Genomic DNA, 138,618 nt, shown 5'->3' with positions numbered 1-138,618 from the left:
CAGGGCCGTTTGCATAATGGGAGCCCTCCCGCCTGTCAGGCAGCGCAGCTCGCCCGACGCTGTTCGGATTAGATTGCTAATGAAAAGGCACAAAGAGCCGGCGCCCGCTCGCCCGCCGACCCCCGCTCCGCAGATCCACGCCGCCTAGGCCTGGCGCGGCCCCGTGGGCTTTGTGCCCCGGTGCCCCACCGCCCGCGCCCCTCCGGGCATCTGGCCCACAAAGCCCGGGCCTGCCAGGGGTCCTGCGTGCGCCCCAGCCCAGGCCCGCCAGACGCTAGCGCGTCCCCCACGCGCGCAGTCCCACGTCGCCCGGGCGCGCGCGCGTCCACGCCCCTCTCCCCAGGGACGCGCCTGGCCCGCGGCCCCTGCCCGCGCACCGCGCCCCCCGCCCCCCAAGGCCGCCCCTCACCTCGTGTGCGTCGGCGGCGGCGCTCCGCCCGCCGGCCGGCCGGCCCTACCAGCGGCCCTTGTCCTCAGCGCCCGGCTCCCGCCGCACGCGCCCGCCCCGTCCGCCTGCCGCCGGCCCGGCTCGGCTCCCCGCCTAGCGCGCCCCGAGCGCCGCTCACAGCCGCCCGCCCAGCGCCATCTTGGAAGCTTGTGACGTCGGCGCCGCCCGCTCACCCCTGACCCACATCTGAATGGGCGAGCGGCGGGGCGGGGCCAGGAGGCAGCTGGGGGCGTGGTCCGCGGACAGGGGCGGGGCCTGTGGGGCGGGGCCTGGGCCGGCGAGCGGTTCGAGCACTAGGCGGGGCGGGCTGCCGGGGTCCGGCGCCGTGGGGGAGGGGTGCGCGGGAGGAGCCGGGGACCCAGACCCCGGACATCTAACCAGACTCCGACCTCAAGCGCCAGGGCAGGACCGCGACCTCGCCCCCGAAATACTCGGACCGCATACCCGCCCTCGGGACAGGGACCCTGGCCCCCCCCACAGGCTGACACCCATCCCCACAAACTCAGGTGGACTTACCCCCTTTTAGACCCACCTTGACCCCTAGAAGCCCCGAATTAGGGACCTCTGTCGGCCTACGCGCCCCATCCCCGACCCCTTTGCGACCCCTGCTTGACGCTCCCTGCGTTTGCCTGAGGCTCAAAGGCGCAGCCAACAGTGACTGCAAGCTCGGGGGTCTGGGCTCCTGGGGAGGCCCTGGCTGGTTGGGTGCAAGAGAGAAGGGGCGCCCCTCCCCTGACCCCAGCGCCCCTCGGGCCGCCGTGGGCGCACCCCCGCGAACCCTACCTGCTCCGAGGGCGCGGAGGACCCAGCACGCTGCACTCAGCCAGCCCCTTCCGGTGGCCGCAGCCCCTCGCTGGCCCCAGGAGTCAAGCGCCTGCCCGAGCCGGCCCACCAGGACCCAGGCTCCCGGCCGCCATGCAGATGGCCTTCCCAGGGGCTGGGCTGGCCTGAGCCGCCACTGCTTCTCTAGGGAGCTACTTAATGGACCTCTCTCTACTTTGAACACCAAACAAAGGAACACACCACTACCGAGGTCGCCCAAGTCCAAGAGGAGCCCAGGTCTGCCTTACAGGGAAGTTGTGCCCCAGCTCCAGTCAAGATTAAAAACCAGTTTCAATAACCCTTCGCCAAGCTGATTATGCAACCTTTCTTTCCTAATGGATGTATAGGTTTAATGTCATCCTAACAACATTTCTTAGACTTCACAAAATTCTAAGTTCACCTGGAAAAATAAATAGCCCAAAACAGCTATCGTTTTCCCCCCTTGGGAACAAAAGCAGGCATGAAGGTAGACTTGCCCTAACAGATATCAAAACAAATTGTAAAGCTACCGCAGGCATTTCAGTGTGGTACAGAACAAGAAATAGAATAGAAAGCCTAGAAACATCCTAGAAATGGTAAGAACACAATAGATGAAAAAGGAAATATCAAACATCTGTGAAAAGAGCTATCAAACATCCCTGAAGAACAAGAATATTCCACAAATAGAGCCTAGCAGAGGACTCACTATTTGAAGGAACGACTGAAAAAAAAGTCAACCATTCTACTAACCCAAGACATATAAATTAAAACTGTAAGAAGCTGGGTTTTCTACTAAACAAATTAAAAATCAGTTTCAAATGATAACCTTCAAACACAAGGTCTGACAGGTAATCACTCTCATATACTGTTGGAAGCACATAAATCACCTCAAAATTCCTGGGCATGAGTTTGGCGGTACGAGCCAGAAGTTTTTTTGGGGGGGGTTCTTTTTTTTTTTTTTTTTTTTTTTTTTTTGAGACTCAAGAGTCTCACTCTGTTGCCCAGGCTGGAGTGTAGCCTCAAACTCCTGGGATCAAGTGATCCTCCTGCCTCCCAAAGTGCTGGGATTACAGGCGTAAGCCAACGCACCTGGCCCCAAAAATATTTTAAAATAATTATACCCTCTCGGCCGGGCGCGGTGGCTCACGCCTGTAATCCCAGCACTTTGGGAGGCCGAGGCGGGCGGATCACGAGGTCAGGAGATCGAGACCATCCTAGCTAACACGGTGAAACCCCGTCTCCACTAAAAATACAAAAAATTAGCCGGGCGCAGTGGCGGGCGCCTGTTGTCCCAGCTACTCAGGAGGCTGAGGCAGGAGAATGGCGTGAACCCCGGGGGGCGGAGCCTGTAGTGAGCCGAGATCGCGCCACTGCACTCCAGCCTGGGTGAAAGAGCGAGACTCCGTTTCAAAAAAAAAAAAAAAAAAATTATACCCTCTCAGACCAGTATTCCAGGATTCTGTTCTGGGGAAATCAGCCACGTTTACAGACCACCTACTTATTATCTGTCTCTTTACCCATAAGTAAGTTTGTACCTGTAAGTTTGGAACCCATGCCTAGGAGCACACCTGAGACAACAGGCATTCAACGGTCCCTTGTTTCATCTGCATTTGAAAACTAATGTGGCCGGCGCATGCCTGTAATCCTAGCACTTTGGGAGGCCAAGGCCGGCAGATCACCTGAGATCAGGACTTTGAGACCACCCTGGCCAACATGGTAAAACCCCGTCTCTACTAAATATACAAAAATTAGCCGGATATCGTGGTGCATGCCTGTAGTCCCAATTACTCGGGAGGCTGAGACATGAGAATTGCTTGAATCTGGGAGGCTGAGGTTGCAGTGAGCTGAGATCATGCCATGACACTCCAGCCTGGGCAACAGAGGGAGACTTGGTTTCAAAAAACAACAAAAAAGATAACTAATATACAATAATTTTTTAAGTGTCATGTATAATAATGAAAGAAAGCATATACAGGCCAGGCGCAGTGGCTCATTCCTGTAATCCCAGCACTTTGGGAGGCTGAGGCAGGCAGATCACGAGGTCAAGAGATCGAGACCATCCTGGCTAACACAATGAAACCCCATCTCTACTAAAAATACACACACAAAAAAAAATTAGCCAGGCACGGTGGTGGGCACCTGTAGTCCCAGCTACTCAGGAGGCTGAGGCAGGAGAATGGCGTGAACCCGGCAAGTGGAGCTTGCCATGAGCCAAGATCGCACCACTGCACTCCAGCCTGGGCAACAGAGCAAGACTCCATATCAAAAAAAAGAAAAAGAAAAAAAGCATATACAAATTTTTCACGATGGGGTAAGTCCACATAATGGAATGTGGATTAGGCCAGGAATAGTGGCTCATGCCTGTAATCCCAACACTTTGGGAGGCTGAGGCGGGCGGATCACCTGAGGTCAGGAGTTCGAGATCAGCCTGACCAGTATGGAGAAACCCTGTCCCTGCTAAAAATACAAAAAGTTAGCTGGCGTGATTGCGCATGCCTGTAATCCCAGCTACTCGGGAGGCTGAGGTAGGAGAATTGCTTGAACCCGGGAGGCGGAGATTGTAGTGAGCCCAGATCGCACCATTGCACTCCAGCCTGGGCAACAAAAGCGAAACTCCGTCTTAAAAAAAATAATAGCCAGGCATGGTGTCACATGCCTGTAGTCCCAGCCACTCAGCAGGCTGAGGCACAGCACGAGAATTGCTTGAACCTGGGAGGCAGAGGTTGCAGTGAGCCGAGGTGGTGCCACTGCACTCCAGCCTGGGCGACAGAGTGGGACTCCATTTAAAAAAACAGGCCAGGCGCAGTGGCTCACGCCTGTAATCCCAGCACTTTGGGAGGCCGAGGCAGGTGGATCATGAGGTCAGGAGATCGAGACCATCCTGGCTAACACGGTGAAACCCCGTCTCTACTAAAAATACAAAAAATTAGCCGGGCGTGGTGGCAGGCACCTGTAGTCCTAGCTACTAGGGAGGCTGAGGCAGGAGAATGGCATGAACCCGGGAGGCGGAGCTTGCGGTGAGCCGAGATCGTGCCACTACACTCCAGCCTGGGCGACAGAGCAAGACTCCGTCTCAAAAAGAATAATAATAAATAATAAATAAATAAATAAATAAATAAGGCCGGGCGCGGTGGCTCACGCCTGTAATCCCAGCACTTTGGGAGGCCCAGGCAGGTGGATCACGAGGTGAGGAGTTCAACACCAGCCTGGCCAAGATGGTGAAACCCCATCTCTACTAAAAATACAAAAATTAGCCAGGCATGGTGACAGGCACCTGTAATCCCAGCGATTCGGGAGGCTGAGGCAGAGAATCGCTTGAACTCAGGAGGCGGAGGTTGCAGTGAGCCCAGATCACACCACTGCACTCCAGCCTGGGCGACAGAGTGAGACTCGGTCTCAGAAAATAAATAAATTAATTAATTAATTTAATTAATAGGATGGGCATGGTGGCTCACTCCTGTAATCCCAGCACTTTGGGAGGCCGAGGCAGGTGGATCACCCAAGGTCAGGAGTTTTGAGACCAGCTTGGCCAACATGGTAAAACCCTGTCTCTGCTAAAAATACAAAATTAGCCTGACATGGTGGTGTATGCCTGTAATCCCAGCTACTTGGGAGGCTGAGGCAGGAGAATTGCTTGAACTCCAGAGGCGGAGGTTGCAGTGAGCTGAGATCCTGCCATTGCACTCCAGCCTGGGTGACAAGAGTGAAACTCTGTCTCCAAAAATAATAATAGTAATAAATAAGTAAATTTTGTAATTAAAAAACAAAATTTTTATTTATTTATTTTATTTTTTATTTTTTGAGACAGAGTCTCACTGGAGTGCAGTGGCATCATCTCAGCTCGCTGCAAACTCTGCCTCCCAGGTTCAAGCAATTCTGTGCCTCAGCCTCCTGAGTAGCTGGGATTACAGGCGCCCACCACCACGCCCGGCTAATTTTTGTATTTTTAGTAAAGACGGGGTTTCACCATCTTGGCAAGGCTGGTCTGGAACTCTTGACCTCATGATCTACCTGCCTCGGCCTCCCAAAGTGCTGGGATTACAGGCGTGAGCCACTGCGCCCAGCCAAAAATAATTTTTTTTTTTTTTAAAAAAAGAAGAGGCCAAGTGTAGTGGCTCACGCCTGTAATCCCAGCACTTTGGAAGACTGAGGCAAGAGTTTCACTTGAGGTCAGGAGTTCGATACCAGCCTGGCCAACATGGTGAAACCCCATCTCTACTAAAAATACATACAAAAATATTAGCCAGGCATGGTGGCACGCCCCTGTAGTCCCAGCTACTCGGGGGACTGAGGCAGGAGGATCACTTGAACCCAGGAGGTGGAAGTTTCAGTGAGCCAAAATCGCACCACTGCACACTCCAGCCTGGTCAACAGAGCTAGACCCTGTCTTTAAAAAAAATTGTATTTTTTATACAAAAAAATTAGCCGGACCTGCTGGCAGGTGCCTGTAGTTCCAGCTACTCTGGAGGCTGAGGCAAGAGAATGGCGTGAAAACCTGGGAGGCGGAGCTTGCAGTGAGCCAAGATCATGCCACTGCACTCCAGCCTGGGCGACAGAGAGAGACTCCCCCTCAAAAAAAAAAAATTGTATTTTTAAAATGCATGCAAAAATATTGATACATGGAAAAGCAACTGAAGAAAATAAATCAAAAATATTTACAGAGGTTCTCTCTGAAAGTTGGGAATTTTTTTTCTACACATGTATACTTTAGCGTGTGTGTTATTTTTATTTTATGAAAATAACATTTCTAATTGGAACAATTCTAGAGATGCTGAAGCACATTTTATTTTTATTTTATTTATTTTTGAGACAGCGTCTAGCTCTGTTGCCCAGGCTGGAGCACAGTGGCATGATTATGGCCCACTGCAGCCTCCACTTCCTAGGCTCAAGTGATTCTCCCAGCTGGGACTACAGGCACACACCATCACACCTGGCTAATTTTTTATTTTCTGTAGAGACAGGGTCTCACTATGCTGCCCAGGCTGATCTCAAACTCCCAGACTCAAGCAATTCTCCCACCTCAGCCTCCCAAAGTGGTGGGATTACAAGCATGAGACACCATGCCCGGTAATTTTTTTTTTTTTTTTGCAGATGGAGTCTCGCTCTGTTGCCCAGGCTGGAGTGCAGAGGCACGATCTCGGCTCTTTGCAACCTCCAGCTCCCGGGTTCAAGCGATTCTCCTGCCTCGGCCTCCCAAGTAGCTGGGATTACAAGTGAGCACCACCACACCTAGCTAATTTTTGTAGTTTTAGTAGAGACGGGGTTTCACCATGTTGGCCAGGATGGTCTCGATCTATTGACCTAGTGATCTGCCCGCCTTGGCCTCCCAAAGTGCTGGGATTACAGGTGTGAGCCACCGTGCCCAGCCCATGCCCAGCAATTTTTTTTTTTTTTGAGACGGAGTCTTTCTCTGTCCCCCAGGCTGGAGTGCGGTGGCGCGATCTCGGCTCACCGCAACCTCCACCTCCTGGGTTCACGCCATTCTCCTGCCTCAGCCTCCCGAGTAGCTGGGACCACAGGCGCCCGCCAACACGCCCGGCTAATTTTTTTGTATTTTTTAGTAGAGACGGGGTTTCACCGTGTTAGCCAGGATGGTCTCGATCTCCTGACCTCGTGATCCACCCGCCTCGGCCTCCCAAAGTGCTGGGATTACAGGCTTGAGCCACCGCGCCCGGCCGCCCAGCAATTTTTTAAAGTTAAATTCTCCCTCCTCCTCCACCCTAATCAGTCCTTTCTGAAGTAACATTAACAGTTTAACTCTCCTCTCTGACGTCAATATGTATCTATTCACCTTACAAAAAAGATCCTACTATTTTGAAATCATAGACATTTTTCTAGTTCATTTCCATAATTCATTCTTTTTTTTTTTCGTGTCAGACGGGCAATGTGCCTATGTCGTAACAAGATTTGAAGGTGGCGGCCGGGCGCCGTGACTCACGCCTGTAATCCCAGCACTTTGGGAGGCTGAGGCAGGCAGATCATGAGTTCAGGAGATTGAGACCATCCTGGCTAACACAGTGAAACCCCGTCTCTACTGAAAATACAAAGAAATTAGCCAGGCGTGGTGGTGGGCACCTGTAGTCCCAGCTACTCGGGTGGCTGAGGCAGGAGAATGGCGTGAACCCAGGAGGCGGAGCTTGCAGTGAACTGAGATCGCGCCACTGCACTCCAGCCTGGGCGACGGAGCAAGACTCCGTCTCAAAAAAAAGAAAAAAGATTTGAAGGTGGCACATCTTACACAGGAACATGTGAACACATAATCATCATGCTTATGAACTACAAAAGGATCCTAATTCATTCTTTAAGAGCTGACAAATATTCCAGAGTATGGAGCTTCTGTAATTTATTCACACTTCGTTAACCATGGCTGTTCAGTTTATTTACAGTGTGGTGCTTTTTGTTTTCTTTTTTTTTTGAGATGGAGTCTTGCTCCTGTCACCCAGGCTAGAGTGCAATGGCACAATCTTTGCCTCAGCCTCCTAAGTAGCTGGGATTACAAGTGTCTGCCACCATGCCTGGCTAATTTTTGTATTTTTCATAGAGACGGAGTTTCACCATGTTGGCCAGGCTGGTCTCGAACTCCTGACCTCAAGTGATCCACCCGCCTAGCCTCCCTAAGTGCTGGGATTACAAGTGTGAGCCACCACACCCAGCCTACACTTTGGTGCTATTAAAAAATATTTTTAGGCTGGGCACCGTGGCTCACACCTCTAATCCCAGCACTTTGGGAGGCTGAGGCAGGTGGATCACTTGCGGCCAGGAGTTTGAGACCAGCCTGATGACCATGAAGAAGCCCCATCTCTACTAAAATATTAGCCAGGCATGGTGTCACATACCGATAATCCCAGCTACTCGGGAGTCTGAGGTGGGAGAATCACTTGAATTAGGGAGGCAGAGGTTGCAGTGAGTTGAGATCATGCCACTGCACCCCAGGCTGGACAACAGAGCGAGACCTCATCTTAAAGTAATTAATTAATTAATTAATGGAAATAAAATAGCAGATTTCAAAAATTTGTTCTCCCTGGCAGCAACCCAGTAAAGCTAGATCTGGGCGGAAGGTAATATGGAAATATAAAAACTACAGATTAGCAGGGATGGGAAGACCCACCAGAAATGGGTTCATTTTGTGTCCTCACTCCCTCCGGATTCTCTGTGTGTCTAGTCCAGGATCTAATCACTATGATCTGTTTTCCTCATCCATTTGGGAATCAGGGCACCACCCCCTTGGGAGGCTTGAATGACATGAGGTTGAACAGGCAGAGCACGGAACTCAGGCTCTGGTGAGCCCTGGTACAGTGACTATGATTGTTGTGTCATGTAGGAAGGGTCTGTTATTTTACCATTATCTGTTTTCAATAAAAACAGAAAGAAAACAAATATACAAAATATCCCCAAACAGTAGATTTCAGCTTCTTACCATGACAGCTAGATTTAGCATTTAACAGTATGCCCAAATTTGAATTTCAGATAAACAACCAATAATGCTTTAGTGTAAGTATGTCCCATACAATATCACTTCTCACCTTCCCATATCCCAAGCTCAAGACACCTTATATATGCCATGATTTCTCCTGCCATCTCTGGGCATTCACACCAGGGCTCCTCCTGTCCTGGCCACCCTTCTCCCTTCTCCCACCTGTGCCTGGTGAACAACTCAGTTCAGACATCATCTCTTGTAGGAAGTCTCCTGTGATCCCAGGCTAATCTCCCTGATACAGTCCTGAAATACTGCTGAGCAGTTGGCATGAGGGCAGGAAGGCTTGGTCTTGTTCACTCTTGTACCCAGCTTATACATGGCACCAAGTAGGTTCTCAATTAAAAGTCAAATGAGGGGCCAGGTGCAGTGGCTCATGCCTGTAATCCCAGCACTTTGGGAGGCCGAGGTGGGTAGATCACCTGAGGTTGGGAGTTCGAGACCAGCCTGGCCAGCATGGTGAAACCCCATCTCTACTAAAAGTACAAAAATTAGCCAGACGTGGTGGCAGGCACCTGTAATTCCAGCTACTTGGGAAGCTGAGGCAGGAGAATCACTTGAACCCGGGAGGGAGAGGTTGCAGTGAGCCAAGATTGCGCCATTGCACTCCAGCCTGGGCAACAAAGCAAGACTGCATCTCAAAAAAAAAAAAGTCAAATGAAGTCGGGCACAGTGGTTCGTGCCTGTAATCCCAGCACTTTGGGAGACTGAGGCAGGAGGATCACCTGAGGTCAGGAGTTCGAGACCAGCCTGGCTGACATGTGAAATCCCGTCTCTACTAAAAATACAAAACAATTAGCTGGGTGTGGTGACGCACGCCTGTAATCCCAGCTATTTGGGAAGCCGAGGCAGGAGCATCGCTTGAACCCGGGAGACAGAGGTAACAGTGAGGTGAGATCATGCCACTGCACTCCAGCTTGGGCTACAGAGCAAGACTCTGTCTCAAAAAAAAAGTCAAATGAGACCACTCATGGTAGCTGGCACCTATAATCCCAGCACTCTGGGAAGCCAAGGCGGGAGGATTGCTTGAGTCCAGGAGTTTGATACCAGCCTGGGCAACATAGTGACATCTCTACAAAAAAATGTTTAAAATTAGCCGGGCGTGGTGGCACTCGTCTATAGTCCTAGCTACTTGGGAGGCTGAGGTGGGAGGATCGCTTCAGCCCAAGAATTCGAGGTTGCAGTGAGCTATACATGCGCCACTGTACCATAGCTGGGCAACAGCCACATGCGGTCTCAAAAAAAAAAAAAAAAAATTAGCCGGGCATGGTGGCATGCACCTATAGTCCCAGCTACTCAGAAGCTAAGGCAGGAGAATCATTTGAGCCCAGGAATTTGACGCTGCACTAAGCCAAGATCATACCACTGCACTCCAGCCTGGGAGCTGACAGCAATTATGAGGTAGGCACTGGGCTAGTGAACAGCACAGATGTGTTCCCTGGCCTCAGAAGCCCACAGACTAAGGAGAAGATGACAGAATACTCACAAGGGTGCTGGGGCTGGGCAAAAAGGTGCAGGCTGCTTTGTCTGGTCATAAGAGGGGAACTGACTTCCCCGGTTTGAGGAGCCAAGGAAGGGGCCGTGCCCTTGCCATGCCCTCTGCCTGCCATGCCATGCTGTCCTTCAGTGCCTGCTCTAAGGTCACTCCTAGTGTGGTTTTCTCTGGCTGCTCTTTTTTTTTTTTTTCGGTTAAATTCGTCCAATATTTATTGAATCGTGAATGGTTGCAAAGGTCGCCACAATCAGAAACCCACCCATCCTGATGCCTCTCTTGGCTTCCCCTTGAGAAGGATGCCTGAGGCGGGATGTCCCCACAAACTCCAGGGGACAACTGGGGAAGACATGGGGTATGCAAAGAGATATGATCAAACCAGGGGACAGGAGGAGGGTGGGGTGGTGTGGATTCTAGGGAAGACACGTACACACAGACTCTCCCACACAGAGGCAAAGACCAGGGGCGTCAATCTCTGCTCCCCAACAGCAGCCACGAGAACATCAGGGAAAGACCAGGCGTCCACAGGACTTTTCAGTCCTTCCTATCATGAAGTGTCTGCTGAGAGGGGCTGGGTCAAGGTCCCTGGACTCTGCCTTCAGTGCGCATTAGCCCTGAGCCAAGGCGGCTTTGATGGCGGCTACCAGCTTCAGAAACTTGCTTTCTGTGTCCACGTAGCCATCGCCTTTCTTCTTAGAGTGAATCAACTTCCCGGCTACCATTGCCTCAAAGAACCCGGTGGCCTGGGGAGTTCCCTCGCTGCAAATGTCCAGGCGGCCGGGGAACTTATCTTTTAACTTCTTCTTGAGCTGAAGATACAATAAACGACTCGGACGGCGGGAGCCATGGCTCGGGGCTGCCACATCCACTGAGGAGCGGACGCCGGGAACACACCAGTCTCCCACCTGGATGCGCTAGGTCTCCGCGAGTCTTTTTTTTTTTTTTTTTTTGAGACAGAGTCTCGCTTTGTCGCCCAGGCTGGAGTGCTGTGGCACCATCTTGGCTCACAGCAACTTCCGCCTCCTGGGTTCAAGCGATTCTCCTCTCTCAGCCTCCCGAGTAGCTGGGACTAAAGGTGTGCACCACTACGCCTAGCTAATTTGTGTATTTTTAGTAGAGATGGGGTTTCACCATATTAGTTGGCCAGGATGGTCTCAATCTCTTGACCTCCGGATCAACCCCCCCCCCTTGGCATCCCAAAGTGCTGGGATTACAGGCGGGAGCCACCGCACTCGGCCACTTTTTTTTTGGAGTCTCGCTCTGTCCCCCAGGCTGGAGTGCAGTGGCGCGATCTCGGCTCACTGCCAGCTCCGCCTCCTGGGTTCACGCCATTCTCCTACCTCAGCCTCCCGAGTAGCTGGGACTACAGGCGCCCCCCACCATGCCCGGCTAATTTTTTGTATTTTTAGTAGAGATGGGGTTTCACCATGTTAGCCAGGATGGTCTCGATCTCCTGACCTCGTGATCCGCCCACCTCGGCCTTTCAAAGTGCTGGGATTACAGGCTTGAGCCACCATGCCCGGCCTCTTTTTTTTTTTTTTTTTTGAGACAGATTCTCACTCTGTCGCCCCTAGGCTGGAGTGCAATGGCGCAATCTTGGCTCATTGCAACCTCTGCCTTCTGGGTTCAAGCAATTCTCTGCCTCAGCCTCCCGAGTAGCTGAGATTACAGGCGCCCACCACCACGCCCAGCTCATTTTTGTGTTTTTAGTAAAGACAGGGTTTCACCATCTTGGCCAGACTGGTCTTGAACTCCTGACTTCGTGATCCACCAGCCTCGGCCTCCCAAAGTGCTGGGATTACAGGCTTGAGCCACCGTGCCTGGCCATGCTCTTTCTTTTTTATTTGTATTTTTATCAGTTTTTTAGAGACAGGGTCTCACTCTGTCGTTCAGGCTGGAGTGCAGTGGTGCAATCATAACTCACTGCAGCCTCAAACTCAGAGGCTCAAGGGATCCTCCTGCCTCAGTCTCCCAAGCAGCTGGGACTACAGGTGTGCACCACTATGCCCAGCTTTTTTTTTTTTTTTTTTTTGAGATAAGAGTCTTGCTCTGTCACCCAGGCTGGAGTGCAGTGGCGCCATCTTGGCTCACTGCAACCTCTGCCTCCCGGGTTCAAGCGATTCTCTGCCTCATCCTCCTGAGTAGCTGGATTACAGGTACCCACCACCATGCCAAGCTAATTTTTTTTTTTTTTTTTTTGAGACGGAGTCTTGCTCTGTCACCCAGGTTGGAGTGCAGTGGCGCAATCTCGGCTCACTGCAAGCTCCACCTCCCAGGTTCACGCCATTCTCCTGCCTCAGCCTCCCTAGTAGCTGGGACTACAGGTGTCCGCCGCCACGCCCGGCTAATTTTTTGTATTTTTAGTAGAGACGGGGTTTCACCGTGTTAGCCAGGATGGTCTCGATCTCCTGACCTCGTGATCCGCCCGCCTTGGCCTCCCAAAGTGCTGGAATTACAGGTGTGAGCCACTGCATCCGGCCTAACTTTTGTATTTTCAGTAGAGACACGGTTTCACCATCTTGGCCAGGCTGGTCTTGAACTCTTGACCTCATGATCCACCGGCCTCAGCCTCCCAAAGTGTTGGGGTTACAGGCGTGAGCCACCATGCCTGGCCTGGCTCCACTTTCTTAGGGAACTTTGCTTGCCCTCTGCTTGGGGTAGTTTGTGAATTCACGGCTCTGTCTCCCCCAGGTCCTGGGTCTCCTGCTCCTGATCAATCTGCCACGTGCCATTTGATCTCGGAGTTGTCTCCACCATTAGACTGGCAGGGTCTGTTTTCTGGGGTCTGTGTGTAGGATACAATGGCCCCAGGATGGGTAAAGGAGGGGACTCAGTTTTTCTTCTGTGATGGGTGGAGACAAGGGCCAGCAGGCCTGTTTCTCGGTGAAACCCATGGGGAGACAGTCGAACCAGGAACCAAATCCGGCCGGGCGCAGTGGCTCAAGCCTGTAATCCCAGCACTTTAGGAGGCCAAGGTGGGCGGATCACCTGAGTTTGGGAGTTGGAGACTAGCCTGACCAATATGGTGAAACCCCATCTCTACTAAAAAAAATATATACATATATACACAAAATTAGCCTGGCGTGGTGGCACATGCCTGTAATCCCAGCTACTCGGGAGGCTGAGGCAGGAAAATCACTTGAAACTGGGAGGTGGAGGTTGCGGTGAGCCAAGATCGCGCCATTGCACTCCAGCCTGGGTGACAGAGACTCAGTTTCCAAAAAAAAAGTCCAAAAATTAAAAAAAAAAAAAAATGCTGAGCTCAGTGGCTCACGCCTGTAATCCTACCACTTTCAGAGGCCGAGGCGGGCATGGTGGCGTGTACCTGTAATCCCAGCTACTCGGGAGGCTGAGGCAGAAGAATCACTTGAACCTGGCAGGCAGAGGTTGCAGTGAGCCGAGATCGTGCCACTACACTGCAGTGTGGTGACAGAGCGAGACTTGGTCTCAAAGAAAAAAAAAAAAATCCTGGGGGGAGGGGGGAGGGACAGCATTAGGAGATACACCTAATGCTGAATGACGAGTTAATGGGTGCAGGAAATCAACATGGCACATGGATACATATGTAACAAACCTGCACATTGTGCACATGTACCCTAAAACCCTAAAGTATAATAAAAAATAAAAAATAAAAAAAAATCCTGGCTGTGCCACTAGGCCAGATGCCCTAGAACTGACTTCAATGGACCTCAGTTTTCGTACCTGTGAAATGGAACTCAGAGCCATATCTGCTTCATTGGGTTGTGTGAATGTGAGGTAGTTACAGGATGGAGCAGGCAGAAGGTCAGCACAGCCTCAGTGGTTGGAGGAGTGGGGGTCAAGTGGACAGAGAGGGTACCCCAGGGCCAGAGGTAGAGGCAAGGTGAAGCAATGCTTCATTTCCCTGCTGAGGTTCCTCTCTAGCAGTTTGGAGGTGGGGTAGGAGTGGAGAAAACACATCCCCTCCTCAGTCTGGGCTGAGAAACAGGGTTCTTGAGGCACCAAGAACCTCTTTGGGGCCCTGGCTTGCCTCCTGTAGTCAAAGGGATGGGCTGTGTGCAATGAACTCACACCTGTAATCCCAACACTTTGGGAAACAGAGTCAGGAGGTCCAGAACAGCCTAGGCAACATAGCAAGACCCTGTTTCTACAAAAAACTTTTTTTTTTTTTTGAGACAGAGTCTCGCTCTGTCGCCCAGGCTGGAGTGCAATGGGCGCAATCTTGGCTCACGGCAAGCTCCGCCTCCTGGGTTCACGCCATTCTCCTGCCTCAGCCTCCCGAGTAGCTGGGACTACAGGCGTGTGCCACCTCGCCTGGCTAATGTTTTGTATTTTTAGCAGAGACAGGGTTTCACCATGTTAGCCAGGATGGTCTCGATCCCCTGACCTCGTGATCTGCCCGCCTCAGCCTCCCAAAGTGCTGGGATTACAGGCGTGAGCCACCGCGCCCGGCCTACAAAAACTTTTTTAAAAATTAGCCAGGTGTTGTGGTGGCACCTGTAGTCCCAGCTACTTGGAAGGCTGAGGTGGGAGGATTGCTTGAGCGGTGGAGAGGTTGAGGCTGAAGTAAGCTATGATAGTACCACTGTACTCCAACCTGGGCAACAGAGTGAGACCGTGTGTCTAAAATAAAAAGAGGGCCTGGTGTAGTGGCTCATGCCTGTAATCCCAGCACTTAAGGGAGCCGAGGCAGGCAGATCACTCGAGGTCAGGAGTTCAAGACCAGCCTGTCCAGCGTGGTGAAACTCTGTCTCTACAGAAGTACAAAAATTAGTCGGGCGTGGTGGCGGGCGCGTGTAATCCCAGCTACTCGGGAGCCTGAGGTGGGAGAATCTCTTGAACCTGGGAGGCAGAGGTTGCAGTGAACTGAGATCACACCATTGCACTCCAGCCTGGGCAACAAGAGTGAAACTCCGTCTCAAAAAAAAAAAACAAATAATAATAATAATAATAATAAAATAAGAGGGTGGGAGTGGACCAGGGCCTAATGGCATGGAATTTCCAAATTCTATTTCCTAGTTTTCTTTGGGGAGGCTTCCTCCATCACCAGGGCCCAGCAGGGCCTCAGATGGCAGGGGGTGGGGGGGCTACACATATCCCTCATGGCCAAGATGCTAAGAAGCCCCTGAGCTGGGGCAACAGCCTCTGGTCACAGTCACGAGGGAGGCTGGGTGCAGCAGCACTTATCTCGCCTGACCTTGTGGAGACTGACCACTCCCTCCTTCTGGAAAATGTTGCCCCTTGCCCTCTCCAAGGCCTCCTCCTTCTTACATTCCCTGGTCCTGGTTTGGGCCTCAGCACCCAATTCTACTCCTTGACCCACCACTCTGGGGTGCTTTTGCCAGGCCCCAGCCCACAGCCATCTGCCAAACGCCTCCCCCTGGAGTCCCTGCGGCGTCTCTGACTCAGCAGGTCTGTGCCTGCCCCTGCTGTTCCCCCCACCCAGTGGCTCTGCAGAGCACCCTGTTGCCCAAGCCCTGAGTGCTGGCCACTCCCAGGGCCTCGCCCTCCCCCACCACCAGCACCACCAATTTGAATTCCTATCTCTCCCTCTGGCCTCCTCCCTAGACCCAGGCCCTGCCCCAGGGTGGGGGAAGGAATCCTACAGATAAGGGCATTGGTCAAAGGGACACACCTGGGTTCAGGCCCCCAGCTCTGCCCCCAACCTGCTAAATGACCGTGACAAATGACCACGCCCCTCTCCAAATCTGAGTTATTCCCTATGTAAAAGTGGGAAATAATTAAACTAGCTGGGTATGTTGTGCTGAGCAATATGTGAGCTCCGGAAAGGTCCGTCTTCCAGGGGAAGTATGGCCGCTGAGAGCCTCAGTCTAGTGCTTCTCATTCATGAGCTGGTTGGTGCCTTTCCTAAGTTGGAAATGGGTTGGTCCGCAAATCCCGTTGCCTGGTCCACGCCAGGTCCACGTACCTGCATTCAGGGTGCAGGGTGGAGTAAGACAGTCTGAACGGAGAGGTAGCAGGATGAATGAGTAATTCTTGGGTGCGTTTTGGGACTATGCCTAAGGGCTGTCCGAGCACGTGGGAGGGGTAGCTAAATTCTGTAAGGGAGGGGAGAATGGGGAAGGCTGCCTGCAAGAGGTAGTGGAGGGTGCTTTCAAAGGATACCTGGGAGTGAGCTGGCTGTAGGCACAGGGCAGCTGGAAGGCCAATTTTAGGGAAGAGGAAATTGAGGCTGAAAGTCAAAAAACAAACGAACTGCCTGAGGTCTCTCTACCGAGAAGTGAGTGGGCCAGGGTTCAGATTCAGCCCCCACTCCATTCTCAGGCTGGGCAGGAAGGTACCTTGCCCTCAGTAGGGCACCTTCGACCCAAAGCACCCTGACCAAGAGGCTGTGCACCATGGCTACCCTAAGACTGAGGCCCAGGTCCTGGAGTTCCACCAAGGTAGGTACAACCAGCCAGGCTGTCAGTGACAGGAGGAATTACTGGGGCTTCTAGGGACCCTATGAAAGGGCAAAAAGACGGCACATAAGCCTGTGGATATCAGATATAGATAGTGAGGGCTAGGGCTTTATGGGGAGGGTGGATGGGCCCTGTGGGTGGGGGATGTTCAGGAGATCTTCCAAACAGAGCATTCCAGCCTGGGGGAACAACCCATTATAGACCCCACCCACCACCTAAGACAGGGACAGGTGGGGCTGAGCCTGGAGGCTGGCAGGACCTGTGGGGCCGGCTGCGGTGTCAGCAGTGCCACTGTGTGTGGAACCCTCTGTGCCTAGGTTCCTGGAGCCGGCTCCACCTGGCAATGTGCTTGGTTTCACAAGACTAGAGTTGGCTACCTTGTTCCACCTCAGATGGAACACCTGACCCCCTGCACACCCCACCCAGCCTCCAAATTCAACCACCCCAGTAGTGAGACAGGGAGAGTAGGGTGTGACCAGAAGGTGGAATGAGCTTAAAATAGGCTGCAGAGATATCTCTGAGCTTTTAAAAAAATCCTATCTTTCATATCGTGTTCTTGTGAAATCTTCTCCAGATTTTTTACAATGACTCTGAAATTGATCAGTTAGCCTCACGCTTTCAAAATCCACAGTGGCAGTGAGCAAGAGGGGGCAGGTCAGCTAGAGGTGGAGGGGGTGGATGGGCCAGAGGCGCCTGGGCAGGGGTGGATGGGGCCTGGACAGGCTTAGTGACCCTTGCACCAGAACTCTCCGGACACCGCCCCTTCGCCCACTCATTAGGCTCCTCTGCCTTCGGGCCGGCTGGGCTGCCCATCCCCCCTCGTTCCCCTCCTGGGCAGGTCTGGACTGGACAGGTTTTGGGCCTCCAGGTCGTGCAGTCAGTCAGGCAAGGGGCCTGGTGCAGGCCACAGCCAGGCATCCACCTCCTTCCCAGCCCACCCCTACCCCCCAGCAGCCTGCCAACTTGCTAGACCTGTGTGGCCTTCCCTTCTGCTGAAAGTCTCCAGATTCTCAGGGCTCTGCATGGGGAGCCAAGCTGGTGCTTAGAACTGTGCTCCCTTGCCCCCACCCCCGACCTGTGCCCTCGTCAGCTTTCTTTTTTTTTTTCTTTTTTTTTGAGACCGAGTCTCACTCTATCACCCAGGCTGGAGTGCAGTGGTGCAATCTCAGCTCACTGCAACCTCTGCTTCCCGGTTTCAAGCAATTCTGCCTCAGCCTCCTGAGTAGCTGGGAGTATAGGTGCATGCCACCACGCCCCGCTAATTTTTTGTATTTTTAGTAGAGACAGGGTTTCACCATGTTGGCCAGGATGGTCTCAATCTCCTGACTTCGTGATCCACCTGCCTCGGCCTCCCAAAGTGCCGGGATTACAGGCATGAGCCCCCGCGCCCGGCCTATTTTAAATTTTTTTTGTAGAGACAGAGTCTCACCATGTTGCCTAGGCTTGTCTCGAACTCCTGGTCTCAAGTGATCCTCCTCCCTCTGCCTCCCCCGTAGCTGAGATTGCAGGCACAAGCCATGATGCCCCCCTTCTCATCAGCTGTCTGGGTCTTTCTCTGGGTCCTGACACCAGGCCAAGTGTTCTGCACACCTGACCTGCTCAAAACAAAACCAGTTCTGCCACAGTCTGGGAAAATGAGGCTCAGAGAGGCCTTGCAGCTGTCTGTGAGCAGGCTGGCATTCGGATCCAGTGACTGGGTTCTGGAGCCCAGTGGCTCTGTGGCGCTGCCTCTCCAGGCTTATGCTTCTTTAAAACTGCCCATGGCCTCTGAAGTTGAGGATTTAGGGGAGCAGGGCTGCCAGAGGGGTGAAGAAGGAGATCTTTCTGTGGGTGGGCGTCAGAATAACCAGGCCTGACACTGGTCCCTGCTCCCCTGGAAGGACAGCCGCTCTTGGTATGTCGGGGGTGGGCTGCCTAGGGTGCTCTGGGGAGAAGGGAGGGAGATAATGGGGCTGGTCGGGTGGGGTGTGGATTCCAGGCCTGCTCGGTCAAAAAGATATAGTATTTCCTATTCCCCCTTACACTAGGCAGGCAGGTGTGGCCCAGGCAGTTCTGCCAGGTGTGCAGTCCCTGGAGAATGACCCTTAAGTGCACCTAGGCTTCCCCCTGGCGGCGGCATGAGGTCCTCCTCCCAGGACTTGTAACCCTCCCAGGGGGAGGAGGTCCACACCAGCTGATGGGTTGGCACCTGTCCCCAGTCCCTTTCTTCTTTCCTGTGCCACTGCTCCCAGAGTTGCCCAAAACACACGATCAGGTGCAGTGGCTTGCACGAAACCCTGTCTCCATGGAAAATACAAAAATTAGCCCGGCATGGTGGCTCACACCTACAGTCCTAGGTACTTGGGAGGTTTAGGTGGGAGGATCAACAGCCCAGGAAGTCAAGGCTGCAGTGAGCAGTGAGCTGTGGTTGCGCCACTGTACTCCATACTCTAGCCTGGGTGACAGAGTGAGACCTTGTCTTGTTTTTTTGAGATGGAGTCTCACTTTGTCGCCCAGGCTGGAGTGCAGTGGCATGATCAACTCACTGCAAGCTCCACCTCCCAGGTTCACGCCATTCTCCTGCCTCAGCCTCCTGAGTAGCTGGGACTACAGGCGCCTGCTACCACGCCCGGCTAATTTTTTTGTATTTTTAGTGGAGATGGGGTTTCACTGTGTTAGCCAGGATGGTCTCCATCTTCTGACCTCGTGATCCGCCCCGCCTCGGCCTCCCAAAGTGCTAGGATTACAGGCGTGAGCCACCGCACCTGGCCGAGAACTTGTCTTAATTAAAAAAAAAAAAAAAAAAGATAAAACCTAGGTAACATGCTGGGGGATGATGAGGGTTATGGAGGAAAATAAAACAGGTGGGGGCTGGAGTGAAGAGTGGGGGTGCCCCTTCATAACTCTGACAAAGACTACAATGCAGCCGTCAGAAAAAAAGCTGATTTGAGGCAATGGTCAGGGAAAGTTGTGAAATTAAGTAAAAAGTGATGGAACAGGCTAGGTGGGAAGTGGTGGCTCACACCAATAATCCGAGTGCTTTGAAAGGCCAAGCCGGAGGCTCTCTTGAGGCCAGGTGTTTGAGATCAGCCTGGACAACACAGCAAGACCCTGTCTTTACAAAAAAATTTAAAAATTAGCTGGGGGCTAGGCGCAGTGGCTCACGCCTGTAGGGAGGCCAAGGTAGGTGGATTGCTTGAGCCCAGGAATTTGAGACCAGCTTGGGCAACATGGCAAAATTCCATCTCTACAAAAAAATTGCCAGGCATGGTGGCTCACGCCTGTAATCCTAACACTTTGGGAGGCCAAGGTGGGCAGATTACCTGAGGTCAGGAGTTTGAGAACACCCTGGCCAACATGGTGAAACCTAGTTTCTACTAAAAATACAAAAATTAGCTGGGCGTGGTGGCACACGCCTGTAATCCCAGCTACTCGGGAGGCTGAAGCAGAATTGCTTGAGCCCGGGAGACAGAGGCTGCAGTGAGCCTAGATCGTGCTACTGCACTCCAGCCTGTCTGACAGAGCAAGACTCTGTTTCAAAAAAAGAAAAAATTAGCTAGGCATGGTGACATGCACCTGTAGTCCCAGTTACTCAGGAGGCTGAGGAGAGAGGATCACTTGAGCCCAGGAAGTTGAGGCTATGATTGTGCTACTGCATTCCAGCCTGGGTGACAGCCAGATTCTGTCTCAAAAAACAAAACACACAGGGCACAGTGGCTCACTTTGGCTTTCCAAAGTGCTGGGATTACAGGTCTGCACCACCACGCCTGGCCTGAGAGTGCATGAATTAAAGTTTCTATTCTCTTGCTAGTCTGTCATTGCTTCCCTAGTGTGTGGGAACCATACTTGTCCCCACTTCTCAGTCAGAGAGCAGCCTGCCAACCTCCAAATCTGTTGCCCCTGACCCGAGAGGTCCCGGGCTGTGGGCTCATCAGGGATCTAGTGCTTTGAAAAAGTGTAAAGGAGAGCAGCAGTATTATTCACAATAGCTAAAAGGTAGAAACAACCGAAGTGTACACTGACAGATGAATGGATAAACAAAATGCATTACATACACACAATGGACTATTATTCAGCCTTAAAAAGAAGGAGGCCAGGTGTGGTGGCTCACACCTATAATCCCAGCACTTTGGGAGACTGTAGCAGGTGAATCACTTGAAGCCAGGAGTTGGAAACCAATGTAGACAGCATGGGGAAACCCCCTCTCTACTAAAAACACAAAAGTTAGCCAGGTGTGGTGGCACATGCCTATAATCCCAGCTACTCTGGAGGCCAAGGCATGAGAATCGCTTGAACTTAGGAGGTGGAGGTTGCAGTGAGCCAAGATCATGCCACTGCACTCCAGCCCGGGTGACAGAGTGAGACACTGTCTCAAAAAAAAAAAAAAAAAAAGGTGGGGTGGAAGAAGGGAGGAAAATTGGCCAGGCACACTCTGGTAGGGGATGGTTGGATGATGAAACACAGACAATAGAAAAACCTAGATAAAGACCTAGCGCAATGGCTCATGCCTGTAATCCCAGCACTTTGGGAGGCTGAGGCGGAAGGATGTCTTGAGGCCAGGAGTTTGAGACCAGCCTGGTAAATATAGTGAGACCCAGTCTCTTAAAAAATAATAATTGGCCGGGCGCGCTGGCTCATGCCTATAATCCCAGCACTTTGGGAGGCCAAGGTGGGCGGATCACCTGAGGTCGGGAGTTCAATACCAGTCTGGCCAACATGGAGAAACCCCATCTCTACTAAAAATACAAAATTAGCTGGGTGTGGTGGTGCGTGCCTGTAATCCCAGCTACTCGGGAGGCTGAGGCAGGAGAATTGCTTGAACCCGGAAGGTAAGGTTGCAGTGAGCTGAGATTGTGCCATTGCACTCCAGCCCAGGCAACAAGAGTGAAACTCCATCTCAAAAAATAAAAATAAAAAAGAAACAGGCTGGGTGCAGTGGCTCATGCCTATAATCCCAGCACTTTGGGAGGCCAAGGCGGGTGGATCACTTGAGCTCAGAAGTTCGAGACCAGCCTGGCCAACATGGTGAAACCCCATCTCCACTAAAAACACAAAAAATTAGCCAAGTATGGTGGCGGGCACCTGTGATCCCAGCTACTCGAGAGGCTGAGGCAGGAGAATGGCTTGAACCTGGGAGGCGGAGGTTGCAGTGAGCCGAGATCACCCCACTGTACTCCAGCCTGGGTGACAGAGTGAAACTCTGTCTCAAAAAAGAAAATAAATAAACAAATAAAATTTTTAAAAAGTAACAAGAAGAAGAAAAAATATGAAAATAAAAAAAAAAAGAAAAAATAATAGGCCAGGCGCAGTGGCTCATGCCTGTAATCCCAGCACTTTGAGAGGCTGAAGCGGGCGGATCATGATGTCAGGAGTTCAAGACTAGCCTGGCCAACATAGTGAAACCTCGTCGCTACTAAAAATAGAAAAAAATTAGCCGGGCGTGGTGGCGGGCACCTGTAATCCCAGCTACTTGGGAGCTGAAGCAGAAGAATCACTTGAACCCATGAGGCGGAGGTTGCAGTGAGTCGAGATTACGCCATTGCACTCCAGCCCAGGTGACAGTGCAAGACTCCATCAAAAAAAATAAATAAATAAATAAAATAAATATTAATTTTAAACAATCAAAAAATATGTTTTTTTTTTTGAGATGGAGTCTCGCTCTGTCGCCCAGGCTGGAGTGCAGTGGCATGATCTAGCTCACTGCAACCTCCGCCTCCCAGGTTCAAGTGATTCTTCTGCCTCAGCCTCCCAAGTAGCTGGGACTACAGGCACGCGCCACCACGCCCGGCTAATTTTTGTATTTTTAGTAGAGATGGGATTTCACCATATTGGCCAGGCTGGTCTCAAACTCCTGAACTTGTGATCCACCCGCCTTGGCCTCCCAAAGTGCTGGGACTATAGGTGTGAGCTGCTGCACCCGGACAAAAAATATGTCTTTTAAAATAATAGAGATGAGGCCAAGTGTGGTGGCTCACACCTATAATCTCAGCACTTTGGTAGGCCAAGGTGGATGGATCATTTGAGGTCAGGAGTTCGAGACCAGTCTGGGCAACATGGTGAAACCCTGCCTCTACTAAAAATACAAACCTTAGCTGGGCATGGTGACGCATGCCTCTAGTCCCAGCTACTCGAGAGGCTGAGGCAAGATAATCTCTTGAACCCGGGAGGCAGAGACTGCAGTGAGCCAACATTGTGCCACTGCACTCCAGCCTGGGAGACAGAGCAAGACCCTGTCTCAAAAAATAAAATAAAATAAAATAATAGAGATGAAGGCCAGGTGCAGTGGCTCACTCCTGTAATCTCAACACTTTGGGAGGCTGAGGCAAGCAGATCACCTGAGGTCAGGAGTTAGAGAGCATCCTGGCCAACATGGTGAAACCTTGTCTGTACTAAAAATACAAAAAAATTAGCCAGGCGTTGTGGCAGGCGGCCAATAATCCTGGCTACTTGGGCGGCTAAGGCAGGAGAATCACTTGAACCTGGGAAGTGGAGGTTGCAGTGAGCCAAGATGGTGCTACTGCACTCCAGCCTGGGTGACAGAGCAAGACTCTGTCTCAAAATAATACTAATAGGCCGGGTGAGGTGGCTCACGCCTGTAATCCCAGCACTTTGGGAGGCCGAGGCAGGCAGATCACAGGGTCAGGAGATCGAGACCATCCTGGCTAACATGGTGAAACCCTGTCTTACTAAAAATACAAAAAATTAGCCGAGCGTGGTGGCGGGCACCTGTAGTCCCAGCTACTTGGGAGGCTGAGGCAGGACAATGGCGTGAACCTGGGAGGCGAAGCTTGCAGTGAGCCAAGATCGCGCCACTGCACTCCAGCTAGGGCAACAGAGCGAAACTCCGTCTCAAAAAATAATAATAAAATAAGATAAAATAAAAATAATAATAATAGAAATGAGGTTTCGCCATGTTACCCAAGTTGGTCTCCAACTCCTTGGCTCAAGCGATCCGTCCACCTTGGCCTTCCAAAGTGCTGGAACTACAGGCTTGTGCCACCACCCTGGCCTTAAACAATTATTCATGAAAGGAAGGAAATAGCCGGGCGCGGTGGCTCATGCTTGTAATCCCAGCACTTTGGGAGGCCGAGGCGGGCGGATCACGAGGTCAGGAGATCGAGACCACGGTGAAACCCCGTCTCTACTAAAAATACAAAAAATTAGCCGGGCGTGGTGGCGGGCGCCTGTAGTCCCAGCTACTCATAGAGGCTGAGGCAGGAGAATGGCGTGAACCCGGGAGGCGGAGCTTGCAGTGAGCTGAGATTGCGCCACTGCACTCCAGCCTGGGCGATAGAGCAAGACTCCGTCTCAAAAAAAAAAAAAAAAAAGAAAGGAAGGAAATTCTGACACATGCTACAACATGGATGAAGCTCAAGGACATTATGCTAAGGGAAGGGAGCCAAGGACCTGCCAGCCGAGGTCCCAGGCCGTCAAGGGCTCCAGTGAGCGAGCAGGATTGAGCAGATCCCTGGGCTGAGCAATGGGGAGTCCGCTTTGCGCTTTGCTGTGAGTGTGGCACGGGTGGCGGCAGCCTGTGGAGTGCAGGCTCCGTGGAGCAACTGTACACTCTGTTGAACGAAGTACAAGGTGGTAGGTTTTTGCTTTTTTTTTTCTGAGACAGAGTCTCACTCTGTCTCCCAGGCTGGAGTGCAATGGCGTGATTTCAACTCATTGCAACCTCTGCCTCCCGGGTTCAAGCAATTCTCTGTCTCAGCCTCCTAAGTAGCTGGGATTACAGGCGTCAGCCACCATGCCCAGATAATTTTTTTTTTTTGTATTTTTGGAAGCGACGGGGTTTTACCATCTTGGCCAGGCTGGTCTCGAACTCCTGACCTCGTGATCCACCTGCCTCGGCCTCCCAAAGTGCTGGGATTACAGACGTGAGCCACTGCGCCCAGCCACAAGGTGGTAGTCCTTCTCAAGGACGCTGGGGCAACCCCATTGCGTCTTTACCAACACCCTGGTAGAGATCCTGCAGTTGCAGTCTACCCCGCATACAACATATTTAATGATCCCTAGCTAGACAAGGCATTGAAAACTATTCCATAGGCCGGGTGCAGTGGCTCCCACCTGTAATCCCAGCAGTTTGGGAGCAAGGCGGGTAGATCATCTGAGGTCAGGAGTTTGAGACCAGTCTGGCCAACATAGCGAAACACCATCTCTACTAAAATACAAAAAATTAGCTGGGTGTGGGTGGTGCATGCCTGTAATCCCAGCTACTTAGGAGGCTGAGACATGAGAATCACTTGCACCAGGAGGCAGAGGTTTCAATGAGCCAAGATCACACTACTGTACTCCGGCCTGGGTGACAGAGTGAGACTCTGTCTCAAAAAAAAAAAAAAAAAAAAAAAATTAGCTGGGCATGGTGGCATGCACCTGCAGGCCCAGCTACTCGGGAGGCTGAGGCAGGAGAATCGCTTGAACCCGGGAGGCTGCAGTGAGCCAAGATCGAACCACTGCACCGCAGCCTGAGTGACAGAGTGAGACTCCATCTCAAAAAAACAAAACAAAAAAAATCGACAATTCCATGGGAGGCAGAGGCAGGAGGATGGCTTCAGGCCAGGAGTTGGAGCCAAGCTAGGCAACATAGTGAGAACTCCTCATCTCTACACACACACACACACACACACACACACACATTAATTAGCTGGGTGTGGTGGCGCATGCCTCCAGATACTCAGGAGGCTGAGCGGGAAGGATGGTTTGAGCCCTGGAGGTTGAAGCTGCCGTGAGCTATGATCACGCCATGACAGAATGGGGACCAGGTGGAAGAACCGAAAACACTGGGGATCCACTCATCCACTCCACCCTTTCAGAAATACCAAGACTCAAAATGAGGGTGCCCAGGTCCTCACTGAGCAGAGACTCACTGCTAAAAAAAGCCTTACCTATTTGGGTTTTCACTAGTAAGCTAACAACTGCTAGTACTGATCTTTATGGTTTGTAAGCAGTTGGTGATTTTAGTTTGTCTGGGTTTCAGCCAAGAATATTCTATTGTAAACTTAATTATAACAACTGCACTGTAATAATTCAATGTCCTATTATGATATTGTTATAGACAAAATTTGCCTTTACATTGTCATTTATTTTATTTTATTTTTCTTTTGAGACAGGGTCTCACTCTGTCACCCAGGCTGGAGTGCAGTAGCTCGATCTTGGCTCACTGAAACCACTGCTTCCCAGGCTCAAGCGATTCTCCCACCTCAGCTTCTCGAGAAGTTGGGACCATAGGTGTGAACCACCATACCAGGCCAATTTTTGTATTTTTAGTAGATACGGGGTTTCGACATGTTGCCCATGCTGGTCTTGAATTCCTGTGCTCAAGTGATCCACTTGCCTCACCTCCCAAAGTGCTGAGATTACAAGTATGAGCCATTGACATTTAATCTTCCTTCCTTCCCTCCTTCCCTCCTTCCTTCCTTCCTTCCTTCCTTTTTTTTTTTTTTTTTTTGAGATGGAGTCTCACTCTGTCGCCCAGGCTGGAGTGCAGTGGCGCGATCTCTGCTCACTGCAAGCTCCACCTCCTGGGTTCAAGCGTTTCTCCTGCCTCAGCCTCCCAAGTAGCTGGGACTATAGGCGTGGGCCACCATGCCCAGTTATTTTTTATTTTTATTTTTTTTGAGATGGAGTCTCGCTCTGTCACCAGGCTGGAGTGCAGTGGCGCATTCTTGGCTCACTGCAACCTCCACCTCCAGGGTTCAAGCAATTCTCTGTCTCAGCCTCCTGAGTAGCTGGGATTACAGGCACCCGCCACCATACCCAGCTAATTTTTGTATTTTTAGTAGGGATGGGGTTTCTTCATGTAGGTCAGGCTGGTCTTGAACTCCTGACCTCGTGATCCACCCACCTTGGCCTCCCAAAGTTCTGGGATTACAGGCGTGAGCCACCGCACCCGGCCTACTTTTTTAAACTTAAATTTAAAAAAAAATTAAGTTTATTTTTAATGTTATTTATTTATTTATTTATTTATCTTTTAGATGGAGTCTTGCTCTGTCGCCCAGGCTAGGGTGCAGTGGTGCTATCTTGGCTCACTGCAACCTCTGCCTCCCAGGTTCAAGTGATTCTTCTGCCTAGCCTCCCGAGTAGCTGGAGCTACAGGTGCGTGCCACCACGTCCAGCTAATTTTTTTGTATTTTTAGTAGAGACAGTGTTTCACTGTATTTGTCGGGCTCGTCTTGAACTCCTGACCTTGTGATCCGCCTGCCTCGGCCTCCCAAAGTGCTGGGATTACAGGTGTGAGCCATGGCACCCAGCCTATTTATTTATTTATTTATTTTTAAATTTTTTTTTGAGACGGAGTCTCGCTCTGTCACCCAGGCTGGAGTGCAGTGGCGCGATCTCGGCTCACAGCAAGCTCTGCCTCCCGGGTTCATGCCATTCTCCTGCCTCAGCCTCCTGAGTAGCTGGGACTACAGGCGCCCGCCACCACGCCCAGCTAATTTTTTTGTATTTTTGGTCGAGATGGGGTTTCACTGTGTTAGCCAGGATGGTCTCGATCTCCTGACCTCATGATCCGCCCACCTTGGCCTCCCATAGTGCTGGGATTACAGGCGTGAGCCACCGCACCCGGCCCTGTTTATTTATTTTTAAAGAGATGGGGTCTCACTATGTGCCCAGGCTGGAGTGCTGTGGAGCTATCTTGGCTCACTGCAACTTCTGCTTCCCGGGTTCAAGTGATTCTCCTGCCTCAGCCTTCTGAGTAGCTGGGACTACAGGAATGCACCACCACGTCTGGCAAATTTTTGTGTTTTTAGTAGAGATGGGGTTTCTTTTTTTTTTTTTTTTTTTTTGAGACGGAGTCTCGCTCTGTCGCCCAGGCTGGAGTGTAGTGGCACGATATCGGCTCACTGCAAGCTCCGCCTCCCAGGTTCGCGCCATTCTTCCGCCTCAGCCTCCCGAGTAGCTGGGACTACAGGCACCCGCCACCGCACGCGGCTAATTTTTATGTATTTTTAGTAGAGACGGGGTTTCACCGTGTTAGCCAGGATGGTCTTGATCTCCTGACCTCATGATCCGCCTGCCTCGGCCTCCCAAAGTGCTGGGATTACAGGCGTGAGCCACCAGGCCCCGCCTGAGATGGGGTTTCAACATGTTGCCCAGGCTGGTCTCAAACTCCTTACTTCAGGTGGTCTGCCCGCCTCGGCCTCTCAAAGTGCTGGGATTACAGGTGTAAGCCACCGCACTTGGCCATCTCGTGTGTTCTTTGAGGATAAGACAGCAGTAAGTGTGTTAGGCTGAGATAGCCCTCAGGCCTGCGCCTTCCCTGTCCCTACCTTTAGCCCCAGGGACAGCATGGTAGAACCCAGTGGCCCCAGTTCATGAACTTGCCATGGAACCAGTTGGTGGCTCTGGTCCTTCTGCCTCAGGGTGCTTTCGGTCATTTCTGATGACACCGGAGAAGGCAGTGTCCTTTCCTTATTGTCTCTTTTTTTTTTTTTTTTTTACCTGGGTATTCTGGAAGTGTCTTTCCTCTGACAGTGTTGTTGGACATGGGGAAACAAAAGGGTATCAAAGAGAAGGAGAGAAGGATAAAGACCACCCCTCATTCCTGCCCTCCCAGAGGGGCAGCCTGGGAAGTCTATGGAGGAGGTGACTTTGAGCCATGATGTGACCTTAGATGAGGGGGCCCCTCTGAGCCTCAGGAAGCTCTTCTGCAAAATGGGGCAAATAAAGAAATGCCCTCTGTGTGCAGTGGCTCAGGCCTGTAATCCCAGCACTTCAGGAGGCCAAGGCAGGAGAATCACTTGAGCGCAGGAGTTCCAGACCAGCCTGGGCAACATAGTGGGACCCCATCTCTACCAAAAAATTTAAAAATTAGCCAGGCATCAGGTGTGGTGGCTTAGGCCTGTAATCCCAGCACTTTGGGAGGTTGAGGCAGGTGGATTGCTTGAGCCCAGGAATTTGAGACCAGCCTGGGCAACACAGTGAGACCCCTGCTTCTACACACACATCAAATTAGCCAGGTGTGGTGGTGCACATCTGTAGTTCCAGCTACTTGGGAGGCTGAGGTGAGAGAATCATTTGAGCCCTGAAGCTCAAGACTGCAGTGAGCGGTGATTGTGCCACTGCCCTCCAGCCTGGGCAACAGACCAAGACTCTGTCTCAAAAAAAGGAAAGGGCCGGGTGTGGTGGCTCATGCCTATAATCCCAGCACTTTGGGAGGCTGAGGTGGGTGGATCATGAGGTCAGGAGATTGAGACCATCCTGGCTAACACAGCGAAACCTCGTCTGTACTAAAAATACAAAAAATTAGCCAGGCGTGGTGGCGGGCGCCTGTAGTCCCAGCTACTCAGGAGGCTGAGGCAGGAGAATGGCGTGAACCCGGGAGGCAGAGCTTGCAGTGAACTGAGATCGCACCACTGCACTCCAGCCTGGGCAACAGAGCAAGACTCCATCTCAAAAAAAACAAAAAAAAAGGAAAAGAAGGCCAGACGCGGTGGCTCATGCCTGTAATCCCAGCACTTTGGGAGGCTGAGGAGGGCGGATCACGAGGTCAGGAGTTTGAGACTAGTCTGGCCAACATAGTGAAACCCTGTCTCTACTAAAAATACAAAAAATTAGCCAGGTGTAGTGGTGTGCACCTGTAATCCCAGCTACTCAGGAGGCTGCGGCAGGATGATCATGTGAACCTGGAAGATGGAGGTTGCAGTGAGCCGAGATTGTGCCATTGCACCCCTGCCTGGGTGACAGTGTGAGACTCTGTCTCCAAAGAAAGAAAAAAGGAAAAGAAATGCCATCCTAAGGTGATGCCTCACAGGAAGTGACTCAGAAAAGCAGTGAGCTACGAAAGCTATCTGAATGAAGCAAGATCGTCATCTGGGAGACACTGACTACCCACTCTTAGCAAAGGGCTCAGCAGCACACGGCCTCCCTGTGGGGATGTCCTGGGGGAAGATGTGGCCCAGAGGAGTATTTTGGGCCTTGCTTCTCAGTCCTGGCTCTTAATAGGACCCTCTGCAGCCAAACTAGCACATCCTGAGCCAGGCTGACCTTAAAAAGTAAGTATTCAGGGCCTAGGGACCTTGGGCAAGGCAGAGAAGCTGGTGTCAGATGAGGTGCAGCAGGTATAGTACGATAAGGTGTTCTCAGGTTCCCAGTGCAGCCCCAAGATGAGCCTGTAGTATTTTCCTTATATGATCTGGTCCTACCGTGGGCAGCGCTGCTGCCCAGAGCCTGAGAGGATTATGAAAACATGGCAACGAAAGTGAGGCCAGGGGACCCAGCATGGGGGTATGAGGAGCAGGGGACAGCAGGTAGGGCTAGAGGAGAGGGAGGTTTAGGGAGGCCTCTGCTGCTGTGACTGTGAGCCCCAGCCAATGATGATGTGGCCACTGCACAATCTGAGTTCTGGGAACCACGTGATGGAATGTGCTCTGGGAATAGACTGCAGCCAGGAAAAAAGAAAGCAGAAGGGTGCACCCTCCCTTCCCCGGCCAGGAAAACATTTCTGTAGCTCTTGCGGACCCAATGCACAGAAGTGAGAGGGAGGAAAGCCAGGCTTATATTTCCTTGGTTGTGCTTCAACTGCTAAAATGTTTTTTCTATGAACAGTTTAATGAGGGGTTGGACATAAGACAGAAAAATAACATTCTGAGAGCTCGTTTGGAGGTTCTAGCAGGGGAGCGCAGCTACTCTTATACTCTTGACTGAAGACCGCTCGTCCTGTATCGGGGATGGTCATCCTCTTCCACTGAGTGCACAGCTTCTGGAGGGATGCACATGGAGTGGTGAGGGAGGAAGGGGATACTCGCCTAGTCAGCCAGATCAGCCGAATCAACCCTGGTGATCAATGGGGTGACACATGTCGCAGCCAGATGACTCTCACATCCCAAAAATAACATTCAGATTGCTTTTTTTTCTTTTTTTAAGATGTAGACTTTTCTTGAGACTTTCGTACAAGGCAATGGATAGATAATCTTAACCTCCTAGAGAAAACACATATTAGCCACAGAAAAAGGTGCTTCTCCATATACCTGCCATAGTTATCAGCAACTTTGAAATGGCCTCTCAAACTCTCAGGGGTTGGCTTGTTGTGTTTGCTTTTGTAAATAACTCAGGTTTAAGTCCTGCTACTTTCAGAGCCTAGGGGACGCTTAAGGACTACCATCAGTTTAAGGACTACCATCAATTTAACACAGTGGCACTTGGAGCACATGCTACTTATGGTGGTGAGGAGGGGTGCTGGTGTGAGGGTCTGAAAGCTTGCTTCTCCTCTGGCAGGGTGTGAGCAGCCAGAGGCCACTACCTGGGCAAGGATGCTTGCTCAGTGTCCATGGAGGGATATGTGATCCAGCAGGTGGGCGGGAACCAGGCCCCTGTGGCCGCCCAACTCTCCATAATAGAATCCTTGGTCATCCATAGGCCCATAAACCATGACCACGTCTCCTGCCCTCAGCGCCAGCCTGCCCTTTGCCTGGCCCCCCACTTGCCCATCCCCAGGATCATAGTCCAGAGCTGCTATCATGATCTGTGGAGTCCACAGTGGGAGTCTCTTGGAGTTCCCTTGGAGCACCAGGGAGGAACCCTGGGGGATGGTGAGCCCCTGAAAGTCCTCGAGGTGGGCCAAAGAAGGCAAGTGCCCTTGGGCCGGCAAACGCCGCCTCCTATCAGTCTGCTCTGTGCCCACCTCCATCTCAGCCACTAGGCGCCCAGGGATATTGCCCACTTGCCTGTTGCACTCGCTGAGGTAGAAGCCGTGGGTATCCTGAGAGCCCCACACTCTTAGCAACTGCCTTTTCTGGAAGACCAGGCCCTCCTCTGCAGCCTTGGGGTTGGCAGACATCACCAGGGGGTTGTAATCAGAGAGGGCCACAAAGACCCTAGCTGGAGTGTTGGCCTCCATCCCCAGCTGTTGGGGGCTATCCCTGGGCATCTTGATGACTTTGGCGGATGGAGCTGGACACAGCGCCAAGCTGGGCTCATGGAGCTGGCACTCTCTCTTGACCCCCAGAGCTTGTCCTTGCCTGCTGTGGGGCTTGGGCTCCCTCCTCTCCTCTTGCCTCTCTGTGCCCCACAGATCCAAGCACAGTGCCTCCTGCTCCTCCTCCAAAATGTTATGGAAGTCAGATGCATACTGTTGGCTGGCGCCCAGCTGGGGAGGTGTGAACCCTTGGGCATCTTGCTTTTGCCAAAGTACCCTCTCAAGGACAGCCTTTTCCTGACACGGTTCTTTCCTGGGCCCACACTTGGTGTGTAGATGGATGAATCCTGGAGCAAGGCTTTTGCTGGTGCCCATGTGCTGGTAGCAATTTTCCTTCTCTCCAGGCTGGTCACTGACCGAAGGTGGCCTGTGGTTCTGAGGACTCTTCTGAAAGAGCAGGTCCTTTCTACAGCCCTCCCAGGCCTCTGCAAGCTCCTGGGCTTGGCTGCCAGCCCCTGAACTCAGACTTTCTCCTTCTGAGCCCAGGTTGGGCACTGGGGATTTCCTCCTTGGGGGTTCTTCAAAGAGTGCTTCTAGGAACTTGGCCTGGGGCTCCCCGCAGCTTCCAGGGTTGTGGGGACTGGCCTTGGCACTCAGAGGAGCCAGTGCCAGCTTCTGGGGGCAGACGGGGAAGGTGACTCTGTAGGTGGATGTGTCGCCACAAGTGTAGCTAAAGGGTGGAGTCTCTGGCCATCGGTGACACATGAAGCAGTCCTCGGGGATCTGAGCCGGCACTGAATCCAGGGACTCACCACAGAGTGACATGGTTCTCACTGAGACCTTCTGCCACATGAGGGGCACCTGTAGCTGGGAGAATTCCAATAGGGTGCTCCCAGCAGTGGCATCGGCGACCTCACAAACCTTAAGCCCATCTGCATACACAGCATAACCGGTGACCTGGACTCCATTGGAGGACCCAGCTGAGTGAATGGTCACAGGGAGCCAGCTGACCACCAGGACGCCTGGCGAGGCATGGCGCTCCACCAGCACATCCAGTGGTGGGTGGGGAGGTCCTGCCAAGAGTGTGTCGAAGGTGATGGTGGAGGACATAGTTCCCCAATACACCTGCAGCAAGTCCCATGGCAGCTGCACCTCCACCTGTGCCCGGTAGTGCGTGCCGGGGCACAGGCCCTGGAAGGTGTAGCAGCTCATGCCCGCTGGGGTCAGGGCATGCTCTCGGTCATCAAGATATACCACATGGGGGTGGCGGTGGCTGCTGTAGACCCAGGTGATCTTGGCCGATGTGGCTGTGACATTCTGCAGGTGTAGCTGCATGGGAGCCATATGGAGCACCCCTTTGGTCCCCAGAAGGGGTCTGGAGAGGCCCTGCTTCCCCATGCCCTGCAGCAAGCCCAGCTGGCAGGCTTCCATCTTGGTATCCAGGATCTCTGTTGCTACTTCTGTCCTGGAGCCCACCCTGACCATCTGGCACAGCCCTCTGTCCACCACTCCCTGGGCTTCCCCAGGTAATAAGCTGTCTTCCTCCAGAGCTTCATCCTGCCCAGCTGGGAGTTGATTGGGGCCAAGGTCAGGGGATTTGGCAGGCAGGCAGCCTGGGATGTAGCTGTCTGGAATCTGCTCCACGAGGTTGGAGGGCACTAGCCCCCGCCGGCCATCCTGAAGCTCCCCCTCATAGAAGCCATCCTCATCCATGTCCCCAAAGATATATATGTAGTCCCCAGCTGCGAGGGGCAGCTCACCCTCCGGGTGATCATTGGGCCCCTCAAATGGGTTGTAGTTATACTGAGCCATGAAGATCTTGAGCTTGGGGGCAGCAGGAGCTACCAAGCCCCCCATTTCTAGGGCCAGGGACATGCTGTCAGGCTCCAGGTCATCCACCTCACTGGCTGTGTCCCTGTCCAGAGTAGGGCAGGATGGCACGGTGGCCCACATCGACCCCTCAGAGGAGGAGTTTGACTCGGAGCTGGTTTTCTTGGACAGAGGTTGGCTGGCAGGGACTGTCTCTGAAACTTGGGGGACACTGGCTGGCTCCCCAAGGGCAACTGGGCTCTCCTCAAGGGAGGCTTCCATTTTCTCCTGTATGTCTCTGTTGGGCTGTGACACTGCGTAGTCTTCAGGCCATGCCTGGAACTTGGGCCTTCTGCTACCTTTAACTTGGGACTCTGGCATTTGACTGGTCTCCAAGGGCTGTTCAGGAGGGTGACCAGGCCGACACTGGAGCGCCTGTATCTCCTTCCGGGAAGCACGGAGGTCACACAGGGCATTCTGCGGGTCGCGTTGCAGCTGCTGCTGCCTGTCCTGCCCGCGCGCCGCCTGCTGCAGCAGCTGTTCGGCGATCATGCCGGCGGCATCGCGCTCTTGACACGCGCGGCCCAGGTGGCCGCACACTTCGCTATTCTCAGCCTCCACCTTCCGCACCCAGTCGGTCTTGGCCTGCAGCCGCCCATTCTCCTCCGCCAGCCAGGCGTTTTTGAGCAGCGCCGCCTGCAGCTGTGTCTCGGCCTCCTCGCCACGTCGCCGCGCCGCTGCCGACTGCGCGCGCAGCTCCTGGCACTCGCGCCGCCGCTGGTCTAGCTCGCGCTCCAGCGCCAGCATCTGCCGTCGAACCTCCTCGCAGGTTGCGCCCTGGCCGCCCGCCTGGGGCCGGGCGCCACCGTTGCCCTGCTGAAGCGTCAACTGCCTCTGCAGGCGCAGCACTTCCCGCTGGGACTCGCGCTGCAGGCGGTCTAAGTCTCTGACGTTGAGCCACTGGGTGCAGGGGCCGCCCCTTCCAGTATGCAGGTCGCTGCAGGGATCCGAGGCGACACGCGCCTGCAGGAGGTGGCACTTCTGCCGCAGCTCTTCGATCTGCTTGTCCTTGGCCAGCAGCGCTCTCGCCTGCTCCGACAGGTCCCGAGCGCGCTGGCGGGCAAAGACTTGGCATAGCTCCAGGCCGGCGCAACTCTCGCCGGGCACAGGCGCGCTCACGGCCCGGAGGTTGGTCTCCTGCAGCTTGCGGGCGCGGTCAGCTAGGCGCCGCGCGAGCCCCGTCAGCACCGCGCGCTTTACCTTGAGCCGCTTCACCTTCTCGTCTGCCTGGTAGGGGCAGCCTGCACGCCGCAGCTGCTTGTTCTCCTCTTGCAGGGTAGAACAGCGGCGCGCTAGCACCCACAACGCCTTGGCCAGCAGCCAGTTCAGCTTTATCGGCTCTTGGTGGCCCAGGCCCGGGGGTGAGGGAGTCAGGACTTCGCAGAGCTGGCTCTCAGAGCCTTCTCCTCCCCGCGGGTTGCTGAGTTTCCTGTGGATTGATGGTGGTGGTGGCGGCGGGAGTGGCGATGGTGGCGGCGGGAGTGGCGATGGTGGCGGCGGGAGCCTCCGGGAGCCGGGGGTGGAGGTGTCTGGTGAGGAGGGCCGCTCCTCGGATTTGGAGGCCTTGGGGATGCTCCGGGTGCTGTCAAGCGAGCGGGAACGCGCAGGTGCGAAGCAATCAAGGGAGCTGGCGTGCGTGGAGAGCAGGCCGTCTAGGGAGTTGGAGCACGCAGAGGACACCAGGTCTAGCGAGCGGGAGCGCACACCGACTTCAGCACTCAGGCTGTCTAGAGATCCGAGTTGACAGGCGGGTTTGGGGGCGTGGCAAGAGCCGCTGGAGGTCTGGGGCAGCGGTTCTTCCAAGGAATGCACAACTTGGGGGTCCGGTGATCCCGACAAAGCCGGGTGCCCGCGGAAGTGCGCCAGGATGTACTTGAGGAAGAGCTGGCGCTCCACCTCCAGCGCCGCCTGCAGATAGCGGATGCGCGCCGCCTGCTCGCCGTCAGTCTGCCAGCGAAGCTGCGCCAACACTTCCTGCAGGCGACAGCGGCACTGCGCGGCGGAGACCTCGGACGCCCCCGAGCGGCTACAGTGGCCGCGGTTCACCAGCTCCTCGGCCAGCTGGCGCTGCAGCTCCCGGGCTTGGCGCACCACGCCATCGCGCTCCCGGTGCAGCAGCTGCTGCAGCTGCCGCTGCTCGGCCTCCTTCAAGCGCAGCAGCTGCCGGATCTCCGCCTCGCGTTCCCGCTGCATCTCCTCTTGCAGCTGCCGCAACTCCCGGCCGCGCTGTGCCTCCCACTTGGAGCGCAGATGGTCAGCCAGCTGCCGCCGCTCCCGCTCGGCCTCCTCACGCAGCTGGCGCTCCTGGGCAGCGAAGCGCCGCCGTTCCGCCAGCCAGCCTGCCCGCTCCGCCTCCAGCTCGGCCCGTAGCTTCTCCAGCTCCCGCCTCTGGATCTCCAGCACTGCTGCCGCCGGGCTGGAGCCCGGCTTCTTGGGCGACGCGCCCAAGGGGCTGGGCGAGTCCTTGGCCATTGCGGCCGCGGCCGGGCTGCTCTCCAGACTTCGCCTGGCAGGCCTCAGCTCGCCAACGGCCTCCGCCCCGGCAGCGGCCAACCGCCCGGCGCGCCCCTTCCGGCGCCCCCTGGGGGTCTCCGCGTGCCCCTTCTGCCTCTCGGCATGTTCCCCCGCCTCCTGCCGCGGATGTCTGGCCGACGCGCCTCTCCACCTGGCAAGGCCAGGGCTGGACTCCCACACCCCTGCTCAAACTGGTCCATGTCCCTTTCAGGATGCACCGGGGCTTTTCTGGTCCCTACACTTTTCCTGCTTCTAGCACCATGTCCCTTGTGACCCTCCCCAGGCACCCTCCCAGGCACTGTGCAGTCCCAAGCAGGCCACGGTGCCCTGAGGGAAGTCTGGGCTGCTGCTCCTGGACTTGGAGAAAGGGGCAGATTGTGTGTGTCAAGGCCACCGACGGGGTGTGGGCATACCTGGTCGTGGGTTCAGGTGGTGTATTTGGGTCAGGTGGCTGGAAAATGCAGCAGGATACGCCTCAACTTGGCTAGACCTGGTCTCCCCAGGACCCTTCAGCCCCCTAACAGCTCTGGTCACCCAACTGGTCATCCACCTTTTGGGGAAAGGATGTGCCTGATACACATTTGTGTTACTTCGCAGAGTCGGCTCAGAGGAGGTATAAGCGAAAAGACCCTCCCCAGCAAGGTGGCATAGGGACCCAGGGCCAGATAGGCATGAGGGGCACTGCCCAAACTGGCCATCTGGCCTGTCTACCTCCCACTTCCAGGTACCACCTGGTGACAAACGCTGGAGCCCCAGTGTCTGGGCTATTCATTGGCATCTTAGGTAGAGGCCTCAGGATGGGCCAGGAGAGAGTGAGGCTTTAGCAGAAATGTTGGAGGCATCCTGAGCTGCAGAAGAAACACACACAAACACACACAGAGCTGCAGAAGAAACATACATACACTGAACTGAAGAAATACACACACACACACACACACACACACACACACACACACACCACACACACTGCCTCTCTGACTGGTGGCCACCTGTGTGGCTTGGGAGCTAAGGAGCCCTGCTTCAGTCTGGCTTCTCTTTGCCCTTCCTGTTTGCTCCTGGTGCCAAGTGGCTTTTGGGAGACATGGATGGACACCTGATACCTGGCCGTCTGCATCAAGACACTGATTTTTTTTTTTTTTTTTTTTGAGATGGAGCCTCACTCTGTTGCCAGGCTGGAGTGCAGTGGCACAATCTTGGCTCATTGCAACCTCTGCCTTCCAGGTTCAAGAGATTCTCCTGCCTCAGCCTCGCAAGTAGCTGGGATTACAGGCTCGAGCCACCATGCCCAGCTAATTTTTTGTACTCTTTAGTAGAGACAGGGTTTCAGCATGTTGGCCAGGATGGTCTTGAACTTCTGACCTCAAGTGATCCACTCGCCTTGGCCTCTTAAAGTGCTGAGATTACAGGCATGTGCCCGACAAGACCTTGATATTGAAGTCACATCAGAGGCCCCTTTGCTTCTTGGTCTGTCGTGTCTCCCTGTCCCCAGGAAGCACCTGGGACCTCTCACAACTGCTGTGTTCACTCAGCTTATGGCCCTCTGGCTCCACTCCTTTACGACACTCAAGTTTTTCAAATCAGTTTCCCTGGAACCCACAGAACATGCCTTTAGGCAGTGTCAAGTAACAAGAACATCGGGAATTATGGCTCCAGGCTCCAGATGTTCTTTTTTTTTTTTTTTGAGACGGAGTCTCACTCTGTTGCCCAGGCTGGAGTGCAGTGGCCCAATCTCTGCTCACTGCAAGCTCCGCCTCCCAAGTTCACGCCATTCTCCTGCCTCAGCCTCTCGAGTAGCTGGGACTACAGGCGCCTGCCACCATGCCTGGCTAATTTTTTTGTATTTTCAGTAGAGATAGGGTTTCACCATGTTAACCAGGATGGTCTCGATCTCCCGACCTTGTGATCCGCCTGCCTCGGCCTCCCAAAGTGCTGGGATTACAGGCATGAGCCACTGCGCATGGCCCTTTTTTTTTTTATTTTTTATTTTTTTGAGACAGAGTTTTGCTCTGTCACCAGGCTGGCATGCAGTAGCACGATTTCGGCTCACTGCAACCTCTGACTCCCTCGTTCAAGTGATTCTTCTGCCTCAGCCTCCCGAGTAGCTGGGATTACAGGCATGCACCACTATGCCCAGCTAATTTTTGTATTTTTAATAGAGACAGGGTTTCATCATGTTGGCCAAGATGGTTTTGATCTCCTGACCTTGTGATCCGCCCGCTTTGGCCTCCCAAAATGCTGGGATTACAGGCGTGAGCCACCGTGCCCAGCCCAGATGTTTTTTATGAGAGGTGAGGCAGATGTAGTGTGTGTGTGAGAGCGAGGGGAGGTGAGATGCAGGGATGGCCTTAGCCTTGAACTGGTGCTGGGCTCCTGAACATGGTAGCCACAGGGAGGACTATCTTCAGAGAATCATCATTACGGCCCTGTTTTATGGAAGACAACCTGAGACTCTGGGAGCCACTGGCTTGCCAGGGCACATGGGCAACTGAGGCAGAGCTGGTGGGTGGGGCTCCACAGCCTGGATGCCCTGCTGCAGTCTCCAGTAGGGCCTCAACTGTCAGGTCAGGAGGGCAGGCTGGGCCGGGCATGGTGGCACAGACCTGTAATCCCAGCCCTTTGGGTGACCAGGGTAGGAGGATCACTTGAGACCAGGAGCTCAAGACCTGCCTGAGCATCATAGAGAGACCCTGTCTCTAAAAAAAATATTTTAGCTGGGCGTGCTGGTGCATGCCTGTAGTGCCAGCTACCCAGGAGGCTGAGATGAGAGGGTCACTTGAGCCCAGGAGTTTGAGACTAGCCTGGGCAACAGAGTGAGCGAGACCCAGTCTGTAGTTCCAGCTGAGATGAAATGATTGCTTGAGCCTGCAAGGTGAGGTCAAGGTCGCAATGAGCTGTGATGGCACCACTGCACTCCAGCCTGGGCAACAGAGCAAGACTGTCTCAAAAAAAAAAAAAAAAAAAAGGCCGAGTGCAGTGGCTCACTCCCGTAATCCCAGCACTTTGGGAGGCCGAGGTGGGCGGATCACGAGGTCAGGAGACAGAGACCATCCTGGCTAACATGGTGAAACCCTGTCTCTACTGAAAATACAAAAAATTAGCCATTAGCCAGGCGTGGTGGTGGGCACCTGTAGTCTCACTTACTTGGGAGAATGAGGCAGGAAAATGGCATGAACTCGGGAGGTGGAGCTTGCAGTGGGCCGAGATCCTGCCACTGCACTCCAGCCTGGGCGACAGAGCGAGACTCCATCTAAAAAAAGAGTAGACTGTCACCAAGAAAAAGGACACTGGGGTGGATGGGTCTCTGGGAACCCCACAGTTACCATCCAGCAGCTGCCCCAAAGTATGTCAAAAGCATTCGGGGATGTTGGTTGAGTGGATGAGCAAAGCCAGGCTTCCCCAGGGTTGGGTTTCTGCCATTCCTGTTCTCATTATGTTGTGCAGTGATTGTTCAGTGAACTGCCTGTCACCCCTATCAACTCTGATCTTGGGGAGAGCAGAAGCCATGCTTTCCCTTGTCCCTATTGCATCCCTGCATGTGACTTAGCACATCATTGGTGCCCAAGACATATGAGAATGAGTTGCAGCCTGGGAGGCAGGAGTCCCAGCATGAGCTCACCATGCTGCTGCCTTCTCCAGGTTCAATTTTCTCACCCATTAAATGAAAGAAATGGTTTCTTTTTTTTTTTTTCTTTAAGATGGAGTCTCACTCTGTCACCCAGGCTGGAGTGCAGTGGCATGATCTCGGCTCACTGCAACCTTTACCTCCTGGGTTCACGTGATTCTCCTGCCTCAGCCTCTCAAATAGCTGGGATTACAAACGCCTGCCACCATGCCTCGCTGATTTTCATAGTTTTAGTAGAGACGAGGTTTCGCCATGTTGGCCAGGCTGGTCTCGAACTCCTGACCTCAAGTGATCCACAGGCCTCAGCCTCCCAAAGTGCTGGGATTACAGGCATGAGCCACCATGCCCAGCCTGAAAGTGGTGGTTTCAAACTGGGTTCTTTAGGGCTCCAGGGTTCCTTGGAAATATAGAACTGCTGGGCACACACCTGTACCCCCAGCTACTTGGGAGGCTGAGGCAGGAGGCTTGCTTGGATCCAGGACTTCTGGATTGTAATGTACTATACTGATGGGATGTCTGCACTAAATTTGGCATAAATTGGTGACTTCCTGGGAGCAGGAAACCACCAGCTTGTCTAAGGAGAGGTGAACTGGCCCAGGTTAGAAAAGGAGCAGATTGGCCGGGCTCGGTGGCTCATGCCTGTAATCCCAGCACTTTGGGAGGCCAAGGCGGGCAGGTCACCTGAGGTCAGGAGTTCGAGACCCGCCTGGCCAACATGGTGAAAACCCGTCTCTACTAAAAATGCAAAAATTAACTAGGCATTGTGGCGCACGCACACCTAATCCCAGCTACTCGGCAGGCTGAGGCAGGAGAATTGCTTGAATCTGGGAGGTGGAGGTTGCAGCAAGCTGAGATTGCACCACTGCACTCCAGCCTGGGCGACAGTGAGATTCCATCTCAAAAAAAAAAGAGGAAAATGAAAAGGAGCAGGTCAAAACTCCTGTGCTGGCCGGGCGCAGTGGCTCACGCCTGTAATGCCAGCACTTTGGGGAGTTCAAGACCAGCCTGACCAACATAGTGAAACCCCACCTCTACTAAAAATACAAAAAATTAGCTGGGCATGGTGGCGGGGGCCTGTAATCTCAGCTTCTTGGGAGGCTGAGGCAGGAGGGAGAATCTCTTGAACCTGCGAGGCAGATGTTGCAGTGAACCAAGATCATGCCATTGCACTCTAGCCTGGGTGACAGTGCAAGACTCCATCTCAAAAAAAAAAAAAAACAAACATTTTTTTTTGTGGGCTGGGCGCCGTGACTCATGCCTGTAATCCCAGCACTTTAGGAGGCCAAGGCGGGTGGATCACTTGAGATCAAGAGTTCAAGACCAGCCTGGCCAACATGGTGAAATCCTGTCTCTATTAAAAATACAAAAATTAGCCAGGCGTGGTGGCACATGCCTGTAATCCCAGCTACTTGGGAGGCTGAGGCAGGAGAATCGCTTGAACCCAGGAGGTGGAGGTTACAGTGGGCTGAGATCGTGCCATTGCACTCCAGCCTGGGCAACAGAGCGAAACTCCATCTCAAAGAGAAATAAAAAAATTGTGGCCCAGAATGGTGTCTTAAGCCTGTATTCCCAGCACTTTGGGAGGAGGAGATGGGTGGATTACTTGAGCTCTGAAGTTTGAGACCAGCCTGGGCAACATGACACCCACCTCTACAAAAAACACAAAAATTAACTGGGCATAGTGGTGCATGCCTGTAGTCCTAGATACTTGGGAGGCTGAGGTGGGAAGATTGCTTGAGCCTGGGACGTCAAGACTGAAGTGAGCCATGAATGAGTCACCGCACTCCTGCCTGGGAGACATAGTGACACCCTGTTTCTAAAACAAACAAAAAAAAAGCCAGGCATAGTGGCGTGTGCCTGTAGCCCCACCTATTTGGGAGGCTGAAGTAGGAGAATAGTTTGAGCCCAAGAATTCAAAGCTGCAGTGAGCAATGATCATGCCACTGCACTCCAGCCTGGGCTACAGAGAGAAACTCCATCTCTAAAAAAAAGTAAAATAAAAAATTTTAAAATTGTTTTATTATTTATTTTTTGGAGACGGGGTCTTGCTCTGTCATCCAGGCTGGAGTGCAGTGGTGTGATCTCGGCATACTGCAACGTTCGCCTCCCGGACTCAAGCAATCTTCTCACTTCAGTCTCCCGAGTAGCTGTGACTACAGGCTAGCACCACCATGCCCAGCTAATTTTTCTTTTCTTTCTTTTTTTTTTTTTTTTCATATTTCTTTTTGTAGAGATAGGGTCTTACCATGTTGCCCAGGCTGGTCTTAAACTCCTGACCTCGAGCAATCCACCTGCTTCGGCCTCCCAAAGTACTGAGATTACAGGCATGAGCCACCACACCTGGCCAATAAAAAAAATTAACAGGCTGGGCGCAGTGGCTCATGCCTGTAATCCCAGTAAGGAGGCCGAGGTGGGTGGATCACGAGGTCAGGAGTTTGAGACCAGCCTGGCCAATATGGTGAAACCCTGTCTCTACTAAAAATACAAAAATCAGCTGGGCATGGTGTCAGGTGCCTGTAATCCCAGCTACTCGGGAGGCTGAGGCAGGAGAATTACTCGAACCCGGGAGATGGAGGTTGCAGTGAGCTGAGATCACACCATTGCACTCCAGCCTGGGCAACAGAGCGAGAGTCTGAGTCAAAAAAAAAAAAAAAAGAAAAAAAATTAACAACAGGCCCGACGTGATTGCTCATGCCTGTAATCTCACCAATATGGGAGGCTGAGACAGGCAGATCACTTGAGCTCAGGAGTTCAAGACCAGCCTAGACAACATGGCAAGGCTGCATCTCTATAAAAAAATTACAAAGTTTAGCTGGGCATGGTGGTGCATGCCTGTAGTCCCAGCTATTTGGGAGGCTGAGATGGAAGGATACCTTGAGCCTGGGAGGCAGAGGTTACAGTGGACTGAGATTGTGCCACTCTACTTCCACCTGGATGAAAGAGCCAGACGCTGTTTCAAACAACCAAAAAAACAAAAAATCCAACCCCCTAAAATAAAGACAACAATAATAAATAAAAATAAATAAAACAGAAATACCATAGGCCTGTTGGGAGGAGATATGCAGGAAGCGGATGGGGAGAGACACTGCCCCTACTTGCTTCAGTGGGCAAATCTACTCTTTTTTTTTTTGAGATGGATTCTCACTCTGTCACCCAGGCTGGAGTGCAGTGGTGCAATCTTGGCTCACTGCAACCTCCGCCTCACGGGTTCCTGCCATTCTTCTGCCTCAGCCTCCCAAGTAGCTGGGACTGCAGGTGCCTGCAACCGCGCCCGGCTAATTTTTTGTATTTTTAGTAGAGATGGAGTTTCACTGTGCTGGCCAAGATGGTCTTGATCTCCTGACCTTGTGATCCGCCCTCTTCGGCCTTCCAAACTGCTGGGATTACAGGTGTGAGCCACTGCGCCTGGCCGGCAGATCTACTCTTAAGTGTCATTTATCAGATTCAAAGAAGGGTTTTGGTTTAATAAAGGGTTATGCTCCTTGAACCAAGTTTGAGAATCCCTGGGTTAGAGGACCTCTTGCCCATTGTGTGCTCACACACACACGACACACACATACCCCATCCCAGTACGTAATGACTTCCCTGACCCGGAGAGAAGGCAATATGTCCCCCTTACATCTCAGTTGGCTCCACATCGCCAGCTCTGTATTCCACTTTCCCTCTCTCTACAACCCCAGTCTATGACTTTTGGGCCATGGAGTCTGGGTTCCTGGGCAATCTGGTTCACATCCTTCTCCTGCCGGCACGGCCTGGCTCCATTTCTGTTCAGCTACCAAAGCCCCAAGCTTTGTAGAGCCTGCCTGGCCTTGAGGAGGGGAATGGGCTCCATCCTGAGAGCCTGCAGGAGGGTTTAAGCTTCCCGTCCCCCATTGCTACAGTAGCTCCCCCAGCTTTTCATTCCATATCCTTTATTTTTATTTATTAAAAACTTAATTTTTGGCCGGGCACAGTGGCTCACGCCTGTAATCCCAGCACTTTGGGAGGCCGAGGCGGGCGGATCACGAGGTCAGGATATCAAGACCATCCTGGCTAACATGGTGAAACCCCGTCTCTACTAAAAAATACAAAAAAATAGCCAGGTGTAGTGGCGGGCACCTGTAGTCCCAGCTACTTGGGAGGCTGAGGCAGGAGAATGGCATGAACCCGGGAGGCAGAGCTTGCAGTGAGCCGAGATAGCGCCACTGCACTCCAGCCTGGGCGACAGAGTGAGACTCTGTCTCAAAAAAAAAAAAAAAAATTTTTTTTTTTTTGTAGAGACAGGGTCTCCCTGTGTGGCCTGGGCTGGTCTCAAATTCTTAATCTCGAGTGATCCTCCCACCTCAGCCTCCCAGAGTGCTGAGATTACAGGCATGAGCCACCACACCCAGCTGCATACTTTTTATTTTTGTTTCTATGTGTTTTCTGCCTGTTCTTTGCTGTCTCCTCCATGTCTAGAACAGTGCCTGGCACATGATAGGTGCTCAGTAAATACATGACTGAAGAAGACAGAGGCAGACAGGCCAGATGTGGCTGCTGTCCTCAGGGAATTGACAGTCCATGATCTATGAGAATGAGCTGCAGACTGGGAGGCAGGTGTCCCAGCATGGGCTCACCAAGCTCCTGCCCTCTCCCGGTCCAGCTTTCTCACCTATTAAATAAAAGTGAAGCTGGGCGTGGTGGCCCACACCTGTAATCTCAGCACTTGGGAGGCCAAGGTGGGTGGATCACTCGGGATCAGGAGATTGAGACCAACCTGGCTAATATGGTAAAACCCCATCTCTACTAAAAAACACAAAAATTAGCCGGGCGTGGTGGCAGGTGCCTGTAATCCCAGCTACTTGGGAGGCTGAGGCAGGAGAATTGCTTTAACCTGGGAAGTGGAGGTTACAGTGAGCTGAGGTTGTGCCACTGCACTCCAGCCTGGGTGACAGAGCAAGACTCCATCTCAAAATAAATAAATAAACAAACAAACAATAAATGAAAGTGATGGATTACATGAATGGTTTTCAAACTGGTTTCCTCAAGGCTCAGTTTGGGGGAGAATGCAAAGGTTAAATACAAATAACAATGGAATGTAGTAACATTGGCTCTTGGGCGTGTGCTCTGGGTGAGGAATGTGGTGCTCGTGGGGTGAAGAGCCACATCAGAGCAGGCTTCCTGGATGAGGCAAGGAGGAAACACAAGAGCTGAGAGCTGAAGGAGAGGGAGTGAGGGCTGCCAGAGGAGCTGAGAGGTGATTTCAGGCAGTGGGAACTGGAGCTGCAAACCCCCAGCCTCCTGCAGTCTGGCTGTCTGTACCAGCCCTCACCCATGCCCACCACCCTCAGGGCATGCACATCCCTTCTTGCACTGATATTTTCCTGTCCTATTATGACCCTCACTTGAGGGTGCAAGGAGGACTGGAGCTCAGAGAGGGATGGTCAGACTCTAACCAGCTGAGTTCCAGTGGAGTTCCTTCCATCCCCCAGCACTGGATGGGGCTGGATACCTGGAGAGGGACCGTGCTGCTCTTCCTGGGCCCTGCAGCCTGCACGGCTGGTTCACATCTTCCTGGGCCCTGCAGCCTGCACGGCTGGTTCACATCTTCCTGGGCCAGGAGGGCAGCATTGTGCCAGCTTCTAGCTCTCTGGCTGGGGCCCCCTGGCCTGCTGGGCTGGCTTCCTGCCCTGGTGGCCCTGGCCCAGCTCCCCAGCTCATGTGCCTCTGCAGCAAGTGGTCAGCCCCTTCCCATCTGCACTTTACAAGCCTTATCCCTGAATCCTCCCCATAGCCAAGGAGCCTGGTACTATCCTCTCCAGAGAAGGAAACTGTCCAGGGTCACACAGGGACTTATGTGCAGGTCTGTGTGACCTGAGTCTGGGCTCTGAACTGGTGCTTGCTGGGTCTTACCCGCTGGCTCTGGCAGCCTGAGTGTTACTGTAATCCCTGAGCCTTTGCACAAGCAGGCACTGCTTCCTGAGATCCCATTGCTGCTGTCAGCGTCTGTTTCCCAGCTCCACACTGCTGCCAGGACAGACATATCTTCTGTCTTCTAGCATCTCCATTTCTCTTCCCTTTAGATCTATTTATTTTTTATTTTTTTGAGATGGAGTCTCGTTCTGTCATCCAGGCTGGAGTGCAGTGGCACCATCTTGGCTCACTGTAACCTCTGTCTCCTGGATTCAAGCGATTCTTCTGCCTCAGCCTCCCAAGTAGCTGGGATTACAGGCGTGTGCCACCATGCCTGGCTAATTTTTGTATTTTTAGCAGAGACGAGGTTTCACCACTTTGGCCAGGCTGGTCTCAAACTCCTGACCTCAGGTGATCTGCCCACCTTAGCATCCCAAAGTGCTGAGATTACAGGCATGAGCCACCGCTTCCGGCCTGGATCTATTTCAATCACCCTCCTTCCTCTGCAGCCTGAAACTTGAGGCTTTGCCCACTTCCCAAAGGCACAAGTAGCAATGACCATTTGTTCTGTCATTTGGCCATAGCTCTAGGTCAGAGGACAGTCCTTCATCAAATGTTTGTTGAGCATCCAATCTAGCCAGGGGATGACAAGGGCCAAGTAATGTGTCAATTTCTTCATTCACTAAGCACAGAGAATGGAGTAGAAGGAAGGCAGAAAGGAGAAGGAAGGAAGGAAAAGAGAGAAGAAGGAGGATAGAAAGGAAGGAAGGTGGGAGGGAGAAAGGAAAGAAAGAGGGAGTCCGTTAGGTTATCTAAGCCCCCTCAGGACTTCGTCTGGTCCTCACAGTCCGAGAACAGACTTGGGCTTGAGCCTCTGACCAGCCAGATGACTGAGAAGCTGAGGAACAGCTTGAGCCTCAGTTTTTTCCTCTGTAAATGGGGTTGATAGCAGTTCTGACCCAGTGGGCTGTTGGGGGAGTCACAGAGACGCTGGGTGCTGCCTTTGCACTCAAAAGGGTCCAGGCTAGGTGTGGTGGCTAACACCTGTAATCCCAGTACTTTGGGAGGCTGAGGTGGGAGAATCTCTTGAGTCCATGAGTTACAGACCAGCCTGGGTAATATAGAGACAACCTGTCTCTACAAATTTTTTTTTCCAAAAATTAGCCAGGCATGGAGGTGTGCACCTGTAGTTCTAGCTACTTGAGAGTCTGAAGTGGGAGGATAACTTGAGTACAGGAGGTTGAGGCTGCACTGAGCCATGATCACACCACTATACTCCAGCCTGGGTGACAGAGCCAGACCCTATCTCAAAAAAAAAAAAAAAAAAAAAAAAATCAAAGGGGTCCAGCATGCATCTTATTGTCAGCTTACCTAAGGCAGCATGATAAATTGAGTCCCTACCATGATGGACATGGGGAGTGTGGTGGGAGGGAATGGCAAAGACACCACAGGCAGAGGGAACAGCCTGGGCACAGTCAGGGGTGTGATGTGGCACAACACTGATTGTGGGAAGCGAAGGATGTGGGAAATGAGGCTTCAGGTAGTCAGAGGGAGGTTGAGGCAAAGCCTCACCTGCATGCTCTAGATGAGGTCCAATTCCTGGTACCCAGCTTCCTAGCCCAGTGATGGGCCACTTCTCCCAGGGCCACAGTTTTCTCTCCTATCAAATAGAACATCTTAGCACTGCTCTATGGTGCCAATGAAGGGTATAATCGTCCAGTGCCCATTTCCTGCCCCAGCAGAGGCACTTTCTTTTCCTTGTCCTCTGGCCTACTGGGGAACTCCTTCCATCCCTGGTTCCTCCCCCAGCTTCTGTGAGGCCCCTCCTCTGAGCCCCGACACCTCATCAAATCCTCAACACCCTCTGGTCTTTTCCTTGGTGCCTCCTCAGGATGCTGTGAGCTCCTTGGGGGCAGGTGGTGCCTGTGTACCTCTTTTTTTTCTTTTTTTCTTTTTTTTTGAGATGGAGTCTCGCTCTGTTGCCCAGGCTGGAGTGCAGTGGCGTGATCTCGGCTCACTGCAAGCTCCACCTCCCGGGTTCACGCCATTCTCCTGCCTCAGTCTCCCGAGTAGCTGGTACTACAGGGGCCTGCCACTGCACCTGGCTAATTTTTTCTTTTTTTTTGTATTTTTAGTAGAGATGGGGTTTCACCATGGGTCTCGATCTCCTGACCTCGTGATCCACCCGCCTCGGCCTCCCAAAGTTCTGGGATTACAGGCATGAGCCACCTCGCCTGGCCCTGTGTATCTCTTTTTCTGCACCTGGGCCCAAGGCCTAATAGGTGAGTGCCCAGGACTCCATGCTGACTGGAGGAAGGAACAGCATGTGGTCAATGTGAGCAGAAGGGCCTGGTAGTCCAGGAGGAGGAAGAAGCCACTTCTTTTTTAAAAAATTTATTGTTAGTCGCGGCGGCTCACACCTGTAATCCCAGCACTTTGGGAGGCCAAAGCAAGCAGATCACGAGGTCAGAGTTCGAGACCAGCCTGACCAATATGGTGAAACCCCGTCTCTACTAAAAATGCAAAAATTAGGCCGGGCGCGGTGGCTCACGCCTGTAATCCCAGCACTTTGGGAGGCCGAGGCGGGCGGATCACGAGGTCAGGAGATCGAGACCATCCTGGCTAACACAGTGAAACCCCGTCTCTACTAAAAATACAAAAAATTAGCCGGGAGTGGTGGCGGGCTCCTGTAGTCCCAGCTACGCGGGAGGCTGAGGCAGGAGAATGGCGTGAACCCGGGAGGCGGAGCTTGCAGTGAGCCAAGATCGCGCCACTGCACTCCAGCCTGGGCGACCGAGCAAGACTCCGTCTCAAAAAAAAAAAAAAAAAAATTAGCTGGGCATGGAGGCGCGCACATGTAATCCCAGATACTCGGGAGGCTGGGGCAGGAGAATTGCTCGAACCCAGGAGGCGGAGGTTGCAGTGAGCTGAGATTGTGCCACTGCACTCCAGCCTGGGTGACAGGGCAAGACTCCATCTCAAAAAAAAAAAAAAATTTATTACTGGCCGGGTGTGGTGGCTCACGCCTATAATCCCCAGCACTTTGAGAGGCCAAGGCGGGCGGATCACGAGGTCAGGAGATCGAGACCATCCTGGCTAACACGGTGAAACCCCATCTCTACTAAAAATACAAAAAAAAAAAAAAAAAAAATTAGCCGGATGTGGTGGCGCGCTCCTGTAGTACCAGCCACTCAGGAGGCTGAAGCAGGAGAATGGTGTGAACCCGGGAGGTGGAGGTTGCAGTGAGCCGAGATCACGCCACAGCACTCCAGCCTGGGCGAACAGCAAGACTCCGTCTCAAAAAAAAAATTATTACTTTTTTTTTATTTTGAGATGGACTCTCACTCTGTCACCCAGGTTGGATTGCAATGGCGTGATCTCGGCTCACTGCAACCTCCACCTCCAGGGTTTGAGCGTTTCTCTCGCTTCAGCCTCCCAAGTAGCTGGGACTATAGGCGCCCGCCACCACACCCAGCTAATTTTTGTATTTTTAGTAGAGACGGCGTTTCACTATGTTGGCCAGGCTGGTCTCGAACTCCTGACCTCACGATCCGCCTGCCTCAGCTTCCCAAAGTGCTGGGATTACAGGTGTGAGCCACCGCACGTGGCCTATTTATTTTTGTAGATATGGTGGTCTTGCTATGTTGCTCAGGCCGGTCTTGAACTCCAGGACTCAAGTAATTCTCCCACCTCAGCCTCCTAAAGTGCTGGGATTATAGGTGTGAGACTGTGCCCAGCTAAAAAAGTCTACTTTTTTTCTTTTCTTTTCTTTTTTTTTTTTTTTTTGAGACATGGTCTCACTCTTTCACGCAGGCTTGAGTGCAGTGGCATGATCACAGCTCACTGCAGCGTCAATCTCCTGGGTTCAAGTGATCCTCTCACTTCAGCCTCCTAAGTAGCTAGAATTACTTGGCCATCACACCTGGCTAATTCTTTTTTTATTTTTTGTAGAGACGGGGTCTCCCTATGCTGCCCAGGATGGTCTCAAACTCTTGGGCTCAAGCAGTCCTCCTGCCTTGGCCTCCCCAAGTGCTAGGATTACAGGCATGAGTCACCACAAGGTTACTTCTGATAGGAGGCTTGGGGAGATGGCACAGAAAGGATAGGTCTGTATGAACAAGGTTTGGCTGAGTGGAGGGGATCGGGTATGACTAGAAGCCAGGCCTGCTAGAGGGAGCAATGAAGGTTTTAGAGCAGGAGAGGGGCCCCAAAGGCCAGGCAGCCCTTCCACTGGGACTGGGTACATTTCCTGAGTGCTCGTTTAGTAAAAGCACTTTGCAGCTCAGTGGCTTGACTCCCCACCTGCAAAGTGCAAGGGAGTCATCTTGCAGGCAGCGGTGAGGATGCAAGAAGATGCCATGGCAAAGGCTAGTCCTTGACACTGAGCCTCTGATGATCCCACTCTGTATTCCCAGCTTAGCACATCCGGGTCAAAGGTATGAATTGTGTTTCCTCAACCGGCTTGGAATTTCTCAGCGTTAAGTGTCCTTTTCCTCCATAACTCTCCACAGAGGAAAGCAGTTCCCAATAAAGCTATGTTTTTTCTTTGTCCCAGGCCCATTAAGGGCAGGTCCTGTGCTCACAGTAGACCCCAGAGTCAGTCCCAGGCTTCTAAGTCCCACCATGACCCTAGAGAGCTGATGGGGTCCCTCATACATACGCTGAAAGTGTATTGAACACCTGGTGTACTGGCCTTGGGGGAGGTAAAAGGCAGGCAGAATTGCTGATCACATGAGGCTTGTCATCTAGTTTCTCCCTCCTTTACTGTGTCAAGCCTGGGCTCCCAAGATGAGTGTGAGGCCAGCCTTATTCCAGGATGTATATATATCTATATATATATTTTTTGAGACGGAGTCTCACTCTGTCACCCAGGCTGGAGTGCAGTGGCGCGATCTCTGCTCACTGCAAGCTCCGCCTCTCGGGTTCACGCCATTCTCCTGCCTCAGCCTCCCGAGTAGCTGGGACTACAGGCGCCCGCCACCACGCCTGGCTAATTTTTTGTATTTTTAGTAGAGACGGGGTTTCACTGTGTTAGCCAGGATGGTCTCGATCTCCTGACCTCATGATCCGCCCACCTCGGCCTCCCAAAGTGCTGGGATTACAGGGGTGAGCCACTGTGCCCGGCCCCAGGATATATTATTTCCAGTTCCCTTTCCTTCTCTCCTTTCAGGAGAAACCCACTCTTTTTAGAAATGGAGAAAAATGTCCAGGCCTGGTGACTCACACCTATAATCCCAGTGCTTTGGGAGGCCAAGGTAGGTGGATTGCGTGAGGTCAGGAGTTCGAGACCATCCTGGCCAAAAATGCTAAAACCCTGTCTCTACTAAAAATACAAAAATTAGCTGGGCATGGTGGCAGGTGCCTGTAATCTATGTTACGAAGTAGGCTGAGGCAGGAGAATCACTTGAACCTGGGAGGCGGAGGTTACAGTGAGCTGAGATCATGCCATTGCACTCCACCCTGGGTGACAGAGTGAAACTGTGTCTCAAAAAAAAAAAAAAAAAAGAGAGAGGAAAAACTCCTTAAGAAGGTCTGAGTATATTCTGAAGCTGTGTTCTTCTCTCTGCATTGCTACCTGAGGTCCAAACCACTGTCACCTCTTTGCCTGAATGATTGCAACAGGTTTCCAAGTGGCCCCTACTCCCCTTCTTATCCTCTTACCCACCTCCATTCCCCATTTTCCAATCAGAGTACTCCTTTTGTTTGTTTGTTTGTTTGTTGTTTTGTTTTAAGACGGAGTCTCACTCTGTCGCCCAGGCTGGAGTGCAGTGGCGCGGTCTTGGCTCACTGCAACCTCTGCCTCCCAGGTTCAAGCGATTCTCCTGCCTCAGCCTCCTGACTAGCTGGGATTACGGTCGCCCCCCATCACACCTGGGTAATTTTTGTATTTTTAGTAGAGACGGAGTTTCACCATGTTGGTCAGGGTGGTCTCAAACTCCTGACCTCAAGTGATCCACTCATCTCGGCCTCCCAAAGTGCTGGGATTACAGGCATTACCCACTGCGCCGAGCCCCAAAGTACTCTTTAAAACATGCATCTCAGCCCAGGTGAGGTGGCTCATGCCTGTAATCCCACCACTTTGGGAGGTTGAGGCGGGAGGACTGCTTGAGCTCAGGAGTTTGAGACCAGCCTGGGCAAGACAGTGAGACTTCATTTCTACAAAAAATAAAAAAAACTTAGCAGGGTGTGGCGGAACATGCCTGTAGTCCTAGTTAATTGGGAGGCGAAGCAGGAGGATCCCTTGAGCCTAGGAGGTCGAGGCAGCAGTGAGCTGTTATCGTGCCACTGTACTCCAGCCTGGGTGACAGATCAAAACTCTGTCTCAAAAAAAAAAAAAAAAAAATCATCTGACCATGGGGTCGATACTCATATCTATCAAAGACCTCTCACAGCACATGGAATAGAAACCAACTCCTCCCCTTTCTACAAGACCCTCCATGGTCTGTCCCCTGCCTCCCTCCCACCCTATAATCCTCTTACTCCATTCTGGACACTGAGACAGCCTCATGGTCTTTGCCAGTGCTGCTTCCGCTGTTTGAAACGTTCTCCTCCAGTCCTCCCAGCTGTTCCTTCCCATTTTCCGGGTTCCAGCATTGGCTTTGGAGCCATCAGCCCACCTGGGACAGGAGTCTGGCTCTGCTCCTAGCTGGCCTTGTGACCTTGGGCAAGTCACTGGCTTCTTCTGTGCTTCTGTTTATTGTGAAATGAGGATGTTAATGCTAATGTATCCCAGAGGATGGTTTCAAGGATTAAAGAAAATAAAGCACTAGAGAGAGATCTGGCACTTAGTAGGGCCATTTCCTCAATTTGGCTCCCTTGACCTCTCAAAGTATGTCCCCACAGTCACTTTCCTATCACCCAGTTTTCTTCACAGAGCTTGGCAGTGCCTGTAGTGCCTGAAATAACCTTGGCTATTCAGCTTTTTTTTTTCCCCCAAGACGGAATCTTCCTCTGTCACCCAGGCTGGAGTGCAGTGGCAAGATCTAGGCTCACTGCAACCTCTGCCTCCTGGGTTCAAGCAATTCTCCTGCCTCAGCCTCCTGAGTAGCAGAGATTACAGGCGCCCGCCACCACGCCTGGCTAATTTTTTGTATTTTTAGTAGAAACCGGGTTTCACCACGTTGGCCAGGCTGGTCTCGAACTCCTGACCTCGTGATCCATCCTCCTCGGTCTCCCAAAGTGCTGGGATTACAGGCGTGAGCCACCGCGCCCGGCCAACTATTTTATGCAATCAATATTTATTATGCGTCTACTATGTGCCAGGCACTGGTTGTAACTGCCATCTGATTGGACGATCCGTAAACGCCGCGGCCCAGTCTATGCGGTTCACTTGTGTTCCTCCACGCGCCCCCCAGCACGGTGGAAAGCACACAGTAGGTACTCCGCTCTGCTCCTGTGCCCCGCCCCGCGGCCCCTCCCCCGCTCCAGGAAGTGCGGGGGCTCCAGACGCCCGGCCGGCCGCGATGCATTCTGGGGAAGGAGCAGCACCAAATCCAAGATGGCGGCCAGCAGGAGGCTGATGAAGGTAAAAGCCATTCTCTGGCAGCGGCCGGGCGTGGGGTGGCGTCCCAGGCTCCGGATCCCCGAGGCAGGCGGCAGCTTCTCAGGGCGCTGCCGTCTGGCCTCCTGCCCTATACGGCCTCGTCGGTTCCCTGGGCCGTGCGCAGGCTCAAGGAGCTAACGGGGCTGGCCTAGGCCGCAGCCTGGGCGGGAGCGCAAGGCCGCGCTGAGCCGCGCTGGCCACCCTCTGCCCGGAGCTTGGCCGCGTCCCCCTGTCGCGGAGGCCGCGGTCCGATCCGAGGGCGTCGTTAATGTGAGAGCCCAGTTGGGAGGCTCCAAACCGGGCGCCTTCGGGGAAGGCCCGAGCGGCGGAGCCCCTGCCCGGAGCCCGCGCCGCGGAACCGCCCCGCCCTGGGCCGCAGCGCGCCGGGCTTGCAGCTCCGCTTGGCCCGGCCGCAGCTCGGGAGTCTGGGAGGTTCGGGCTAGGAAAGAGAGAAGGAGGCCAGGCGGCCAAAGTTAGGTCAGTTTGTTGGTGGGTCGTTTGGAATTGCGCTGGGTCCTAGCAAACTGTCGCCTTGTGACTGCAGAGTCACACAGCGGGTAAGTTCCAACTCCAGGAGGGCCTGAGGTCAGCCCCGATCGCGGCGCGGTTCTGCTTCCCTCTCCTCCACTCAGTCATCCCGATCTCCCTTCCCTGATAAAACAAAGTGCCATTTTGGGGGGGGGGGGGTAACGGTTGATTCCAGTCGTTCGAATCAAAATGGGCCAAAATTTATAATAATAACTTGGTACTTTGGATCTTGAATGCAGCAGGGTGCTTTCTCGCTAATTGGCACCTTTTGGTGAGGAACACATGCTAAATTGGCTTAGTTCTTTTGCCAGTGGATTTGCCAAGGTCCTCCGTAGCCTACCACGCCAGCATCTGTGAGTTGGCGGCTGGGTAGTGCTGCCGGCCTGCAGCGGGCCGGAAATTAAAAAAAGGCCCAGGAGCCGGTTTCCTGAGGGGAGATAAAGAGCTGGGGTTCGTTCTGGGCAGAGCAGTGCTTGGTAGAGCTAGACATTGAACTTGGAACCACAGTCTCTGAGCCTTCCCTCCCTCCCTGGGAACGTTTCCTTTCTTTTGTTCCCTAAGGGGTAGAGAGGACATTAACTTTATAAAACTGGAGTGGAAGTGGGCACGAAAGAACCGTCAGAGGACTTCAGATCTCTCCTGATCTCTTAAGCTAGTGACACCACCATTCACCAGATAAGGGGTCGGTTAATGGCTTTCTTTCCTACCCTACTCCCAGGTGCAGTCGTCCATTAACCCTTGTGGATTTAAATTTAGAAAGATTTTTGGAGTGCAGGCTGGGCGCGATGGCTCACGCCTGTAATCCCAGCACTCCTGGGAGGCCGAGGCGGGCGGATCACTTGAGGTCAGGAGTTCAAGACCAGCCTGGCCAACATGGTGAAACCCTGTCTCTACTAAAAATATAAAAATTAGCTGGGCGTGGTTGCATTCGCCTGTAATCTCAGCTACCCGGGAGGCTGAGGTGGAAGAGTCGCTTGAACCCGGCAGGTGGAGGTTGCAGTGAGCCAAGTTTGCACCACTGCACTCCAGCCAGGGCGACAGAGTGAGACTCCATCTCAAAAAAAAAAAAAAAAAAAAAAAGATTTCTGGAGTGCATGCCTTGCTTTCTAATGTTACTGAAATTACTCTGAACCTGTATCCTCATCTCTCAGGTGCCCTCCCAAGTGCTCTCCTCCCCAGACTACCCCTGACGGACACCAGAGTTCTTTTAAAGCAGACAGCTCAATTCTTTCACTCCTGTTAAAAACCTCTATGGTCTTACTGTCCTCAGCAGTTAATCCTAACCTCTTACTTGGCATGCAGGACCTTTCTGAGACTGGCTGAAAGCAATCTGTTGAGCCTCACCTCCTGCCCTTTGGTTTCCCACAATTCTTGCACCTAATCACAGTAGCTACTATTTTTCCAGCTTTTACTTCGTGCTTTATATGCATGATCATGTTTAATCCTTCCTGTGAAGTAGACATTGTGATTTCCATTTTGTCGATGAGAAGAGATTCTTTGGCTTGCCCGGGGTTACCTAGCTAGGGAGAGTGAGTTGTGATCGAACTCGGTTCTTTCTCCAAAGCAAAGTCTCCTGCTCTTACTTGCTGTCTGGTGTCCCTTTGCACGTGTTGTTTACTCTACCCAAGAAAAGCTGCCTTCTCCTCACTTCTCCCTTCCAGAGAAGTCCCAGGTTCAACTCCAGTGCCAACTACTCTGTGAGCCCCTGCTCCCACATCCCCCTTCAGAATGAGTTTGTTTCCTCCTTTGTGTGACCACAGCGCTTTCTTTATATTTCTCTTTGAACACTTGTCACAATCTCTTTGTGTTACAGACTTGTCTTTCCTGTACTGGGTTCTGAGATCCCGAAGGGCAGGGATCTTGACCTAATTCATCCTGGTAGCCCCCTAGCCTATCCCAGTTGACCCAGTTTGGAATCTCCAGGCTCTCAGGGGTCTAAGAGGGGACTTATTATGGTTTTAAAATTATTACTCTGTTTCTAAAAAAAAAAACAGACCTTGGAAAAAAATTTGTAACATTAACTGAGTATTTATTAAATATTAGGTTATTTACATAAGTTATCTTTTCAACACTCAAAGTTAGTGTATTGTCATTTGTGTTTTTTATAAATGAGGACATTGTGAGGTTAAATAGGTTAAGGGAGTTACCTAAGGTAGAATTGTAGAACGTGGTGGGAGAGAGAAGACGCTGACTCTTCCTGGCTCCAGGACCCAAGTTCCATGCCTCTTGTCAGGCTGTCTTTCTTACTCAAAGGCTGCATGGAGCGGTGTGTTGTTTCTTAAGTTGAGGATGGAAAGGCTTTCAGTTCACTAGGGGAACACCAGTTATGTAATGCTGATCATTGGCTGTGAGAGTCAATGTTTAAGACCGGTTAGTTTTTTTTGTTTTTTGTTTTAAAGGAAGAAAAATTATTGATACAAGTTGATAAACAGAGTCTTTTCAGTACATAGGGTGGAAATAAAGTGATTTTCCTTGGTGAAAAATTGGGACTTAGTGCATGGAACAGTGCCTTAGGCATAGCAATCTAGCAAATGTTGAATGATCAAATTAATTACATCTTAAAGAACTTTAGATTTCTGTTAAAAATGTTTTCTAGGACATTCCACAGCAAAGATTTCTTTGTAACAATGGACTGTCTGCAGATAGTGTAAAACATATTATTAAAAGTAGAGTGATTTGCATATACTACACTGAGAAGTTATTTTAGGCAAAGTGAGTATGATAAAGTCTTTTATTTCAAAAGCATTTGCCAGGAGGATTAACCTCTTTTAGAACCCTTTTTAGGAATTACAGTGTTAATAAAACATTAAGTACATTTTAATTTGCAAGCAGCTAATTTAGCATTAGTGGCCACAACCAGATTGTAACCATTGCTTCAATCAGGCTAGGGAAATTGCTACAAAAGCCAAAAGTGAAACCTTTATGTGTGGCTTAGGCAACTGATTGCCATCTGATCATTTCTTTGCAGCTTCACACTGCACACATTTCCCCCGAGGGCCCTCCTGTCAGAGGGGAAATCTGTGGATTTAGAGGGTGTGTGTGTGTCTTAGTACTTATCATGACATAACTGTTAAGGAGTTTCGCTCTTGTTGCCCAGGCTGGAGTGCGATGGCACAATCTCTGTGCACTGCAACCTCTGCCTCCCAGGTTCAAGCGATTCTCCGCCTCAGCCTCCCAAGTGGCTGGTACTATAGGTGTGCACCACCACTCCCTGCTAATTTTGTATTAGAGAGGAGGTTTCACCGTGTTTGCCACACTGGTCTTGAACTCCTAACTCAGGTGATCTGCCCCGCCGAGGCCTCCCGAAGTGCTGGGATTACAGGTGTGAGCCACTGCGCCCAGCCTAATGCTATTTAAAAATGTTCACTCAGAACTTCATATTGTTATACTTTCTCCCAATCCATAGTCATAGTAGGAGGAACCTCTAAAAGTTCATTCCTTGGATTTCATTGTATTAAGCAGTGAGGTAGTTTGCTTTTGAGTATAGGTTTAGATTCTGAGGTTGGGTGACTAAGGAGATAGAGCAATGAATGTGTCACATGTTTCAGGAGGTAAGGGGAGTTTTATATGTGATGTTATGCCAGTGTAAATGTCCTGAATCCACTGAGGCTTTGTGAATTGAGAAAAATGTTGCGTCTTTTTTTTCTAAATTCATGTATTCCAGTAAGTTGGAACTGTTTCAGCCTCCCTTAATGATATTCTTTGTAAATGTTTGGGACAGGTGATGGGAAGGAGTATACTCAATTATTGCAACATTTGGGACCTTTTAATATATTTACTAGAAAACTCTGAGGCAGGCCAGGCGCGGTGGCTCACGCCTGTAATCCCAGCACTTTGGGAGGCCGAGGTGGGCGGATCATGAGGTCAGGAGTTCGAGACCAGCCTGGCCAACACAGTGAAACCCCCGTCTCTACTAAAAATACAAAAAAATAGCCGGGCGTGGTGGCGGATGTCTGTAATCCCAGCTACTCGGGAGGCTGAGGCAGGAGAATTGCTTGAACCCGGGAGGCGGAGGTTGCGGTGAGCCGAGATTGTGCCATTGCATTCCAGTGTGAGACTCCGTCTCAAAAAAAAAAAAAAGAAAAAGAAAACCCTGAGACAAAAACTCTTGTCTCAGGGTACTGGGGCCTTTTCTGATCTTGTTAAAACTCTATATTAGGAGACTGTTGCTTTAAAATTTTATTATAAGAGGACACTTGAAAGTATTCTCATTTTATTGGAACATTTATTATGTTTAAGATATTTCTATATTCTTTGCTACAGCAGTAAATGTGAGAGCCACATTTCTTTGCAGCTTCACACTGCGCACACTGTGCACATTAGAGAGCCACAGAGACGTTCCTCCTGAGCCAGACTCCAACCACTTCCAGAGTTTTCTTGGGAACGGCTCATAGATCTGTAGGCATCTAAGTCTTTGCTCCTCCTGTGACTCTCTAAGTCTTTGCTCCTCCTGTGACTCTCTCCCTCTGGCCCCATGCATCTCCTCCTGTCCCATCTTAGTTAATGGTTCACTTGTCTACTCAGTTGCTCAAGTAAAAAACGCCAGCGGAGCCCTTCTCATCTCTTCCTCCTTTATCTAGTCACCTGGCGGATTCTGCTGAACTATGCCTTCAGTCTCTGTTCTCTGCCTGTCTTCTCTCCATCCCCACTCCCACTCCCACTCCCAATGCCACTGCCACTGCCACTGCTTCAGTTCAGGCCATCCCTGTTTGTGGTAGACACCTGCATTGAGTTCCTTAATGGTTCGTCTAAACTCCTTACTGGTCAGTGCACTCTCTGTCCCACACTATTCCTAACCAGCAGTGCATCAGAGTAGTGTGTGGTATGTTGTTTAGTAGAGAAATGCGCATGACCAAGCCCTGCTCTCAGAGATTGGAGCAGAATTTAGTAGGATGAGGATGAGGCTGGGACTCTGGATTACAAGTGCACATTCCTTAGCTTTTTCCTTCAAGGTCTTGTCTCACCAGCCTTGTCTCTCCCCACTTGCCCGTTGAGTCCTCTAAAAACAGCATGCTTTGCACACTCTGGATCTCGTGATTGGCATCCCTGTCTCTTCTCTGTACCAGGGTAACTTTTTGACCTTTGAGACTCAGCTCAAGGGGCAATTCCTCTTGCCCTTGAGGAGCTCAACAAAGGAGAAAAATGGCATGTACCTGGAACGAAGAAATCCTGGGCTGGCCACTGTGTGCTGGATGTCTGCCACCTGAATAATGGCTTGCAGGAGAGGGAAAGACCCCCTCTAACACTGAGGAGGAGATCGAACTTGGCCTGGCCCTTTAAGCACGAGTAGGTTTCAGCAGTTGAAGAAGAGGGACCGGGTGGCCAATGAGGTTGAATCTCTCTCATTCCTCAGGAGGGCTGTGGGCAGTGCCTGTGGGAAATGCCTTGAGGAGCCCCAGAGACCATCTGCCTACTCCCCAGTGCTGCTTGCGTCTGACCTTGTGCCGTCCCGCTTTGGGTTTTAGTTAGGCCAGCCCCTGAGATGCTTTCCAGAAGTGTTGAGGCATTGGCTTGATTTTACCCCAGATTGGCATGTCCAGCACACCTGGTTCCTCCAGAGCTAGGAGACCTCCCTCTGCCAGGCCAGCCTTGGAGGGTGAGCTACCTCTCTATAGAGGGGTCACTGAGGGCAGTGCTGATGGATTTAAGGACAGGTGGCAGAGATGCCATAGCCTTTAGGTTGAGGGGCCAGATCTACATATCTCCTGGATGCTACAGCTATCCAGGAGAAGTGGCATGCCACTCACTCAGGAAGGGCTTTGCATGTATCTCCTGTGGCCAGCTTCATCATGCCTGTTCTTGGGGGACATAAGCCTAACCTCCCCAAGCCCCCCACCCATATAAGAAAGGGAGGAAGGGACTTTTGCTCAGAGCAGAGCTGTTTAGAGGAAGACTACAGCATAGCAGTTAAAAGCTTAGGTTTTGGAGTTTCAATCCTGGGCTTGCCATGTCTTAGCTGAGTGACCCTGGGCAAGTTACTTTACCTCTCTGTGCCTTAGTTACTTCGTCTGTGTGTGAAGGTTAAATGAGTTAATGTATACCAACTGCTTAGAAGAGTGCCTGGCATATAGTAAGTGTGAGCTACTTGTACATATTATTATTGGGAATAACCAAGACATGTTCCAGGGCAGTGAGGTGACCAGCCTGACAGGAGGGGAGGATTTGGAGGAGTGATAGGAGGTGGTACTGCAAAGGTGTTTTCGGGCCAGGTTGGGGCCAGCCTGCCTGGACGTACCCTCATCACTGAGAGCCCATTCTCTTACCTGTGGTACTCTCTCATTCTGTAGATTGAAGAAAGAGTTACTGAGACAGCTGTGCGAATGTTTATTTAAAAATGTTTGCTGGGGGCCAGGCGCGGTGGCTCACGCCTGTAATCCTAGCACTTTGGGAGGTCGAGGTGGGCGAATCATGAGGTCAGGAGATCGAGACCATCCTGGCCAACATGGTGAAACCCCATCTCTACCAAAAATACAAAAATTAACTGGGCCTGGTGGTGCGTGCCTGTAATTCCAGCTACTAGGGAGGGGGAGGCACAAGAATTGCTTGAACCTGAGAGGCAGAGGTTGCAGTGAGCTGAGATCATGCCACTGCACTCCAGCCTGGGTGACAGAGTGAGACTCTGTCTCAAAAAATGTTGGCCTGGCGCAGTGGCTCACGCCTGTAATCCCAGCACTTTGGGAGGCTGAGGCAGGTGGATCACTTGAGGTCAGGAGTTCGAGACCAGCCTGGTCAACATGGTGAAACCCCGTCTCTACTAGAATCACAAAAAAATTAGCTGGGTGTGGTGGTGCGTGCCTGTAATCCCAGCCACTCGGGAGGCTGAGGCAGGAGAATCCCTTGAACCCGGGAGGCAGAGGTTGCAGTGAGCCAAGATCATGCCACTGCACTCTGGCCTGGGCAACAGAGTAAGACTCCATCTCAAAAGAAAAAAGAAAAATGTTTACTTGGCTGGGCGTGGGGGCTCTCACCCGAATCCCAGCACTTTGGGAGGTCAAGGCGGGTGGATCACTTGAGGAGACCAGCCTGGGAAACATGGCGAAACCCCATCTCTACTAAAAAAAAAAAAAAAAAATACAAAAATCAACCAAGTGTGGTGGTGCATGCCTGTAATCCCAGCTACTCTGGAGGCTGAGGCAGGAGAATCTCTTGAATGCGGGAGGCGGAGGTTGCAGTGAGGTGAGATGGCGCCACTGCGCTTCAGCCTGGGTGATAGAGTGAGACTCTCAAAAAAAAAAAAAAGAAAGAAAAAAGAGAAAAAGAGAAAAGTTTACTTTTCCCAACAAAGTTGAATAGCTTTTTTTTTTTTTTTTTTTTTGGGAGATGGCACCATCTCAGCTCACTGCAACCTCCACCTCCCATGTTCAAGCCATTCCTCCTTCCTCAGCCTCCCGAGTAGCTGGAACTACAGGCATGCGCCACCATACCCGGCTGATTTTTGTATTTTTAGTAGAGACGGGGTTTCGCCATTTCCCAGGCTGGTCTCGAACTCCTGCCCTCAGGCGATCCACCCACCTCAGCCTCCCAAAGGATTACAGGCATGAGCCACTGTGCCCAGCTTAAAATTGTATAGCTCTTGAACTCAAAATTTGTCTTCCTAATATCTCAGAAATTTACCTTGCATATTGTAAACATCCAGTGTAGTGTGACAGTCACTGTGTCCAAAGATGAGCATAGGTGCTATGGAAGGCTCCCACAGGTGCTGAACTGGGGCAGGGGTGGAGGTTTGAAAGCAACTTTTTTTTTTTTGAGGCGGAGTCTCGCTCTTTTACCCCGGCTGGAGTACAATGGTATGATCTTGGTTTACTGCATCCTCCGCCTCCCGGGTTCAAGCAATTCTTCTGACTCAGCCTCCTGAGTAGCTGGGATTACAGGCGCACGCCACCACGCCTGGCTAATTTTTGCATTTTTATATATATATATATTTTTTGAGACGGAATCTTGCTCTGGCACCCATGCTGGAGTGCATGGTGCGATCTCGGCTCACTGCAAGCTCCTCCTCCCAGGTTTACGCCATTCTCCTGCCTCAGCCTCCCGAGTAGCCGGGACTATAGGTGCCCGCCACCACGCCTAGCTAATGTTTTTTTATTTTTAGTAGAGACGGGGTTTCACCATGCTAGTCAGGATGGTCTCGATCTCCTGACCTTATGATCCTCCCGCCTCCGTCTCCCAAAGTGCTGGGATTACAGGTGTGAGCCACTGCGCCCAGCCTTCAATATTTGTATTTTTAGTAGAGATGGGGTTTTACCATGTTGGTTAGGCTGGTCTCAAACTCCTGACCTCGTGATCCGCCCACCTCAGCCTCCCAAAATTCTAGGATTACAGGTGTGAGCCACCGCGCCTGGCCGAAAGGAACTCTTGATTGAGAAGTTGAGGTCTCAGATGTAATATTCTTGCTCCTTGTCTTCTCTTTCCATTTTTTTTTTTTTTTTTTGAGACACAGTCTCACTCTGTCGCCCAGGCTGGAGTACAGTGGCACGATCTTGGCTCACTGCAACCTTCACCTCTGGGTTCAAGCAGTTCTCCCTGCCTCAGCCTCCTGAGTAGCTGGAATTACAGGCGTGCCCACCATGCCTGGCTAATTTTTTTTTTTTTTTTGAGATGGAGTCTTGCTGTGTTGCCCAGGCTGGAGTGCAGTGGTGCAATCTTGGCTCACTGCAAGCTCCGCCTCCTGGATTCACGCCATTCTCCTGCTTCACCCTCTCGAGTAGCTGGGACTACAGGCGCTCGCCACTACACCCGGCAAATCTTTTGTATTTTTAGTAGAAACGGGGTTTCACCATGTTAGCCGGGATGGTCTCGATCTCCTGACTTCATGATCTGCCCACCTTGGCCTTCTGAAGTGCTGGTATTACAGGCGTGAGCCACTGTGCCTGGCCTAAGTTTTGTATTTTTTAGTAGAGACGGGGTTTCACTGTGTTGGCCAGGCTGGTCGTGAACTCCTAACCTCAGGTGATCCACCTGCCTCAGCCTCCCAAATAGCTGGGATTACAGGCGTGAGCTACCGCGCCCAGCCCTTGTCTTCTCTTTCAACCTTGAAGCAGAAAGTTAAGAAAGTTGCTTCTGGTGGCTGTGTAGTTTCTTCTGACCCTTGCTGCACACATACTCTAGAATTCCAGAGCTGTGTGAGGGATCTTGGAAAGCAGACACCAGTGGCTTCAGTTTACAGATGAGGAGACTGAAGTCAGTGGTGGAGCCAGGCCCACCGTCAAGGTCCCCTGCTCTCTGGGCCTTGCTCCTGCTTTTTAGATGGTTGCTTTTGGTCTTGAGGAAGGGACAAGAGGAGAGGAAGAGGGTTCATTTCAGATTTGGTGGCTGTTTCGGTTTTGTTTGTTTTGGTTTTTAACACTTCCAGAACTGTGTTGATTATAGTTTTCTGTATTTCATTTTTTTGTCAGATTTTGTCCCCACTTTCCTAGCTTAGGTAGGCAGAGCAGGGAACATTCTCTTGACAGCCCTTAGCCCAGCAGGCACATCTGCAACCAAAGCAGGTGGTAATGTCAAAGGGCTCATGGGCTAATGTCAGGGCTCATGTGGTGCTCCATCTTTCTGAGAGGGGACCCACCTGACTCACAGTGAGGGAGAGGGTGTAACTCAGAGGTTGAATAGCCTCTGAACCCGTCTGAGATGGCTTGTAAAAAAAAGTGTTTCACACCAGCACGCCTCTCATTAAGAACAGTCAGCAGCCGGGCACGGTGGCTCAGGCCTGTAATCCCAGCACTTTGGGAGGCTGAGGTGGGAGGATCACGAAGTCAAGAGATCGAGACCGTCCTGGCTAACACAGTGAAACCCTGTCTCTACTAAAAATACGAAAAAAATTAGCCGGGTGTGGTGGCGGGCGCCTGTAGTCCCAGCTACTTGGGAGGCTGAGGCAGGAGAATGGCGTGAACCTGGGAGGCGGAGCTTGTAGTGAGCTGGGATCGTGCCACTGCACTCCAGCCTGGGCGACAGAGCAAGACTGTCTCAAAAGAAAAAAAAAAAAAAAAAAGAACAGTCAGCATAAGAAAACCTAAGCTTCCTAAAGGATTCTCTATGAGTTTTACACAGGCAGTTCCCGTCGTGCCCATTTGTCCTGTGTCAGGCTTTGTGTGGTTGAGTCTGTTGTGGATAGACTTGAAGAGGTCGGTTTCCCAGCCCTCAAGGAGCTGTCAGTCTGGTAGGGGGGTGCTGGCCTCTGGAGTTTGTAATGGAGGTCAGGAATCCAGGCACACCCATGTACAGATGGACACGGAAACACCTTCCAGGAATGAGGCCTGGCAGCCAGAAGCTGGTGTCAAGGCCTGCTGAGTTGGAGCTTTGGCCATGCTTCCCCCATGCTTACTGTGGAGGTTGTGGGCAGTGCGTTCCTCTCAGTCTCTTGAGTGTTTTCTTTGTTATGTCCTCTTACAATGACCACCTGAGAAGGAGTGTGCTGTAACCTCTGAGAAGCACTGTGCTGTGATAGAGTAAGAGTTCAGATGTAGATTTCTGCCTTTGACTCCTTAGTGTTGTGCCTTTGAGCCTCAGTGCCCTGATTTGTCCAGCGGATGATGAGATGACTTCATGAAGTTATGATCGTAGCTAAGTGTATTATTTATTTATTTATTTTTTGAGATGGAGTTTCACTCTTGTCATCCAGGCTGGAAGTGCAATGGTGTGATCTCGGCTCACTGCAACCTCTGCCTCCCAGGTTCACGCATTTCTCCTGCCTCAGCCTCCCGAGTAGCTGGGACTACAGGTGCCCACCACCACGCCTGGCTAATTTTTGTATTTTTAGTAGAGACGGGGTTTCACCATGTTGGCCAGGATGGTCTCGAACTTCTGACCTCAGGTGATCCACCTGCCTCGGCCTCCCAAAGTGCTAGGATTACAGGTGTGAGCCACCGTGCCTAGCCCCAGGTGTAATTAGTTATGATGATAACTAAAGGTAAGATAGCTAGCATACTGCTGACCTATGAAAGGGATGATGTCTTGGCATGGGTCCTGCCCCCTTAGCTAAATATTAGTTGAAATGAGAGAATTGCATTAGAAGGCCATGAGGCTTATGTTTAGATTTTCAGTATATTGAATTACATTTAAATCATGATTTAGTGGCCAGGCACAGTGGCTCATGCCTATAATCCCAGCACTTAGGAAGTCTGAGGCAGGAGGATCACTTGAGCCTAGGAATTTGAGACCAGTCTGCCCAACATAGTGAGACCCTGTCTGTACAAAAAATAAAAAGATTAACTGGGCACATTGGCACATGCCGGTAGTCGCAGCTTCTCAGAAGGCTGAGGTGGGAGGATTGCTTGAGCTCTGGAGGTTGAGACTGCAGTGAGCTGTGATCATGCCACTGCACTCCAGCCTGGGCAACAAAGCAAGACCCTATCTCAGGGGGAAAAAAAAGTCATGATTTTAGTGTCATTGCTAACAGTTGTCTTATGCAAGCTTGGAAAGTTTGCATTTCTGTTACAATTATTTACTTTGATAGACCAGTTATACTGGAATTTGGTAGATTTAAGGCAGGTTTATGTAACTTTCCTCAGATGTCCAGCTCCATCTGCCAGGTTTTGTTTTGCCTGAGCGCTAGGAGCCTAGAAATATTCCTTGCACAACACAGGCACATAATGACTAGCTGTGCAGGACTAGGGAAAATACTGAATATGTTCATGTTTTTGTTGATGTAAATATTGGTCAATACTATTTCAGAGCAAGCTAAGCCCTCCTGGGATCCCACAGAGTAAACAGGAACACCTGCTCTGTCCGTTTTTTTTTTTTTTTTTTTTTTTTTTTTTTGAGACGGAGTCTCGCTGTCGCCCAGGCTAGAGTGCAGTGGCGCGATTTCGGCTCACTGCAGGCTCCGCCCCTCGGGGTTCACGCCATTCTCCTGCCTCAGTCTCCCGAGTAGCTGGGACTACAGGCACCTGCCATCTCGCCCGGCTAATTTTTTGTATTTTTAGTAGAGACGGGGTTTCACTGTGTTAGCCAGGATGGTCTCGATCTCCTGACCTCGTGATCCGCCCGCCTCGGCCTCCCAAAGTGCTGGGATTACAGGCGTGAGCCACAGCGCCCGGCTGTCCGTTTCTAATGGGAGCATTAACTCACTGCTTTGGGTGGCTGAGATAGTCAAAAAAGAGCAATTTCAGTGCAGATTCTGGTCCTGGGCGTGCTCTATACAAGTTCTTTGACTTGGACATCTCTGAGCCTTGGCTTTACCATCTGTGAAATGGGGCTAATATGCCCCACTTGCCCATCTCAGGACTGTGAATTGTAAACAGTACAGAATGGTCTCATAATTGACCACTTCCTCTCAAGCCATGGCTGCCCCTTTCCCAGCATCTCTCTGTTTTCTGTTCTTGTTGGAATTACTCTTTTCTTTCTTCTTTTTATTTTCTTTGAGATAGACTCTCACTCTGTTGCCCAGGCTGGAGTGCAGTGGCGCGATCTCGGCTTACTACAACCTCTGCCTCCTGAGTTCAAGCAGTTCTCCTGCCTCAGCCTCCCGAGTAGTTGGGACTACAGGCACACGCCACCATGCCTGGCTAAGTTTTTTGTATTTTTAGTAGAGACAGGGTTTCACCATGTTGTTCAGGCTGGTCTCGAACTCCTGACCTTGTGATCCACCCACCTCAGCCTCCCAAAATGCTGGAATTACAGGTGTGAGCCATCGTACCCAACCTAATTTTTGTATTTTTAGTAGAGACGGGGTTTCACCATGTTGGCCAGGCTGGCCTCGAACTCCTGACCTCATATGATCTGCCGGCCTCAGCCTCCCAAAGTGCTGGGATTACAGACATGAGCCACCATGCCGGGCCTCTTTTCTTCAAGAGACAAGGTCTTGCTCTGTTGCCCAGGCTAGAGTGCAGTGGCATGATCATAGCTCATTATAACCTCGAATTCCTGGGCTCAAAGGATCCTCCTGCCTCAGCCTCTTGGGTAGCTGGGACTACAGGTGTGTGCCACCATGCCCGGCTAATTTTTTTTCTTTTTTCTTTTTTTTTTTTTTTTTGAGATGGAGTCTCACCCTGTTGCCCAGGCTGGAGTGCAGTGGTGCAATCTTGGCTTACTGCAAACTCTGCCTCCCAGGTTCAAGCAATTCTCCCACCTCAGCCCCCCAAGTAGCTGAACACTATAGGTGAACACTATCATGCACAGCTAATTTTTGCATTTTTTGGTAGAGATGGGGTTTTGCCATGTTTTCCAGGCTAGTCTGAAACCCCTGGGCTCAAGCAGTCTACCCGCCTTGGCTTCCCAAAGTGCTGGGATTATAGGTGTGAGCCACCATGCTTGGCCATTTTGTTATTATTTGTAGAGATGGGATCTTGCTATATTGCCTAGGCTGGTCTTGAACTCCTCAAGCGATCCTCCTACCTTGACTTCCCAAAATGCTGGGATTATAGGTGTGAGCCACTGTGCTGGCCGGTGTTCACTTAAAGGAAAAAAAAATTCAGGCTGGGCGTGGTGGCTCATGCTTGTAATCCCGCACTTTGGGAGGCCTAGATGGGTAGATCACATGAGGTCGGGAGTTCGAGACCAGCCTGACCAACATGAAGAACCCACGCCCCTCCCCCCCCCCACTCTACTGAAAATACAAAATTAGCCGGGCATGGTGGCGGGCGCCTATAATCCCAGCTACTCGGGAGTCTGAGGCAGGAGAATCACTTGAACCTGGGAGGCGGGGGTTGCAGTGAGCCGAGATCACAACATTGCACTCCAGCCTGGGCAACAAGAGTGAAAATGTCTCAAAAAAAAAAAAAAATTCAGAACAAGCTGTGCCCCCTAGCTCACGCCTGTAATCCCAGCACTTTGGGAGGCTGAGGCAGGTGGATCACCTGAGGTCAGGAGTTCCAGACCAGCCTGGCCAACATGGCAAAACCCCATGTCTACTAAAAAAAAAAAAAAAAAAGCAAAAAAAAATTAGCCAGGCATGGTGGCACCTGCCTGTAGTCCCAGCTACTCAGGAGGCTGAGGCAGGAGAATTGCTTGAACCTGGGAGGCAGAGGTTGCAGCGAGCCAAGATTGCACCACTGCACTCCAGTCTGGGTGACAGAGCGAGACTTCATCTCAAAAAAAAAAAAAAAAGTTCAGAACAATGTCTGGGTTTCGGTGCTTACAGACTTGTAGTCAGAGGGATTTTTTCCATGTACTTAGCTCAGTGGGAGGTTTTAGTCCTTTTAGGAGCTTGTTTCTAGCTGTAGAAATGACACTGCATTCATCAAGGCTCCAGTTTTTTCCTTGCCAAGAGACTGGGTGGTATGAATGTGGTGTGGTTTTTTTTGTTTTGTTTTGTTTTTTTGTTTTTTTGTTTTTGCGATGGAGTCTCAATGTGTCACCAGGCTGGAGTGCAGTGGTGCGATCTCGGTCCACTGCAACCTCTGCCTCCCAGGTTCAAGCTATTCTCCTACCTCAGCCTCCCGAGTAGCTGGGATTACAGGCATGCACCACGACTCCTGGCTAATTTTTGTAGTTTTTTGTTTTTTGAGACGGAGTTTCACTGTTGTTGCCCAGCCTGGAGTGCAATGACGCGATCTTGGCTCACTGCAACCTCTGCCTTCCCGGTTCAAGCAATTCTCCTGCCTCAGCCACCCGAGTAGCTGGGATTACAGGCGTGCGCCACCACGCCCAGTTAATTTTTGTATTTTTAGTAGAGACGAGGTTTCACCATGTTGGCCAGGCTGCTGTTGAACTCCTGACCTTAGGTTCCACCTGCCTCAGCCTCCCAAAGTGCTGGGATTACAGGCGTGAGCCACCGTGCCTGGCCCTCGGCCCTCAATATGGTGATTCTTTTTTTTTTTTTTTTTTTGAGACGGAGTCTCGCTCTGTCACCCAGGCTGGAGTGCGATGGCGCGATCTTGGCTCACTGCAATCTCCGCCTCCCAGGTTCACGCCATTCTCCTGCCTCAGCCTCTCCGAGTAGCTGGGACTACAGGCGCCCGCCACCACGCCCGGCTAATTTTTTGTATTTTTAGTAGAGACGGGGTTTCACTGTGGTCTCGATCTCCTGACCTCGTGATCCGCCCGCCTCGGCCTCCCAAAGTGCTGGGATTACAAGCGTGAGCCACCGCGCCCGGCCAATATGGTGATTCTTAAGCAGAGCAGGAGTTGCACATCACAGTCATCTGGGAGCACTCCCCTCACAAAGGTACCCACCTTGTACTAGGGGCTGATGCAATAAGCAGGTCCTAGATGGCGCCTAGGCACAGTCAGCCCTCCTTCCTTCTCCCCTGTACCCCTCTAGCCCCTTCCCCTGCCTCTCTGCATAGGGGTATTAAACAGCCCCCAGGGGCTTGGCCATGCACCCTGGCTGAAAGTTCTGGCCCTGATGATGACTGCCCTGAGTTGGTAAACACTCCAGCTAGACTGGCTTCCTTTCTGCTTCCCTAACGCCCCCGCTGATTTCTGCCCTCTGTGTCTCTGCATACACATTTCCCACACATGGACACCTGTTCTCTAGCAGTTCTGTCTTCCCCCGTCTTTCAAGGCCCATCTCAGAGCCTGTCTTCCACAAAGCTGTTCCCTCCACTGGTGTCTGCTAGACTTTCCTCACTGTGACCTAAAGGTTCCTAGAGCAGCATTGTTCAGTTCTTTTAACCCACCCTCAACAGCCAAGAAAAGTGGACTTAAGCTTTACTTTCCTTTAGGGATACTACAGGCCTTTTGCCATTTAACAGATATAAAATGACACAGTGGTATGGAATATGCTTGTTTACATTGTACCAGTGTCCTTGCGTTGAGACTTGCCGCCCATAGTACTGCTGTGACATCTGAAGCATCCCTGACTGGCCCCACTGGTTATTCTTCTGCACGTCTGTTCACCTGCTCCTGGCATTGACTTCAGAGGAGACTCAAGAGGGTGTATAGTGCAGTCCTGCCCCATGCAGGTGGCTTCTTTCTGACAGCCCTGGCCACTGGCAGCCCTGTCTGCCCCACCCATTTGAGTATCTGTAATGACATGACGACTGCTGCCCCAAGTTGGGGGCTTAGACCATGTGGAGGTGGCATTAAAGAGTTTGGCACTGAGTCAAAAGCTGCCTGGGATAGTGAACACTTACTGGTGCCAATTCTTTTTTTTTTTTTAAATATATGCTTTTATTTTTCCATGATTACAAACACAACTGAATATCAAATGCACAAAGTAAGAATTATACGGGGAAAAAAAAATCAGATACGTTCATATATATATATCACCTTTTCAAGGCTATTTCCATCCAGAATAACCTTGGTTTGCCAGGGCCAATAGAAAGAAGTCACAAAATCGCCTTTAGTCAAATTTGTGTGTTTGCTTTCTTCTATAATTCCAATACCTCTACCATCAACGACTTGAGATAGCTGCCAAGGTGTTATATAATCAGTGCCAGTGTCTTCATTCATTCTACAACGAAGGCTGTCACTTCACACTTGGAAGGTTGCATAGCAGCCGGGCAGAGGCGCTCCTCACTTCCCACATGGGGTGGCCGGGCAGAGACGCTCCTCACTTCCCAGACGGGGCGACGGCCGGGCAGAGGCGCTTCTCACTTCCCAGACGGGGCGGCCGGGCAGAGGTGCTCCTCAGTTCCCAGACGGGGCGGCCAGGCAGAGGCGCTCCTCACTTCCCAGACGGGGTGGCGGCCGGGCAGAGGCGCTCCTTACATCCCAGATGGGGCGGCCGGGCAGAGGCGCTCCTCACTTCCCAGACGGGGCGGCCAGGCAGAGGCACTTCTCACTTCCCAGACGGGGCGGCCAGGCAAAGGCGATCCTTACTTCCCAGACGGGGCGGCCGGGCAGAGGCACTCCTCACTTCCCAGACAATGGGCGGCTGGGCAGAGGCGCTCCTCACTTCCCAGACGGGGCGGCCAGGCAGAGGCACTTCTCACTTCCCAGACGGGGCGGCCAGGCAAAGGCACTCCTCACTTCCCAGATGCGGCGGCCGGGCAGAGGCGCTCCTCATATCCCAGACGGGGCGGCTGGGCAGAGGCTGTAATCTTAGCACTTTGGGAGGCCAAGGCAGGCGGCTGAGAGTTGGAGGTTGTAGCGAGCTGAGATCACGCCACTGCACTCCAGCCTGGACAACATTGAGCACTGAGCGAGCGAGACTCGGTCTGTAATCCCAGCATTTCAGGAGGCCGAGGCGGGCAGATCACTCGAGGTCAGGAGCTGGAGACCAGCCTGGCAAACACGGCGAAACCCCGTCTCCACCAAACACACATAAACCAGCCAGGCGTGGTGGTGTGCGCCTGCAATCCCAGGTATTCGGCAGGCCGAGGCAGGAGAATCACGGGAGCCCGAGGCAGGGAGTTTGCAGTGAGCCGAGATCATGCCGCTGCACTCTAGCCTGGGCAACAGAGGGAGATGGTCTCAAAAAGAAAGAGAGAGAGAGAGAGAGAGAGAGGGAGGGAGGGAGGGCTGGCGCCAATTCTTTCTTCTTTACTCATATAGAAGGTTGAATCCTTTGCAGGTGACCTTTTTAAATTTAAATTTTTTTTTCTTTTGAGGTGGAGTTTCACTCGTTGCCCAGGCTGGAGTTCAATGGCGTGATCTTGGCTCACTGCAACCTCCTGCCTGCTGGGTTCAAGCGATTCTCCTGCCTCAGCCTCCTGAGTAGCTGGGATTACAGGCATGCACCACCATGCTGGGCTAATTTTGTATTTTTAGTAGAAATGGGGTTTCTCCATGTTGGTCAGGCTGGTCTCAAACTCCCAACCTCAGGTGATCCGCCCGCCTTGGCCTCCCAAAGTGCTGGCATTACAGGCATGAGCCACCGTGCCTGACCTAAATTTTTTTTTTTTTTTTTTTTTTTTTTTTTTTTTTTTGAGACGAGTCTTGCTCTGTCACCCAGGCTGGAGTGCAGTGGCATGATCTCAGCTCACTGTAACCTCCACCTCCCGGGTTCAAGCGATTCTTCTGCCTCAGCCTCCCGTGTAGCTGGGACTACAGGCGTTACCACCACGCCTGGCTAATTTCTATATTTTTAGTAGAGATGGGGTTTCACCATATTGGCCAGGCTGGTGTTGAACTCCTGACCTTGTGATCTGCCTGCCTTGGCCTCCCAAAGTGCTGGAATTACAGGCGTGAGCCACCGCACCTGGTCCCGGCCTAAATTTTAAATTTTAAGTTTTATTTTATTTTTATTTTTTTGAGACAAAGTCTCACTCTGTCACCCAGACTGGAGTGCAGTGGCATGATCATGGCTCACTGCAGCCTGGACCTCCTGGGCTCAGGCAATCCTTCCGCTTCATTTTTTTATAGAGATGCGGTCTTACTGTGTTGCCCAGGCTGGTCTCCAACTCCTGGCCTCAAGTGATTTTCCTGCTTCAGCATCCCAAAGTGCTGGGATTACAGGAGCACTTTGGGAGGCCGAGGCGGGTGGATCCCTTGAGGTTAGGAGTTGGAGACCAGCCTGGCCAACATGGCAAAACCCCATCTCCACTAAAAATACAAAAATGAGCTGGGTGTGGTGGTGCGTACCTGTAGTCCCAGCTACTCAGGAGGCTGAGGCATAAGAAGCACTTGAGCCTGGGAGGCGGAGGTTGGAGTGAGCTGAGATCATGCCTCCATACTCCAGCATGGAGAGCGAGACTCCGTCTCAAAACAAACAAAAAACAGCAAAATGTGGAATTACTGGCATTAGCCACTTTGTCCAGCCAGCAGGTGAACTTTTTAACGTTTGAAGACAGATGTGTGTCATCTTCACATCGCTTTAGGCCTTAGATTCCTGGACCTTTTGATTGTTCCTGGTAGGACATGGTCCTTGCTGTTCTTGTCCTGAGCAGCCCTTATTTGATGTGGTCTTCTAAAGTATGGCATCCAGAACTGGACACAGCATTTGGCTCTCAATAGTTCAGGGTAGCCTGGACGCTAAACACGGCACAAACGATTGGTCAGCTAAACCAGTCGGTTTTTCACACTGCTGCTAAGGTTCATGCCTTGTACTTGGTGAAAAATTAAGTGTTTGGAACCAAGTCCAGGTCTTTACTGGATCTCTAAAATATTTCATTCTGTGACTTGGGGTGTTGTTTTGCTATCAAGGACCCTTAGAGGTTTGGTCTTTAAGCCTGTATTCGTTCCTTCCCTGATATGTGGTACCTGACTGCATCTCTCTCAGCCCACTTCCCACCAGGGTGACTTCAGGCCACCAGTTCTTTTTTTTTTTTTTTTTTTTTGAGACAGAGTCTCGCTGTTGCCCAGGCTGGAGTGCAGTGGTGCGATCTCGGCTCACTGCAGGCTCCGCCCCCTGGGGTTCACGCCATTCTCCTGCCTCAGCCTCCCGAGTAGCTGGGACTACAGGCACCCGCCATCTCGCCCAGCTAATTTTTTTTGTATTTTTAGTAGAGACGGAGTTTCACTGTGTTAGCCAGGATGGTCTCGATCTCCTGACCTCGTGATCAGCCCGCCTCGGCCTCCCAAAGTGCTGGGATTACAGGTGTGAGCCACCGCGCCTGGCCCAGGCCACCAGTTCTAAAGCCATTCGATTCTCCTCAGCTCTTCTTGATCCAGCCTCTGTTTATCTATTTTGTACAGAAACATTGTAGTGGCTGTTGAGAGAAAGGAGCATCACTTTTAGCCAGGGCTTGGGGAGCTCCTTAGAGGAACAGGCATTTGAGAGAGGCTTTCAATGATGAACATGTTGGGGATGTGGGGCTGGTGATAGGCAGGACAGTTAGGGACATCCTTCCAGGAGACATCCTGGGGAAAGACATAGAGGGGGAAATCACCAGGCTGACTTGGTAGGATTCTGCACACTGCTCATTTGGGTTGCACCAAAGAGCTTTAGTTGGAATTACTGGGTTGCGCCAAAGAGTTTTAGTTGGAAATATTGGATGGGAGGATTCCTACATATTTTGCAGAGGGAAGGGTCGTCTAGTGCTGTTGGATTTCTTTTCTTGTTTTTCTTTTTTAGTTGGAAATATTGGATGGGAGGATTCCTACATATTTTGCAGGGGGAAGGGTCGTCTAGTGCTTGGATTTCTTTTCTTGTTTTTCTTTTTTGAGACAGGGTCTCGCTGTGTTGACCAGGCTGGAGTGTAGTGGCACCATCATGGCTCACTGCAGCCTCAACCTTTTGGGCTCAACTGGTCATCCCAAGTCAGCCTCCTGAGTAGCTGGGACCACAGACATACATCACCACACCTGGCTAATTTTTTAATTTTTTTATTTTTGTAGAGATAGGGTCTTGCTGTATTGCTCAGGCTGGTCTTGAGATCCTGAGCTTAAGTGATCCTCCTGCCTTGACCACCCAGTGTTGGGATTACAGGTGTGAGCCACTGCCCGTGGCTCCTGGCCTAGATTTATTTTATTTATTTTTTTGAGACGGAGGCTCACTCTGGAAGTCTGCACCCAGGCTGGAGTGCAGTGGCGTGATCTCAGCTCACTGCAACCTCCACTTCCTGGGTTCAAGTGATTCTCCTGCCTCAGCCTCCCGAGTAGCTGAGACTATAGGTGCATGCCACCACGCCCAGCTAATTTTTGTATTTTTAGTAGAGACGAGGTTTCACCTTGTTGGCCAGGCTGGTCTCGAACTCCTGACCTCAAGTGATCCGCCCACCTCGGCCTCCCAAAGTGCTTGCTGGGATTACAGGCTTGAGCCACTGCACCCAGCCTTTTTTTTTTTTTTTTTTTTTTTTTGAGACGGAGTCTTGCTCTGTCACCCAGGCTCAAGTGCAGTGGCGTGATCGCAGCTCACCACAACCTCCACCTCCCGGGTTCCAGTGATTCTCCAGCCTAACCCTCCCAAGTAGCTGGGAATACAGGAGCCCGCCACCATGCCCGGCTACTTTTTGTATTTTTAGTAGAGACAGGGTTTTACCATGTTGGCCAGGCTGCTCTCAAACTTCTGTCCTCAAGTGATCCACCCGCCTCAGCCTCCCAAAGTGTTGAAGTGTTGGAATTATAGGTGTGAGCCACTGCGCCCGGCCTTTTTTCTTTTTTCTTTTTTTTTTTTTTAGATAGGGTCTCGCTCTGTCGCCCAGGCTGGAGTTGGAGTACAGTGGTGTGATCTTGGCTCACGGCAACCTCTGTCTCACTGGTTCAAGCAATTCTCATGCCTCAGCCTCCCAAGTAGCTGGAACTACAGGCATCCACCCCTATGCCCAGCTAATTTTTGTATTTTTAGTAGAGACGGGGTTTCACCATGTGGGCCAGGCTGGTCTCAAAACTCCCGGCCTCAAGTGATCCACCTGCTTTGGCCTCCCAAAATGCTGGGATTACAGGCATGAACCACCACACCTGGCGCTGGCATAGATTCCTTTTTTTTTTCTGAGATGGAGTCTCGCTCTGTCACCAGGCTGGAGTGCAGTGGCATGATCTCGTCTCACTGCAACCTCCGATTCCCTGGTTCAAGCTGTTCTCCTGCCTCAGCCTCCCGAGTAGCTAGGACTACAGGCATGCGCCACCATGTCCAGCTAGTTTTTGTATTTTTAGTAGAGACGGGGTTTCACCATGTGGTCTTGATCTCCTGACCTTGTGATTCGCCCGCCTCAGCCTCCCAAAGTGCTGGGATTACAGGCGTGAGCCACTGCGCCTGGCCTAGATTTCTTGATTAGTGGCTCCTGAGGGGTTCTGAAACCTGGCCTTGTGTGAGGGTTACCTGGGGAGATTTTGAACAGTTTTCTAGGCCTCACTGTAGACCCCAAAAAGAAGCAAAAGAGGAACTTTGTTAACTGCTTTGCCAAGATGCAGGTGTGTACATCTGAGCTGTGTGACTGAGCACTGGCTGTACACAGCAGTCTCCTGTTCTCCCATCTCCTCTCAGGACTTGAGTCTGTGGTCTTCTGCTGGGGCCCAGGGCCCATCTCTCCTGTTAGTGCTTGCAAAGCTGTTAAGTAACTGTCCCTCTCTGCCATGCTCCACACTTTGCCCTGGAGTGGGCATCAAGCTCTCTGGCCTTGAGTTTGGGGCATGGGTGTTTTCCATTTTCAAGAGCTAGGTGGCACCCCTGGGCTCTTTCAGTTTCTCTCTATACACTGAAGTCTACTTGGGCTCCAAAGTGGACCTTATTCTGAGAAGCTTTGCTCTCTTTCTCCTGTACCACCTTCCCTGGTTGGGAAGCCTGCTGTCCCCATCAAGAGAAGGAACGTGTGAGCTGCCTGGTGCTTTCCCTTGAACTCTTTCTCCATTTGTCAGCACTGCACCATCAGCCCTGAGCAGCTGACTTGGGTTGCTTCTTGCTCTGAGCAGAACTGAAACAAACCTTTGTGGGAGTGTTATTTGTAAGCGTCTGTCATTCTTGGCTTTGGTCTTCCTAACTCTGTTCTAGAGCTGGGCTGCTCTTGCGGTTTTTATCAGGTCCTTTCTTCTGTCATTTGTAACATCTTTTTGAATTCCACTTCTTGGAATTTACATTGGTTTCCTTCAATTCCTTCCCTAATTCTTCACTGTCAGGACCATTCTCAGTTATCGGGGCACAGTTTTGCTTGAGGGTTTACAACCATCTTGAGGGTTTGAGTCATCTGGCCTTTTGAGCCTCAGATATTCAGATGGAACTGATCTCTGAATGATTCCAATTTTTCTTCTTTTTTTTTTTTTTTTTTTTGAGATAGGGTCACACTCCATTTGCCCTGGCTGGAGTGCAGTGGTTGTAATCTTGACTTGACTCACTGCGCAGCCTTGACTGCCAGGGCTCAGGTGATTCTTCCACTTTCACCTCTCAGCCTCCCAAGTAGCTGGGACCACAGGCGTGCACCACCATGCCCAGCTACTTTTTTTATTTTTTGTTTTTATTTATTTATTTTTGAGACAGAGTCTTGCTTTGTCACTCAGGCTGGAGTGCAGTGGCGCAATTTTGGCTCACTATAACCTCCGCCTCCTGGGTTCAAGCAGTTCTCTGCCTCAGCCTCCCAAGTAGCTGGGATTATAGGTGCCCGCCACCATGCCCGCCTAATTTTTTGTATTTTCAGTAGAGACGGGGTTTCACCATCTTGGTCAGGCTGGTCTTGAACTCCTGACCTCGTGATCTACCCGCCTTGGCCTCCTAAAGTGTTGGGATTACAGGCGTGAGCCACTGCGCCCGGGCTGTATTTTTTTTTAGTAGAGACAGTGTTTTGCCATGTTGGCCAGGCTGGTCTTGAATTCCTGGGCTCAAGCAGTCCGCCCGCCTTGGCCTCCCAAAATGCTGGGATTACAGGTGTGAACCACTGTGCCTGGCCTGAATTTATCTTCTTGAAGTTGTTTTCCTCAGTGGAGGCATGATTGGAATTTTTTTTTTTTTTTTTTTTTTTTTGAGACGGAGTCTTGCTCTGTCACCCAGGCTGAAGTGCAGTGGCGCGATCTCGGCTGACTGCAAGCTCCGCCTCCCAGGTTCACACCTTTCTCCTGCCTCAGCCTCCCTAGTAGCTGGGACTACAGGTGCCTGCCACCACGCCCGGCTAATTTTTTGTATTTTTAGTAGAGATGGGATTTCACCGTGTTAGCCAGGATGGTCTTGATCTCCTGACCTCATGATCCGCCCACCTTGGCCTCCCGAAGTGCTGAGATTACAGGCGTGAGCCACTGCACCCGGCATGATTGGCATTTTGGGCTAAATAGTTTCTGTCCACAGGACCGTCTTGTGCAATGCAGGTCTTTTAGCATCCTGGCCACTCATAGTGCCCTTGGTTCTCAGTGGAAGCTGTAGAGGACGTTGGGAAATTGGGGTGGGTTGATCACAGTGCCTGGCATCTGTCTCAGGGTAAGAGCTTGGGAGGCTTAAGTGCAGAGTCGTATCTGGATGCCGGCAACACCCTGTTGCGAAACTTTCTACTATGGGATGCTCATCATTCTCTGAAGATGTCAGGGCCTGTTTGTTTGTTTGCCTGTTTCTCTCACTTCTGCCTTATAATCAGTTCTTCCTTGTTGGTTAGAATTATGTAAAGGAGGTTGCCTCTTCTGTCTTTGGAGAGCTTAACTTGACAGCAAGGTAAGTTGGGAGTTCATCTGATAATCCTACTTTGGATTCTCTGAGCTTCCCAACCCTGCTGTCATTAGCATCCTCAGGGTTGCCCATTCTTCTTTCTGGCCAGGTGTGTGGCTCACTCCCATGGCAGTATTGCTTTTATCTTTGTCTGTGGATCCCCTGGATCTCCTTGATACCAAAGCACCAGTAAGTGTCCTTTCTGCACCCCTGCCCTTAGTGCTCCTCACTGACTGCTTCCTTTCCTTTTTCTTGAGCAAGATACAGTTTTTCACTCTCATGTTACAGTTGAGTTCCATCTTGCCATATTTTTGTAATTCTTGTGAAATTTACATTGTGTTTATCATCCCTACTTTATTTTTTTATTTTTTTGAGACAGAGTTTCGCTCTTGTCACCCAAGCTGGAGTGCAGTGGTGCGATCTTAGTTCACTGCAACCTCTGCCTCCCAGGTTCAAGTGATTCTCCTGCCTCAGCCTCCCGAGTAGCTGGTATTACAAGCGCCCACCACCACACCTGGCTAATTTTTGTACTTTAGTAGCGATGGGGTTTCGCCATGTTGGCCAGGCTTGTCTCGAACTCCTGACCTCAGGTGATCCACCCACCTTGGCTTCCCAAAGTGTTAGGATTACAGGCGTGAGCCAGCGCACCCAGCCATCACCCATACTTTATAGTGTTGGAGTGTGGATTTCTGAAACCATAAAGTATATAAAGTATATTTACAGATGATTTTAAAATTTGTTTTCTCCCATGAATGTTAGATATCTTCACTGTTGTTTCTTCTTTTTTTAGTTGTCTAGTTTCAAAGTTCTGTCTGGCATATTTTTTTCCTATCTGTATTTGGTTTAAAACATTTTGTTTGCTAGGACTCCAGCCTTAAGGGACATGCATGGTATATCCTGTCCTTAGCCAAGAATCTTACTCTAGTATCTTGAGCCAAGGTCAAAAAAGCCAAACAGCATTGGAACTGTATTTATAGAAAATCCTTCCCACCCCAGATTCTTTTTTCCTCCCAAAGCCCCGGCGTCCCGGACATCCACCCACCAACCTGGTCATTAAGCACATGTTTGAGCACCACTGTGAGCCAGGCCCTGGCAGGACCAGGGCTTCCTGATCCCTGCCCTCGTTGAGCTTACATTCTATTTGGAGAGTGCAAGGAGGTGGCAGTGTGGGTGTGAGATCTCTTCCCTTTTCTGAGTCTGCCCAGGCTTCATAATCCCCAGGGGAACATTTCTTATGAGTCCTGTGAGCAGGAGGACCAGGTGGCAGTTGGCAGGTTGGAGTGGTCCCTCAGGTTCCGTACCTCCTTATGCAGGGAAGGAGGGGCCTCATGCAGGTGGAGAGGGGCCAGGCCACCCCATTCCTCACTGCAGGAGGTTGCAGCCCATGCCACTAATGCCTCCTCAGGGAGAAATGGATCCGTCATCGCTCCCAGAAGTGCCTCTTCTCTCACCACAGGCACAGCCTGTGAGAAATCCCTGTGTTCAAGCTCCACCCACACTTGCTGGACCAGAATTTCTGGGGCTGGGTCCAAGTCCAGGTGATTGTGGTGGGCAGATGAGGGTGACAGGCAGGAACACCCTGTGGGGGGAAACTTGTGCCTGTTGCCTGCTATGAAGCACCAGTGTGTTCCACCTCTTCCGTGTGTTCATTCACTGCGCTCTCCCTCTCTGCTGCTCTGGGCCGGGCGCCCAGCACATCTTCCTACTCAGAACCAGTAACCTGGGCTCCGGTTCCCCCTTCCTTGCAAATTGTTTCCTTCCCTGCCTGTGTAGCCTCAGAGTGCCTTTTAAACTACCACTGTGTGATGGAAGTATGAGGTGCAAGGATCTTTTAGGCTTGATGTGGGGGCTGATAGGGAGCCCCCATGCCACTGTGAGTTGAAGTACCATATAAAGAGGTTCTGGAGGGTGCTGGAGCTGGGCCAGAGGAAGCAGCCTGGCAAAGGAGGCAGGGCTCAGCTGGATGGTGCTCGGGCTGCAGAAGAGAAGGTGCCTGACAGGTCTGGAGGCGGCTTTTGTGCCACTGGATGGGAGGCCAGGCTGAGACGGGTAGAGTGGCACTCCATGTGTCAGAGTGGAGGAATGTTGGCGAGGCTGGTGTTCTGGCGGGAGGGCATTGCTGGGTGGTTTGGGTTATAGCGCCTGCCAGGCATTCACTGAGGTGTTGGAGGCAATGGGAAATGTCAGGCTGATGCACAGCTGAAAAACAGGTGACAGATAGTTCTGAAGACATCTCAGGCAGGACCCTGAAGTCGTAAAGTTGTGCTTTCTGGGTGAAATGGCACTTGCTGCATTGACTGTTTATACAACAATAACCCCACATACTTGCAAGGGGTCCTGTTGCCCACAACATGGCTTCCCTTTCCTTTTCTGCACTCTGGGTCTGTTTTGCAGCTGAGGAAACAGGCTCAGTGAAGATTTCCCGTCCCCACCCCCCCACTCCCACCCCAGTCCAGACTGGATGGTTCTCTTTGCTATGTGCCCATGTTGAGGTGGAGTCCTTCTGAAATCACACTTATAGCACTGGGTAGAAAACCGGATATGCGTTTGTGTCTGGTTTGTTCCCAGTCCCCAGTTTTATTCATCTTTAGCTTCTCAGCATCTGATGCATAATCAGTGCTTAATGAATCTTGATTGGAAGGTGTCAGGTGTACAGCACCTCAGTATAGCTCCTGCCACGTGTCTGCCCTATGCAGGGTGCTGAGGGATTTAAACAGCCATGGTGACCAACCCAAAGAGGAGGTGGTACGTCCGCAGAAGCATGGCTCCCCCTGTCCTATTCAGGGGGGTTCACTGAGGTGGGGGCTTGTCTTGGTCTGGGGCATGGGTAGAGACAACGATCTTGCAGAGGGGACCGCCATGGCAGCTCCATGCCTCCTTAACCACTCCAAGCACAGTTTAGTCCTCGCTCTCCAATTTTGTCATTGGCATTGTTGGCACTTGGTTTAATTTATGGGCATCAGGAGGGATCTTAATATGTGGTGCTTTCCCCTATTTGACACCCCTTTATGCTTTGTCAATCAACAGGAGCTTGAAGAAATCCGCAAATGTGGGATGAAAAACTTCCGTAACATCCAGGTTGATGAAGCTAATTTATTGACTTGGCAAGGGCTTATTGTTCCTGTGAGTATTGAACACTTCCACTTCCTACCAGATTATTCTTTAAGGTGATGTGTGTGCTGTTGGGCTTGTTTTTCTGCTCCTTAGTAGGCTCTTAGTCTAGGCAGCCAGCAGATGCACAGAAGTGGCTGTCGCTCTAGGGTGATAAGGTAGGGAGTGTAGCCTTGGGTCCTGAGTAGAGTCACATCTTGGCATTGGTTTTGTCAAATTCAGGGGGTCCTGAGCTTTGCAGATCTGTGGACACAGAGAAAAGGAGTGTGTCTGTGCTCCTGCTCTTTCCTGGCTTCCCTGCGCCTGGTCTGATGGATCAGCAGGACTTTCTTCTCTGAGCTCCTCAGGAAGGGACAAGCATTCCCCTCTAGATATTTTGCTTTCTCTCTTGGTTTTGCATTCATGTCTCTAACCTTTTGGATACCTGTATTTCGGGCTTTATTCCTGGTCCCCTCCAAACTGTGCCTTCCATTTGTCTCAAGTCCCTTTTCCTAATTGCCCACATGTTCCCCTTACCCCATGTCTTTTCTGGGGCTTATGCCTCCAGTGTCTGCCCCCACAGCCCAGCTCCCCCATCTCAGAGACTTCTGCCTTCTGATGGGCTCAAGCCCCTCTTAACAATGGCTTTCCCTGGACCTTAGCACCCTCTTAGTGCCTACTCTTTTCTGCATCCTTTGATCCTCTCCCCTTCAAGAGGTTTGTCTTATAATTAACTCCTGTTTGCAATCCCCCTTCCTCTCATTCTCCTGAAACCATGTTACACCCAGCCCACAGGCTGCCCCCACCTCTAGCTCGGCAGTGCTAGCATCATGGCCCTTGCTTGCCTCCTGAGCTTTTGGAGCACGGGCAGCGTTCCAGCCCCCAGTCCTGTGACCAGCCTGCCACTCGCTCCTGTTCTGCGACACCTTCCTCCTCACTCTTAAACATGACTCTTGTTGGTCTCCTGCTGTTCTCCTGTTCTGTTTTGTGTCTGGGGACTCTACTACTTTCAGCATCATAGGTGATTATGCCGGGCATGAAGGATTCCCACACCTGTCTCCATTCCTGCCTTCTCCCTGGAAGCTGCACCATCTGTCTACCAGGCGGCCTCACTTGGTTGTTGTGTAGCCTTCAGCTACCCCAGCTCACACCCTTGTCCTGCGTGAGTACCCTCCTTTCCTGTTCTTCCTCATCCACTCACCTTCTCTCTTCCTTCTTTCCCACTTTGCACATCTGAGCCTCTGGCCCTTGCCCTGTGCCTGCCCCTGTCCTGTATATAATTTGTTCTCATGGATGGATTGGCTGCTTTGCCAAAGCAGAGCATGGAGCATGCTTCCTCCTGTAGATGCTTCCTCCTGTAGATGCTTCCTCCTGTAGATGCTTTCTTCCTGTAGATGCTTTCTTCCTGATGCTGGTTATAAGGTGAGCATGGAGCATGCTTCCTCCTGTAGATGCTTTCTTCTTGATGCTGGTTATAAGGTCATGCTTTTTTTTTTTAAGTCCCTGAATTTGATCAGCAGTTATTGGATTTGTAGTTTATTTCCATAATCATTTGGATAACTAACGAAAGATATGCTTTGTAATGATTTAGTATGCTCAGAATGTTTAAATCTGGGAGCTTCCAGTCTGATTTTGAAGATGAATCCTTTAGATTTTTTTTTTTTTTTTTTTTGAGACGGAGTCTCGCTGTGTCCCCCAGGTTGGAGTGCAGTGGCGCCATCTCAGCTCACTGCAAGCTCCGCCTCCCAGGTTCATGCCATTCTCCTGCCTCAGCCTCCCGAGTAGCTGGGACCTCAGGTGCCCGCCAACACTCCCGGCTAATTTTTTGTATTTTTAGTAGAAACGAGGTTTCACCGTGTTAGCCAAGATGGTCTCGATCTCCTGACCTCGTGATCCGCCCGTCTTCGCCTCCCAAAGTGCTGGGATTACAGGTGTGAGCCTCCGAGCCCGGTCTAGATTTCTTTAGGCTTGATGGTGTTAGGGCTCAGGGCAAAGGGTGTGGGTGGCAGAGACACCTCTGCATGGGAGGGGTTGGCCTGTGAGTGCAGCCCTTGCCTACTCTAGGGACCTGAAGATGGCCAGGACCATCTGACCTCTTGTCCCTTTTCTAATTGAGATTGTGTAGTCTACTGAGCAAAGAAATGAACAGTTAATCTGTGGCTCTTTGGAAAATGATAAAAATGATTGGAATGGTTTTAAGTGTTAAGGCTTGGGCAGTCTGGCCCTGAGAATTTAGTGGCCTGAGAGCCTGCTAGCCGGCTCCAAGGGTAGATTGCTGCTGGGCATGCTCTGCCCCAACTCATGCAAAGGCCTCCCTCTGGTTTCACGCTGGCAGGGGCTATGGAGCAGTGGGCTAAGATCTTACTAGGGCAAAGGTGGAGGCTGGCTGGTAGAATCCCAGTGTGCTTGGGCTGAGGCTCTGGGGAGCTATCCAGGCCAAAGTTTCACCTTGGAGACAGTAAGCAACAGCCAGGGCTGCTGTTGTCCCTGTGTATACCACTTCTTCTCGGTCCTCTCCCTTGCTTTCTTCCAGGGCCTCTGGGTTTGTATGAGAAATGTTTCAACAAAGTCTTCTTCCTTCTCCAGAGCAGTTAATGCATTCTTGATATCTGACATCCCCAGGGTCCACACTTGTACCCCAACCTGGGCCTTAGGTCTTCCTGCGTTGGACGGGCTGGGCCAGCATGGGAATCTACTATACAAACTCACCTGAGGTCTGCTGAGTTGGGGTGAAAGTAGAGCCAGGCTGATGAAGGCGTGGCAGCCCAGCCCTGGTCCTTAGTGGAGGGTGCTGTCCTTGGGTAGCCACCTAGTGATTGCCCTGGTCGTAGTGCACAGAGGAGGGCAGGTGGGAGGGAAGGCTGGGGAGGTACTTCCTAGAGACTTCATTGTTGCCAGCGCAACTCAGGTCTATTCCCTTGAAACATTTGTTTTTCTGTAATTTTTTTCATCTAAGATGCTAAGGTAACATCTAAGGAAGAAAATATTACCCATAATCACATCATCAAGAAATTCAGTTACATTTTGGGTACTGCCCTTTAGGAACTAGAGGTGTGGTGGTGAACCTTCTTGAAGCTTCTAGCCCAGTGAATGTGTTCACTCTTAACCTTCAGCATACTTCCTCTCAGCCTTTTTTCATGCAGTTTCTTTTTTTTCTTTTTAATTGAGTTGGAGTCTTGCTCTGTCGCTATGCAGTGGCATGATCTTGGCTCACTGCAACCTCCACCTCCCGGGTTCAAGCGATTCTCCTGCCTCAGCCTCCCAAGTAGCTGGGACTACAGGTGTGTGCCACCACACCCAGCTAATTTTTCTATTTTTAGTAAAGACGGGGTTTCACCATGTTAGCCAGGATAGTCTCAGTCTCTTGACCTTGTGATCTGCCCACCTCAGTCTCCCAAAGTGCTGGGATTACAAGTGTGAACCACCACGCCCAGCTTTCATGCAGTTTTTAATAAACCATTTCATAGCTTCATAATAATGTTTTGGTTTTTTGAGGCAGGGTTTTGTTCTGTCACCCAGGCTAGGGTGCAGTGGTGTGATCATGGCCCATTGCAGCCTTGAATTTCTGGGCTCAAGTGATCCTCCTGAGTAGCCAGGACTACAGGTGTGTGCCACCACACCCAGCCAATTTCTTTTTATTTTATTCCATTTTATTTTATTTTTTGAGACAGTCTTACTCTGTCACCCAGGCTGGAGTGCAGTGGTGTGATTTTGGTTCAGCTGGGATTGCAGGTGTGCACCACCATGCCCAGCTAACTTTTGTTTTTGCTTTTGAGACAGAGCCTTGCTCTGTTGCCCAGGCTGGGGAGTGCAGTGATGTGATCTCGGCTCTCTGCAACCTCCATCTCCCGGGTTCAAGCAATTTTGGCAATTTTTGTACTTTTAGTAGAGACTGGGTTTCTCCATGTTGGTCAGGCTGGTCTCGAACTCTCGACCTCAGGTGATCCGCCCACCTCAGCCTCTCAAAGTGCTGGGATTATAGGCGTAAGCCATTGCGCCCATCCTGTAACGTCTTAAATTTCCACTACAAAGGTTCCAGTTCGTGCACATCCTTGCTAACATTTGTTATTTTACTTTTTTTTTCTTTTTACATTACAGCCATTCTAGTTGGTATGTAGTGCTGTCTCATTGTGGTTTTGATTTCTATTTTCTTCATACTAAGGATGTAGAACGTGTTTTTGCGTGGTGTGTTTTTTGTTTTTTGGTTTTTTTTTGAGACAGGGTCTCACTCTGTTGCCCAGGCCAGAGTACGGAAGCACGATCTCGTCTCACTGCAATCTCTGCCTCCCTGCAACCTCTGCCTCCCAGGTTCAAGTGATTCTCCCACCTCAGCCTCCCGAGTAGCTGGGACTACAGGTGTGCACCACCACACCTGGCTAATTTTTGTATTTTTTGGTAGAGACAGGGTTTTACCATGTTGGCCAGGCTGGTCTCGAACTCCTGACCTCAAGTGATATCCGCCTCAGCCTCCCAAAGTGCTGGGATTACAGGCATGAGCCACTGTGCCTGGCCTGATGCACTAACGTTTTAAATTTTTTAATTTAATTTTTATTTTTAGAGAAGGGGTCTTGCTCTGTCATCCAGGCCGGAGTGCAGAGGCTGGAGTGCAGTGGCTCAGTAATGGGTCTCTGCAGCCCCAGACTCCTGGGCTCAAGCAGTCTTCCCAAGTAGCTGGCACTATAGGCACATGTTGCGACACCAGCTAATTTTAATTTTTTTTTTCTGTAGAGATGGAGTCTTGCTGTGTTGCCCAGGCTAGTCTTGAACTCCTGGGCTCAAGTGGTTCTCCTGGCTTGGCCTCTAAAAGCTCTAGGATTTACAGATGTGAGCCATCACACCTGGCCTTAAATTTTTAATAAAGAAGTCCAATTTATCTATTTTTAATTTTGTTGCCTATACTTTGGTTTGATTTTTAAGACTGTTGCCAAATCCAAGGTCATGCAAATTTTCCTAAGTTTTCTTCTAAGAGTTTTATAGTTTTAGCTCTTAAATTTGGATCTTTGATCCATTTATATGTAGATTTTTTTTTTTTTTTTTTTGAGACAGGGTCCTGTTCTGTTGCCCAGGCTGGAGTACAGTGGCATGATCATGGCTCACCACAGCCTCAACCTTCCAGGCTCAAGCGATCCTCCCACCTCAGCCTCCAGAGTAGCTAGTATTGAAGGCATGAGCCACCATGCCCAGCTAATTTTTGTATTTTTTTTTTTTTTTTTTTTGTAGAGATGGGGTTTTGCCATACCACACAGGCTGGTCTTGAACTCCTAGACTCAAGTGATCCTCGTGCCTCAGCCTCCCAAAGTGCTGGGATTACAGGCATGAGCCAACATGCCCGGCCTCATTTCTTATTTCAATAATATGAGTCTTTCTCTTTTTCCTTTTATTAGTCTAGCCAAAGTTTTTTCAGTTTTGTTGATCTATTCAAGGATGGTTTCATTAATATGTATTTGTGTGTGTTTTACTTTCTTTTTTTTTTTTTTTTTTTTGAGACGGAGTCTTGCTCTGTCACCCAGGCTGGAGTGCAGTGGCGCAATCTCGGCTCACTGCAAGCTCCGCCCCCCGGGTTCACGCCATTCTCCTGCCTCAGCGTCTCCTAGTAGCTGGGACTACAGGCGCCCGCCACCACGCCCGGCTAATTTTTTGTATTTTTAAGTAGAGACGGGGTTTCACTGTGGTCTCGATCTTCTGACCTCGTGATCCACCCGCCTCGGCCTCCCAAAGTGCTGGGATTACAAGCGTGTTTTACTTTCATTTATCTCCTCCGTGCTTACTATTTACTTCTTTCTTGTGTTACTCCTTTCTTTGTTCCTTAAAGTATCCAGTTATATTATTGATTTCAGACTTGCTTTTTCAATGTAGGTATTTAAAGCTGTAGATTCCCTTTGAGCACTACTTTTGCTGCATAACTTAAGTTTTGGTATGTCATTTTTGTTTCCGAGGATATTTTCTAATTTCCCTTGTGATTTCTTCCTTGACCTATTGCTTGTTAGAGAGTACGTTTAATTTCCCCATAATTGTGAGTTTTCTAGTTCTGTTACTGATTTCTAGTTCCCTTTCCTTCTCCCTTTCCCTTGCTTTTTTTTTTTTTTTTTTTTTTTTTTGAGAAGGAGTCTCGCTCTTTCACCCAGGCTGGAGTGCAGTGGAGCGATCTTAGCTCACTGCAGGCTCCGCCCCCCGGGGTTCACACCATTCTCCTGCCTCAGCCTCCCGCGTAGCTGGGACTACAGGCGCCCGCCACCTCGCCTGGCTAATTTTTTGTATTTTTAATAGAGACGGGGTTTCACTGTGTTAGCCTGGATGGTCTCGATCTCCTGACCTCGTGATCCGCCCGCCTCGGCCTCCCAAAGTGCTGGGATTACAGGCGTGAGCCACCGCGCCCGGCATTTTTTTTTTTTTAATAGAGATGGGGGCTGGGTGCAGTGGCTCACACCTATATTCCCAGCACGTTGGGAGGCTGGGGTAGAAGGATCGCTTGAGCCTAGGAGTTCAAAACCAGCTTGGGCAATATAGCGGGACCCCATCTCTATTTTATTAAAATAATAATAATAATAATAAATGGGTTCTCCCTATGTTGCCCAGGCTGGTCTCAAACTCCTGGGCTCAAGCGATCCTCCTGCCTCAGCCTCCCAAAGTGCTGGAATTACAAGCATGAGCCACCATGCCCCCACCCACCTAGTTCCATTTCCTGGTTTTTTTTTTTTTTGAGACAGAGTCACTCTGTCTCCCAGGCTGCAGTACAGTGGTGTGATCTCGGCTCGCTACAGCCTCTACCTCCTGGGTTCAAGCAATCTTGTGCCTCAGCCTCCCTGGCAGCTGGGGCTACAGGCATGCACCACTACCCCAGCTAATTTTTTTGTATTTTTGGTAGAAACGGGGTTTCGCCATGTTGGCCAGCCTGGTCTTGAACTCCTGGCCTCTTTCACCATTTTGCAGTTACATTTGTAGTTAGATCTCTCACCTTCTTTCTGCAAGCTTATTTGCACAGCACGTTGCTCCTAAAATCCACACCCTCCAGATGCCTCATTCCTCCTTTCTGCATTGCCCCTCTGGCCTTTGATGGGAGCTGCATCCTGCCTCCCTGGGCTCAGCGCTTGCCTGTAATTGTCAGTTCTTTTCTGCTTCCTGCTAATTGTGCTACTCTGCCTTCTCCCTCCCCTACTTCCATCTCCTGTAGCTGTAATGGTTGAGACCAGTGAGGGCAGCCCTGTTTTCTGAGGGCAAACTGGAGTTGTTTTTGGGAGAAAGAGTATCCCCCTACGTTGATGGGGCTGTTGAGCTCCTATCACAGCCAGACACAAGGTTCTATGGACAGAGGCCGCAGAGAAGCCACCCTCTTGGAATCCATGGTCTCTTAAGCACTGAGTGTGGCTCCACCTGCAAGGCACCTAAGACCAAACAGAAGAGGGGCAGTGGTGGGTGGGAGGGTGACAACATCTGGACTGCATAGTGGAAGGCAGTGTGAGCAGAAACTATGAAAAAATATAGGCAGTGTGAGGACATACGTGTAGTTTGCATAGATGTATAGAAATTAAGGCCTTTGAGAGCACCATGTATGCACAGAGAATATTCTCGGGCTGTGCAGGAGAGGCCTGACGGCATCCTGGGGAATGGGATGTCTGGTGGGGTTTTTTGTTTGTTTTGTTTTTTTCACTTCTATTTTTGGTGTGAGTGCTGTATTTTTTCCATTCTTGGGAGAAAAGTGAATTATGTATGAGAAGTACTCATGGCTATTTGAGCTCAAAGGAAGGAAAGGTCTTCGTCAAATTCGGTTAATGGAGATTGTGATTTTAATTGTACATATAATTCAGAAGGTAGTTTATGAACATTATGAAGTCATGAAAGATTGGAAAACCAGTTCTAAAATACTTATTCCTGGCCAGGCATGGTGGCTCATGCCAGTAATTCTAGCACTTTGGGAGGGCGAGGCAAGTGGATCACCTGAGGTCAGGAGTTTGAGACCAGCCTGGCCAACATGGCAAAACCCCGTCTCTACTAAAAATACAAAAAATTAGCCGGGCCTGTTGGTGGGCACCTGTAATCCCAGCAATTTGGGAGGCTCAGCCAGGAGAATCGCTTGAACCCGGGAGGTGGAGGTTGCGGTGAGCCGAGATCGTGCCATTGTGCTGCAGCCTGGGCAACAAGAGCAAAACTCCATCTCAAAAAAAAAAAAAAAACAAACAAAAAAAAAAAACAAAAAAAACAACTTACTCCTACTAATATTTACTTCCAAAGGGAATATGATTGAACTCTTTAGTGCTGGAGTATTTGTTGCCGGCCAGGTGCAGTGGCTCATGCCTGTAATCCCAGCACTTTGGGAGGCCAGGGGCGGTGGATCACTTGAGGTCGGGAGTTCAAGACCAGCCTGGCCAACATGGCAAACCCCATCTCTACTAAAAATATAAAAATTAGCCAGGTGTGGCGGCAGGCACCTATAATCCCAGATACTAGAGAGGCTGAGACAGGAGAATTACTTGAACCCAGGAGGCAGAGGCCGCAGTGAGCTGAGATCGCGCCACTGCACTCCAGCCTGGGCGACAGAGTGAGACTCCATCTCTTTTTTTTTTTTTTTTTTTGAGACAGAGTCTCGCTGTCGCCCAGGCTGGAGTGCAGTGGCGCAATCTTGGCTCACTGCAGGCTCCGCCCCCCGGGGTTCAGGCCATTCTCCTGCCTCAGCCTCCCGAGTAGCTGGGACTACAGGCGCCCACCACCTCGCCCGGCTAATTTTTTGTATTTTTAGTAGAGACGGGGTTTCCCTGTTAGCCAGGATGGTCTCGATCTCCTGACCTCGTGATCCACCCGCCTCGGCCTCCCAAAGTGCTGGGATTACAGGCGTGAGCCACGGTGCCCGGCCGACTCCATCTCAAAAAAAGAAATATTTGTTGCCAAAGAACTGTATTATGAAAAATCCCCAAAACCAAATTGTTGAAAACAGTACAAAGAAGTCATCTTCAGAAACCAATATTAGAAAAAGATGAATCTCATGTGGCAGATTTTGTGATTCAAATAACCAAAAAGCCTGTTTTCAGAAGAGACAATAAATACTTAAAGGCAAGGCAGGGCGTGGTGGCTCACACCTGTAATCTCAGCACTTTGTGGGGCCGAGGAGGGTGGATCACCTGAGGCCAGGAGTTTGTGACCAGCCTGGCCAACATGATTAAACCCTATCTCTACTAAAAATACAAAAAATTAGCTGGGTGTGGTGGCAGGTGCCTGTAATCCCAGCTACTTGGGAGGCAGAGGCAGGAGAATTGCTTGAACCCAGGAGGTGGAGGTTGCAGTGAGCCGAGATCATGTCATTGCACTCCAGCCTGGCTGACAGAGCGAGACTCTTTCAAAGAAAAATCAATCAATCAATCAATCAATCAATACTTAAAGGCAATTTACAAAGTTAAGTTCTTGTGACTTTCGAACGTGGAGTAAGGACATATTCCATGTTCAGAAGTCACAAGAACTTAACCTCCTAAACTTAACTCTCTCAGGTTTTTTTGTTGTTTTGTTTTTGAGACAGAGTCTCTCTCGTCCCCCAGGCTGGAGTGCAGTGGTGTGATCTCAGCTCACTGCAACCTCTGTCTCCCGGGTTCAAGCGATTCTCCTGCCTCAGCCTCCTAAGTAGCTGGGATTACAGGCGTGTACCACTACGCCTGGCTAATTTTTTTGTATTTTTAGTAGAGATGGGATTTCACCATGTTGGTCAGGCTGGTCTCGAACTCCTGACTTCAAGTGATCCACTCACCTCAGCAACCCAAAGTGCTAGGATTATAGGTATGAGCCACTGTGCCTGTTCTAACTCAGCTCTTGACAAGGTTCCAGAGTGTATCACGAAGACTTGAGAGCATAGAAACCAGCCTGGGGCAGGGCCGGGCACAGTGGCTCACGCCTGTAATCCCAGCACTTTGGGAGGCCGAGGCAGGCGGATCACGAGGTCGGGAGATCGAGACCATCCTGGCTAACACAGTGAAACCCCGTCTCTACTAAAAATACAGAAAAATTAGCTGGGCATGGTGGCGGGTGCCTGTAGTCCCAGCTACTTGGGAGGTTGAGGCAGGAGAATGGCGTGAACCCAGGAGGCGGAGCTTGCAGTGAGCCAAGATTGCGCCACTGAACTCCAGCCTCGGTGACAGTGAGACTCCATCTCAAAAAAAAAAAAACAGCCTGGGGCACTCCGAGCAGGGCAGGCTGCGTCTCCTTGTTCTCTCTTAACAGGGGACTGGACTGTGTAGGGATAGGCAGCCTACAGGGCTGGTCTGAGTAGACATCCCTGTGGCAGGGAAAGCTTCAGCTTTGTTAGTTCACTGGGTGAGAAAGGTTAGCCACAGGGAAAGGACGCTGCTGTGGAGTCACCGCCAAGCTAGACAGAAGTGACAACAGTGCACAGGACCCTTCAGTCCATCTGAAGCCTGGCATGAAGAAGGAGCAGCATGCTAGTTAGATCCAAACTAGGATCCAGCTCTTCAGGTCAGCCATGAGTAGTCCTGTCTGTGGTGTCCTACAGCCAGCTAGGAACACATCACAAGGACGTGCCATGTAGCAGCAGTCTGAGTCAGACAACCAGAAGACACCTTGACTTCCTCTGTGGCTGCCAGAGAGCTGCATGGTGGTCTTCACTGCTTCACAGCAGTGACATGAGACTGTGACTTCTGTGGCATTGAAGGACTCTTGGTCTTTACTTGGGAAGGGAAAACATGAAGTGGAATGGGGTTTTAGGATTCTTGAAAGGTTGCCATGGGAAAGGAAGATTAGATTTGACCACAGGGTTAGAGCTAGGACAAGTGGGTGAAAGACCCCAGATGGTTCGGTGCCATATGGCAAAGAGCTTCCTCTTAGTCTTAGCTGCCACAAAATGGCTTTGTGCCATGGGAGGTTGATATCAAGAGCTGTGAAGGATCTGAGATTTTTACCCTACTTGCAACCTAAAAAGGTGTCCTGCCAATTTATTGGATGTCGGTGGAAGACTCGAGAAAAAGGCTAGTTCCCCTCGTCCCCGCCTCCCACAAAGGTGATGAGGATGGGCCCAGATGGATACCTGCAGATGTGGGGGGTTGTGTTCTGGGACAGGAAGGCTGAGTTTAGGGGAGGTCTCAGGCCAATCACCCAATCGTACTTCACTTGCTCCATTTCCAAATGGGAGTGATGGCAGCACTGGCTTCCCAGGGCTGGTGTTAGGGGACCAGGAGGGGTGGAATATGGGCTGGAGATGACATGGAAAAGCACCTGGCATCTAAGTACTTGAGAAACTTTGGTCAGATTTTTTTAAATTGGCTTTCCAGGTTGAAATGATCAACTCTTATTTACATGCATGCATTTAATAACTAGAAGCAAATACAGGAAAATGTTAGCCATACTATATATAAAAGAAAATCTACTTTAAAACCGGCATCTTTCTTTCTTTATAAATAGCAAGTGGGTTGGGCGCGGTGGCTCACACCTGTAATCCCAGCACTTTGGGAGGCTGAGGCAGGCAGATCACCTGAGGTCAGGAGTTCGAGACCAGCCTGGCCAACATGGTGAAACCCTGTCTCTAGTAAAAGTACTAAAAAATTAGCTGGGAGTTGTGGTGCATGCCTGTAGTCCCAGCTACTTGGGAGGGTGAGACAGGAGAATTGCTTGAACTCAGGAGGTGGAGGCTGCAGTGAGCCGAGATTGTGCCACTGCACTCCAGCCTGGGTGACAGAGCGAGACTCCGTCTAAAAAAAAAAAAAAAAAAAACAAGTGGGCTGGTCGCGGTGGCTCATGCCTGTAATCCCAGCACTTTGGGAGGCTGAGGCGGGTGGATCATGAGGTCAGGAGATCGAGACTATCCTGGTTAACACGGTGAAACCCCGTCTCTACTAACCTACTAAAAATACAAAAAATTAGCCGGGCATGGTGGTGGGCGCCTGTAGTCCCAGCTACTCAGGAGGCTGAGGCAGGAGAATGGCATGAGAGGCGGAGCTTGCAGTGAGCCAAGATCATGCCACTGCACTCCAGCCTGGGTGACAGAGCGAGACTCTGTCTCAAAAAAAAAAAAAAAAAAAGACAAGTGGATAAAAAGTCTGTCCTAGAATTTAGACATGGATCGAAAAGGTGTTTTTTGATTTTTTTTTTTTTTTTTTTTTTTTTTTTGAGACAGGGTCTTACTTTGTTGCCTAGGCTGGAATGCAGTGGTGTAATCATAGCTCACTGCAGCCTCAAACTCCTGGGCTCAAGCAATCCTCCCACCTCGGCCTTCCAAAGTGCTGGAGTTTAAGTTTGTGAACTAGTTTAGAGTGTGTAAAATTATCATAAGGAATTAATTTACATCTCAGCTGATTTCCTCAATACAGCAGTATGAGCTTAGGGAGCACAAGAGGGTCAAATAAAGGCAGGCATGACAGAAAAACACTAGTCGTGTTCATGTGAAGATAATGCTGAAATCAGCCGGGCGTGGTGGCTCACGCCTGTAATCCTAGCACTTTGGGAGGCTGACATGGGTGGATTTTCTGAGCTCAGGAGTTCAAGACCAGCCTGGGCAACACAGTGAAACCCCGTCTCTACTAAAATACAAAAAATAAGCTGGATGTGGCAGCCTGCGCCTGTAATCCCAGCTACTTGGGAGGCTGAGACAGGAGAATTGTTTGAACCTGGGAGACGGAGGTTGCAGTTAGCCGAGATCCCATTGCACTCCAGCCTGGGCAAGTGTGAGACTCCATCTCTAAATAATTAGATAATGCTAAAATCTTTGGTTTATTTGACATTGAAATGTTGCAGCTTAAGTTGGAGGCAAATTTTCTGCAGTGTTGTATAATATATATATTTTTTACAACAAAACCATGTTTTTCATTAACATCCCTTGTTATTTCTGAGTGGACTTCCCAAAGGGCAAGTTTAGCTCTAATTTTGAAATTCACTTAGAGCTGTAGGCCTTTACCTGGAAGGTATATCTTATGTTTTAATTTTTGCACGCCTCTTTCACCAAAAATCTCTGGGACAGGCACACAGTTTGTGTGACTTGTGCACACCTGAGCCACTCCTTTGACCATCCACAGATCCCCAGACTAGGAAGGAGGCCCAGAGAAGTTCAGATGAGTTTGGCCAAGTTCCCTGGGTGGTGAGAGGCCTGGCCTGCCTTGTGTAGCAACAGAACTGCTTTTTTTTTTTCCTTCGTCTTTTTGGAAGAAAAAAGAGGCAAGATCTCACTCTCTTTCCCAGGCTGGAAGGCAGTAGTGTGATCATGGCTCGCTACAGCCTTAACAACTAACAACTTAAAACTATAGCCTCAAGCAGTCCTCCTACCGCAGCCTCCTGAGTGGCTGGGACTACAGGTGTGCACCAGCAGCACGCACAGCTAATTTAAAAAAATTTTTAGCAACAAAGTGAGATCCTGTCTCTACAAAAGGATTTGTTTTTGTTTTGTTTTGTTTTTTTGAGACAACGCCTTGCTCTATCGCCTAGGCAGGAGTGCAGTGGTGCAATCTTGGCTCACTGCAGCAGTGTGATCTTGGCTCACTGCAGCCGGTGCCTCCTGGGTTCAACCAGTTCTCATGCCTCAGCCTCCTGAGTAGATGTGATTACAGGTGCGTGCCACCATGCCCAGCTAATTTTTTGTATTTTTAGTAGAGACAGGGTTTCACCGTGTTAGCCGGGATGGTCTCGATCTCCTGACCTCGTAATCCACCCGCCTCGGCCTTTTTTTAGTATAGATGGGGTTTCTTTTTTTTCTTTTTTGAGACAGATTTTCACTTTCTTTTTTTTTTTTTTTTTTTTTTTGAGACGGAGTCTCGCTCTGTCGCCCAGGCTGGAGTGCAGTGGCACAATCTCAGCTCACTGTAAGCTCCGCCTCCCGGGTTCACGCCATTCTCCTGCTTCAGCCTCTCCGAGTAGCTGGGACTACAGGCGCCCGCCACCACGCCCGGCTAATTTTTTGTGTTTTTAGTAAAGACGGGGTTTCACCGTGGTCTCGATCTCCTGACCTCGTGATTCGCCCGCCTTGGCCTCCCAAAGTGCTGGGATTACAAGCGTGAGCCACCGCGCCCGGCCAATTTTCATTTTCGTTGCCCAGACTGGAGTGCAATGGCACGATCTCAGCTCACCACAACCTCTGCCTCCCAGGTTCAAGTGATTCTCCTGCCTCAGCCTCCCAAGTAGCTGGGATTACAGGCATGTGCCACCACGCCTGGCTAATTTTTGTATTTTTAGTAGAAACGGGGTTTCACATGTTGGCCAGGCTTGTCTCAAACTCCTGGCCTCGAGTGATCTGTACACTTCAGCCTCCCAAAGTGCTGGGATTACAGGCATGAGCCACTGCGCCCAGTCTGTTTTTGGCTTTTTTGAGACGGTCTCATTCTGTCACCCAGGCTAGAGTGTAGAGGTGTGATCATGGCTCACTGCAGCCTCAAACTCCTGGGCTCTTGTGATCCTCCTGCCTTAGCCTCCCAAAGTGTTGGGATTACAGGCATGAGCCACTGCACCCAGCCAAATCTGCTTCTCTTGAGCTTTGCCCATGTGTCAGGCATGTAGGACTTTATAGTCCTTATCTCTCATCATGAACTCTGGGTACAGGCTGCTGCTACTCCCATTTTACAGATGTACGGGAACATTCTCAGACTCTTTAAGCTAGGAAGAGGCAGAGTCTGAGGCTAGACCTGCTAACTTGGGGCCAGATGGCCTCGTTCATGCTTGACCCCAGCTCCTCGGACAGGACCTGGCCCGCGGTGGGGAACAGGGGAGGTTGGTCAGTCCTGGACAGTCAGTGAAGACCTTTAGCAGATTTCACCAACCAAAAGTCATGCAGGAAGGCGTGTGTGTGTGTTGTGTGTGTGTGTGTGTGTGTATGTGTGTCTTACTCTGTGCCAGGCTGGAGTGCAGTGGCACAATCTTGGCTCACTGCAACCTCTGCCTCTCAGGTTCAAGTGATTCTCCTGGCTCAGCCTCCCAGCTAGTTTGTACTACATGTGTGCCACCACATCCAGTGAGGGAAAGCTATTTTTACATGGCTCAAGCAGTGTAAATGACAATGATGTTTACTTACTTCCCCCCCCCCCCCCACCACCATTTAATTCTCCTCTTGAAAACTAAAAGCTGGCTGGGTATGGTGCATCACTCCTATAATCCCAGCACTCCAGCACTTTGGGAGGCTGAGGTGGGAGGATCACTTGAGCTCAGGAGTTTGAGGCCAGCCTGGACAATATAGTGAGACCCCATCACTATAAGAAATAAAAAATTAGCTGAGTGTGGTGGCATATGCCTGTAGTCCCAGCTACTTGGGAGGCTGAGGTGGGAGGATTGCTAGAGCCCGGGAAGTCAAGGCTGCAGTGAACCGTGATTGCACCTCTGCACTCCATCCTGGGTGACTCCCCACAGATGAATATGCTGACAGTGGTTTCAGCTGCTCAGGGGTGGTTCAGACCTGGACGCGTGGCTTCAGTAGCCCTGGGGCCACACTGCCTGCCCGCAGCCTCCTGTCTTGCTCTGTGCCATTCCTTCCAAGTCCCTGCCATCTAGGCTTTAGTCCTCTCTGCCTGGGAGGCCTCTCCCGCTCCTCAGCCTTATGTCATCTTATCCATCCTTTAAGGCCCTTGCTCCATGCCTCCCCTCCCAGGGCAGGACTTGAATGTAGGAGAATGTGGAGAACTGGTGCATGCCAGCCTTGCTCCCCAGCAGAGGAGCTCTGTTTACTGGAGTGCGTACTTAGGCCACGGCTTGAAGATACGGGGCTGGGGTGTGGCGCTGTCAAGATTGTTCCTGGGGCCAGGTGTGGTAGTTCACTCCTGTAATCCCAGCACTTTGGGAGGCCGAGGCCGGCGGATCACTTGAGGTCAGGAGTTCAAAACCAGCCTGGCCAACATGGTGAAACCCCATCTCTACTAAAAATACAAAAAAAAAAAAATTAGTCGGGCAGGATAGCGGGTACCTGTAATCCCAGCTACTTAGGAGGCTGAGGCGGGAGAATTGCATGAACCAGGGAGGCAGAGGTTGCAGTGAGCTGAGATCGCGCCACTGCACTCCAGCCTGGGCGACAGAGTGAGACTCCGTCTTAAAAAAAAAAAAAAAGATTGTTTTTGGGCTCTCGGTGAAGCTTGGCTTTCTTTGGGTTGGGTGTGCCATGGCAGACCTGGGTGAGGGAAAAGGGAGTACAATGGGAAGGGCTTCCCCAGCTCTGGAGATAGACAGGGTTGGGGAGAGGCCAAAAGGCTCTTTGCTGGGTCATCTCTCAGGCTCTGGGGCCATCAGAGTGTCCAGACCCCAAAGGTGGTTTTCGGGTGGTTCTAGGGGCAAGGGGCTAGGGCATGGTGCTGGCCCTGCCTGGTGATCACCTGTTGAGTGACCAGCTCAGGTCCCCAGGGTCCAGCCATTGAGCTGACTACTGCTTCCACCCTGGGAGGATTGAGCTGGCCAGGACTTGGCTTCAAGGCCGTTATTTGGACTTCTAGTACTCACAGTGTATTCTGGTTGGGTTGTAACACCTCTGGTACAACTCTACTTTTATCTTCAGAGAAGATCAAGAGATATTTGCAAAAACATAATCTGATAAAGGACTGTCTAAAGGACAAAGAACACTTAAAACTCTATAATAAGAAAACAACAATAAGTAACACCGTGTACCTCTTAGAATGACCAAAATCCAGAACACTGCCAAATGCTGCTGAGGACGTAGAGCAACAGGAACTCTCACTCTTTCCTGGTGGTAATGCAAAATGGTGCAGCCACTTTGGAAGACAAGTTAGGCAGTTTCTTTCATTTATTTATTCATAAAATCTTTTTAACAAGAAATTGAGTCTGACTCTTGCCCAAAATGGAGTGCAGAAGCGTGATCACAGCTCACTGCATTCTCAAACTCCTGGGCTTAAGAAGTCCACCCTTCTTAGCCTTTCAAGTGGCTGAGACTACAGGCACACGCCACCATGCCAGGCCAATATATTTATTTTATTATTATTTTTTGAGACGGAATCTTGCTCTGTCACCCAGGCTGGAGTGTAGTGGCACAGCCTCAGTTCACTGCAATCTCTGCCTCCTGGGTTTAAGCGGTTCTCCTACCTCAGCCTCCTAAGTAGCTGGACTACAGGCGTGCACCACTACGGTCTGCTAATTTTTTTGTATTTTTAGTAGAGACAGGGTTTTACCATGTTGGCCAGGCTGGTCTTGAACTCCTGACCTCAAGTGATCTACCCAGCTTAGCCTCCCAAAGTGCTGGGATTACAGGTGTGAGCCACTGAGCCTGGCCCAGGCTAATATATTTAATTTTTTTTTTTTTTTTTTTTTTTTTTGGAGAGACGGGGTCTTGTTATGTTTCACAAACTGGTCTTGAACTCCCAGCCTCAAGTGATCCTCCCTCCCTGGCCTCCCAAAGTGCTTGGATTACAGACATGAGTCACTGCTTCTGGCCCAGTTTGGCAGTTTCTTTTTTTTTTTTTTTTTTGAGTCGGAGCCTCGCTCTTTCATCCAGGCCAGACTGCAGTGGCGCAATCTCAGCTCACTGCAAGCTCCACTTCCCGGGTTCACGCCATTCTCCTGCCTCAGCCTCCCAAGTAGCTGAGACTACAGGCGCCCATCACCACATCCAGCTAATTTTTTTTTGTATTTTTAGTAGAGACAGGGTTTCACTGTGTCAGCCAGGATGGTCTCAATCTCCTGACCTCATGATCCATCCGCCTCGGCCTCCCAAAGTGCTGGGATTACAGGTGTGAGCCACTGCGCCCAGCCGGCAGTTTCTTACAAAACTAAACATACGTCTTACCATTGGACCCAGCAATTACATTCCTTGGTATTTAGCCAAATGAATTGAAAACTCTTATCCTCACAGATGCTTGTAACAGCTTTATTCATTAATTGCTAAGGTTTGAAAGCAACCAAGATGCCCTTGAGTGGGTTAATGGATAAATAAATTGTGGTATATCTAGACAAATGACATTCAACACTAAGAAGAAATGAGGCTGGTTGCAGTGGCTCACACCTGTAATCCTAGCACTTTGGGAGGCCGAGACAGGCAGATCTCTTGAGCCCAGGAGTTTGAGACCAGCCTGGACAACATAGCAAAACCCGGTCTCTACAAAAATACAAAAAAATTAACTGGGGGTGGTGGTGCCTATCTGTAGTCTCAGCTACTTGGGAGGCTGAGGTGGGAGGATTGCTTGAGCCTGTGAAGTCAAGGTTGCAATGAGCCAAGATCGTGCCACTATCCAGTGGGCAACGGAGCAAGACCCTGACAAAAATAAATAAGTAAATATGAAGGGGGGAAAAACAAGTAACGGCTGGGCACAGTGGCTCACGCTTATAAACCCTGCATTTTGGGAAGCCGAGGCAGGCAGATCACTTGTGGTCAGGAGTTCAAGACCAGCCTGGCCAACATGGTGAAACCGCATCTCTACTAAAGATACAAAATTAGCTGGGCATTGAGGCGGGTGCCTGTAATCCCAGCTACTTGGGAGGCTGAGGCAGGAGAATTGCTTGAACCCAGGAGGCGGAGGTTGCGGTGAGCCAAGATCATGCCATTGCACTCCAGCCTGGGCAACAGACTCTCAAAATAATAATAATAATAATAATAATAATAATAATAATAATAATAAAGACAAATAGCTTCTAACAGCAAATTTCTCACTTATTGAGGCTGGGAAGTCTGAAGATCAAGGTGCCAGCAGATTCAGTGGCAGTTGAGGGCCTGCTTCGTGGTTTATAGATGGTGCCTTTTCACTGTGTCTTTATATGATGGAAAGGGCAAGGCAGTTCTCAGGGGCCTCTTTGGTAAGGACACCCATCCCATCATGACCTAATCACTTCCCAATGGCCCCAACTCCTAATACCATCACATTGGTGATTAGGTTTCAACATAAGATTTTTGGGGAGATACATTCAGACATAGCAGCTACATATTGCATGATTCCAGCTATCATGTCTGATAACCACACAAAACCTATAGAATATGCAACACCAAGTGTGAGCCCTAACATAAACTAAGGAAGCTGAGTGGTAATGATGTGTTAAGGTAAAAGGTTCATTGATGGTAACAAATTTGCCCCTCTGGTGAGGGATGCTGATAGTGGGAAAAGCTGTGTGTGTTTAGGGGCGGGGGTATTTAGGAATTCTCTGTCCTTTCCTCTCAGTTTTGCTTTATACCTAAAGGTGTATAGTAAAGAGTAAAGTAAACTCTATTTTTTAAAAAAGCATGAAGAGACCAGGACATCAATCTCAAGCCCTTTCTCAGTTTAGCAGATATCTTGCTCTAGAAATACTAATGGGTGGCTGGGTTGTCCTGAAGGTGGCAGGGCTTCAGTTGATACTTGAATCCCTTGAAATAAATTGATTTTTCAGATAAGCAATTGAAACATTCCTATCTTGGCCATAGGTTTATGAACCATGGTGTGTTCATTTTGATCTCCCTTTCCTTCCAGGACAACCCTCCATATGATAAGGGGGCCTTCAGAATCGAAATCAACTTTCCAGCAGAGTACCCATTCAAACCACCGAAGATCACATTTAAAACAAAGATCTATCACCCGAACATCGATGAAAAGGGGCAGGTCTGTCTGCCAGTAATTAGTGCTGAAAACTGGAAGCCAGCAACCAAAACCGACCAAGGTAAGACATGTGCCTGTGTCTTCCTCGGAGGGGGTCTTTGGGGGTGTTGCTCTGGGGTGGGGGCTTCTGATACCAGATCAGACAGAATCCAGAGAATCTTTCAGGTACACGCAAAATGTAGCTGAGGCCCTGTCGGACCTTGTGGGAATGGCTCATCTCAGCTGAACTTTTGACCTGTACAGGGATTGAGGAGGCCTTTCCAGTGCTCAGCCCTGGGCTGCCATCCACAGTGGGAACACACATGGACAGACAAGCCCAGCGGCTTGCTGCTGGTGCAGAGGGGTGCAGGCACTGGTCCCTGGAAGGGATGAAGGACTGTGGGGCTGCCTACAAGGGGAAGGGAGAGTGGGATTTAAGGTGGCCTCTTGCAGTAGTTAGTGCCTGAACTCAGACTTGAAGGAGGAAAGGAGGTTGGAGAGGGCCTTCTAGGCTATACGAAGGGCATGAGCTAGAGCCTAGTGGCTCGGGTGATGTGAGGGGAGGGACAGAGGCAGATGTAAGGGCAGTATTCCCAGATGAAGGCACGTGGTTGGCTTTAGTGGGCCTGGGATTCCCTGGAGTTGGATGTGGCTGTGCGTGGTGCACGTGTCTGTGTGTGGCTGTGTGAACATAAACATGCTCATTCTTCTGGGAAGAATATTTGAATCAGTATTGTGGTTGTCCTCCCTTTTGTCCCCTAGAAGTGATTAGTTTGTTATGGACTGTGTCTGGTTTTCATTTAATTCCAGACTTTCTTTTGAAGTCCTAATCTCATATTTTGATGGCTTCCTTTTAAGTACCTAAACCAGTATAAAGTCTGTTTAGATTAGAGCGGATGAAGCTGGCACTTGAGAGGCTGCAAGTGGAGGGTTTCTTTGGGGGGTGCTGCTCTGGGGTAGGGGCTCGTGGGTCCTTTCTGATGCCAGATAAGACAGAGTCCAGAGAACTCCTACCTTACCAGGTGCACGCAAAGTATGGCTGAGGTCCCACCAGTCCCTGTGGGAATAACTCAGCTGAACTTTTGACCTGCACAGGGATTGAGGAGGTCCCATGTTTCAGTGACTGAGAAAAGCCCTGGAAGGTGGAGTTCAAAGCCTTTCACAAGAAAAATCAAGCCTCACTTGTTGGAAATAATCACCATGAAAGGTGCCCATTAGACTCCCACACTGAGTAGAAGAAAGGAGTGGGTGCTAAACATTCAGTCAGGGCAGAACAGTCTCTAGTGGGCTTGGTCCTTGTTTGTATACAAGCTGATGTTTATAAAAGCTCGACACAGTTCTTTTCAGTGCCCATGGCCTGATTTTTTATTTTCCTTTTTTTTTGTTTTTGAAACGGAGTCTCGCTCTGTCACCAGGCTGGAGTGCAGTGGCATGATCTCTGCTCACTGCAACCTCCGCCTCCTGAGTTCGCGCCATTCTCCTGCCTCAGCCTCCCGAGTAGCTGGGACTACAGGCACCTGCCACCACGCCCGGCTAATTTTTTGTATTTTTAGTAGAGACGGGGTTTCACCATGTTAGCCAGGATGGTCTCGATCTCCTGACCTCGTGATCCGCCCGCCTCGGCCTCCCAAAGTGCTGGGATTACAGGCGTAAGCCATTGCACCCAGCCGATTTTTTCTTTTCTTTTTTTTGAGACGGAGTCACCCAGGCTGGAGTGCAGTGGTGCCATCGCAGCTCACTGCAACCTCCGCTTCCTGGGTTCAAGCAATTCTCCTGCCTCAGCCTCCCTAGTAGCTGGGATTACAGCCACCACGCTCAGCTAATTTTTGTATTTGTAGTAGAGACAGGGTTTCACCACATTGACCAGGCTGGTCTCGAACTCCTGACCTTAGGTGATCCACCCGCCTCTGCCTCCCAAAGTGCTGGGATTACAGGCATGAGCCACCATGCCCGGCGAGCCTGGTTTTTTTCTATACAGATTCCTAGCACTGTCAAAAGCCTGTAGCTGCATTTGATCAAGAGTGTTCAATAATTCTTGGAGTCCTTGCTGAGTCAAGTCTGTTAACCCACTGTGCCTGGGGAGTGGCAGTCCTTCCAGGCCAGGTTGCCCAGGAAAGCCCTGCACCTCAGGTTCTGGCTACAAAGAGTTCTGGGACTCCTCCCTTACCTGTAGACTGAGAGGGTGGGGCTAGGGCCAGGGAGGCTCTCAGGAGATGGATGCACGTGCTTTGCCACCTCTCATGGGGCTGCTGCATAGAAGGCCGTGGCAGGATTATTCACTTTTTACCTTCCTATCCAGGTGCACTGCCAAAATGCTCTGCTTTTTCAGACTGTGGCTGCTTTCCCCCACTCCCCCAAGAGCCAAATAACTTAGGGGCAGCTTTTAATTTTTTGTGAAAAGTACTGTTGACTTGGGATTTTTAAGGTAAAAATTTTGGTACCGGAGCTATTCTGTGTGCCATGATGGACAGAACCGGAATTGCTGTTTTGTGATTTAGGACAGTTGAGGATTCCTTCCTAGAACATTATTATGTAGATGTGGCATGGCCTTGATCTCCATCCTCACATACATCAAGAATGTTGTTCCTGGCACTTGACGGCCACATTCCCATGTTTGTTATCTATTACTGCATTATAACCCCTATCAAAACTTTGTGGCTTAAAGTAACACCAGTTTATTAGTTTTTACTCTAGAGGTTGGCTGGGCTCAGCTACATGGTTCTGCAGCTGACCGTTCGTTCCTGGGGTCACTCATGCAGCTGTATTGAGGTGGGAACTCAACTTGGCTGGGAAGTGCTGGTAGGCATAGTGCACATGTGCAGAAATGGTATTAGCTAAGGCACTTCGGTTCTCTTTGTGTTCTCTTATTTTCCACAAGGCTAGATTGGACCCCTTCATAGCATGGTGGTCTCAGGGTTCCAGGGTGAAGGCACAGAACTGGTACAGTGTCACTTCTGTGGATTCTTTTGGTGAGGAAAGTCCAGATTTAATGAGAGGGAAAATAGACTTCAGCTCTTGATGGGAGGAGTATGCAGGATGGGAGACATGATGGCAGAGGTGGGACAGGCAGGCAAGGATGCTGAGTCCCCTTGCTGCCTCCTCAGGCCCACTTGGGCCTGCTTTTCCCAAATGGCAGCTCTTCTGGACATGCCATTCCTTCTCCCACCTGCCTGATTCTTCATATGTTGGGTGTCCCTGTTTTTCTGGTGCTATTTCCTGACTGCAGTTCAGCTGCCACTGTCCTGCAAAGCCTGCGTTTTTAAATGCCTCACCATTCCTTCATTTGTTTCCTAAATATGGGAAGTGAAAATGTCACTTGAGGCCGGGCACAGTGGCTCATGCCGGTAATCCCAGCATTTTGGGAGGCTGGGGCAGGCAGATTGCTTGAGCCAAGGAGTTTGAGACCAGCCTGAGCAACATGGTGAAACCCCGTCTGTACCGAAAAAAAAAAAAAGGAAAGAAAGAAAGAGAGAAAGCCACTTGTGCCACCCTCCTGCTGTAATCTTCCAGCGCTCTTCCGTTGTCCCCAGAGCACCTGCTCATGATTTTTGTCTCCTGCCCTTGTCCTTAGAAACTTCAGCATTCCCAATTATGGCTTCTCCCAGATCCAGCCTTGAAGTTCTTTGACCTCCTCAATTCACAACCTCTAGCTCACTTTAGCCATCCACAAGTACAGAAAAGTAAGCATAATGGAAGAAATAGTAATATGAAAAGATGCTCATATGACCCAGCAATTCCACTCTTAGCTATATCTACCCAAGAGAAATGAAAACATATGCCTAATAAAAACTTGTACACAGATGTTCATAGCACCATTATTCACAATGGATAAGTGGAAAGAGCCCAAATGTCCATCAATTGGTGAGTGAATAAACAAAATGTGAGCGGGGCGTGGTGGCTCACGCCTGTAATCCCAGCACTTTGGGAGGCTGAGGCGGGCAGATCACCTGAGGTCAGGAGTTCAAGACCAGCCTGGCCAACATGGTGAAACCCTGTCTCTACTAAAAATACAAAAAATTAGCTGGGCGTGGTGACGGGCGCCTGTAATCCCAGCTACTTGGGAGGCTGAAGCAGGAGAATCGCTTGAACCTGGGAGGCGGAGGTTGCAGTGAGCCAAGATTGCGCCATTGCACTCCAGCCTGGGCAACAAGAGCCAAACTCTGTCTCAAAACAAAATAAAACAAACAACAAAAAAGTGGTGTATCTCTACAATGAAATATTATTTAGCCATAAAAAGCAATGAAGTACTGCCTTATGGTACATAAACCTTGAAAATATGCTAAATGAAAGAACCATCCACGGAAGGCCACATATTATATGATTCCATTTGTAGTTGAGCCTCATTGTTCATAGAGTCTGTGTTTGCGAATTTGCCTACTCACTAAAGTTTTTTGTAGCCCCAAAATCAATACTCTTGGCACTTGTGGTCTATCACAGATGTGTGCATGTGCAGAGCAGCAAAAAATTTGAAGTACCTCATGCACGTGTTCCAGCTGAGGTTGTATGTTTGAACAGTGCGATGCCCTGCCTTCTTGTTTCAGCTCTCAACTGAAGCAAGTGGGCTGTCTAATGCCACACTTCTTGGATTTTGTGCTTTTTGCTGGTGATTTTGTTTTGGCCCCAAACGTGGTGCTGAAGTGCTTTCTAGTATTCCTGAGCACAGGAAGGTCATGATATGCCTTTTGGAGAAAATACATGTGTGAGATAAGCTTTATTTGGGCATGAGTTATAGTGCTACTGAGTCAATATTACCTATTAAATAAGATGTCTTTAAACACACATAAAGTTATATATTAATCAGCTGGCAAAAATGTGAGCAGAGGCTTGTTTGAACCTAAACCTCTGTTTCCCTTAGGAGCAATGATTCATTATCATTAATTCAATGTTCATGGCAAGTTTATAGAACATAAGCACTACAGATAAAATTCAGCTGTATATGGGATGCTCAGACTAGGGTGGGTCCATTGAGATAAAGTAGATTAGTGATTGTCAGGGTCTGGGAGGAGGAGAATAGGAAGTGACTACTGAGAGTGGGTTTTCTTTTTGGGGGATGAAAATGTTCCAGGCTGGGCATGGTGGGTCACGCCTGTAATCCCAGCACTTTGGGAGGCCGAGGTGGGCGGATCACAAGGTCAAGAGATCCAGACCATCCTGGCCAACATAGTGAAACCCCGTCCCTACTAAAAATACAAAAAAATTAGCTGGGCATGGTGGCATGCGCCTGTAGTCCCAGCTACTCAGGAGGCTGAGGCAGAAGAATCACTTGAACCCGAGAGGCAGAGGCTGCAGTGAGCTGAGATCACGCTACTGCACTCCAGCCTGGGTGACGGGGCGAGACTATCTCCAAAAAAAAAAAATTAGCCGGGCGTGGTGAGGCATCTGTAATCCCAGCTACTTGGGAGGCAAAAAAAAAAGAAAAACCTTTTTTTTTTTAAGCACATTCCATGCAAGGCTACAACATTGCGTATCTTCTTGGGTTGAAGGTACATTGACATTTTATTCTTTGACAATGAAGATCCCTGGATTTTTATGAAAAGGAGGGGAAATCACAAATATTGCTTACATCCGCTATTGCAGAGAAACTGTTATTAAGAACAAAAGGGCCAGGCGCGGTGGCTCACATCTGTAATCCCAGCACTTTGGGAGGCTGAGGCGGGCAGATCACGAGGTCAGGAGATCGAGACCATCCTGGCTAACATGGTGAAACCCCGTCTCTACTAAAAACACAAAAAATTAGCCGGGCGTGGTCGCGGCCACCTGTAGTTCCAGCTGCTGCCACTGCACTCCAGCCTGGGCGACAGAGCGAAACTCCGTCTTAAAAAAAAAAAAAAAGAAAAAGAACAAAAGGAAGGAAATATTATAGGCTTTATTCTCTGATGATAATATAGTGAGAGTAAAAGGTAAAATTGGCTAATTTGTTGTGTGGGTTTTTTTTGGTTTTTTTTTTGTTGTTGTTGTGGGGACAGAGTCTCACTTTGTCACCCAGGCTGGAGTGCAGTGGCATAATCTTGGCTCATTGCAACCTCCGCCTCCTGGATTCAAGCAGTTCTCCTCCCTCAGCCTCCCGAGTAGCTGGGACTACAGGCACACGCCACCACGCCTGGCTAGTTTTTTGTATTTTAGTAGAGACAAGGTTTCACCGTATTGCCCAGGCTGGTCTTGAACTCCTGAGCTCAGACAATCTGCCCACTTCGGCTTCCCAAAGTGCTAGGATTACAAGTGTGAGCTGCTGCGCCCAGCCTGTTGTATGTTTTTAAGCCCCTACATTTTGCAGAAAAAAAAATACTTCTGAGGAGCATTTGGGTCACAGAAGAGACCAAGAACCCAGGGCTGGATGGTTTATAAAATATAATTTAATATGCTGTCCTATATATGAAAAATGTTGATAGAGGGCCACAGTTGTAGTTTGTAAAGCAGACATTATCTGTCAAGTGTTCTTACTAGCAAAACAAGTTCAGCTCAGCTGAAGTTTATTATAGTTTAGATAAGGAGCCAGAAATGCACCCAAGGGAACAGAGAAAGAATGAAATACTTATCAGAACTACTAAGTAAATTTAAAAATACTCAGACTTGAGGCCGGGCATGGTGGCTCATGCCTGTAATCCCAGCACTTTGGGAGGATGAGGTGGGCGGATCATGAGTCAGGAGATCAAGACCATCCTGGGTAACACGGTGAAACCCCATCTTTACTAAAAATACAAAGAATTAGCCAGGCGTGGTGGCGGATGTCTGTAGTCCCAGCTACTCGGGAGGTTGAGGCAGGAGAATCGCTTGAACCCAGGAGGTGGAGGTTTCAGTGAACTGAGATTGTGCCACTGCACTCCAGCCAGGGTGACAGAGTGAGACTCCATCTCAATTAAAAAAAATTCAGACTTGATCAAATTAGTGAAAGTGAAACTATAAAAAATAATGAAATAGACAAATGGCATCTTCTGAGAAATAGGTCTTTTAATTTTTATTTTGCCAGGCGCCGTGGCTCACGCCCGTAATCCTAGCACTTTGGGAGGCCGAGGCGGGTGGATCACGAGGTCAGGAGATCGAGACCATCCTGGCTAACACGGTGAAACCCCGTTTTTACTAAAAAATTACAGAAAATTAGCTGGGCATGGTGGCAGGTGCCTGTAATCCCAGCTACCCGGGAGGCTGAGGCAGGAGAATGGCGTGAACCTGGGAGGCGGGGCTTGCAGTGAGCCGAGATTGTGAGCTGTGATTGTGCCACTACACTCAGCCTGGGCAACAGAGTGAGACTCCGTCTCAAAAAATATATATATATTTATTATTATTATTTTTTTTTTGCGATAGGGTCTGGCTCTGTCGCTCAGGCTGAGTATAGTGGCACAATCACAGCTCACTACAGCCTCAATATTGTGGGCTCAAGCAATCATCCCACCTCAGCCTCCCAAGGAGTTGGGACTACAGGCATGTACCACCACGACCGGCTAATTTTATTTTTTATTTTTTATAGAGGCCAGGTCTTGCTATGTTGCCCAGGCTAGTCTCAGACTCCTGGCCTCAAGTGATCCTTCCTCCTTGGCCTCCCAAAGTGCTGGGAATACAGGTGTGAGCCACCAACCTCTGCATTAGTTACCAAGGTGACGATAGTGAGAAGTAGAGAGCCTAAGTATTCATATCAGAGAGTGAGGTGAAAACTCCTGAGCTTGCCCCTAACAAAGTACTCAGCCTGTCCTTAGCCCAGGGAGGTTTCTAAAATGCTAATGCGATGGTAATTCTCCTGTTACAGGGCCATTTCTAATTATGGGAAAGGAAGGGGAGCCACCTATTTGTGCTGTTAGGTGACTGTGGCTCAATTAACGACCCTGAAGTCAAGAACAGCTAGGAAAAGGGAGCAGTCTCACACCGAGGGTGGTGTGCACTGAAATACACTGTGGCCAGTCAGCCAAGGGTGGGCTTCATTTATTAAATAAAAATATACCTCCAGGGCCTGCTGCCTCTAGAGGTACAGGTGGCTTGTACAGGGAGGTGATACCATCTACCCCCGAGGAGTCTTGGAGACTGAATTAGAGGCCACCCTGGCCTGCAGGGAGCTTTCCAGGCCCCTTGCCCCTGCTGGCTGTTCACAGTCCACCCTCCTTACCCAGCCACCCCCCAGCCCCAACAAACGTAGAACCTGTTAGCGTTGCATGCACCATGCCCTCCTCGCCTCTGCCCCACTGCGTCACCTCTACCCGCTGTGGTCACAGGAGCTCTCTCTTTCCCGTTCTCACCAGGCACAGTAAGAAGCAGAGGTTAGGCAGGTGGGCTTTGGACACCAGGCCAGGAGTACTTTGTGCTGTGGCCCTCACTTAGTGTGTGCTGTTGAACGATTATGCCTTTGCATATGACTCAGCCAGCATCAGTATTTTGTTTTATATATTTATTTTTGAGACAGAGTCTCGCTCTGTCACCTAAGCTAGAGTGCAGTGGCACGATCTCGGCTCACTGCAACTGCCGTCTCCCGGGTTCAAGCGATTCTCCTGCCTCAGCCTCCTGAGTAGCTGGGACTACAGGCATGGGCCACCATGCCTGGCTAATTTTTGTATTTTTAGTAGAGACGGGGTTTCACCATGTTTCCCAGGCTGGTCTTGAGCTCCTGACCTCAGGTGATCTGCCTGGCTAGCATCAGCATTTTAATCCATTTCTTGTAATGCTGAATGAACAATATGAGCCCTCAATAAAGGAACTGACCAGGTGCAGTGGCTTCATGCCTGTCATCCTAGCACTTTTGGGAGGATGAGGCGGGAGGATCACTCGAGCCGAGGAGTTTGCGACCAGCCTGGGCAACATAGTGAGACCCCATCTCTAGAAAAAACTAGGCCAGGAGTGGTGGCTAACACCTGTAATCCAAGCTACTCTCAAGGCCAAGGTGGGAGGATTGTTTGAGCCCAGGAGATCAGACTGCAGTGAGCTGTGATTGCACCACTGTACTCTAGCCTGGGTTAAAAAAAAAAAAGCTGGACGTGATGGCATGTGCTTGTAGTCTCAGCTACTCAGGAAGCTGAGGCAGGAGGATCACTTACACCCAGGAGTTTGAGGGTACCGTGCAGTAAAGTATGATTGAGCCACTGCACTCCAGCCTGAGTGACAGCAAGACTGTCTAAAAAAAATAAAAAGGAATTTGTGGCATCAGCAGTTCGGAGAAGAGGGGCACCGTTTTACAGTGGGAACATTCTGAGGGTGCTGGTCCTGACAGGGTCAGGGGGCAACTGTGGCAAAGTATGTGAGGAGGTGTGGGTAGCAACTGCTTCTGATTCTACACTGTCCTTCCACCCTGGGGCACGTCTGGGCTACAGCACCTAGGGGGAGTACTGTGGCACCCATCAGAGCCATCAGCGTGACATCTGCCTGTGGTCTTGACAATGTGATGCGATGGCAGTTGTCAGCTTCCCATTGGCTGGCCCCAGTGACCCTTTCTAGAGGGTTCAGAAACTCCTAAGGGTCTTCCAGAGTTGGGTCGTTGCGCGTTGACAAATGCAGCGCCATCACATACCCTTCTCTCTAGTGCCCACTCAGTCACCTTAACCGAAACTTCCCTGAGCCGAGCATGGTGCTGGGTGCTGGGCTGATGCAGGGAAGTTCTACCCAGTCCTGCCCTGAAGAAAGTGACCCTGTGTGCATGTGTGAGAGTGGGCAATTCAATACTAGGCCTCCTATCTCCAGAGCGCACAAGAGGACTGGATTAGCTGGGCATGGTGGTGCACGACTGTAGTCCCAGCTACTCAGGGGACTGAGGCTGGAGGATTGCTTGAGGTCAACCCAGGAGGTTGAGGCTGCAGTGAGCCAAGATGGTGCCACTGCACTCCAGCCTGGGTGACAGAGTGAGACCCTCTCTCCTCCCCAACCCCCCACCAAGAAAAAAGGGCTGGGAGTGACTGAGGGCTAAGACCTCCCCAGGTGTCAGGTCAGGAAGGCTTCCTGGAGGCGGAAGCACATCACTGTGAACAATTATTCACTGTAGTGTTAGCTATTTGTTGTCCATCAAGGTCTCCTAATCACAGAGGAAAGATGAGTTTTCTGGCTGTCAGAATTTTGGATAAATAGGAGGCAGCTTTGGCTTAAAAGCACATTAGCTGTAAACCAGTGGTAAAGCCAGAGTTTTGTTCCCGGGATTAGTGGTGCCATTTCTGAGACTGTGTTAACCCCCCATGCCTTGTCCTTCTCTTGGCAGTAATCCAGTCCCTCATAGCACTGGTGAATGACCCCCAGCCCGAGCACCCGCTTCGGGCTGACCTAGCTGAAGAATACTCTAAGGACCGTAAAAAATTCTGTAAGAATGCTGAAGAGTTTACAAAGAAATATGGGGAAAAGCGACCTGTGGACTAAAATCTGCCATGATTGGTTCCAGCAAGTGTGAGCAGAGACCCCGTGCAGTGCATTCAGACACCCCGCAAAGCAGGACTCTGTGGAAATTGACACGTGCCACCGCCTGGCGTTCGCTTGTGGCAGTTACTAACTTTCTACAGTTTTCTTAATCAAAAGTGGTCTAGGTAACCTGTAAAGAAAGGATTAAAAATTTAAGATGTTCTAGTTCTGCTCTCTTTGTTTTAAAAACCACTGCTTCAATCTACTTCAAAAGAATGGTGTTTCTTTTCTTGTCCAATTTTATCCAAAATCTTCAAGTTACATTTAACCCATAAGGTTTAAAAAAAAAGGAAAAAAAAGGTTGTGGTTCCCTTTCTTCCCTACCCTTGCCACTCCCACTTTCTGGCACCGAGTTTATTTTTCACTTACTTACTTCCCCAGACCCCGGGCCTGCCTCCACAAAGGAGAAGAGACTGCCCTGGCGGTCCTGGTGGCTTTTCTTAGCATGTGTGGGACTGTTGCCCAGTGTGGGAGTTGGTTTAAATTCTCCTGACTCCAGTTTATAACATCCTTTTAAAAAATTTAAAAACGAACAAACAGCCACACCCCTCGTCCAGTCCTCCTCAGTTCTTGTGTGAAACTCCAGCTGATGTTACCACAGTAACATCAGTTAATTGGGCAAGCCCTGATGTCAGTGTGTGTAACTGACCTCTGGCCTGGCCTGCACAGAGAAACCCTATAATCACAGGTCTGTGGTGGCCCCGAAATGGGGAGCCTGCTAGTCAGGAGGATGCTGTGCACACTGTGTGTGATGAATCTCGCCAGAAAGGCTCCTGAGGTCCCAGGTTGGCACTTCTCCCTGCAGCCATTGTAGAAGATCTGCTGGTCCTTGCAGGCAAAGCTACAGCCAGAATGTCCATTTGAAATTCCCAGCTCATCTGTCACCAAGCTTCATCCGAATGTGCCACGGAGCTTGCTCTCCACTTCTCCGTGCAGCGGCCCTGCCACAGCCCTCCCTCGGCACACTTTGACCTTTTGTAGGATTGGAATTAGCAGGACTCGGCTATTTAAAGCACCAGTCTGGGGTCGCCTGGGCCCCTGCTGACCCCTTCCTCCAGAGCAGCCAGCCCAGCCCGGGAACAAGACGGACTTCCTCTCCCTTTGGACTCACAGCCTTTGCAGAGTCAAGCTCCACTTGAAGCTCACTCAGTAATATCCTTTCAATGTGTTTTATATTGTTTTGACTGCCTTTTTTTGTAGAAATAAAAATTGACCTTAGAATTTATCATCAGATAAACTTGTAAAGATTTGAATATTAATGTCTTTTCAAGGCAAATGGGATTGTCCCCGCACTAGTAGAGAATCCATGTTGCTCTGACACCCCAAGGAAGCCGACGATCCAAATGCCATGTGTCACCAACCCCGCTTCTGCCACTGGCGGCTTCCCTTCTTGGCTCTTGGGGGGGACTAGATCCTGTGGAGAAGATGACTTAAACTTTGCTTTTTGTTTTAATTTTAATTCTATAACTTGAGATCTTTCCGGGGCCTACAGGCATGTAAGACAGCTTGGTCTGGTCTGTGCAGAAGTGGGGAGTGATGGGCAGGTTCGGCAGCCTAACATTGTTCAGGCGCGTGGCCCCTGCGGTGTGTACGTGAACTCAGCTTCTTTTGTCCTAGGTACGCCAAAGGCAGGTTTCTGGAGACTCCCTTGTGCCCAGGATGGCAAGGGCACTGGGCTGGCGTTTCCACATCTGTCTTCATTAGCAGAAAAGTGATGATGGATTTTATTTCACTCACACTCCAGTTTGTAATAAAATGCCAAATTCTGTCAGAAGCTATCCAAACAAGCCACCATTTGTTCTTGTTGCTTCTCTGGATCCAGAAATGTTGCCATTCTTGGAAACTGTCCCATTGCTTCGTATTTCTGCCAACGTAGCTCTGCCTGCCTGTCACCCCCTCACTGCGCTCTGCTCACCACGGGAGGATACCTGTGTGCCAGCAGCCCCTCAGGGACTCTCAGCCCTGGCACTGGCACCCCAGGGTTGGCCCCATCAGCAGAGGCCTGGCTTTCGAGCCAGTGGGTGTCTCTTCTTCGGGCCTGGGCGGCTTGCTCCTGCCAGCCATGCCTTCAGGGTAGGCTCTGAGCAAGCTGGCGAACAGCCCTGGCTGCTCCAAAACCAAAAAGCTGGGTCCTCTGGAGGAGGGGCGAGCTGTGGAGCAGCCACCCACCGCTGCCCAAGCTCACTCAGGAATTCACACCCGCCTGGTTTCTTGAAGTGTGCCGGGTCCTTCCCTCTGCTCCCTACTCCCCACCATGGCAGAGAATAGGCTTTCTAAGATGCTGCGATCCCGTTCTGCTGCCCTTAATAAAATGCTCTCAGACACTGGTTAGTCGTGTGGGTTTCTTCCTTCCTGGGAGTGGGCAGTGCCAAGGGCCTATGCTCTTGGAGATGGGAGGGCTCTCTGGGGCCCAGGTCCTGGGGCTTCTGATCTCTCTCCCCATTCCCAGCCTCTCCACATAGAGGTGTTCCTGCCTCCCTAGAGGGAAGGAGATGAGGTATAATCAACAAGAAAGCTAGAGACTCCAGACAGTCGGGGCCTGCAGAGGGCGCTCTTGGGCGTCTCCTTGAGGGGACAGGGACTAACGTGTGAGTGCATCACTTACATGCGTGGGTCATCCTGGAGCCCCCTGGGAGTGTTACAATGCATGTTTAGAAGAGGCAAACCTGTGGTCCCAAGAGGTCACAGAATTAATAAGCGTGTGCCTGAGGATGGAGCTGGGCCATGTCCATGAATGGTGCCAGCCAGAAACACTCTTTGAGTCCCCAGTACGGCCCGCTGCCAGGGTGCTGTGGCAGTGGTGCTAACTCAGCAAGGGCTCAGCCAGGCCCGGGACTTTTTTGGCCAGGCCTTCCCTGCCTGGAATTTGACACCAGCTGAGACCAGGCCTGCACTGTTCAGCTGGATCTGCAGGTCTCGGGGAAGGAAGCTTCCTGGGGTGTCATTTTACGAGCCTTTAACATACCTAGCACTTTACCCTCTTGAGTCTCAGGAGAGCCCTGTGGCATCTTTATCCCTGCTTTTAAAGACAACCAAGACTCCTGGCCTGTTTTTGTTCACATTCTGACTGCAGAGCCTGTTGCATTCCACCACTTGGCACATTTCCTCCCACAGGGTCCCTCTGAGCCCAGAAACAGCCAGTTACCACCCTCCCCAAAGCCAGAGACCTTTAAGCCCCTCTGTCAACTTCCTCTTCCCTACAGCCACCAGCCACCATTTTTGGCCTTGTTCACTATTAATTGTTCAGCTTGAAATAAGCATCCATTTCATCACTCCTGTACCCGCTGCAGCCTGACTTCTGTCACCTGCTGCCCCTTGCTGCTTCTCCTTTCATTTGGTGCCATCTAACCCAGCCCTAAAAGAAGCCAGAGCTGCTCTCAGCATTTCCCACCCTGTCCTGCTTGGCTCTTCCTTCTCTCTCTGCTTCCCGGTATGGCATGGGGGAAGGGCACCAACCCAGAACAGAGGGGAGCTGAGGGTACCATTGCTCCCAGTGCAGTGCAGTGTCTAGCCCGGGCCATGCCTGGTAAGTGGCCATTTCCCAGATTATTGGAAAGTGTTCTTGTTCACAGAGGGCTCCTATGGAACCTTGGAGGCCTCAGAGGATCAGAGTGGAAAGGACCACCGTGCAGAGGCCATAACTGAGGCCTTGGGAAGGAAGTCACTTGCAGAGAGCATTCTACACCCGGTGCTGGCCAAGTTCAGAAACCCCCCTGTGGCTCCACATGTTGCTGCGGGTTTCTCCTACATCTTCCTCTGTGTGTCACTGGATGACACTGGATGACTGTCCCTGTATATACCAGACTGGGAACTCCTTGCAGACCAGGCCATTTCAGCTCCAGCCCTGGCCTAGCACAGAGTGGACCCTCCAGACACCAATGCTGAATGGGTGGATAACCACTTGGCTAAGACACTTGCTGCCCCCACAACCCCCCAGTCACCACGCCAACAGGTCATCACTTTCACCTCGTGAGGTGGGCCTCATTATAATCAGGTGGGCCTGATTATCCTACCAGTCTATGCCCCCTCACTTCACTTTTTTTTTTTTTTTTTGAGTCAGGCTCACTCTGTCACCCAGGCTAGAGTGCAGTGGCACGATCACTGCTCCCTGCAGCCTCTACCTCGCAGGCTCAATCAATCCTCCTATCTCTGCCTCCTGAGCAGATGGAACGACAGGCTCGTGTCACTACACCCGGCTAATTTTTGTATTTTTTATAGAGACAGGGTTTTGGCATGTTACACAGTCTGGTCTCCATCTGCTAGCCTCAAGCCTTCCTCCTGACTCAGCCTCCCAAAGTGCTGGGATTACAGGCATGAACCACTATGCCCAGCCATTATTTTTTCTTTTCTAAATAACAGAAATGAGGTCTTACTATGTTGTCCAGGCTGGTCTCGAACTCTAGAGCTCAAGTGATCCTCCCACTTCAGCCTCCCAAAGTGCTGGGATGATACGTGTGAGCCACTGTGCCTGGCTTCACTTCACTCAAATGCTCATGATCAGCCGGGTGCTGTGGCTGACGCCTGTAATTCCAACACTTTAGGAAAGGCCAAGGCGACCAGATCTCTTGAGCCCAGGAGTTTGAGACCAACATGGGCAACATGCCAAAACCCCATCTCTACAAAAAAAATACAAAAATGAACCAGGCATGCCTGTGTTCCCAGCTCCTCAGGAGGCCAAGGTGGGATGATCACCTGAGCCTGGGGAGGTGGAGAACTGCAGAGACGTGATTGTGCCACTGTACTCCAGCCTGGGTGACAGTAGCCACTCATCTAGCATCTGTGCAGACCCCCAGGTCTCTCCTGCCCACCCACACCTCTCCTGAGCCTAGAGCTGCACAACCAGCTGCCTCCTCCTCTCAGAACACTTCCATAACAGAATCCCCTCAAGGGAGCTACATCTGTACCCCCAGCTAACCAGGCCCCCCCTCTCCCAGCCTTAGCCAGCAGCCTGCAGGAGTGTGGCCAGATCTCAGCAGGCTGAGGCGAGGAGGTGGAGGCTAGGCAGCAGGAGGAGCAACTGTACAGTGATTCCAGCTCACAGGCATGGTTGCAAGAAAGCAGTTAAAGTGCTGCAGATGGGAGAGTCCAAGTCTAGTGAAGGTCAAGATGGAAGATGAGTGTGGAGCCAGAAAAAGGGACTGAAGCCACAGTCAAGGGGATGGGGCATGGGTGGGTAGAAGCAGGAAGGAGGAGTGACATCCCACACTCACCCTTCAGAAAGCCACACGTCTGTCTAAGCTGCCTAGGCTGGGTGAGAGCTCTCTTGGCCCCTGATTCCATGTTTGGCCCAGGCTAGAGCCCAGTGCACGTTAAATAAATGAATGAGTAGTTTCAAAGCCCTGCTCTGCCACTCCTGCCTCTACCCCTGTAAAATGGGGACATCAGTGCCTGCCTCATAGATGCTATTTCATGAAATGAGACAAGGACCACATGGTATTCCATCTGCCTTTCCATCCTGCGGAGTGGTGCAGAAGGACTCTGTGCTCCAGAGGACTCCCACTGCCCTCCCCATCTGCTCCTGCACCTCAGGAGCTTTCACCTAAGCCACATGGGGCCCCAGTCCACAGGGCATCCCTACATTGCCAGGTCAAGTTAAGAACCGTGGTATCCCATTTCCTGGAAAGAGTGCCCCTCCTAGAAAAATTTAAATGTATTCCTATAGGGTTGCAGGGTCTCCTCACACCTATCCCCTAGAATGGCTTAAATCTAAACAGATGACTTTTTTTTTTTTGTTCGAGACGGAATTTCGCTCTTGTTGCCCAGGTTGGAGTGCAGGGGCGTGATCTCGGCTCACCACAACCTCCGCCTCCTGGGTTCAAGCGATTTTCCTGCCTCAGCCTCTCGAGTAGCTGGGATTACAGACATGCACCACCAATGCCCAGCTAATTTTGTATTTTTAGTAGAGATGGGGTTTCTCCACATTGGTCAGACTGGTCTCGCACTCCCGACCTCAGGTGATCCGCCCACCTCAGCCTCCCAAAGTGCTGGGATTACAGGTGTGAGCCACCACACTCGGCCTACAGGTGACTTCTTAAATCAATACTGAGATTACAGTATTATGCCTCTTCAAAAGCAGGCTGGTGAGGACAATCTCCCACTCCCACCCTAAAAAGGAATAAAGAAAACCGCAGCATGAAAAAAACCAGAATGGAGAATGAGCCATTTCCAGGAGTGGTTTGAGCCAAGAGGGAGCTGCTCTTTGTCCGTGCTTGTTTCTGTGAGGGTCTCCTGGGCACAGCTGATAAACCACCCAAGTTTGAAAGACACACGTTATTTTATTAATATAGCCATCTCTCCCCACTGCCCCAGTGGTGAAGGTGTTTGCACTGCAACATAGAGGGGCACCAAATGCTCTGCAGGCCCTAGGCCGCTGCCACAGGCTGGGCCTGCCTGCAGCCAAGAAGGCTGCTCAAACTCTAGATGCCATTTGGAGCCATGAGTACCTGGGCCCAGAGGTGGCAGTGTCCTACCCAGGGAAGTCAACAGATCCTGCTCCAGGGCCCGGCTCTGGCCTGGGCCAGGACTAAATCCTGGCTCCCCTTTCTTGGTACTAAGGGGATTAGTGCTTAGTTGTCTGTAGGGGGTCAGAGTAGGGAGGGTTCCAGGAAGGGCTCCAGAGTGGCCTCACAGGGGACCTCCTCCTCTGGCCTCTTGAAGTCCAGGTCGTCGAGGGCGCAAAGCTGCACGCCATCCTGGGTAAGTTGGGCCCGCAGCGTGGGCGCGGTGAGGACGCGCAGCTCATGCAGCCGCTCCCAAGAGCAAGAGAAAGCGTCGGGGCCTTCACCGCAGCCGCCGGTGGGAGGCACACTGGGGTAGCCGGGGTGCGCCATCAGCTCGGCTGTCGGGGTGTGGCCCGCTAGGGTACCTTCCAGGACCCGCGCCAGTGCCCCGGACACGCGGTGAGCGGACATGTGCCGGCCGCAAGTGCTCAGACCCACGAAGGCGTCTGTCCACCTGTGGGGGGCGGGACATCAGCGGTGGGACCAGGCCGGGCCATGGCCAAGGCTAGGTAGGCTAGGGAAGGGACGGCGGGGCGGGAGGGGGTAACTGGGGTGGCGGCAGCGGTCGACGGCAGACTCGCTTCCGGGTTGAGAAACGGACACAGCTAGCCAGGTGAACAGCCAGTGCGGAGGGACGGAGGCAGCTATGGTAGGAGACGGGGCGGGGAGCCTCACCGCAGGCCGTGGCGGGAGAAGGGGCCCACGGCGGCCCGGGCGTCGCGCTCCACGGCGCAGGCGAAGGCGCGCGCGGGGGCCTCCAGCCAAGTGCAGTCAGCCACACCGCGCTCCAGCGGCAGTCGCGTAAAGCGCACCCCATAGGCCTGCAGCACCTCGGCGAACACCTGGCACACGCCTGCGGGCGGAGCGGGTCAGGAAGGAGCACGTCCCTTCACCTGGGGGCATCGAACTTCCCCTACACCCCAGCCCCGCCTGGGAGTAACGCCCTCCAAACTGGGATCACTAACCACGCACCTGGGAGCACGTGCACGTGCTGGTGCCCGTCCACGTGCGTGGGGGCCCTGCCCAGCAGCTCCCGAAAGCAGCTTAGTTGGGCCTCGAGCTCCTCCCGCACCTAGAGGGCGAGCGAGAGACACCTTGAGCGACCGGGAGTAGCTGCCAAGGATACCCTCCTCGTGCTTCCGTGTGACGGCTCCAGTGTTTTTGAATGAGGAAGCCATCCACCGCCAGCTCCTAACGGCCTCACAGTACCCTCCGGGCGGAGCTCTGGGGGTCCTCGCGAGCATCCTCCTGTAGCTGCGGCTCCGCACCTGAGGCAAATCCACGTCTCCGGCCGCCACCGCCTCCCGGAATCCCATCTTGCCAAGGAAGAAGCCTTCCGGGCCGAGCAGCGACGAGGCGCCACGGCAGGCCGGACCCACGGGGCGGCCCTCGGACAGGTTGGCGTGGAGGCCCGTGGGGATGCTGTGCCTGAGGGCGGAGCGCGAGCTGGAGCACTAGCGGCCGCGGAGCCGCGCGCCTCAAGCCGATCGCCGCCCTGCTAGGGGCCCTCCCCTCACCTGCGGGCCAGCTCCGCCGCGCTCTCCGTGGCCGCACCGTTGACCAGCAGGGACACGCTGGTCACGGCCCCGGCAAGAAAGGCCTCCACGATGCCCTCATCGCGTCGCGGACAGTAACCAAAGTCGTCCGCGGTGACCACCAGGCGCATGCGAGGGCGGGACATAGCCGCTTGGGTCCACCGCTCGCGCTCCCAGGGGAGTGGGCCGGACAGGACAGGCCCCGCCCCCGGACGCTGCCCAGGCCCCGCCCCGACGCTCACGCCCAGGTGCGGCTGCACTTCGCCTTTGTTCTCGCCACCTAGCGATCCGGCGTGCCCCTGCAAGGACCCGGCAACTGCTCCCTCTCTAACCAGACCAGTGATGGATTCATAGCAACGCGGAACCTTGACTGCAAAAGTGATATTTAATATGTAAAATACCAAAAGGAAGCCGGGCGCAGTGGCTCACGCCTGTAATCCCAATACTTTGGGAGGCCGAGGCGGGTGGATCACGAGGTCAGGAGTTCAAGACCAGCCTGGCCAACATGGGGAAACCCCGTCTCTACTAAAAATACAAAAATTAGCCAGGAGTGGTGGCACGCGCCTGTAATCCCAGCTACTCGGGAGGCTGAGGCAGGAGCATGGCTTGAACCCGGGAGGCGGAGGTTGTGGTGAGCCGAGATCGCACCACTGCACTCTAGACTGGGCGATAGAGCGAGACTCCGTCTCAAAAAAAAAAAAAAAAAAAGAATCTCCTACCCTTCCCAGAGACTGCCATTGTAAACTTTCTGGGTTGTGTCCTTCCGGTGTTTTCTCTAAGCAAATAAACACACCCAACTCCCTTTCTCCCCAACCCAACTTTTTTGTGTGTTGTTTTGAGAACATAAAGATGATTACATCAATGTTCACATTCTAGTAGTTTCTTAGATAGCAGTGCAAACGAAAATTTTCATATTATTAGCTATTTTTATTCTTTTTCAAATTGCCTATTGATCTTTGCAGATTTTTCTAAGAGCAGGCATTTTCTTGATTTGTTGATTTTTTTTTCTTGAGCTCTTGACACTAAGAAAATGAAAGAAAGCATATACACTAATGTCTTCATTTGAGAAAACATTATCTCCTGTTTCCGTCTTGAGCTCTCTGCCAGGCTACAGCTTTTACATTCATAACTTCACTGTTTTCTCTTTGGTCCAGAAAAGCTTTCCTTACCCATGACTGTATAAATAGTCATTATGGTTGGCAGCCCCAGTTTCCACTGCAATGTGGCAGTCTTGATTTTTCCCATGGAAAGTGTGGTATTTGTGTCCGGGCTATGAAATTGGTAATGTCATTCCTGTTTCACAGATGAGGAAACTAGGGTTCAGAGAGCGAAAGTGTGGTCCTGCCAGGAGTAGTGGAGCTAAGACTGAACCTCACAGCATGGGGCCAGCACCCAGGCCTGCTATGTCCTCTCTGTCCCTGACCTAGTGGGTAGCCAGAGCTGAGAGGACAGAGCAAAGCTTGAGAGGAACAATATTTCACGAGGCATGTGAGAATTGAAAGCCTCATACAGTCCTTCAACCATGCTCTTGGCATAAGGACTGTTGTGTTTATAGTGACTGGTGAATTGTCAGACCTCAACCAACCACCATTCTCCACTGGAAGCCGATCTTGGAAAGGTCAGAGGTCCCGAGGGTCTGCAGATGGGAAGGAGGAGACTGACATTTATTGAGCACCTACTTGGTGCCAGACACTGAAAGTATTAGAGATTAAGGGTGACTTGCCTCAGTTCTGGCCCCAAAGAAGCACCATCTGATAGAAAAATAAGTAGCAACATGGTATGGTAGAGTCTGGAATGGGGTTTACTGTGAATTGCGTAGGGCGTGGCAGAATTCACAGTAAAAGCTTTTTGGAAGAAGTGACACCATGGTGAGGTATTACTGAGCAAAGGGGAAAAGGAGGGAGGAAGAGGAGGTAAGAATATACAAGGCTCCACCGGGCACGGTGGCTCAGGCCTGTAATCCCAGCACTTTGGGAGGCCGAGGCGGGCAGATCACAAGGTCAGGAGATCGAAACCATCCTGGCTAACACGGTGAAACCCCGTCTCTACTAAAAATACAAAAACATTAGCCGGGCGTGGTGGCGGGCCCCTGTAATCCCAGCTACTCAGGAGGCTGAGGCAGGAGAATGGCGTGAACCCGGGAGGCGGAGCTTGCAGTGAGCCGAGATTGCGCCACTGCACTACAGCCTGGGCGACTGAGTGAGACTCCGTCTCCAAATAAATAAATAAATAAATAAATAAATAAATAAGAATACACAAGGCTCCACTGGGGTACCGGGTGTGTTGTAGGGAGATTTTATTGAATCCCATACTCCCATATTGGAAGAACACTCAAGCCTATTTACAGTGTGGGACCAATGCTAAGACAGGTTGAGTCACATTGGCAGGAAAGAGCAGAGCCAGGAACTGAAGCTAGGTCTGTGACTTAGAGCCGGCACTCTTTCCACTGCAGAGGGGAGAGAGGTCTCAAGGCAGAACCTGGGGCTGTGCACACCTCGGGAGGGGCGGAGGCCCCTGGAAACGAACAGGAGCAGGAGGCCCAGGGCTGTGCAGCGACCAAGGAGGACACGAGGAAGGTGCTTGTGTCACCAGTGGAATACGTGGCTTTGGCTTTTAGGCTCCCCTCGGGGCAGGAGCGGATCAAAGAGCCTAGCCCCAGCTTCGGTGGTGGGTGGGGGGTCCTCCCAGCAGCGGGGAGCGTGGGCACCAGCATCCTCAGCTTGTGGCTCCCAGGCGAGTGTGGGAGGGCAGAGCCCAGAGAATTGGAGGTGGGGCCAATGTGGGCCCCGCCCCCAACCATTGTGTCGGAGAGGGAAGTGGACGAGCTCCTCGGTAAGAACCAATGAGGATGTGGCATGCAAATAAGCAAGTGGAGGCCTCCAGCCGACTTCCTCGCACTGTGCAGCTGCTCTAGTGAGGGCCCAGACTGTACTGGCCTGTGTGGAGCAAGGCGGTGTTTCTGGTGAGTCTGTTGATTCTGGGCTGGGGCGAAAGCCAGGTTGCCCAGGGTTTGGGAGGAGGGAGGGTCGAGCACACGCAGATCCAAAGATGATCGGAGACAGGATTGTCCTCAGCGATTCCACCCCGATGACTGGAAACTGCCTGCCTGCAGACGCATGGGGGCCATGGAGCAGAGGAAGGGCTGGATGCATGAAGGAGGCGGGGTGCGGGGAGCGAGGGACCCGCAGACTCCAGGGCCACAGATGCGTGGACCTATTGGAGACCCTCAGGTTGTCTCCCCACCCCACGCAGAGAGGAATGCACAGCTGAAGAGAGAGGTGGGCAGCAGTCCCGGTCACCTGCCAGGTGACCACATGGCCAGGTGCCGCCACCACTCGGGTTACATGGCCGACGACGAGGCCAGCCACTCCATGTGCAGTGCACGGGTAAGTGTGCCCAGCAGGGCCCCGACTCTTGAGGCCACAAGATGTTCCCCACCAACGCTGGCTCCCAAGACCACAGCCCCCATTTCTCATTGTCTATTGACTTCTCTGGGCCTCTTAGTGAAGTCCTTATTGCCTTGACTTCTCCTATGACCCCCACTGCTTGCCCCTGTCACACTCAATTTCATTCCTTGTTTCCTCCTGACTTCCAGCGACTCGGAAGGGGCTTGGGTGGACTGGGACCCTAGAGTGGGAGCATGGAGTTGACTAGGTGCCTATGGCTCAAATTGGAGAAACAGGCCCGGGTAGCACAGGGCCCAAGACCTCAGGTGTTGTCTGCACTCAAGACCTCAGATGTTGTTTGCAGCCCTGCCATGGAGACAGGGATGGCCTGCTGCATGGACAGATGAGAAGCTGGAGGGAGACTCCGAGAGGTTCATGATTGCTCATCCTGCCATGTGTCAGGGCAGAACCAGGCTTGCAGACTCCTTAGCCAGGACTTGTGTGTGTGAAATGTAGGTGTTAGGAAAGCTTCAGGGCGACCCTGAATAGACCTCCACTTTGCAGATGAGGACATTGGACCTCAAGAGGGGCTGTCTTGCACACTGTCGTCAGGCTGTAGATGGCAGAGCCAGGGTCCAAACCCAGGGCTTCCAGACTCCAAAATGCAGCTCCTTCCACTACTCACTCCCACCCAGGTCCTAGTGTTACCCCAGGGAACCCTTTACCTGTAGGGCACCCCTGCCCCCTGTGACATACCTGTCTGCTCAGGTGCAGCTGCCCAAGAAGCCACTGGTCCCAGAAATGGGGCCAGCCTGCAGGCCGGGCCATGTGCGACACCCACCATCCACATGTGGCAGCTCAGCACTCCAGGGCCAACGCCGAAACAAGAGGCACACTCAGCCCTTTGGCCACTTTCTGGATTTCTTAACTGAGAACCAGGTCCTGGACAGCCTGGAGGCAGTGGTGGAGAAGGCGACTGAGCGCATGGCTGCCATGAAGACGGAGGCTGGGGTGCCACTTGTGGAGGTGCAGGACCCAGTGGAGGTGCCAAGTGGTAGACGGCGGGCACATGCCCGGCCCAGCCTCAGCACCGTACACCGGCACCGTGTACGGCCGACCCTCTGCACTGGACACCCCAACAACTACCCATCCAGCTCCAGCTCCATGTCCAACAGCCATAGCAGCCTCATGGCCGGCTGGCTGGGCTCCCACAGCCGGGACAGTGACCTAGGTGCCCAAGGCTTAGGCTCATTGCCACCTGTGAGGGACAAACTCCTGCTGGAGAAGAACCTCAAGCGGCTGCTACAGCTGGAGAAGAAAGGGGTGAGAGCTGGGGCCATGGCTGGGTGGGGTGGACTCCCACGGAGAGCCCAGGGCCAGGGTCAGCCCTGGCTTGGCTGCTCCTGAACACTTCTCAGAGTCACCCTCTTTCTGCAGAAAGGCCTCAGTCAGTCCTGCTCCCAGAGGGACTCCCTGCTGTGGGATTCGCTGGGTAGCCAGACCAGCTTTCAGTGGACCCAGGAGCAGCCCTTGTCCTGGTTCTCAGGGCTGCTGGGCTCAAGCTCTGGCGTGCCTGAAGCATCAGAGCCGAGGCCTGGAGAACAGGAGCCAGTCTTCTGCAAGCGAGAGTTCAATAAGGAGATCAAGTCGTTGCTGAGCCAGCTGGAGTCCCTCGACCTGCCTGGCTACTGTCCGCTCCGTGAGCCCCATCGCACTCTGAACTTCCTGGCTGACCACCGCCTCTTCCCCGCCCTGCAAAACGTGGTCAGCCAGGCTGTGGATAAGCTCCGTGGCGCCCGCTGCCACGACGGCCGTCCTCTGTTCCCCACCAGCTTGAAGCCCACCTCAGAGCTGCAGGTTGACCGCAATCTGCCACCTCTGGGCTCTGAGCCGGCTAAACCCACCAATGGCGGGCAGCCCCACGCTTCCCCCAGCTCCACAGTCTCCAGCCCCAAGACGTTTCAGAGAAAATTCAAGGACAGAGGAGGCTCCCCCTCCATGTCTAGTGCCCAGGTGGCCACCAGATTCAAGCTCAAGGTGACACCCACGGAGAAGCCCAATGTCCCCAGCCCCTCACTCCACTCCAGGGAGGAGGCACCTGACTCAGATCCCAAATTACAAAATCCACCTGTTTCCCTGAGCTCCAGCCAGAGGGCCTGCACCTCACCCTGCCCGTGCCCGGGATTGTGGTGGAGGTGGCCTGCAGCCAGGGCCACCTCAGGGTCCCTGTCACACCTCCACTTGCCTCCCCCTACCCCCGCTCTTCCTGCTACCTTCTCCCTGAGCTCTCCCCAGTTGCCTCCTCATCTCCCACCTCACTGTGTCCAGAGGTGACCTCCTCGAAAGTAGGACCCGGCATGAGTTTGCAGGAGAAGGGCTCCTTGACCCATCACTCCTAGCAGCCACTGTCACTGGCAGGTGCTCAAGGTCAAGGTCTCTTGCCCTGCACTGTGGAAACCTCCTGGGCAGGGGTCAAGCTGATGGGGGCCCATGAATCCTGGCCTAGCTACTACCAGGTGTTGTCACAGATAAATAAAGGCTATTTTTTATGCTGGGTATTTTTTCTAACGTTTGTATGTGAATCTAGAGACGTTCCTACATGGGGGTGGAAGGTCCCGTCCCTTGTGGACAGCAGCCCTAGCCCGGCCAGGGCCTTGCCTCCTAGGTCTAGCTCCCTTGAATCCAGCTGCCTCAAGCAGGACTCTCCAGTCTCTGGACTTTGCCGAGGGGAAGTTGCCCAGGGAGGATGTGTACAAGACGTAGGTACAAGACTCACACTGGTGGGTCTCCAGCATGGTCCCTTGACCCTTTCCTCAGCCATCAAGGCCCCTGCAGGCATCTCTCTGGGCACAGGCCTGGGCAGGACCCTGCCCAAATCCAGTTGTCAAGACTCAGATTAGCCTTACCCTGTGACAGGTCCCTGCCCTTGCCCCAGGCCCAACAGTTGTAGGAGGTGTGATGGTGAGGTGAGCATGAGAGTGGGCAGTTGAGTGCAGCATCATAGCAGATGTGGTAAGGCTGTACCCTTTGTGTGGCAAGTGTGTTTGTCACACTAAGCATACCCATTCATGTTTGTGATGGGCAGGGCTGGCAGGGCTCTGAGGAGGGCACAGTGGCTGGAAGGGGTGTCACAGAGGGATGGGGCTGGCAGGTGTGACATGTGTCCCTTTCCCTCCCCTGCTGCTATGCAGAACCCCCGCAGCAGCAGCAGATTCACGAAGAAGAAGCCACTGCCCTCCATCTCATCGAAGTCCAGCATGTCTCACTTCTCCAACCGCCTTTATGAGGAGCTCACCGACTTCCTGACCCAGCAGGCAGCCTCCTTGGTCATCTGCAAGTACGAGTTCGAAAAGGACCTCAATAAGCAGCTGGGCTTCTTCTCCTTCCCCGTCACCCACGTGCTCAGGGACCTTTCCCTGGGCTTAAAGAAGGTGAAAGGCTCCCGCATCCACCTGTCCTCAGAGACCCACCGGAGCTGCCTGCTGCGTAAACTGGAGGAGGCCAAAACGGCCCGGCAGGCCTCCCGGCTCAGCACCTCCCACCACAGCACAGAGACACCCTCTGTGCAGCAGGAACCGGCCACCCACACTGCCCAGGACCAGGCCACAGAGCCCTGCTGCTCCCTGTACACCAACTTGCCAGCCAGCTGGCAGCTCAGCCCTTTGGATCCGAAGCTCTCAGTGTCTGCCCGCACCGGCATAGGCTCCAGTCCCCCCAAGTTCAAGGACATGGACAATGAGGGCCGTGATAAAGCTGAGATTGAAGATGAAATGAGGATGAGTTCAAGGATGAGGACCAGGATGAGGACAAGGATGAGGATGGAATCCAGAGCCTCCCAGAGCCTGGAGAGGAGGCCTCGGTCAGCCACTCCATGGATGTGGGCCACAGTGACCCACCATGAAGTCCCCACTAGCCACTCAATTCCCTGCTCTGTCAGAGTTGCTGCCCATCACACCAGCCCCTGCCATGAGCAGGAGTCACCACAGGCTGAATGCCCATGAGGAGCTCTGCTGAGACTCTCAGGGGAGCCAGTGAAATAGAAATAAAGCCTGTGTTGCTGGGACACAGGTTTGCTGTCCTGAGATTTCAGCTGCCATTTTATTTATTTACTTATTCGTTTATTTATATTTAAGATGAAGTCTTGGCCGGGCTCATGCCTGTAATCCCAACACTTTGAGAGGCTGATGTGGGCAGATCACTTGAGGCCAGGAGTTGGAGACCAGCCTGGCCAACATGGTGAAACCCTGTCTCTACTAAATACAAAAATTAGCCAGGTGTGGTGGCAGGTGCCTGTAATCCCAGCTACTTGGGAGGCTGAGGCAGGAGAATGGCTTTAACCCGGGGAAGCAGAGGTTACAGTGAGCCGAGATTGCATCACTGCACTCCAGCCTGGGCGACAGAGTGAGACTGTGTCTGAAAAAAAAAAAGTCTTGCTCTGTCTCCCAGGCTGAAGTGCAGCGGCATGATCTCAGCTCACTGCAACCTCCACTTCCTGGCTTCAGACAATTCTGCCTCCTCAGCCTCCTGAGTTGCTGGGACTACAGGCACCCGCCACCATGCCCAGCTAATTTTTGTATTTTTAGTAGAGACGTGGTTTCACCATGTTGGCCAGGGTGGTCTCGAATTCCTGACCTCAAGTGATCTGCCAACCTCTGCATCCCAAAGTGCAGGGATTACAGGCATGAACCACCACGCCTGGCCACTAATTTTTTTTGTATTTTTAGTAGAGATGGGGTTTCCCTATGTTGGACAGGCTGGTCTCGAACTCCTGACCTCAGTTGATCTACCTGCTTCAGCCTCCCAAAGTGCTGGGATTACACCCATGAACTACCACACCCTGCTTTTATTTTTATTTTTATTTTTTGAGATGGAGTCTCGCTCTGTTGCCCAGGCTGGAGTGCCTTGGTGCGATCCCAGCTCACCACAACCTCTACCTCCCGGCTTCAAGGGATTCTCCTGCCTCAGCCTCTTGAGTAGCTGGGACTACAGGCGTGCGCCACCACGCTGGGCTAAATTTTTTTTTTTTTTTTTGGGAGACGGAGTCTTGCTCTGTCACCCAGGCTGGAGTGCAGTGGCCTGATCTCTGCTCACTGCAAGCTCCACCTCCTGGGTTCATGCCATTCTCCTGCCTCAGCCTCCTGAGTAGCTGGGACTACAGGCGCCCACCACCATGCCCAGATAATTTTTTTGTATTTTTAGTAGAGACGGGGTTTCACCGTGTTAGCCAGGGTGGTCTCGATCTCCTGACCTCGTGATCCACCTGCCTCGGCCTCCCAAAGTGCTGGGATTACAGGCGTGAGCCACTGCCCCCGGCCAATTTTGTATTTTTTTTTTTTTTTTTTTTTTTGAGACGGAGTCTCGCTCTGTCGCCCAGGCTGGAGTGGTGCGATCTCGGTTCACTGCAAGCTCCGCCTCCCGGGTTCATGTCATTCTCCTGCCTCAGCCTCCCGAGTAGCTGGGACTACAGGCGCCCGCCACCACGCCCGGCTAATTTTTTTTGTATTTTTAGTAGAGACGAGTGAAACCCCGTCTCTACTAAAAGTACAAAAAACTAGCCGGGCTCGGTGGCGGGCGCCTGTAGCCCCAGCTACTCGGGAGGCTGAGGCAGGAGAATGACGTGAACCCGGGAGGCGGAGCTTGCAGTGAGCCGAGATCGCGCCACTGTATTCCAGCCTGGGCGACAGAGCAAGACTCAGTCTCAAAAAAAAAAAAAGAAAAAAAACAAGTTGCGCTACCTACTCAGATTCAAGTAAAGGGGAAATGGACTCCATGTCTTTTCTTTGGCTTACGGGGATGGGAGGAATTGTTAGTGGTCATATTTGGAGACTAGCTACCACCCTTCCTCCTCTCCACAGCTGATTGTACCTTGAGCAGCCCTTGTTGAGCCAATCAGATTCTCTCTTGAGAACCTGAACCTTAAGACAAATTATGGTTGGTAGGTGGAGGGCACTGGAGATGCCATAATCAGTGAGGAGCTGCCCATAGGTTGAGCGGGAGAAGGTGGTCTGCAGCAGGAGGCCGGAGAAGGGAACAGCATAGAGAGGCGACGAGGCTGCCCGTGAGAGTCAAGGGAGTGTAAGTTGGCTTCCCCCACTCTGGGTCTGGTATGTCAGCCTACTTAGAATCCTATCTTGCTTGTCAGGAAGATTGCCTGCTGTGTCCTCAGCCTCCTACGGTCCTAAATGCAACTGGGAAATGGCTGGCAGCTTCTAGCAGGGAACTGGCATGATTTTTTGATCCATGCTTTCGCCACTTTTCTTTTGAGACGAAGTCTTACCTTATTGCCCAGGATGGAGGACAGTGGCGCCATCTTGGCTCACTGCAACCTCTGCCTCCTGGGTTCAAGCGATTCTCCCACCTCTGCCTTCTGAGCAGCTGGGATTACAGGCACATGAGACCATGCCTGGCTAATTTTTGCATTTTTAGTAGAGACGGGGTTTCACCATGTTGGTCAGGCTGGTCTTGAAGTCCTGACCTCAGGTGATCTGCCTGCCTCATCCTCCCAAAGTGCTGGGGAGCCACCGCGCCCAGCTGCTTTTACCACTTTCCTGTGTAGAGAATGCTTTGGAGGGGCCAGCATATAATGGAAGCAGCTAGACCTGCTAGGAGGCAGTGGTCAATACCTGAATGGGAGATGGAGGGGCTTGGATTAGAACTGTGATGGGGACTCAGGAGAGATGCCTTGAAATGTGTTTTGGAATCAGAGACATAAAGACATGTTGAATGGGCTGAGCATGGTGGCTCATGCCTGTAATCTTTTTTTTTTTTTTTTCTGAGACGGAGTTTCGCTTTTGTCACCCAGGCTGGAATGCAATGGCACGATCTTGGCTCACCACAACCTCCACCTCCCACGTTCAAGCGATTCTCCTACCTCAGCCTCCCAAGTATCTGGGATTACAGGTATGCGCCACCATGCCCAGCTAATTTTGTATTTTAGTAGAGATAGTGTTTCTCCATGTTGGCCAGGCTGGTCTCAAATTCCCGACCTCAGGTGATCCGCCCCCGCTTGGACTCCCAAAGTGCTGGATTACAGGCGTGAGCCACCAGGCCCGGCCTATACCTGTAATCTTAACACTTTGGAAGGCCAAGGTGGGTGGATCACCTGAGGTCAGGAGTTCAAGACCAGCCAGGCCAACATGGTGAAAACCCGTCTCTACTAAAAATACAAAAATTAGCCGGGTGTGGTGGTACATGCCTGTAATCCCAGCTACTCAGGGGGCTGAGGTAGGAGAATCGCTTGAACTCGGGAGGCAGAGGTTGCAGCAGTGAGCCGAGATCGTGCCACTGCACTCCAGCCTGGGCAATAGAGTAAGACTCCGTCTCAAAAAAGAAAAAAAAAAGACTTCTTGAATGATGCACACGCGGAGACTCAAAAGTTTAAAAAAAAAAAATGCTGGGTGCGGTGCCTCACGCCTGTAATCCCAGCACTTTGGGAGGCTGAGGCAGGTGGATCACCTGAGGTCAGAAGTTCAAGACCAGCCTGGTCAACATGGTGAAACCCTGTCTCTACTAAATATACAAAAAAAAGTAGCTGGGTGTGATGATGCATGCCTGTAATCCCAGATACTCAGGAGGCTGAGGCAGGAGAATCATTTGAACCCAGGAGGTGGAGTTTGCAGTGAGCCAAGATCGCACCATTGCACTCCAGCCTGGGTAACAAGAGCGAAACTCCGTCTCAAAGAAAAAAAAAAAAAAAGACTTGTTGAATGAGACGTGAGGAGCAAGGTAAAGAGACAAATGAGGCCGGGCGCGGTGGCTCACGCTTCTAATCCCAGCACTTTGGGAGGCCAAGGCAGGCGGATCACGAGGTCAGGAGATCCAGACCACGGTGAAACCCCGTCTCTACTAAAAATACAAAAAATTAGCCGGGCGTGGTGGCGGGTGCCTGTAGTCCCAGCTACTCGGAGAGGCTGAGGTAGGAGAATGGCGTGAACCCGGGAGGCGGAGCTTGCAGTGAGCCGAGATTGCGCCACTGCACTCCAGCCTGGGCGACAGAGAGAGACTCCGTCTCAAAAAAAAAAAAAAAAACAAAAAAAAAACAAATGAAAGAAGAATCCTAAGTTTTGTGCCTGAGCATCTGCTGAATGGAGGTTCCATTTACTGAGACTCAAGCCTGGGGGAGGGGTAGTTTGAGGGTGGTGACCAGGAATTCTGCTTTGGATGTGTTGATTTTGAGATGATGGCTGACATGTCCAAGAGTATATATCCATCGCCTCTCAGATAGTACTTCAGCTCTTCCACCCTAGACTGCAGACCCCTCAAGTGCAGGGACTACCAAATCCAGGGCAGACTGACCTTTAACCGTTTGGACACCTAAATGCTGAAAAGATCAAGGTGACTTATACTACATGTAACTCAAAATAAAAACAATATTAAACACGAAACCCCCAAAATAACATGTTGCTGTAATGAAAATGGCTTTACTCTGGATTTTCTGAACGCAAAATTCTGGATGATTTAATTAAATATGAACTTTTCTCTCTGCTTTGCCTGTGCTTCAACTACAAGCCTCTTGAGCCCACAGCTATTTCCTCTGTGACCCCACAGGATCTGGAGTGAAGCTGATGTAACAATGTCCCATGAATGAATAAATAAACAGTGGCGTAAGTTTTCCTCCCTTGAAGGTTGAGCTGACAACACTCTGAGAAGGCGGCAAGAAGGAGACCTACTCATGGCCAGGAGACCTGGGACACAGTCGCCCAGGCTTGGTTCCCACAGCCCCTTGGTCTCCTTGGACTCTGGTTTCCTAAGACAGCTTTGGGACTTTCTGGTGAGAAGCTGCCATTATTCTCAACGCCACAGCTCCCTGCTGCTCTCTCCTGCCCGATGACCCAGTGACCACGAGATTTAGCCACGAAAGGAGTCAAATGTATAAGTGGCCAGGGGAATTCAGAAACCCCAGGGTCTAGGGACTGTGGTGACCCAGTATCAGAGAGGGCCTAGGGCCGAATGACTGGGGGTTTCATTAATCCCGTGGTCCAGGGACTGAAGGACCAGACGATTCAGTGACTCTGGGATCTGTCGACTTTGTGACCACAAAATCTAGCGATCCAACAATCTCAAGACCCTGCAGCTGCGGGCCCAGGTTCTGAGGGGAGAGACTCATTACTGAGTGCCCAGGAGTCCAGGATCAAGGGGCGTCTTGAAAACGTGCCTGCAGGGTCCTAGGATCCTGAGCCGGTGTCCAGGGACTCAGCGGCTGCGGGGATCCGCGTCTTGACCAACTGCTCACGCTCACTCTCCGCCGCTCGGCGACTCAGCCGTCCTTCCCTGGGCACTCATTGGTAAGTCCTCGGAAGCGTGGACCAATCAAAACCCTCCTCGTGTCTCTAGTCCCCGCCCAGCTACTGCTCCCGAGAGCCGGGGGCGGGCCCTCCCCGCGCTGACCCAGTGGCAGTGCGAGCGGAGTGCCGCGCGGGCCGACTATTGGCTGCCGCGAGCGGGCGCTGTCAGAACCGGATTGGGCCGCGGCGGGGACGGAAGCGGCCCCAGGGCCCGAGGGGCTGGAACCTGGCCGGGGCGATGTGGAGCGCGGGCCGCGGCGGGGCCGCCCGGCCGGTGCTCTTGGGGCTGCTGCTGGCGCTGTTAGTGCCGGGCGGTGGTGCCGCCAAGAGCGGTGCGGGGCTCGTGACCTGCGGGTCGGTGCTGAAGCTGCTCAATACGCACCACCGCGTGCGGCTGCACTCGCACGACATCAAATACGGATCCGGTGCGTGGGGCCAGCGACTGGGAGAGCGCGGGGAACGGGGGCTCGGGGTTGGGAGTGTGGAGACACGGTGGTCATGGGGGTCTGTGGGCCGTTAGGAAGCCGGGCGGCCGGGGCTCTAGAGTCGTTGGGGGGTCGAGGGGCGCAAGGCTTTGAGGGTGTCGAGGATATTGAGGGCGGGGACGGTCGTCGGGGAACTGCGGGCCCAAAGACTGAGGGGGTGTCAGGCGGGGGCTGGGGGTGAGCCCTTGGGGTCCCCTGGGACATGTTACGGTCCCAGGGCGTGGGTCCGGGGTTCCGTGATTGACGGAGATCCTGGGTGTGTGGGGTGTCACTCCTCAGGCAGCGGCCAGCAATCGGTGACCGGCGTAGAGGCGTCGGACGACGCCAATAGCTACTGGCGGATCCGCGGCGGCTCGGAGGGCGGGTGCCCGCGCGGGTCCCCGGTGCGCTGCGGGCAGGCGGTGCGGCTCACGCATGTGCTTACGGGCAAGAACCTGCACACGCACCACTTCCCGTCGCCACTGTCCAACAACCAGGTGAGCCCCTCCCGGAGCCCCTAGAGAGACTCCTGGCCTGTGTGAGGGGCCAGTGACAGAGCCCTGGGTTCCAATCCGAGCCTCAGCTTCTTCGTGAAATGGAAATTTCACTTCAGAGATGGTTACTGAGCGCCCCCTCGGGGGACACAGAGTAACTCCGCCAGGATCCTGCCCCCAGGTGCTCCCGGCCCGGCAGGGAGAACGACGAATGAGAGATCCGGAGAGATAAGCCTGGATAGCTCTTCCTCTGGTGGCAAGTGGGACCCAGGAGGGGAATCCACACAGCCTTGAGGGTGGGGAATAGGAAACTCCACTGGGGAGGAGGAACTCAGGCTAGATCTGAAAGGATGATTAGGAGTCCTCCAAGCCACAAAGGGAAAAGAGAGACCTCCCAGGCCAGCAGGAGAGATTGTGCCAATGCATTGGAGGTCATTGGAATTCAGGGGATTGGAATGGAACAGTGGGTGCCCTTGGGGAGCTGGTGGAAGAAAATGTTTGAGATAGATAGACAGCTTGACTGTTAGCCTGAGGGGCTGAATTTTAGGCTGAAGGTAGGTCAGAGGGGTTAGGACAGGGAGAATGTGGAGGAGGAGGCCTTAGCTCCGTGGAGACCAGTGGTCTCTGCACAGACAGATGCAATGGTGTGTGCATGTGTCTGAAGAGCCCATGCTGGGGAGGGAGTGCTAGAGGTTGCGGGCGCGGGTCATGGTGTCACCTTTTGCAGCTGTGGGAGCTGAGGCTCCAGGAAGGGTAGGGAAGAACCCTAGGCTCGGTGTACTAGGTGCGAATGCCGCCTTCTGTGGTGACCACTGTCTTCTCATCCTCTGCACCTATAGGAGGTGAGTGCCTTTGGGGAAGACGGCGAGGGTGACGACCTGGACCTATGGACAGTGCGCTGCTCTGGACAACACTGGGAGCGTGAGGCTGCTGTGCGCTTCCAGCACGTGGGCACCTCTGTGTTCCTGTCAGTCACGGGTGAGCAGTATGGAAGCCCCATCCGTGGGCAGCATGAGGTCCACGGCATGCCCAGTGCCAACACGCACAATACCTGGAAGGCCATGGAAGGCATCTTCATCAAGCCTAGTGTGGAGCCCTCTGCAGGTCACGACGAACTCTGAGTGTGTGGATGGATGGGTGGATGGAGGGTGGCAGGTGGGGCGTCTGCAGGGCCACTCTTGGCAGAGACTTTGGGTTTGTAGGAGTCCTCAAGTGCCTTTGTGATTAAAGAATGTTGGTCTATGATTGTGTTTCACTGTGAGCCTGAGGATAACCAGGAGGTGCCAGCCCAGGCCCAGTTGATCATTTCTTCCTCAGTGCAAAACCTGTCTCCAGCCCAGCCTGACTGCTGAATCTGTCCAAACCCTTTATTATTTTTTTTTGGGGGGGAGGGTTTGCTTTTTTTTTTTTTTTTGAGACGAACTCTCGCTCTTGTCCCCCAGGCTGGAGTGCAATGGCGCAATCTCAGCCCACTGCCACCTCCGTCTCCCGGGTTCAAGTGATTCTCCTGCCTCAGCCTCTCCAGTAGCTGGGATTACAGGCACCTGCCACCACACCCGGTTAATTTTTATATATATATTTTAAGTAGAGATGGGGTTTCACCATTTTGGCCAGGCTGGTCTCGAACTCCTGACCTAAGGTGATCTGCCTACCTCAGCCTCCCAAAGTGCTGGGATTACAGGTGGGAGCCACCACGCCCGGCCTGGGTTTTGCTTTTTTTTTTTTTTTTTTTTTTTTTGAGGCGGAGTCTTGCTCTGTCGCCCAGGCTGGAGTGCAGTGGCGCTATCTCGGCTCACTGCAAGCTCTGCCTCCTGGGTTCACGCCATTCTCCTGCCTCAGCCTCCCAAGTAGCTGGGACTACAGGCACCCGCCACTGCGCCCGGCTAAGTTTTTTTGTATTTTTAGTAGAGACGGGGTTTCACCATGTTAGCCAGGATGGTCTCGATCTCTTGACCTCGTGATCTGCCCGGCCTCCCAAAGTGCTGGGATTACAGGCGTGAGCCACCGTGCCAGGCCAGTTTTGCTTTTTTAGAGATGGTCTCACTCCATTGCCCAGTCTGGAGTGCAGTGGCATGATCATGGCTCAGTGTAAACTTGAACCCCTGGGCTCAAGTGATCTTTCCACTTCAGCCTCCTGAGTAGCTGGGACTACAGGCACACACCACCATGCCCAGCTAATTATTATTTCTGATGAGACGGGATCTTGCTCTGTCATCCAGGCTGGTGTACAGTGGCAGTGATCATAGCTCACTGCATCCTGGGCTCAAGTGATTTTCCCACCTCAGCCTCCCAAGTAGCTGGGACTACAGGCATGTGCCACCATGCTTGGCTAATTTTTTTTTTTTTTTTTTTTTTGAGATGACGTCTTGCTCTGTCGCCAGGCTGGAATGCAGTGGCACAATCTCCGCTCACTGCAGACTCCGCCTCCCAGGTTCAAGCCATTCTCCTGCCTCAGCCTCCTGAGTAGTTGGGATTACAGGCACGCGCCACCACGCCCAGCTAATGTTTGCATTTTTAGTAGAGACGGGGTTTCATCACGTTGGCCAGGCTGGTCTCGAACTCCCAACCTCAGGTGATCTGCCCACCTTGCCCTCCCAAAGTGCTGGGATTATAGGCGTGAGCCACCATGTCTGCCCCATCTGGCTAATTTTTAAAATTGTTTTAGTAGAGACAAGATCTCACTGTGTTGCCCTGGTGGGTCTCAAATTCCTGAGCTCAAATGATCCTTCCACCTCTGCCCCCATAAAGTTCTGGGATTACAGTTGTATTACTTTTATTTTGAGACAGGTTCTTACTATTTTGTCCTGGCTGGACTCGAACTGCATGGCTCAAGCCTCCTCCTGCCTCAGTCTCTCAAGTCAAGTGGCTGGGATTACAGGCGGGTGCCACTGTGCAATCTTTTTTTTTTTTTTGAGACGGAGTCTCACTCTGTCACTCAGGCTGGAGTACAGTGGCGCGATCTCAGCTCACTGTAAGCTCTGCCTCCCAGGTTCACACCATTCTCCTGCCTCAGCCTCCCAAGTAGCTGGGACTACAGGCATACAGGCACCCGCCACCACGCCTGGCTAATTTTTTTGTATTTTTAGTAGAGACAGGGTTTCACTGTGTTAGCCAGGATGGTCTTGATCTCCTGACCTTGTGATCTGCCCGCCTTGGCCTCCCAAAGTGCTGGGATTACAGGCATGAGCCACCGTGCCCAGCCGCCACTGTGCAATCTTAACCTTTTCAGTGGTCTTCCATGTACTCCAGTGCTGCCCTGGGCATCCCCCTGTCCACCCTGAGGCAGTATGATGGCAAGTGACCCCAGGTCCCCAGCCCCTTAGCTTTATGAACCTTCTTGTTAAGGGTCAAGGCCAGACCTCAGAGCACGATGGATGGGAGCCCCACTCCCTGTCAGCTGCGATGGGGCACAAGCTCTCCAGCTCCCTCATCCCTAGATGTGAGGAGCTTACTCTCCTGTCAGTTGTGGCAGTCTTGACACCTGTATTTGACCAAGGGAAAGGTGAGGATTCTGCCCATCTGCTGGAAAGTATCATCACAGTTTCCCTCACTCGGTGCAAATGGCACCCCACCCACCCTAGCCTGCCTAGGCACATGGCATCTCAGGCCCCCACCACGACCTTTCAAAGTCTCGGTGAGATAACAGAACTACAGAAGATATTGCAAGGGAAGGCAGCCACATAAAACTGCTACCTGCAGAGATCTGAGAAGGCTGCCTGGAAGAGTAGGCACAATTTGGGCAGGCCAGAGTATCGTACCTTTAAGGCAGGAACAGACGAAATAGGAAAGCCCTAATAAAGGAAGAGAACTGTTAGCTTTGCTGGTGTGTTGGTGGCCTCTAGCGGTTATGGCAAAGATTACAGGCTTCCTGGACTTGATAACTCAGCTGGGCTGCTGTGGGTCGGCCATGGGAGCTGCTGAGTATAGTGGTTTGCTTCCCTGAAGCAGAACAAAAGAGCCCAAGGAGAGGCTAGGGGTGGCACCTGGCTGTAAGAGGCTCGGAGTAGTGTGGACAGAGCACCTTGCATTGGAGAAATCAATTGACTTCGTGTTTTTTTGTCGTTATTGTTGTCAATGCCTCTGTTGCCCAGGCTGGAGTGAAGTGATGCAATCTCGGTTCACTGCAACCTCCACCTCGCAGGTTTAAATGATCTTCCCACCTCAGCCTCTGGAATAGCTGGGACTACAGGCGTGCACCACCACAGCCAGCTAATTGCTGTATTTTTTCTAGAGACAGAGTTTTGCCATGTTGCTCACACTTGTCTCGAACTCCTGGACTCAAGTCATCTGCTCACCTCAGCCTGCCAAAGTGCTGGGATTACAGGCTTGCACCACCATGCCTGGCCTCAGTTGACCTTATTACAGGATGGAGTAGCTGGACATGGTGGCACATGCCTGTAATCTCAGTGCTTTGGGAAGCTGAAGTGGAAGGATTGCTTGAGCCCAAGAGTTGGAGACTGCAGTGAGCTATGATGGTGCTACTGCATTCCAGCTGGGCAACAGGCTCTGCCTCTTTAAAAAAAAAAAGAAAAAAGGCCAGGCATGGTGGCTCACACCTGTAATCCTAGCACTTTGGGAGGCCAAGGCAGGCGGATCACAAGGTCATGAGATCGAGACCATCCTGGCTAACATGGTGAAACCCCATCTCTACTAAAAATACAAAAATTAGCCAGGCGTGGTGGCGGGCACCTGTAGTCCCAGCTACTCAGGAGGCTGAGGCAGGAGAATGGCATGAACCTGGGAGTAGGAGGTTGCAGTGAGCCGAGATGGCACCACTGCACTCACTCCAGCCTGGGTGACAGAGCGAGACTCCATCTCAAAAAAAAAAAAAAAAAGGCCCAGCACGGTGGCTTACGCCTGTAATCCCAGCACTTTGGGAGGCCGAGGCGGGTGAATCACGAGGTCAGGAGATTGAGACCATCCTGGCTAACACGGTGAAACCCCATCTCTACTAAAAATACAAAAAAATTAGCTGGACCTAGTGGCGGTGCCTGTAGTCCCAGCTACTCAGGAGGCTGAGACAGGAGAATGGCGTGAACCCGGGGGGTGGAGCTTGCAGTGAGCCAAGATTGTGCCACTGCACTCCAGCCTGGGCAACAGAGTGAGATCCCATCTCAAAAAAAAAAAAAAAAAAGCCTTGGGGTGGGGTGAGGGGGTGGGAGAAAAGCTGTAGCCAATTGTGAATTTGGACTCCTGGGCAATTCTCCCATCTCAGCCTCCCAAAGTGTTGGGATTGTAGGTGCAAGCCACAGCACCTGGCTTTTTCTTTTTTATTTTTTTGGGGAGATAGGATCTTAGTCTGTCACCCAGGCTGGAGTATAGTGGCGCAATCACAGCTCACTGCAGCCTCTACCTCCTGAGCTTAAGAGGTTGTCCCACCTCAGCCTCCTGAGTAGCTGGGACCACAGGCATGCCATACCACACCTGGCTAATTGATAAATTTTATGTAGAGATAGGGTTTTGCTATGTTGCCCAGGCTGGTCTCAAACTCCTGGGCTCGAGTGATCCTCCCACTTTGGTTTCCTTTTTTTTCTTTTTCTTTCTTTTTTTTTTTTTTTTTTTTTTTTTTTGAGATGGAGTCTCACTCTGTTGTCCAGGCAGTGCCATGGCTCAATGCAACCTCTGCCTCCCGGGTTCAAGTAATTCTCTTGCCTACCCTCCCGAATAGCTGGGATTACAGGCATGTGCCACCACACCTGGCTAATTTTTGTATTGTAGAGACGGGCTTTCGCCATGTTGGGCAGGCCGGTCTCGAACTCCTGACCTCAGGTGATGTGCCTCCCTCAGCCTCCCAAAGTGCTGGGATTGCAGGCGTGAGCCACTGTGCCTGGCCCCTGCCTTGGCTTCTGAAAGTGCTGGAATTACAGCTGTGAGCCACTGCACCCGGCTTCATCGTTAAACTTCTTGAGGATCATCTACAGGTCTATCCACCTCTCCCATTACTCATCTGACCTGAGAGGATTTGAATGGAAGTATATTGTTGGGAGGTGATTCCAGAAAATGCTGGCACAGAGGAATGGCGCTGTGAGAGAGGAAGGGAAAGAAGCCAGTGAAAAGTGCATTATTGAGCAAGTTACCCCTGTGGGCAACTGGAGCTCAATCCCACTGGGGATCTCTGGGACCCAGTGCAGAACGTGCATCAAAGTTATCCCACCCAGCTGGGTGCAGTAGCTCTCACGTGTAATCCCAGTATATTGGGAGACCAAGGCGGGCGGATTACTTGAAGCTAGGAGTTCGAGACCAGTCTGGCCAAGAAGGCAAAACCCCAGCTCTACTAAAAAAAAAAATACAAAAATTAACTGGGCATGGTGATGCGTGCCCGTAATCCCAGCTACTTGGGTGGCTGAGGCACTCCAGCCTGGGCGACAGAGAGTCTGTCTCAATAAATAAATAAATAAATAAATATATAAAAGCTATTCCACCCAAGGGGCAAGGAAGTGAGGTACTTACCTCCCAAAGTAGTTTCCCTCACAGGCTGGGTCTGCTGAGTGGGTGGGGGGAGCCACTCTGTAGCACTTTGCACTGGCCTTGTACACTGGGTAAGGGACTTCTGAAGCCAGAATAAGGCCCCCAGGCTGAGCCTCAGGTGCTGGCCATGAGCATCCTTTCTGTAGAGGTAAGTGCCAAGGGGATATGGGTGGGACACCAACAGGGTGGACTACATCCTATGTATTCATCCGTTCTCACACTGCTATAAAGATACTACCTGAGGCTGGGCACGGTGGCTCATGCCTTTGGGAGGCAGAGGCAGGCAGATCACCTGAGGGCAGGAGTTCGAGACCAGCCTGGCCAACATGGTGAAACCTTATCTCTACTAAAAATACAAAAATTCGCTGGG

The 138,618-nt window shown here is 51.5% G+C and overlaps 7 protein-coding genes, 2 non-coding genes and 1 pseudogene across 11 annotated transcripts in view; 5 read left to right on the top strand and 5 right to left on the bottom strand.

The window, feature by feature from the left end:
• The window catches only part of HIC2 (HIC ZBTB transcriptional repressor 2), a 35,231-nt gene extending 34,654 nt beyond the window's left edge, over nt 1-577 (bottom strand). Inside the window, exon 1 of the mRNA XM_063623583.1 lies at nt 410-577. The gene's annotated coding sequence lies outside the window, so the exon portion shown is untranslated. The remainder of the gene's footprint in view (nt 1-409) is intronic.
• Nucleotides 578-7,445: 6,868 nt separating this feature from the next.
• Nucleotides 7,446-7,537, bottom strand: LOC129468749 (uncharacterized; annotated as a pseudogene).
• A 2,858-nt stretch (nt 7,538-10,395) lies between these two features.
• On the bottom strand, nt 10,396-13,941 carry LOC129467527 (selenoprotein W). The gene is made up of 2 exons (XM_055252042.2): nt 13,918-13,941; nt 10,396-11,129 (listed from the first exon to the last, which is right to left on the bottom strand). The coding sequence occupies exons 1-2, from the start codon at nt 13,939-13,941 to the stop codon at nt 10,824-10,826; spliced, it is 330 nt and encodes a 109-aa protein (XP_055108017.1). The 3' UTR covers nt 10,396-10,823.
• Nucleotides 13,942-29,677: 15,736 nt separating this feature from the next.
• Nucleotides 29,678-29,820, top strand: LOC129468715 (small Cajal body-specific RNA 17). The gene has a single exon (XR_008652793.1). It is a non-coding gene; the product is annotated as a small Cajal body-specific RNA 17 (non-coding RNA).
• An 85-nt stretch (nt 29,821-29,905) lies between these two features.
• LOC129468703 (small Cajal body-specific RNA 18) lies at nt 29,906-29,988 on the top strand. Its single transcript, XR_008652781.1, has one exon. It is a non-coding gene; the product is annotated as a small Cajal body-specific RNA 18 (non-coding RNA).
• Nucleotides 29,989-30,128: 140 nt separating this feature from the next.
• LOC129467662 (RIMS-binding protein 3A) lies at nt 30,129-36,293 on the bottom strand. The gene has a single exon (XM_055252275.2). The coding sequence runs from the start codon at nt 35,794-35,796 to the stop codon at nt 30,859-30,861; it is 4,938 nt and encodes a 1,645-aa protein (XP_055108250.2). The 5' UTR covers nt 35,797-36,293; the 3' UTR covers nt 30,129-30,858.
• Nucleotides 36,294-52,635: 16,342 nt separating this feature from the next.
• On the top strand, nt 52,636-112,444 carry UBE2L3 (ubiquitin conjugating enzyme E2 L3). The gene is made up of 4 exons (XM_055252375.2): nt 52,636-52,856; nt 80,251-80,346; nt 99,654-99,840; nt 109,924-112,444. The coding sequence occupies exons 1-4, from the start codon at nt 52,830-52,832 to the stop codon at nt 110,076-110,078; spliced, it is 465 nt and encodes a 154-aa protein (XP_055108350.1). The 5' UTR covers nt 52,636-52,829; the 3' UTR covers nt 110,079-112,444.
• Nucleotides 112,445-116,372: 3,928 nt separating this feature from the next.
• On the bottom strand, nt 116,373-118,398 carry YDJC (YdjC chitooligosaccharide deacetylase homolog). Of its 3 annotated transcripts, XM_055252352.2 has the most exons (5): nt 118,135-118,386; nt 117,886-118,045; nt 117,590-117,689; nt 117,293-117,470; nt 116,373-117,071 (listed from the first exon to the last, which is right to left on the bottom strand). In XM_055252352.2, the coding sequence occupies exons 1-5, from the start codon at nt 118,296-118,298 to the stop codon at nt 116,702-116,704; spliced, it is 972 nt and encodes a 323-aa protein (XP_055108327.1). In that variant the 5' UTR covers nt 118,299-118,386; the 3' UTR covers nt 116,373-116,701. The 3 variants fall into 3 exon arrangements, with proteins under 3 accessions (XP_055108327.1, XP_055108328.1, XP_055108326.1); XM_055252353.2 differs by lacking the exon at nt 117,293-117,470 and having other exon boundaries at nt 118,135-118,398; XM_055252351.2 differs by lacking the exon at nt 117,293-117,470 and having other exon boundaries at nt 117,590-118,045; nt 118,135-118,391.
• A 2,700-nt stretch (nt 118,399-121,098) lies between these two features.
• CCDC116 (coiled-coil domain containing 116) lies at nt 121,099-125,601 on the top strand. The gene is given in 5 exon segments (XM_055252308.2): nt 121,099-121,538; nt 122,307-122,861; nt 122,976-123,575; nt 124,730-125,306; nt 125,309-125,601. Coding segments are annotated over 5 exon segments (2,133 nt in total). The 5' UTR covers nt 121,099-121,268; the 3' UTR covers nt 125,440-125,601.
• Nucleotides 125,602-130,994: 5,393 nt separating this feature from the next.
• Nucleotides 130,995-133,025, top strand: SDF2L1 (stromal cell derived factor 2 like 1). Its single transcript, XM_055252378.2, has 3 exons — nt 130,995-131,247; nt 131,587-131,783; nt 132,620-133,025. Exons 1-3 carry the CDS (start codon nt 131,061-131,063, stop codon nt 132,899-132,901), a joined length of 666 nt encoding a protein of 221 aa, XP_055108353.1. The 5' UTR covers nt 130,995-131,060; the 3' UTR covers nt 132,902-133,025.
• Nucleotides 133,026-138,618: the final 5,593 nt, after the last annotated feature.

This window comes from Symphalangus syndactylus, chromosome 18 (genome assembly GCF_028878055.3).
Source record: "Symphalangus syndactylus isolate Jambi chromosome 18, NHGRI_mSymSyn1-v2.1_pri, whole genome shotgun sequence".
NCBI lineage: Eukaryota > Metazoa > Chordata > Mammalia > Primates > Hylobatidae > Symphalangus > Symphalangus syndactylus.
The sequence above is the reverse complement of the archived record's forward strand: the minus strand, read 5'-3'. Positions and strand labels throughout refer to the sequence as shown.

Excerpts from the sequence above, each read along its gene's own strand:
- LOC129467527 (XM_055252042.2), bottom strand. The coding sequence starts at position 13,941 with ATGGCTCTGAGTTCCATTTCACAG. Across the intron at positions 11,130-13,917 it reads CTCTGAGTTCCATTTCACAG|CGCATCCAGGTGGGAGACTG; the intron begins GTACGAAAACTG and ends GCGGAGACCTAG.
- LOC129467662 (XM_055252275.2), bottom strand. The coding sequence starts at position 35,796 with ATGGCCAAGGACTCGCCCAGCCCCTTGGGCGCGTCGCCCAAGAAGCCG.
- UBE2L3 (XM_055252375.2), top strand. The coding sequence starts at position 52,830 with ATGGCGGCCAGCAGGAGGCTGATGAAG. Across the intron at positions 52,857-80,250 it reads CCAGCAGGAGGCTGATGAAG|GAGCTTGAAGAAATCCGCAA; the intron begins GTAAAAGCCATT and ends GTCAATCAACAG. Across the intron at positions 99,841-109,923 it reads AGCAACCAAAACCGACCAAG|TAATCCAGTCCCTCATAGCA; the intron begins GTAAGACATGTG and ends TTCTCTTGGCAG.
- YDJC (XM_055252351.2), bottom strand. The coding sequence starts at position 118,298 with ATGTCCCGCCCTCGCATGCGCCTGGTGGTCACCGCGGACGACTTTGGT. Across the intron at positions 118,046-118,134 it reads GCGGCGGAGCTGGCCCGCAG|GCACAGCATCCCCACGGGCC; the intron begins GTGAGGGGAGGG and ends CTCCGCCCTCAG. Across the intron at positions 117,072-117,589 it reads GCACGTGCACGTGCTCCCAG|GTGGACAGACGCCTTCGTGG; the intron begins GTGCGTGGTTAG and ends CGCCCCCCACAG.
- SDF2L1 (XM_055252378.2), top strand. The coding sequence starts at position 131,061 with ATGTGGAGCGCGGGCCGCGGCGGGGCCGCCCGGCCGGTGCTCTTGGGG. Across the intron at positions 131,248-131,586 it reads CGACATCAAATACGGATCCG|GCAGCGGCCAGCAATCGGTG; the intron begins GTGCGTGGGGCC and ends GTCACTCCTCAG. Across the intron at positions 131,784-132,619 it reads CGCCACTGTCCAACAACCAG|GAGGTGAGTGCCTTTGGGGA; the intron begins GTGAGCCCCTCC and ends CTGCACCTATAG.